Source organism: Pistacia vera, unplaced genomic scaffold (genome assembly GCF_008641045.1).
Source record: "Pistacia vera cultivar Batoury unplaced genomic scaffold, PisVer_v2 Contig52, whole genome shotgun sequence".
Lineage (NCBI taxonomy): Eukaryota > Viridiplantae > Streptophyta > Magnoliopsida > Sapindales > Anacardiaceae > Pistacia > Pistacia vera.
In genome coordinates, this window is record NW_022196357.1 from 1,415,579 (window position 1) to 1,546,149 (window position 130,571).

Consider the following 130,571-nt stretch of genomic DNA (forward strand, 5'->3'; position numbering starts at 1 on the left):
CACTTTAACTAATTCTTGGAGTCCATTGAATACCCTACAAACCAAAAGACCAGATAAACATTGTATTAGGTATCCTCAGAGTTTGAACTCAAAAATTCAAGAAATGAAACAAACCTATTTAACCGTCAGGTCAATCCTTGGGGTTTAGATAATTTATTTTGAAATAGCCTATTTTTACGCCAAAAAAGTCTAACTCAGGTTAAAAATTTATCTACCGTGAATTTCAATGAAAAAATAGATGTGATAACACAAAAAAATTATGAAAATACTTAATTATGCAAAATGAGAAACATGGATTCACATGTTTTCATTGTTTTATATTTAACTGAAAAAAAAAATTGGCAAAAAAGGGGATAAAGGCTAAGATATAAGTTGTATGTGAGGTAAAATAAGTTAAATAATTTATAGAAAAAAAATAAATACTTGTCGTAATAACTCTTTCGTCTCTAGTTGGATCGTTTTGAAAGCCCAACTGCAATTCAAGTGACGTGAACCGAGCCCAATATTGGACTATGGCTAATTTGGAGGTATTGATTTACCTTAATAATTTAGAATTATAAAATTACTCCTTTTGTAACTAAATGTAGAATACTATGATGTTAATTATTATATCATTCATTATTTTTATACAAAAATCGTTTTTAATAATTTTATAATTACTTCTCCACCTCCTCGGATCTTTACTCATTCTTCCTTGGAGTTGGAACCGAATTACAGGTGGAAAAAAAAACCCTGCAAACCGAATTGAACCAAAAAACCAGACCGAAAAATCAGTTTTCTTTAAAACGTTCGGTTTGGCAAATATCTAAACCAAATTTTCGGTTCAGTTATCGATTTGGGGGGGCTTACAAAACCGGTTTTATAAACCGATTTTTTTAAAGATAACCCTAACTCTATTTTGTATTTTCTATCTAAGTCAACTAATTTACCTAACCTTTGTTTCTTATCACCAATACCATGACTAGAATCATCTTCGATATTCACTAACAACCCCACTCTTTCACCACATGCACAACTAGTCACCACTGCACGCCGGTCTTCAGAGTCCGTGACGCTATTTAGTTCTTCAATCCTCATCCTCTCTTATTTACTTATCTTCGAAATCTTGTTCAATCTGTAGTCTTTGGCTTCCGCCTGTGTTTTTGTTGGCTTAATTTATTTCTTGGTTAATTTCAATTTCTGGGTTCTAATTTACTTTCATTTTCTTGGTCAATTTCTGTTTTTAGGGTAAAATTGTTTCAGTTGAAGTTGTTGCTCAATTTGTGAATTGTCAAATTCTTTTAGAATGTTAGGTAGAATGATTGTCAAAAGATTGAGGCTCCTATGAAGTATTGCTGCGAACAGAATGTTGGGTAGAACCGTAGAATGTTGGGCTGTTCCTGAGTTTCAGAATGATTGCTTATGGGTGGAGGAGCAGTTCTCATTCCAAAATTATACCTACTATTTTGTCTTTTCCTTGTTCAGGTCAACTTGAAGTCTTGAATTTGCTTCTCTCTTATACTTATTTTTTCTGCGAAAATTTAGGGTCCGGCTTATTATATGAAAATTTTATAATATATTTGAAAAAAGTTAAATTAGTGGATTACATAGGATTTGAAAATTAATAAAATACTCTTTATATTTATTTATTTACTAAACACCATTATAATAAAATATTAAAAGTTAACAAAAATACTTCTAACCCACCCATTAAATACGGAAACCGGCCATCACCGTCGGAGGGTGGTGGGGTGTTTTTATAATTTCTAAAAAAATTGGAAGTGTTTAGTTAAATTAACAAATTTAAGAGGGTTTAGAGAATGAATAATATGTGAAAATAAGTCATTTTACTGTTAAATTATCAGAAAACCGAATAATATTCGGAAGAGTGAAATAAATGGAGCCTAGTTTTCTCTCTCTCGGCCCAGTTCTTTCATTGAAATTTGAAAAATGAACTTGAAGCAACTGCCGGAATTCGGTCAATTCACAAAAAACTTTATTCTCTCCTCCTTGTTTGATTCAAAGTTTGATTACTTTACATATTGGATATAGAATTTGATTCCTTTTCATGTGGATTCTCTTTTCCTAACATCACGCTCCTTTATCCTATTGAATCTCATTTTGAAAAAGGAAAGAGTTAAAATTAATTTTTTTTTTTAAAACCGGTTAAAACCGATTAAGCAGTTTGGTTAAAACCAGTCATGCATAAATTCAGTTCGGTTTCGATTCAATTTGTGAAGAATTGGTTTTCAGTTCATTAAAAAAAAGTCAAACTGGTTCGGTTAATCGATTTTTTTCCACCCCTAACTCCTATACATGGTGGAGTTAGATCATCCTTACAACATATAAAAGCGCAAATGATTTAATATTTCACGTATTGTAAATATATTCAACACATATGTTCCGATAAATATGTTATTTATTATGAGTAATATTATATTTTTTAAATAAATTCTTAAATGATGTGTCATTTTATGTGGTGTTGATCTATAATTTACTACATCATCTCTTATTTTATAATCAAGTACATAAAAGGACATATCAATTACACATTAATTTGGACATGATATCGTTGAAAGTGCAGTGTTATTCTTAAATTATAAAACTTTTACTGTATAGTGTTATCAAAATTTAATACTAAAAACCAATTTTTTTTTTTTTTTTGACAAGAGTGCAAGTATGGATATAGACCTAAGATATTTTACCATATACCTTGCGTTTGTTTTTTTTAATAATATTTATAATAGAATACTATTTAATGGAATAGAATATGGTTACGAGAATTTGTTTTAGAAAATATATAGAGAATTTTTAACCCTTATATTTGTAATTTAATAAACACCCCCTATAATAAAAGTTTATAAATTTAAAAGCATCCCCACACCCATTATTGTCGACAGCCGGCCACCATCGCCGAACGGGTATTGGAGTCGTCAGAATGACGACAATAGGATAGATTTGGCCTGTCATAAATTATTTGGCATTTTCAACCAAATCCACCATCTGACTGGAAACAGCAAAATCTACGACCAAGATCTGGCCGTGTTTGGTTATGGCGTCTAAATATGACTATCAATGACCAGTCTTTGATCGTAAATCTGACTATTTAACCAGATTATGGTAGATCTAGTTAGAACTGGATAGATCGGTGCACAAACGGTTAGATTCAGTTGGTTGTACATTGTCACGGCATCGGCGTCCGATGGTGGTAGCAGCGACAGCGGCTGTTGGTCTGTAACAATGATTTGGGATGAGGTGAGGTCTTTTTGTTAATTTATAAACTTTATTAAAAAAATAATTGTTAAATATTTTGAGTTGAATAGAAAATAATTATTTCATTGGATCAATTGGATAGAATAATAGGAGGGTAGTGAAAAAAAATTAAAACAAACGTTTTTTATCCTTAGCGTAAATCTTTTAATTAATATTTCTTTTTCATATTCTAAATTCTAGATTTAAAAAACAATAGATTTTCTTATATCATACAAGAGAATCTAAATAATACGCGACCCATTGATTTGGTTCAATTTGAAAACCCATAAACAGATTCAACCGTCCTCGCAGTTAGCGCCAGCCATGAGAGGAACCAGAAGAGGAAGAAGACACAAAAATTCTCTCCAAAACGACGACACTGGACTCTCAAACCCTCAACGATCCACCACTCCCCTACAAGAAGAACGCGATCTCGAGTCTCCCATTAACCTATGAGGACCAAACTTCAGACAAACTGCACAAACCCCGAAAAACCGGGAATCCCAAATGGGTATCGCGCAACCGGCGTGCCCACGTGGTCAAACGCCGATTTGTTAAGAAATCCGAGCTCGAAACTCGAAAAGTGAACTGGGTTCGTGAGTAATGAAGAGAATTCGTTGGTAAACGAAGTGGATGCTTTGAATATTGGCGAGGAAGTTAAAACAGATAGAGAAGAAAAGAAGAAAGTACGAAGGCGATAGGATGTCGAAGAATGAAGCTGTTGACGTGGGAAAGTATATTGAATGAGCTGAGTTTAAGTTGGGAAGAGCCAGAATTGGATGATGAGCAGCTGAGGATCACGATCAACTGCAGGAGGACGAAGGTAATTATAAGGATATTGAATTGGATTGTGTTTATTGTTAAAACTTGTAGTTAATTGTCTTTTGATGATGCATGTAGCTGTTGTAAACTTTTAAATGATTTTAAGAATATGAAAGTGGTTTAGAAGGTAAATTGTTAAGCTTATATGAAATTGTAGCTTAGTTTAGTGGTTAATGTTATAAGAGAATAAATTGAAAAGGAAGTAGTGAGAGAAGTGATGGGAAGTAAAGAGATGTATCCTATGGTTTTAGGAAGCTTGCTTGTTGTTTTGTCGAAAAGGTGAATGGATTGAATTGGATTGAAAATTGAATTGATGTAAATGTGCAGTCTGATAGTTATTTATTTTCTGATGTTGAAAAATAGGTGTTTAGTTTGTTTGTTTTCAAACTGGATACATCTGAACATGAATATTTGACAATATATTTAGTGTTAAGTATCTAAAACATTTTGAAAACAGGAATTTGACAAAACTTAAAACAGAATTGTCTGAAATGTTATAATTCCATTCTTTACATTTTTTATTATTTTTATTTTTTTTTGGGAATAAATTGAATCATAAGTATATTATCATTATGCAAATTTCATTTTATTTGAATGTACTCTTGTTGTTACACGTTTTCTCTTTTATTCCCCATCTGGAGCCAACTAATTCAACTATATGTATATATTATGAACTCCTTATTCAGGAAAAGCCAAGATTGACTCTCCAGTAGCAGAAAAGAAACATCTTAAAATGATCATCCACAAGGGACAAAAAGAAGATTACATTGGACTCTCTATTAATCACTATGCAAACACTAACTAATCGAAAATGAATTCTGTGATTTAATGACCAAACAAAAACTTTTCAATAATTCTTCATCTGAGACAATTCATTCTGGAGGAATGATTATACAATTATCATTGGATTTCGAAATAAAGTCCTCTACCACTTTTTTTACTCTTGTTCCGATGGTGTAGCTTTTTATCTAAGGCAGGAAAGTATGCTACTCTTAATTTCTGTCTTCTTCTCATCCTTAACTTGTTTCAGTTGCTTGCGATGGAGTCTATTATGGAGAAAATGTCTTCATCCTGATAGAAAAAGAGGCCTACGATCTTTTCAGGTAGTTCTGTTATCCAATAACACTAAAATTTTTGCATCTTATAAGGAAGTAAATTGTCTTACATGTTTTCCTTTTGTAGATTGATATAAGTATTGAAGCCCTTGGTGAACTAACTGTAACTGCAAAGCTAAATTCATCTAGTCATCTTCACGCGAAAACTGAAAGTGTAGATGACTTTTCCTACTCTTTTAAAGTCCAGTATCTTCCTCCCATGTTTAACTTGTTTATACCTAAATCATACCCAAGCCATCTCCCTCCATGCTTTACCATTTCAGTTCAGTGGTTGGACTCTGCTAAGATTTCGAATCTTTGCTCCATGCTGGACTCAATATGGAGGGATCAACCTGGACAAGAAATTATATATCAGTGGACAGATTGGCACAAAATTCTTTCTTTCATATGTTGGGTTTGATAATGAGATTATGCGGTCCTTATGGTGTCATGCATGCTGGAGATAGGCGGGCAATTTCAAGGAGTGTATCACCGGAGTTGATGTCCTTCAATTAGGACTTAAATGATGAGAGATGCCAGAGAGCTTTCTCAAAAACATTCATGAATGCTGCATCTGTTTCAGTGAGTATGCAGGTAACTATATTGAAGACTATTAATGGCAAACTTGCTTTCTGTTTGCATTCTTGGGTTCTTGTTAGGGCTTTGAATTTCTGTATAATTTTGTTTTGAAAAAACATTCTTCCTTTCAAACTAAGATAAGAAACAAAAGATTCAACCTCTGTAGTTTGTAGCATCAGAAGTTGAGTGATAAGTCTGAGCATTTTCTGAATGTATTCTACTCCTTTCAAAAATTTCTTGAATTATTTAAAGATGGTTCTGTAAACTTTGAGTGTTTGATTCTATTAGTCATAACATCTTTTTATCATCTACATGTAAGCCAAATTGTTTGTATATAATTGTTCTTGTGTAATATGATATCTATGCACCATTAATAAACTCTTTGCAGTTAATAAAATAGTTCTCTATTTTACAGGTACCGACTTTGTCAGACTGCCGTGTAAGCATTTCTTTTGGGAAATGCCTGAAGACTTATTCTGACTATACATGTCTCTGAACGCAGCATGGCAAGCTCCAATGTCCCGAAACAAAATGTGGAGGTATGGTTCCTCCCAGTTGTTGAAGCGATTGCTTGGTGATGAGGAGTATGAGCGCTGGGAATCCTTAATGTTACAAAAAACCACTTGAGTCAATGTCTGATGTGTGCATATTGTCCAAGATGTGAAACACCTTGCATTGAAGATGAAGAACAACTGCACAATGCTCCAGTGTTTCTACAGCTTTTGCACTTTGTAGGGAACGACGCCATGTAGGTGCTACATGTATGACCTGAATTGAAGCTTCGCATTTTGCAGGTAAAGATTATTGGTGTATCTTAGGCATTCTTTAGTTTGGCATGTTTTTTGCTTGTTTGACAGTCAAGTGGTAAAAATAGTTATCAGCGCATGAGGAAGGGGATCCACAAATGTCATGACAATTCCAGAAGGATGTAGAATCTAAACCTCCCCCTTCCCACCACCCCCAACACCAAAAAAAAAAAAAAAAAAAAAGTCATGCTATTTTTCAGATGCAAGACTTCAAAATTACTAATTTCCAGAGCTAAATGATTTTCTGGGCATTCATTACATCATAATTGTTATTTGCTATGTAATTCTCTTTTGAAGTAGAGAGTCGTTATTATCTGATAGAGAGCAGCAGTGCATCATTTGATCTAAGCTTGATTGCTCATGCTTAGCCATATGGAAAACCATGCACAATCATTAAACCTTATCTCTCTTATGCCCAGGTATCCGCCTTTTCCCATTGATTCTACATTATGTTTTGATTTTCATTAATGCATACTTAATAGCATTACAACCCAAGCATCTCTGGGGCAAGCGTGTTGGATAAATATCTAGGCTATAATCCTTGGATCTTCTCTGTTTCCAGAGATTTAACTGTCAGTTATAATGTGGGTTGTGGGGAGGATTTATGTCCAGCTAATAATACCCTACTTGTAGATTGGCCAGAGTTCTTTAATTTTTTCAGTGAACTGCTTAGCTGAAATGCTCAAGATAATATTAAGGATCTGACCATAGATTTAAGTACTAATATTGCCCCTCATGTGCAAGGCATGTCGATTGAACACAACCACTACTAGAAAAACTCCCTCTCATTGCAAGCATGGGTGTTTCAATACAAGACCACTTGGTCAGTTTGGCTTTGGTATTCTGTAATACTCGACCCCCAACATCACTTAAGCTAACAAAGGTGCACTTATTTGTTGCATTATCGTTTAATGCTGCCAATAGCTGTCAGGCTTGAACTTCAGTTTGGTAGTTAGATTTTCTTCGAGTACTTCTATTGCAATTTCATGGAGGCTGAGAGTATTCTTTAATCTCTTTTTTTTATTTTTATTAAATCAGATTTCATTGCTATACATCTGTATGTAAGTTTTTCGCTAGTGTGTGTATATATATATAATAATATATATAAAACTGGGAACAAGGAGATTTTATGAAAGAAATAAAGAATACACTTAGCCAAGTGTATTTAATCAGCGTACCTTGAAAGAAACCAGTCTAAGACACAGCCAAAGCCAAGAAAAAATAGAAGAAATTAAGAGCTAGATGAATTAATAAAATAAAATAATTGCGAGACCTTAATACCATATGTAGAAGATGAACAGCAGAGGAAGGAGCATCCCTCTAATGAATGTATCCAGTTTAAAAGCTTTTCGCATTATTCATATGTTAGAATCATAAGATTAATCAAAGAAATCTAAGTGATGTTATTGTTGTTGCCCTTTTTTTTTTTTTTTTTTTTTTTTTGGTTATCGGGGTTGTAGGCCAGCTTACGCGCACCTTAACTTGTCCCTAACCCCAAACAAGGCTTTCAAAACAGGGCAAGCCCTAGTCATGGCCAACAATATTAGCACAGACTGTAGGCCTTACCCTGTTTCGGAAGCCTTGTTTGGGGTTGAGGGACTAGTCGAGGTACACGTAAGCTGGCTGGATACCCCGGTAATTAAAAAAAAAAAAAAAAAAGGCCAACGCCTTTTGATGAGGGAGTAAATTAATTTGTGTTTGACCGATTTATCATTACATTTTCTGGATTGTTAACAGTGTTAGAACCTCGAAGCTGCTATGAGTTTGGTATCCCAAAATTTTTTCATTATACTTTGTGGTGTTTCATGGTGTTTGGGATCATCCATGTTGTAATCTGGGGTTTCCATTGTTGATGTCCTTCCAATTCACTCTTTCTAGCTTTATTTTTTGTTTAGTTTGATCCCCTAAAGAATTTAGTTTTTCCATTGAATTTCAGCTTTTTCAGTGGTACTTCAGAAACTTCTCATGCTATATACTGTAGAAAATTTATCTTGTTGCTCATAAGTTATGTCCTCAAACCTTTCTTGCAGGAGCGCCAAAATTCATCACAGCTACAGGAATCACAAAAACAAAGGGAGAGGGAAATGATCAATGAGATGCTTAGTGTCAAGGAAATACTTCGTGATGCTAAGCAATGTCCATCTTGTAAGATGGCAATCTCAAGGACTGAAGGCTGTAATAAGATGGTATGTCATAACTGTGGGCAGTACTTTTGCTATCGCTGTAACAAAGCAATTGATGGATATGATCATTTTAGGTTTGTGATTTATTACTGCACAAGTTGGTGGTTTTTTTCCTTTTATTTGAATGTATGTGTTTTGATCACTGGATATGGGCCTAATTATCTTTCTCTTGATGAAGTGATGGGACATGCGACCTCTTCCCACAGGAGGCGATTAATAACTGGGAGGAGCGGATGAATGCCCGACAGGTTGTGGCTCAGATTCAAGCCGAAATGTTTGCTGATCATGGTCACTTATGCCCTAATTGTGGTCAACACAATGCAAAGGTGAGTGAAGTTGGATCGGTAATGATGAAGTTTAGGTATATGCAAACACTAGATTCTGAAAAAAATGGAATCATACATATTCTCTAAGTCCCGAAGTGTTATTTAAGATACTTTGTGTTGTCTCAACTAACAAATTTTTTTTTATAAACAGGTTGGCAATAACAATCATATCTTCTGCTGGGCATGCCAAATGCACTACTGTTACTTGTGTAGAAAGATCGTGAGGCGCAGCTCTCTGCATTATGGACCAAAGGGTTGCAAGCAACACACTGTGGGATAATTGAGAAGGGGTGAATCAAACATTTGGTAGTAACCATAAACAGCTTTTGGTTTGGTACATCTTGATGAAATCGAAGTTTAATAGAGGTTCTTATAGATGTTATACAAGTTGAACTGGTCCAAATGCAAGATTTTCAGTTGATTGATCTTTGATGCACGTTCATTCGTTGGCTAAATATCTCTCTGGGGTGATGGCTTCTCTGATGTTGTAGAGTACTTGTTTTGGTGCCTGGAGCTTACTTTTTTAAGGATGTATATTTGTTTCATTATGGCGACATTTCTTCCACCGGTGCTGGCTATTGTAGTTAAATGTAAATGTACAGGGTGCCCATTTTTGACAGATTTCATTTATTTATTGTTTGCGTATAAAAAGGAATAAAAAGGTGAAATGTCTGAAACATTACAGTAACTTATCGATGGATTATGCTTCCAAATGATCTTTGCACAAGTTTTAGTTTTACCGATAACGATTAGCTCATTGAATGAACTGGTTTAGTCATCGTCTTGTCGGAGGAGTCGGTAATACTGATGGTTCAAAACAGTGAAAAATGAATATGATGAGTCTAAATGAATGAAAAAGTGAACATGATAAGTTTAATTTTTTACGTTATTTTAAAAGTTAGACCGGAGGACAATCCGTTTTGTTGAACGGGTCATGGGCCATTGGTTCAACCGGTTGGACCGATGACGTTAGCACAATTTTATTTTTAAAAATTTTTTTTAATCCCTTAAATTTAATATATTACAAAAATTCCCCTAAAAAAGTTTTAATCAGTCCTTAAAATTTTCATTATTTAAAAAATACCTTAAAAATTACCAATTAATCCCTAAACTTTTGACACATCTCCAAAATACCCCTAAAAATTACAATTAACCCTTATAATTTTGAAATATTGCAAAAACCCCCTAAGACCTGAATTGGACCGGAGAAGCTGCCGTGTCCCTGTCAGACCGGTCTGGTTTGGTTTTTAAAATAGAGATTTTTTGTATTCACTTTTCTACTTATTTTCTACCATCTCAATTTATACACAAATTTTCGTAAGATTTGTTTGTATATTGTTTAAAACAAAGTTTATGCTGTTTCTCAATCTAAAAACAAAATTTGTCTAGTGATTGCTTTGTTTATGGAAAAAACATAAAAAACCAATTTAATTGTTAACAATCTCTTTAGACTAATAAAAATCTATAAGACTATGAAAATCTTCCATGAAAGTATGGGAAATTTTCAAAAACTACCCCTAACCATCTGCTAATATTTAAACTCATGGTATTTATGCAGGAAACTATGAAAATATACCCTTGAACCCTAACGCTGTCAAATTAAGTTTAACAGTCCAGGGGTATTTTGGGAAATTAAATAAAAATAGTAAACTCTATTTATATTTCACTATTTCTAAGAACCATATAAAAAAATTAAATTAGAGTGAGGCTAATATTTACCACGTTCCAGTTGTGGAGCGTCACAAAAAAATATCAGATTCAATGAGAGTGAGGGTAAAGCGGTATTTTCGTATTAATCTCCTATTTTAAGGTAACAAAACTTAACACTGTTAGGGTTCAGTGGTACAATGTGATGATGTATGGTATTGTAACCATGAACTTGAGTATTAGCTAAACGTGAGGGGTAGGTTTTGAAATGCTCCCATGGAAGTATCAACAACTCTTTGACAGTGTATATATAATACGTATTAAAGACTCTCCTATATGGATATTTAATAATTTTGAGTTCCTCTTAAATTAATCAAATTACATAAGAAATACAAAAAACTCGCTGGAGCAAAAATAAAATACTGATTCGTTGATGGTTTATCAAGAATTCAAGGTCGCGTTAAACCAGAAGTACTAAGATGGTGGGATTATTTTGAAATAAATCTTATAAATTTATAAAACTCTAGGACTCTCAAGTCGCTCAACGATCCACATACCATAACAAGAAGAAATTTCGAGTCTCCATCAAATTCTGAGGACAAAATTTCGGGTCTCCATAATCCGGATGTTTTTATCCATGGGATTGTCAACGGGGCCTACAATGCACCTTTCTTCGTAACCCAGTTTCGAGAGGCTTTGTTTCATTTCTCTGCAATATTTGATATACTTGAAACCATTGTACCCCGTGAAGACCGTGAGAGGATGCTGATTGAGAAAGAGATCATTGGCCGGGAGGCCTTGAATGTTATAGCTTGTGAGGGCTGGGAGCGAGTTGAGAGACCAGAGACTTACAAGCAGTGGCAAGTCCAAAACCTTAGGGCTGGGTCCAAAACCTTAGGGCTGGCTCAAGGGGTAGGCAGGTGAGGCACCTGCCTATGGCCCCCAAAACATTGGGCCCAAATTTTTTATAAATTTTTTTTAATATATTATAAAAATAAAAATGGTGTATAATTTCTTACCGAGGCTAAGGGGTTAAAAAAAAAAAAAAAGCTAAAAAACCCCAAATTTATTATAAGCTTTTGACATATGTTCCCACTCAAAGTTTTACGAAATAACAAGTTTATACCTCTAGTTTCATATATTTCAATTTACACCCTTAAATTAACACATTGAATTTTTTTTAATAATAAAAGGTTAAAATAGTCATTTATATATCTCAAATTACTCACCTCCAATTCAATCCAAAAATTTGACATTCACATAAATCATCCCTACCCCTTTTTCTCCACTAGCGGTTTGGAGCTGATTCCAGTCGATTTTCTAACCAAAATCGATCGAAATTATGACTTTATCATTTTTCAAGTGTTTTTCCAACCTTGATAGACTTTGATTTAACCAATTTTTGATGAATCTTGCAACCCAACTCTACTGCGCACGACAGCCATTTTCGGCCTTTTCGGCATGTACCTGGCATTATTGGCCTTTCCCGACACCACCATCTTCCTTTCTCAGTCCTCTCACCAAAACCCCTATTATACCTCATCTGTTTATTCTACCAATCATCAGTCACCGATACCTTTTAGGCCGTAACTTCTCAAGCCTTTTTCGGTCAATCCTAGCATTGGAAATCACCAATTTCACCACCCATCACTTCTCCAACATCTACTCTCCAAAACCTCTGACTAATCTAACTTTGTTAGCCTACCGATTGCCCTCCAACCTCTCATAATGATTTTGCATCTCAAAAGATCAAAAAAAAAAAAAATTTGAAATAATTTTTTTAATATATACTTATATTATTAGAAGTTTCCAAAGTAACTCTTATCTAAGGTCATAAATGTTCTAAAGACGGCCTGCTGAGTTTGTTCGGGTTCCTTTAGACTGGGAGATAGTGACGGGGGCAACACAAAGAGTGAGATCCAATTACATAAAGATTTTGTAATTGATGAAGACAGCTGGTGGCTTGAAGGGGGCAACACAAAGAGTGAGATCCAATTACCATAAAGATTTTGTAATTGATGAAGACAGCTGGTGGCTTTTGCAAGGATGGAAGGGAAGAATCATCTATGTCCTTTCTGCTTGGAAACCTGCATAGTGATCTTGCATTTGTGATAACCAGAGCCTGGATTCCGTCTCTCACTTTTTTGTTGCTCGAAGTGAGATAATTTGACAACCTCGGGTAAAATTTTCTCTTCTGTTCTCATTTTTAGTCGTTCAGTCTATCTTATGTTACTGTAAAACAAGATGAGTAATTTTTTGTATACTGGTAGGTAAATGTGGTGGCTGGATATTAAAGTATTGGACAAATAAAGTTTTCCTACTTCGCTTCAAACCCGTCCATGACTTTGTTTTAATTTAAATATGAACGGACATCCATTGAATATGAACGATAGTTCATAATTTTTGTTTTCAAATTTTTTTTTTTTTTAATTTAAACTATGGACTCTCGTCCATATAATATGGACGGGAGTCTATTTTTATTTTGTATGAAAGTCTATTTAAAATGAATGACCTGCTCAATAATAACGGATGATCGTTCATATTTGATGGACGATCATTTATTTGCGGAATATTTGTTAATGTATTACGTGGCTCGTCTGACTCAAGTGAGACATCGTTTGGTGTAAAATTTCGGTGTAAAGTGTCAGTGTCCGTAGCATTATTGTATTTATATCTATAGGATTAACAAGTAAAGGCGATTATACCTATTCTTGCATGCTTGCCCAATTTTTCCAAAAATATTATCCAATAAACCTAAACCTATTAGGAAGAAGCACAATTTAACCACTGGCTTGGATGGTAAGTTCTTAGGTTACTGAGATATTTTCGAATCTCACAAAATAGTGGACTTAACTTAATCCTTTTCAATAGTAACGAAAAATTGACACTAGTTGGAGGTGGATAATCGTCGTAACACTTGTGTAATTTTTCAAATTTTTAGGAGACTTTAACAGAATTTTTTTTTTTTTTTTTAAAGAAAAAAATGTAGCCTTAAACATCACATATGGATTCGTGAATACCAAAATACTCTTTTTTTCCCCTGTTATTATTATTTTAAGAATTAATTAAATAGACTTTAACCCTAATTATATGAGTCATCATTTTTCTTAATCCTACTAAAGTATATGCAACTCTAATTATACGAGTCATCAATTATCAGTCCCCAGGGCGTAAGTGTTAAAGCCGGCACTTGCGGATTCTTGCTTGGTCCATTCGGCTGATAACTAAAAACTGTAAACTGACCGCTTAGGAACTGCTCTGGTGTCCTTAAAAAATTTACAAAGTAAGAAGACAAAGAGAACGAGAGAGTGTCCGAGAAGAATCGCCAATGGTGGCACATTTTTGAGAGTTTGGAGTAGAAGGTGGTCTGTGCTTGGAAGTCTTGAGTAATTTTGATCTGGGTTTTAATGAGTGTTTTCTCCCGTACAAGAAAATGCTCATTTCAGTCTAATTTGTATAGAAGCCTCGTTATTTTCCGTGGAAATTGCCGTTTTCGAGTGATCTCTACGGCTTCTTCGACTTTGTTGTTGGAAGACCATGTGTTTGATTATAGTCCTGATAGGGTTGAGGCTTATGTAGTTGATACTAATTTGATTGATGAGATTAATGTTCAGCAAAGGAGATTTCGTAGACGAAAAAAGAGCAAATTATTTCCCTTAGTTGGGAGAGTTTTGAAGTCTTTGAATTGGGAGATTACAAGGGAAATGAGATTCTTCAAAGCTGTCCAGAGATATGGATTTTCTCATTCCTTTGATGCATATAGAATCATTGTTCATGCATTTGCATTGGCAGGGATGGAAATGGAAGTGCACGCCTTGCTTAGAAATATTGTTTGTTATTATGAGGAGGCTAACATGGATATGTATGAGTTGTTTCCAAGTATATTGGATTCACATGAGCATGTTTGGAGATCACGCATTGTAGTTGTTGTGCTTATGAGGGTTTTTGCATCTAATTCAATGCTTGAAAATGCTGTGGATGTTTTTGTTCAAATTAAGAAAATTGGGCTTCAACCAGATATCTTGGCATGCAATTTTTTGCTCAAGTGTTTGGTGGAAGCAAGTAGGGTAGATTTTGTGAGAAGTTTGTTTGAAGGGTTGAAGAACTCAGGGCCATCACCTAATGTTTACACATACACAATTATGTTGAATTTTTATTGTAAAGGATGTCTTGGGCAGGATATCAATATTGAACAAGCAACTGAGATCCTAAAAGATATGGAGAGGAGTGGGGAAAGGCCAACTGTTGTATCATATAGTACATATATTCATGGACTTTGTAGAGTAGGTTGTGTTGAACTTGCGTTGAGATTTATTCAGGATTTGAAATGTAGAAATCAACCTCTTAATGCTTATTGTTATAATGCAATTATTCATAGGTTCTGCCAAAAAGGTGAACCATATGAAGGTTTGAAGGTTTTGGAAGAAATGAAGAACCAGAATATATCACCAGATGTTTATAGCTACAGCATTTTAGTTGATGGGTTTTGTAATATAGGAGATATTGTGACAGGTCTCAATTTGATCAAGGAGATGGAACACAATAATATAAAACCTTCACTGGTTAGCTATAGCTCTCTCCTTAAAGGTCTCTGTAAGAGTGGAATAATGGACAAATCACTTGATATGTTCCGTGATCTTGGTTGTTTAGGATATGAATATGATTGTAAAGTGTACAACATCCTAATCAATGGTTTTTGTCTTCAGGGTGATATGGATTCTGCCAAGAAACTTTTAGAGGAGATGACCACCAATAATTTGGATCCTAGTGAATTCAGATTTATCCCAATTATTCACAGGTTGTGCAAACTGGGAGTCTTAGAAAAAGCCTTGGAGCTTTTAAGTATGATGCTGCAGATTGGCCTCTCACCAAATACCTATACCTGCAACATTATTGCTGATGAATATTGCAAAAAAGGGCATTTGGAGAAAACATTGAAATTTATAAATGCAATGCAAGGCTATGGCTTTATTCCTAATTCGTATACATATAGCACAATCATAAATAGGCTTTGCAAGGACAAAAAACCAGAAAAAGCATGGGAACTTCTTCCTCAAATGTTTAAGAAGAATATTCTTCCTGGAATTTTACATTATGCTACCATTGTAGATGGATATGCTAAAAAGTTGAACCCGAAGACGGCTTTGAGGTTGTACTCAAGAATGCTAAAAGCTGGGATCATGCCTGACACAGTCACATATACAATTCTTATCAACATATTCTGCCATTTGAGCAAAATGGATGAAGCATATGGTTTCTTTAAGGAAATGATTGAAAAAGGTTTGATTCCAGATACAATTTGTTGCACATCCCTTATTGCTGGGTTTTGTAGAATTGGAGATATGAACAAGGCTTGGGCACTATATAATGATATGTTACACAAAGGTTGTTTGCCTAATGTTGTTACCTATACCTGCCTAATTGATGGTTTTTGCAAGTTACAACGAATGGATATGGCAAGTTTGTTATTACATGAAATGAACAAGAACAATATCACTTCTGATGTGGTGACTTATAATGTTCTCATTGCTGGGTACCAAAGACTTGGGCAGATTAAGGAAGCCTATAATGTGTTTGAAGAGATGAAGAAGAATGGTATTTTTCCAGATGACATTACCTATAAGACACTGGGGCTTAATACTGATGTGGTTACCGAAGCTTGTAAACAACTTGAAGAAAACATATGAGAAGATGTGATGGTAATCTTCATAACTACTTCTTGTTTTACGTTCTGAAATTTTCATTTGAAATGTATACTAGAATTCATAATTTTGGAAAATCTTGTTAATGTAACTTTATATTACTTTTCATACTACTTTTGGCATCAACAGGATGCAATATATTTTCATCTACTAAATGCATGTGTGTTTTTAAATGCATATGTATTATGTAATTAATAAATCATAAGCTCACCTATTTTGTAATTATGTAACACTATTGTAACTAGTGTAGGAGAAATTTGTTGTTTCTAGAGAAAGTTTTAGTATAACATGAACAATAAAGTGTGATACTAGTGGTGGGAATATTGGATAGACATATTAATTCGTGGTGCACATATTGTGCTAATGTTGTGCTAATGTAGTACTAATATAGATAGTGGATAATTATGTTTTAGATTTCATATTATATAATCGCATTTGTTTCCTTGGATATGTGGCCTCTCTCTTTTGTGGATGCATCTTTCCAAACAGTGCTGAAAACTTCTATTAAATACCAAATTATATGCCACTACTTTCATTTAGAGCACATAACCTTATTCCTTCTTGTAGTATATCAATCTTTTGTATATTACTTCTTGTAGTATATCAATCTTTTGTATGTTACATAATAAATCAATCTTTAATTTCTTTAATAATTTTTAGGTTTTCAGGTACAAACAAGTATGCCTGCGTCTCTATCATACTCATTCAAACACATTACAAGAAAATCTCTTATCACTGGAGATTCTCTACCAAATTGTGGCAGGCCTAGTGGCAATCTCAACACTTCTGCCAAGTGTTCTTGGGACAAAATTTGAAGATAACGAAAAGGTGCAGCGATGGATGTTAATATCTTCATGGTAAAGTCATCACCAAGTTCTAAAATCATAGCTTCCTTAGTTTTCTTTCTTTCTGACAACATTTTTTAATTCTGACGTTTTGAGGGATTTAACAGATTATTCAGGGAGGTTCAGAGTATCAATAAATAGTGCAAAATTTATTGGGCTTCCATTATGAGGTTGAGTTAATAAAGGAAGGAAAATGAGAGCTTAAAGGATCAAGGAGGCATTCAGTCCTAGAAATTGGGTAGGTAAAATTTGAACAAAAGATGTTTAATGGTTTAAAAAACTGATTTGTAGGGTTATTCATTTTTTGAAAATTTTCTGATTTCACTCTTGCTGCTTTAGTACTGTATCCGCTAAACCTTGAATATTGCATAAACAGACAGAACCAACATTCTGCTAAAATTTGGTGTCAATGGGTTTTTGAAGCTATGTTTCTTATCAAAATATTAAAATGGAAAAAGAAAAAAAGAAAAATAGAGGTTGCTTGCCTTTTGGTTTTTCTATGCTCTGTTTTTTTACTGATACAGACTAGACCATCATCTAGGATGTAAACAGGTTTGTTTTGTTTTAAAATGTTTAAAAGTTTGGCTTCTAAGTATTAAGAAAATGAATTCTGGTGCTATGAGTTTGTTGGCATATACAGTTACTCTGTCGTTGGCTTTGCATTTTATATTTGGTGAAATTTTAAAATTGTCTTCTCTGCTATAAGTGTATCGATAGTCTGCTTCCTGTGTTTATTCATGTGAAAAATCAGCTCTAAATGATCTAAAATTTGAGGAATCACCTTTGCAAGGCTAGTTTGTTTTTCAAATCATATTCACTCTCCTTGCATTTTATTTTTTGAGGAAATTCTTAAATATGTCTCCTATTAATGCCAATTTATTATCATATTCTGTCACGATGCCTTTGAATCACACTAAACCAGTTAAATACTGTCCAAATCAACTGATTTTTTTGGGAATAAGATTTTACTATCGAAGTGAACTGAAATTTTGGGGGAATCTAAGTTTTATGCATTTCAGATTTTATGGCCTTGTATTATATTTCAAGTGAAGTTTCTTAAACTGCTCATAGGACACACACTGAGTGACGACTTGAAGTTTTAAAAAAGGATTGTAATGTGACTTGTTATTTTTTACTTATCGAGAAAGGCTTGACTTTGTTACAATATATGGAAGTGTGATTTTCATTCCTCTGCAAGTTTTGATTTTTAGGTTTTAATAATAAAATCTTACCTTGAAAATCAGTAGAATCTTCCCTGTAAAAGCTTCATTTGCTTCTCAGTAACCTGTTGGGCATATGATTTGTTTCCCCTGCTCTTAGTAAGGTATTGGGCATATGGGTATTAGAGACTGTGAAAAAGACGAGGAAATAGATAAGACATTGAGAGGAAACCTTTGTTAATTCCTTGGTTTTTTTTGTTGCCCATGTTGAGATGTGCTTCTTAAAAATCCTGTGCTTAGTTATATATACGTGTCTCAGTAATATATTTGTTTGAATATGACTTTCAATTAAGGTAGAAGTTATTACTTTTTCTGCATGATAAATGATACTTGTATTGAAAGTTATTTCATTTGATTAGTAATAATCATGACAATCTCTTAGAGATACTTATTCAGGAACCTTAAGTTACATCTCCAGAGTGGGGTTTGACATAAAGCTTCTGTTGAAGGATGGTATTTACCTTAGTTGGCGAAGTTATGTACTAGAAATTGTTTGTTCAACAGAAAGCAACCTCTATTGCATCTTCAAATTTATTATAACAATTACAGCTTTCTATTTCTTACTCTCTAGTCTCATATGGATCCACATATACAGCTTCTATCTTTGCTAATTTTTAGTTGTAATGAAGTACAATATTAACTCAATTCATTTTCATAAAGTTGAATTGTGGGAGGTTTCACCGTCTTGTTCATCCTTATTGATTTATCTTGCATACATTATTCCGTGGATTTCATCAGAGATAATGACTTCTGATCTTATAAATGTGATTTCCTAAGTTTGTTTACACAGACACACACATGCAAAGACATATATTCTATATGGTGTCTGTTGATGGATAAAATTTTCCTTTGTTGGTTCGGTTTTTTTTGGCAGTTATTCATGAATTAAAATTGTGAAGAGGCAATAAGAAGTTAATTGTGGGTTGGAATTGTGTAAGAGGTTGATTCTTGTTTGACTGCATGGAACTTTTTAGGTGAGTTTCATTACTTTATCAAATCTGCTATAACCATTGAAGCTCTCACTCTGTCATGCTCACACCCAGACACGTTTATTGCTTCTAGTTTTACTAATTCTTAGTCTTGATGCAGCAACCACTGAACTGGAAGTCATTTCATGAGTTCAAATTGTGGCAGGTTAGCATTTGTTAGAAAAAAAAAAAAAAAAAAAAAAAAAAAAGGCAACTTTTGGCTCAGTTCTTTGAGATCTCTGCACTTGGGTATGAAAGCTCATCTTTCTCTCCCAATAAAATAAAAAAAAAAAACCGTTACTTGATTCATGCACATATCACATACATATTGCTTATACTGGTGAAGTCAATTATTTATTGTTTTATTGTGCAATTTTTCAGTTTCAAAAATATCTGATGGGAACCCAGGCTTCGCCCCCTACCTGCATTCTGCAGAGTTATTAATATTTTTTTCTTTTCATTTGAGTTCCACATCTTCAAAGTTTGATTACTAATAAATATTTTCATATGTACTTCCATGAGGCCAGGCATACTGCTTATTCCAGGGTGGGTTCTTCTATCTTTCTTAATCCTTATATTTAGCCGTGTAAACCTGTAATGTTTTGCTCATGGAATAGCCGCTTTCTACTTTTTTTTTTCCTGTGAGAATTTCCCTCTGAATTACCTCATAAAGACAGTTTTTCTTGGTCTGTTAAAAGGTCACTTTTCTGCAATTCTTAGGATCCGTTTGGTTCATTATTCTGATAGTTTTTAGAATAATATTTTGAAAAAAGTTAAATTAGACGGGTATTACGATGTAGGATTTGGAAATTAACAAAAATACCCATTATGTTTGTTTATTTACTAAACACCCCTATAATAAAATATTAAAAGTTAACAAAAACACCTCAACCCACTCATTAAATATGGACAAACAGAATTTGACAAATGTGAGTTGTTGGGGTGTTTTTGTAATTTCTAAAAAAAATATTTGGGGGTATTTAGTTAAATTAATAAATTTAAGGTGGTTTAAAAGAAATTGAATAATATAGAATAATATTTTGAGAATAAGTCATTTTTACTGTTTAATTTTATTGGGAATACTAATAATATTATTCCCAAGAGTGAACCAAACGGACCCTTAATTTACCTCAAAATCCATTATTTATCAGAAGGAAAAGAGAAATGTATAGACAGTTTTGATATATGGTTAAATCAATTATGCATTATTTATCAAAAGGAAAAGAGAAATGTATAGACAGTTTTGATATATGGTTCAATCAATTATGTGAATTTTTTATTTTCCTATCTTGTGTATCAAATGCCTAGGGTCCGTTTGGTTCATTCTCGGGAATACTATTATTAGTATTCTTAATAAAGTTAAACAGTAAAAATGATTTATTCTCAAAATATTATTCAATTTTTTTAAACCCCCCTAAATTTATTAATTTAACTAAATACCTCCAAATAATTTTTTTAGAAATTGTAAAAATACCTCAACAACTCACATTTACCAGATTCTGGCTGTCCATATTTAATGGGTGAGTTGGGAATGTTTTTGTTAATTTTTAATATTTTATTATAGGGGTGTTTAATAAATAAATAAACATATGAGGTATTTTGTTAATTTCCAAATCATGCATCGTAATACCCGTCTAATTTAATTTTTTTCAAAATATTATTCTAAATGCCCCTAGTCTTGATGTCTACTGCTTCCCATATTTTTCTTTTTGCTTCTTGTGTCATCATTACAGAATTCTTGGCACATAATCCACTGTGCCACGCCATTTTTGGTTAACCAAGCTAAGATATCAAGTCAATATCTAGATTCTGGCCGTGGGTCTTAATTGTGTGTTATTCTCTTTAAAACCTTGCACTTAAACATAAGTTTGTATAGGAAGTTGTTCAGTTTGATTGATAATCTTAATAAACCACTATGGGTTGCTCTATAATTCCTAGCCAATGCACTGTGCTTGAGCATGTCTTAGTGCTTTTGTTTATGGCTATATGAATAGATTTTTTGGTCACATGCTTATTTCTCTTTACTGTCCTCTTACGTGTCTCGCATTTACATCATTTGTAATTACAAACCCACAAGTAAAAATCTTCCGCAAGATAGAAAAGAAATGCCTGAAGGGTACTCTACAGAAGCTGTGACTGAGAGAACGGGCTCATGGAGAGCATAGCTGTGTTTTATGTCGTTTCTGGCAGTCAGTTTTTATTCTCAGGTCAAATGGGAATATTTTTATGAGCTACCTCGCAATGTGATATTTGTTTATAAAGTTGTTCTCTTTTATTCATTTATTGTTATCGGGTAAATCTGAGTCAGTTTTGTGTATCCTATTTAAACAGCATATGACAAATATACAAGTGATACATGCTCATTAGCCTGTGAAGGAGCAATGAACACAATCACTTTAAAGAGAGCAATTAGTTGTCACAAATTTGAAGGAAAAGGTCTTGCAAGAAAATCACATCAATCATTTACGGTGTCTTCATCTTCTTCAGGCTTCACAAAGAACTCAACGAAAGCAATCCGACTGGGTTGCTGATAGCCGGCAGAATCAATGTGTGGGTGTGGAGCAGAGGACCTAGCCACAGAAACCAGGTGCTGGACTTTTAACATCCCACCTCTCCCAATAGTCAACTTACTTCCTCTGTTTTCTTTAATAGCACTGCTTGGTATATTTGAGGTTGTTGCTCGGAGAAACTTGTATTTATACCTGTTCGTGTCGAGGCAAGAAGCATCAAGGTCAGTTTAGAGTAACTTTAATCTTTTATTAAACGTTAAAAATCAAATAACTTAAGGATACCTGTAAGAGACTTCATGGTCACAGTTAAATGCTATCAAAAGATCAGTGTTTACATAATACATCAAGTCTATCTGCGTAAAAAATAAAAAATTATTACTTCTGAATATGTTTAATTGCTGGCAACAGATGCTGTCTAATAAGTCAAAATTAAATGACACCTGCAAGTCTCCATGACCTTCTCCTTTGAAGGTAACAGAAGGGGGATCTGGTTGCAGTTTGATCTGGATGCTTGATCCGGGCCACTCAAGGTCATCAATAGCTTCCTTCAGTGCTGCAGACTGCAGTGTAAAAACACCAAGGTTTCAGGAAATTCTGCAATCCATAATTAGATATAATATGTAGGAGCTATATGTCTGATTTGGTAAAGTGTCTTCCTCATCTTTGTAGGTTATCCATCCCTCACATTGGTAATTCAGGGGCAGGACAGTTTCTTCTTCAGGTTCTGTTGGGTGGAATTTTGACTTTCTATGGATTTGAAAAATGCCCTTTGTTCAGCTTTCTTTCCTACTTGTACTGCTTGAATATGTCTCTTCAACTGGATTAAAAATATTTTGAAGATAGTTGTGAAGAGTGGTGGATGTATACTGGGAAGCTTTTCAACTCCCCAAACCCTTCTCACGCAGTTGTAATGTTATATATGAGAGTATACCTTGACAGTAAAACTGAGAGGTGTGCTTCCTGCCGGTTCAAAATTGTAATCCCATGAAATAGTATCGGGTATTTTTGTCCTGATTTCTGCGTAGATGCTAGCATCCGGTGAATCAACAGATCTATGAATTTAAAGAAAAGAAAAAACAAATGATTAATAATAGGATTTAAGTCATTGTACTAAATCCAGATACAAAAATTAATAGAACCTCATTAAGCTGTTAGTCCAGTGCTTGGCAGCTAGTTGCTAATCATCCTCAACTAAATATTTTACGATATTGGCTTTACAATTTATTATTCTGCTCAATCAAGCATAATATGTTGATCAATGGCAACCATTTGAATGAGGAAAGAAGAAGTAAACAAGTATGATTTGATGGAAGAACTAGCCAAAGGCCCCATCTTTTCCATGAACAGTATGATCTAACTCTCAATGTTGATATGAGTATGGGTTTTAATTATATAAGTGCAAAGAATGACTTACACCATAACCCCAGGAAGCAATTTGTAGAAAAGAGCATAACATTCTTACAGCAATCAAAAGCTTGAAATAATCGAAACCACATTGAAATAGAGACTATATTTCCTTTGATTACATGAAAAAGGGAGGAAAATATAAAACCAGAAACACAAAGGTCAGTTTGCTTCCCCCTTTATTCAACATCTAACATGTTACCATCTTATTTTCCTGGAGTCCCAAACGGTTATAATTCGAATCCTCACTAGTTCAAATTGCAATAACATAGAGATAGCAGAGAAATATGAACATACTTGAGAAGAAGTTCCATGTCAGGCCCCGGATATCGAATCTCAATCAAGCTTGAATGGCCAGGAACCGAAAATGTGTTCAAGCAATCAACAAAAAGTCCCAAGCTCACCCCAAACCTGGGATGCCCTTGCGCGGTATACTCATATTGCATGAAAAGCTACAATGACAAAGCCAAATTCACCATCCAAAACTGTCAATCAAAACAAATTATCCCCTAAACATAACTTGAATAAAAGTCTGAACACTACTGGGTACCATACCTAACCAAAGTTAAAAACAAAAATTCATTAATTCAAGTTAGTCAGCTAAGTTAAACATATAATTTTTCTCTTGTTTCAAATATTTTTTTTTTTCAAAGAAGCAACTAGACTTTAAAGTTTTTCGAAATTTGATTTCATTTTCCCGGCAACCAAACAGAGAATTTAGGTTCTCAATACCTCACGTTTAAGATACACTTTGCCTTGGAGACAACCGGATTCCTCAACTATCAAAACGATGCCGTGTTCTGACAATTCAATTACCGCATCCTAAATGCAACAACAACAGTGAGTAGCAATCGATATTCACGGTTCCTAACAAAGAATGAAAGGAGAGAAAATTTTTCTTCTCTTTAAAAAAAAAAAAAAAAAAAATCTCGGTAATTAAAGTCAAGTGTTTAGGATCAAACCTGTTGTCGTTTCCATCGAACGGCGGAGAGAGCATCGACCATGCCTTGAACATTGTCGAGCTGGCACACAAGATCTGGCGCTTCTGCGTCTATCGCCGACGAGCTCATTATTTTTCCCTTTCCCGCCAAATTTCTTCGACAATAAAACACACAAAGAAAGAGATTTAAATATACCAATAAAGAGAGGAGAAATAAATAATACCATGGCTGTCATACAATCATCTCACGGGAATCCGTGAACCGTGATGCTTAACTTTTCACTTAAGGGTATTTTGATAATTTACAGTGCCTTTTTAATAACTTTTTGAAATAAAAATTGAAAAATATATAATACTATAATAGAGCCAGCTTGTCTGGACTATGAAATTGAGTTATCCTGTTGAGTCGGCCCCTGTTTTTAATGAGAAAGAGATTGAATGATAGTTGATCCTCTCATTACATTGATATTTGGGCTTATCATTCCAAATTCCAATAGTAGAGAAATTATAAGAAATTTTTTAGTTATATATTATTCAAATTTAATAACTTCAAAATAGAATTTGTGTTGTATCATATAATATTTAACATTTTTTTTTTTTAATGATCGGAGTGTTCAAGTCAGTTTACGTACATTTTAATTAATCTTTCGAGATCTTGAAACTATTGATCAAATACGAGTTCTAATGACCACCCTTTTAACAACTGTGAAGACTCGAATTTGAAAAATCATGTTAGATTCTCCTCTTATTTTTTTATTATTAAGGAGATTTCAACTTGAAAAACCATATATGATACTTTTTTATATTTTTACCATCTAGTGGTGGTTAATATTTGATATTTTTAAGAGTAAAAAATAAAAGAATATATTTTATAATAATTTATTTAACAGAAAAAAACTAGAATTAGATTTATATAAATATATATTTATCACATCTTTCATTATAGCAAAATGGTGTCGACAATTTTCATTTTTTACCACAATTTTGAAGAGAAAAGTATTGGACCAGTTTGCCTCGTTGAAGGAGACAGATTTGTTGAAATACTCCCATTCAATCCTTTGTCCAAGATACAAGGGTAAATCCGGAAACTTAGATGAAAATAGTATCCTATATTTGTAATTTCACCCGCCATCACTCTCGCCGTTAACTGGGTAGTGCCCGTCTCCACGTCGCTATTCTACGCATTTTAAACCCCCAACCTCCCGTGACCGTACAACCACCTCGCTATCTCTCTAAATCTGTCTTAAAAATTTTCTCTAAATTCTAGGGTTTCTTAATATTAATCACACAAACGATAACTTATCCCCAATGGCGCTCATTTTAATTGTCGTAAAACCCTAATATTTCTCCTCCTTCTTTTGAGGTTTTTTTTTTTTTTTTTTTCTGTAAATTTTTTTAGTGTAATTAGTTACCATGGATGGAGCCGCCAGTAGCACCACGGGAGGCGGCGGCGGCGGCGATCCCCCGACGAGTAGTGCACCTCCGCAGCCGGCTCCTGTTCATAACGCGGCAAATGCGCCGCCGCCGTTCTTGAGCAAGACGTACGACATGGTAGACGATCCGGCGACGGACTCGATCGTGTCTTGGAGCCCGACCAATAATAGTTTCGTTGTTTGGAATCCTCCTGAGTTCGCGCGTGACCTCCTTCCAAAGTACTTTAAGCATAATAACTTTTCTAGCTTCGTTCGTCAGTTAAACACTTACGTAAGTAGGATTATTGAGCCTTTGCGCTTTCTTGACTTATTTTTAAAAGTTGGTTAGTTTTAATCTTTTTTTGGTTTTTTTTTTTTTTATGTTTTAATTAATTTCTAGTTTGTTGAGTTTGATTACTTTATTAGTTGTTAGGGTTATTGTTTATGTTTTAGTTAGTCCGAATGAACTTCAGTTTGTTCTTTTAGGTCCTTCTCTTTCTTTTTGGATTGGGTTCTTGATAAGTGGTGGAAATTGTTGATTTGTTAATTTGGGGATAAATTTTTGTTAGGGGTTTGGCTTCTTTATACTGACCATTTTGAGATAGTGTTTGAGATTCTTTTTGGATTTTGGTTATGATTGAGTTGTTTTCAGGAAACTGCTCTTGTGTAATTTATGTGGAAATTGAGTGAAAGGCATAGGAATGATTGTTTCGATCTTGTCTGATTTATAGGAATCTAAGTGTGAGTTACTCATTTTATTTACTCTGTTGTTTTTCCTTTTTTACATGACATTTTTCCAGGACATTGGTATTGAGTATTGACGACTTGGCTCTGAGTACATTGTAGGGATGAGTTTTAGGTTGTTGTGGGATTATAGAATGGCTTTTGTGCGAACCTGAGTTTTCCACATGATGAGTTCACTGGTATCTAAAGTGTACTAATTAGCTTACTGAGGAGATTGAGAATGGTGGAGTAAGGAAAGAATGTAGATCTGTTTCTTTGTGGCTTAAATTGTTCTGGGTTTTTTGAGGTGGGAAATTTCCCAAATTAACTTAAATGAGATAAATTTGAAGTTAAAGAATCTTGGTATAGTAGTGTAATGGAGTGTTAATCTAGGTTTAGAATTTAATAAACTTTTTCCCAAATCATTCAAACTATTACAGAAACACTCCATTTGGTTGTGATTTGTGAAGATACGGAATCATTGAGGGGAACATCAGATAATGGATATGGGAAGCTCTGCATTGTATCAAGTGGTTCCAGTCCTCCACCAGTATTGACAACGACCTTCCTTACACCACCATTAACCTTGTCCTCTTAATGGAATTTGGTCCAGCATGTTCTGTTCATTCTCTTCTATTTTAGGCACCACAATGCCTTTGCTTCCCACCACCCAAAATCTAGATTCTTATCCCTTGATCCGTCATCTGAGCTTCCACTCTGTTGGATCTGGGGTGAGAAGTTTGATATTCTTCTTTCATTTTGGGAATCACATGAATTAAATAACTAGCCCTGATTATTAAAACTAATTATCTCTTGAAAGTATGAAAATTTTTGTCAAATTTTAAAGTCACCCATATCTACTTGTTTTTAGTTCAAACTTTGGGGTAGGCCAAAAATATTAACTCCATGTGTTTGTTTTCTTGGTCAATTCTGCCGTGTGAAGTTACATCATGTTTTTGCCATAACCATTTGTTTAAAACAGGGTTTCAGGAAAGTTGATCCAGATCGCTGGGAATTTGCAAATGAAGGCTTTTTACGGGGTCAAAAACACCTGCTTCGAGGAATTAGTAGACGAAAACCTGCCCATGGACATGGTCATCAACAGCCACAGCAACCACATGGACAAAACTCATCTGTGGGTGCTTGTGTTGAGGTTGGCAAATTTGGGCTTGAGGAAGAAGTTGAGAGACTGAAGAGGGACAAGAATGTGCTTATGCAGGAACTGGTCAGGTTGAGGCAGCAGCAGCAAGCTACTGATGGCCAGCTCCAAACCATGGTGCAGCGTCTTCAGGGGATGGAGCAGCGACAGCAACAGATGATGTCATTCCTGGCAAAGGCAGTACAGAGCCCTGGTTTCTTAGCCCAGTTTGTACAGCAGCAAAATGATAGTAATAGACGCATAACTGAAGCGAACAAAAAGCGTAGGCTCAGGCAAGAAGGTGTTGCTGACGATGGTGGTTCTACTGCTCCTGATGGACAGATTGTTAAATACCAGCCTTCAATGAATGAGGCAGCGAAATCGATGCTCAGGAAGATCGTGAAAATGGAGTCTTCTCGGTTAGAATCTTTTAACAATGATCATGATAATTTCCTGATTGGTGATGGTTTGTCATCATCTAATCGTGGGAGCTCTCCCAGCCGTGTATCAGGAGTAACGCTTCAAGAGGTTCCTCCAACTTCTGGGCAGTCATCTTACGTGCCAGCTGCTTCAAGGATGTCAGGTCATGGTCCTTCAGCTGCCATGTCTGAATCACAGTCTTCCCCACATGTCACATCTTCTGAAAAGATCACAACAGATGAATTTCCTGATATTAGTATGCTGGTTGGAGCTCAAGGGGAACCTTCCATCCCGATTTCACAGGAAGACATAATTATGCCTGAAATGCCAGAAATAGCACCAGAAAGTATTGTTGATATTCCTGGAGACAATTACATGGTACCCAAGATGGGTAATGGAGATTATATGGATCCGACTTCATTGATGATAAATGGTTCAGTGCCTATAGAAATAGATGGACTTTCACCTGATCCTGACATTGATGCTTTGCTCGACGCTTCTAGCTTTTGGAATGACCTTTTGCAAAGCCCAGTGCCGGAGGATGTTTTATCAACCTCAGTGGATGGTAAAACACAGGGAAATGAAATGCAGCCAACAGAGAATGGATGGGACAAAGTTGAGCATATGGATCAGCTCACAGAACAAATGGGTCTTCTTAATTCTGATGCAAAAGTGGTTTGAGCTGAATGCATAATTGGCTCTTTCGAGATCTGAGGTAATACCTAAAGTTAAACCAGTGATCCTTCTCTCATGCGTTACTCCTATTTTGTTAGTTGGAAACAGCTATTTCTTCTTGTATCTTTTCACTCTCTTTGTTGTGCTCATATTGAGACCTAAAATTTACTCCTCCTTTTTTTTCCTCGTCTTTTACCTGGATTATCCTTCGCCTTGGTGTGGAGTCTAAACGGGTGTAGGCTATAGATTCGGAATTTTCTCCTATTGTACAGGTTGTTGCTCCCAGCCATCTTTTTGTAAGGACTGACTTCTTTTAATTACTTGTTTCTGGAAATTCAACTATATTTCCCTTTAATAGAATTGGCAATATTACTGATCTCAAATACCTTTTTAGTACTTGTATGGTGTTCTTGTATTAGATAATCCTATGATGAAATAATTTTTGGAAAGTTAGAGTTGGATTCAGTTGAATTGACTTTCTACTGGTTTTGTTATTTTGGTTTGATGACAACTTTGTGGGAAATATTCTGACTTGGAATATTTGAAAAAGTAGGTTGTCCATACTCCATACTCCTGTCCATAATGTTTTGCATAGTATCTGCAGGTCCTGAACTGGTGGAAGCAGTTTTAGACCTAACTTGCTAGAGTCAAATGGTTTTAGGTAACAAAACACACCAAAATAGAGACCCCAGTTTAGTTGAGAAGATATTACGCTGACATTAGATAGACAGGTGTATTGTGTCAGCTAGAAAAGCTTTCAAGATTAAGTTAAAATTTGTAAGCAAATCCGGGTTGAGTATTTTCCCTTAAAAAAAATTAAAAAAATCCTAAATATCAACCACATGGGATGCTTTGATTGAAGTCCAAGTTTGGGGTCTCATTGTTTTATTTGCAAAAGAATGTCACTTCTAACTGTGTTGATTGTTGAATGCATTTCTGTAAGTTAAACTTGTCACATTGATTATCGTTACCGTGACGTAACATTGGTGCGAGGAATTTTATATTTTACCCTTTTCCTTTGGGGTAATGTTAAACTAAACATACTAAAGTATATCATAAAATTCACATCTCAGTTGTGTGATCTTATTTGACAGCCATATCATATTTACCCAATAATTATTTTATTAACATCTTAAAATAATAAATTTGAGATAAAACTTTTGAAATGAATGAACGTTATTGTTTCTTCTATCAAATGGTAGTACATTTTATAGGTTACAGATTATTGGTATTACTTGTATCATTTTATTTGGTTTGAAAATTTCTAAAACTAATGAATTTCAATTTGTTTAAGAATTGGATCGGATTTTTTAAAGATTAATTTGATTCATAATTTTACGCCGTATTCTCTCAGTAAAAATAATGTCACTATTATTGACATTACACATGGGAAAATTTTCCACGTTTTATATTATTTTGTTATTGTTAGCTAAGCAAAAAGCGGCTGCTTCATGGCTTTACCTTCCGTTGAGGACTCAGATTCCATTATCAACTCTTCCCTTTACACGTTCCATTAATTTTATGCTGACATTCATCTCCTCAAATTCCTCACCTGCCCGTTCATTTTGGGATTGTATCTCTCAATCAACCACATTCCTTTCCCCCTCTCAATCATCTTATTTTAACACTTCAATTATGAGAATTTTTAGTCTGAGAGATCAGTGTGTAAATGGCATTGGTAAGAGAAAGAAGACACCAACAAGCTCTTAGAGTATCCCTCCCGTCACCCAATTACTTCTCCCAGTACCATTACCACTTGCCGCCGGAAACTGCGAGCCCCAACTCCCCGGACGTTGAAAGCCTTGCAGACTTGAAGAAACTCTCGGTTCTTGGCCACGGCAATGGTGCCACTGTCTACAAAGTTCGTAACCAAAAAAGCAGCTCTATCTATGCCTTGAAGGTTCTCCGTTTTGATCAAAATGCCGTCTCCATTTGCCACCAGGCTGCCCGCGAGGCAGGGATTCTCAAACGGGTGGACTCCGAGTTCATTGTCAAATGCCATGCAGTGTTTTACACCATTGAAGGAGAGATTTGCTTTGTGATGGAACACATGGAGGGAGGATCATTATCCGACGCTCTGCATGTGCGCGAGACATTGTCAGAAGATGTTATTGCCAGAGTTGCTTATCGCATGCTGAAAGGGTTGCAGTATTTGCATGGACTGCGGATAGTTCATGGTGATATAAAGCCATCAAATCTTCTGATAAATGGAAAAGGGGAGGTGAAGATAGCAGATTTTGGAGTGAGTAGGATCATCGGCACTGGAACTGGCACTGGCATGCGCAATGGAATGGATTCAAACGATGGAACTTGTGCTTACATGAGTCCTGAAAGGGTTGATCCTGAGAGGTGGGGTGGGGATAATAATGCAGATGGATTTGCAGGCGATGTTTGGTCACTTGGGGTGGTGGTGTTGGAGTGTTTAGTTGGTCATTATCCGTTGATTGGGATGGGGGAGAAGCCAGATTGGGCAGCGTTGATATGTGCAATATGCCTGGGGGAGAGGCTGGAGATGCCGGAGGGAGCTTCCATGGAGTTTCGGAGCTTTGTGAGGTGTTGTTTGGAGAAGGATTGGAAGAAAAGAGGGACTGTAGAGCAGCTTCTTGCTCATCCTTTTGTGAATAAGATCAGTCCTGAGAGTTCTAGTCCTTGAAGGGCTGCGGACACATTTTTGCTTTAATTTACATGTTTGAGTTGCTACATTAATTTGCCAGTTTTCCTTTATTACATAAAAATCAAAAGAATCTTGTTACATCTCATTTATCATCATACTTCCATCCCCATCGTAATCAACAGTGGAATTTCCAGAAATGGAGGTCATGAAAACATAGAGCATGTAACATTGCACAACGATTTCCAACTTGAAGACATAATTTAGTTACATAATAGTCCCAATTCGGTTTAATCTTCCAAAGTTTCTTTATCAAACCAAACTAAATTGGGAGTTAAAAATTTAATTTCTGAGCTTTTCAATATTATTGAGCTACTACTTCCCCTCGTTCTAATTTCATTGAAACTTGACGATAAGGTGAAATTCTGTAAGTGTTAACCCAAGTAAGAAGAAGCACGATCTATATGTACATATATATAGAGCTGGAAGATACTTAAAGAAGAGTCTTTTTTGCTCTTTTCTGTCAACTAGGACTTTTTTATTTGAACTTTGCAATTCTAGTTTGAAGTTGAAAGAAAAAAAGAAAGCCATTGTAAATTATTTAAAATGTTCATATACTGCGCCAACTTAACCAACATATCACTTACCCACAATCAAATGATATCTTTTAGTTGGTAAAATTAGAAAGCAAGACTTTGACTGAATGATCACCTTCTTTGTAAAAAGCACATAACAATTACTGACATTCTACTCTTTCAAAATGAATTTACAGGATACCGTCTGGTATAAAAGCAACCGGCTGTTACAGTTCACATGCCTATGTAAAGCTCAACGTTTAGGCTAATCAAGTTACAGTTCTGCAGTTGTATGGAAAAGATTAAATCATTGAAGTAGAATCTCTGGATAAACCACAGAGACAAGATGATACCTGTTTGGAGAACTCTAAATCATTTTGATGGTGGAGCCAAGTTAGGATTCTTGGTAGTCTCCATCTGCTTCTTGAGAAGTCCACCTGAATTTGAACCATTAAAACAAGAAAAGCCAACTCATCAATATGCTGATAGAAAGATAATTAAGAGACAGTTGCAATAAAATGACTGAAATGTTTTGATATTATTAATGTACTCTAAAAGAGCATCAAAGTGGAGTTCTGCATAATTATTACTATAATAGAGAAGAATTACCCCGAAAGGTACATTTCAACATCAAAATGAAATCAGAAGTTCATTATATGTGAAGCATACATTTATCCTCTAAATAAGAATCACTATAAAAAATGGTGTCATCAAATTAAAAGTTAAGCCAGCTCTTTCCTTGGATTTCCTATGCTAATTCTTTTATGCCATTTAATTCTCGTTTACTACATTCCACTACATTTTCAATTGTCACTCCTGACTTAATTTACAAGTTGGCTAAGTTCTGAATAGTTTGAAAACTTGTGGGATATAACATCCTCAGAAGGGGCCCCAGGAATAGAATTCCTGACCTCTTGATTTAAAACAAAAGACCTTAAACCACTCAACCCAAATTCTCGCATTTCATTGTTCAGCCAGCAAGATGATGCTTTTATCATGCTCACAACAACTCACGATTGCACCATGAATATCATCTTTATGAATCAGACAATGTACATAAAAGCTACATTAACTACATAGAGTTGGTTCCTGAATCCCGAAAGAGTAATAAACAGCAAAATACTGAAGACTACTGAGATTCAAAACACGAATAGCAAGAGAGAGTTCCCCATGTGCATGCGATGGAGAGAAACAAACTCAAACCAATGGCAGTTTGGTCTCTGGGTTTTTAGAAAAGTACAGCATTTTATTTGCTTTTGACACAGTACACATGTTCTCAAATGCACGAATCAACATGATGTCATGATGTCGGAAATATTTTAAAAACAACCCCATATGGATGAAAGCTCTTTTAGAAACACTTCTTCACTCTTTGGCTTAGGCAGATGATGAAAACATCATCACTCTAATCTATTTAACTTGATTGTCAATGTTCAGGAGATGTTGAAAGACTGACCAAGATACAACCAATGGCCTTCTCTATCCCTATCCCATTCAGCAAGTTTCTGAAAATGCTGTATTGCATCATCTAACACCAAATCAACTAGTGCAGGAATGTCATCAAAGATCCAAAAAGAGTAAATTAATATTAAAGGCACATAGAACAATAGGTACTCTATAAATTCTCCTTTAAAAACCAACAAAACAAGGTAACAAAATGAGCGGCAATAGAGAAATTGAGACTAACCTCCTTTTGATATTAGGTTAATACGAGAACGAGGCCCTTCAAACATCCAGTTATCTTCATCCATGGATTTAACCTCCTTATTCAGAGCAGCCAGGAGATCAGATTTCAACACTGCAAACCAAAAATTATTAAAATTTTTCCACTAAAAATGACAGAAAACCCCAGTTTTCATTGAAACAAAAATAAGTATTTTACACTTTCCCTGAATGGAACATTTCAAAAATTAACAGAGCCACTGAATTACTATCTTCCTTCAAACTAATGAAAAAAATGATTAATAGTATGATAATATAAATGGCAATTAAAGCATAGAGAGTGACCTAGCATGGCCTCGTCCTTCCGGTCTTGAATGGAGATGAGGTCAGAAGGAAAGTGAAAGTCGTCGATAACAGTGTTGTTACTGCTACTTCCTCCCCCACCGCCACCGCCACCTCCTCCGCCTACTATTGCAGTTGTTGATATCGATGAATTTGCCGGTGACGTACTGTTCATTTTCCTCTTCAAAACCAGACTAACCAGCTGAGCTTCTAATTTTTTAAATTATGTTTTCTTTTTTCGCAAATATCTCCCCGGCCGTCAAATACCTCCGTTAAACTTAACATAAGGGCAAAATCGTAAATGAAATTTATTATAAAATTATACAGTCTCGAATGGTCGAATTGGAGAAGCTTTGGAGTCACCTCTTCACCCATTTTGGTTTCATGTTTCAGAAACTACTCCATGGGATCTCGAGAAGATGTTCGATTATGGCTTTGCCGTATTGTGGCAATTGTTATGATGGTGTTTGCGGCGGTTGGCATTGAGGTCAGTCAGATTTTCTCTAACTTTTATAAACTATTGGTTTTGTTTTATGGATATCTGTTTTCAGTTCGTTGGAAGATGCATAATTATTTATCTGGGAATGTAAAATTTGTTTATTTCAACTTGTAATTTACTTGGGGTTTTGTTTATTCGTGTTTTGTTACTGGGTTTACGAGAACAAACTACTATATAATTGAGCCTATGTAACTTTGTTTTGTTAAGTGGAGGTGGGTTCTTCATTTGTTCGAAACCCAGAAAAGCATAAAACATAAGATTCATATATAGAACTTAAGATTCGTATATTGCAGTAAAACTTTATTCCAAGAAACCTTCTTGTTGCTTTGCTCGTTCTAAGGAAGGAAATTCTCTTTAATTTCGTCAGATAAGCATACACGAAACCTTCAGGTTAGAAAGCAAAAAACTGAAATTTTAGTTAAAAAGTGATAAAAAATTTACTATCAAGATGATATGAAAGTTAGATTTTAACCATGCGTAGTTGGTATCTTAGCTAATAAGGTCTCCAATTTATGCTAATCAAGTTACAGTTCTGCAGTTGTACGGAAAAGATTAAATCTTGAAGCAGAATCTCTGGATAAACCACAGAGCAGATGATACCTGTTGGAGAACTCAAATCATTTTGATGGTGAGCCAAGTTAGGATTCTTGGTAGTCTCCATCTGCTTTTGAGAAGTCCACCTGAATTTGAACCATTAAACAAGAAAAGCCAACTCATCAATATGCTGATAGAAAGATAATTAAGAGACAGTTGCATTAACTTGTCACATTGATTATCGTTACCGTGACGTAACATTGGTGCGAGGAATTTTATATTTTACCCTTTTCCTTTGGGGTAATGTTAAACTAAACATACTAAAGTATATCATAAAATTCACATCTCAGTTGTGTGATCTTATTTGACAGCCATATCATATTTACCCAATAATTATTTTATTAACATCTTAAAATAATAAATTTGAGATAAAACTTTTGAAATGAATGAACGTTATTGTTTCTTCTATCAAATGGTAGTACATTTTATAGGTTACAGATTATTGGTATTACTTGTATCATTTTATTTGGTTTGAAAATTTCTAAAACTAATGAATTTCAATTTGTTTAAGAATTGGATCGGATTTTTTAAAGATTAATTTGATTCATAATTTTACGCCGTATTCTCTCAGTAAAAATAATGTCACTATTATTGACATTACACATGGGAAAATTTTCCACGTTTTATATTATTTTGTTATTGTTAGCTAAGCAAAAAGCGGCTGCTTCATGGCTTTACCTTCCGTTGAGGACTCAGATTCCATTATCAACTCTTCCCTTTACACGTTCCATTAATTTTATGCTGACATTCATCTCCTCAAATTCCTCACCTGCCCGTTCATTTTGGGATTGTATCTCTCAATCAACCACATTCCTTTCCCCCTCTCAATCATCTTATTTTAACACTTCAATTATGAGAATTTTTAGTCTGAGAGATCAGTGTGTAAATGGCATTGGTAAGAGAAAGAAGACACCAACAAGCTCTTAGAGTATCCCTCCCGTCACCCAATTACTTCTCCCAGTACCATTACCACTTGCCGCCGGAAACTGCGAGCCCCAACTCCCCGGACGTTGAAAGCCTTGCAGACTTGAAGAAACTCTCGGTTCTTGGCCACGGCAATGGTGCCACTGTCTACAAAGTTCGTAACCAAAAAAGCAGCTCTATCTATGCCTTGAAGGTTCTCCGTTTTGATCAAAATGCCGTCTCCATTTGCCACCAGGCTGCCCGCGAGGCAGGGATTCTCAAACGGGTGGACTCCGAGTTCATTGTCAAATGCCATGCAGTGTTTTACACCATTGAAGGAGAGATTTGCTTTGTGATGGAACACATGGAGGGAGGATCATTATCCGACGCTCTGCATGTGCGCGAGACATTGTCAGAAGATGTTATTGCCAGAGTTGCTTATCGCATGCTGAAAGGGTTGCAGTATTTGCATGGACTGCGGATAGTTCATGGTGATATAAAGCCATCAAATCTTCTGATAAATGGAGAAGGGGAGGTGAAGATAGCAGATTTTGGAGTGAGTAGGATCATCGGCACTGGAACTGGCACTGGCATGCGCAATGGAATGGATTCAAACGATGGAACTTGTGCTTACATGAGTCCTGAAAGGGTTGATCCTGAGAGGTGGGGTGGGGATAATAATAAAGATGGATTTGCAGGCGATGTTTGGTCACTTGGGGTGGTGGTGTTGGAGTGTTTAGTTGGTCATTATCCGTTGATTGGGATTGGGGAGAAGCCAGATTGGGCAGCGTTGATATGTGCAATATGCCTGGGGGAGAGGCTGGAGATGCCGGAGGGAGCTTCCATGGAGTTTCGGAGCTTTGTGAGGAGTTGTTTGGAGAAGGATTGGAAGAAAAGAGGGACTGTAGAGCAGCTTCTTGCTCATCCTTTTGTGAATAAGATCAGTCCTGAGAGTTCTAGTCCTTGAAGGGCTGCGGACACATTTTTGCTTTAATTTACATGTTTGAGTTGCTACATTAATTTGCCAGTTTTCCTTTATTACATAAAAATCAAAAGAATCTTGTTACATCTCATTTATCATCATACTTCCATCCCCATCGTAATCAACAGTGGAATTTCCAGAAATGGAGGTCAAGAAAACATAGAGCATGTAACATTGCACAACGATTTCCAACTTTAAGCCATAATTGAGTTACATAATAGTCCCAATTCGGTTTAATCTTCCAAAGTTTCTTTATCAAACCAAACTAAATTGGGAGTTAAAAATTTAATTTCTGAGCTTTTCAATATTATTGAGCTGCTACTTCCCCTCATTCTAATTTCATTGAAACTTGACAATAAGGTGAAATTCTGTAAGTGTTAACCTACGTAAGAAGAAGCACGATCTATATGTACATATATATAGAGCTGGAAGATACTTAAAGAAGAGTCTTTTTTGCTCTTTTCTGTCAACTAGGACTTTTTTATTTGAACTTTGCAATTCTAGTTTGAAGTTGAAAGAAAAAAAGAAAGCCATTGTAAATTATTTAAAATGTTCATATACTGCGCCAACTTAACCAACATATCACTTCCCCACAATCAAATGATATCTTTTAGTTGGTAAAATTAGAAAGCAAGACTTTGACTGAATGATCCCCTTCTTTGTAAAAAGCACATAACAATTACTGACATTCTACTCATTCAAAATGAATTTACAGGATACCGTCTTGTATAAAAGCAATCGACTGTTACAGTTCACATGCCTATGTAAAGCCCAACGTTATATGCTAATCAAGTTACAGTTCTGCAGTTGTACGGAAAAGATTAAATCATTGAAGCAGAATCTCTGGATAAACCACAGAGACAAGATGATACCTGTTTGGAGAACTCTAAATCATTTTGATGGTGGAGCCAAGTTAGGATTCTTGGTAGTCTCCATCTGCTTCTTGAGAAGTCCACCTGAATTTGAACCATTAAAACAAGAAAAGCCAACTCATCAATATGCTGATAGAAAGATAATTAAGAGACAGTTGCAATAAAATGACTGAAATGTTTTGATATTATTAATGTACTCTAAAAGAGCATCAAAGTGGAGTTCTGCATAATTATTACTATAATAGAGAAGAATTACCCCGAAAGGTACATTTCAACATCAAAATGAAATCAGAAGTTCATTATATGTGAAGCATACATTTATCCTCTAAATAAGAATCACTATAAAAAATGGTGTCATCAAATTAAAAGTTAAGCCAGCTCTTTCCTTGGATTTCCTATGCTAATTCTTTTATGCCATTTAATTCTCGTTTACTACATTCCACTACATTTTCAATTGTCACTCCTGACTTAATTTACAAGTTGGCTAAGTTCTGAATAGTTTGAAAACTTGTGGGATATAACATCCTCAGAAGGGGCCCCAGGAATAGAATTCCTGACCTCTTGATTTAAAACAAAAGACCTTAAACCACTCAACCCAAATTCTCGCATTTCATTGTTCAGCCAGCAAGATGATGCTTTTATCATGCTCACAACAACTCACGATTGCACCATGAATATCATCTTTATGAATCAGACAATGTACATAAAAGCTACATTAACTACATAGAGTTGGTTCCTGAATCCCGAAAGAGTAATAAACAGCAAAATACTGAAGACTACTGAGATTCAAAACACGAATAGCAAGAGAGAGTTCCCCATGTGCATGCGATGGAGAGAAACAAACTCAAACCAATGGCAGTTTGGTCTCTGGGTTTTTAGAAAAGTACAGCATTTTATTTGCTTTTGACACAGTACACATGTTCTCAAATGCACGAATCAACATGATGTCATGATGTCGGAAATATTTTAAAAACAACCCCATATGGATGAAAGCTCTTTTAGAAACACTTCTTCACTCTTTGGCTTAGGCAGATGATGAAAACATCATCACTCTAATCTATTTAACTTGATTGTCAATGTTCAGGAGATGTTGAAAGACTGACCAAGATACAACCAATGGCCTTCTCTATCCCTATCCCATTCAGCAAGTTTCTGAAAATGCTGTATTGCATCATCTAACACCAAATCAACTAGTGCAGGAATGTCATCAAAGATCCAAAAAGAGTAAATTAATATTAAAGGCACATAGAACAATAGGTACTCTATAAATTCTCCTTTAAAAACCAACAAAACAAGGTAACAAAATGAGCGGCAATAGAGAAATTGAGACTAACCTCCTTTTGATATTAGGTTAATACGAGAACGAGGCCCTTCAAACATCCAGTTATCTTCATCCATGGATTTAACCTCCTTATTCAGAGCAGCCAGGAGATCAGATTTCAACACTGCAAACCAAAAATTATTAAAATTTTTCCACTAAAAATGACAGAAAACCCCAGTTTTCATTGAAACAAAAATAAGTATTTTACACTTTCCCTGAATGGAACATTTCAAAAATTAACAGAGCCACTGAATTACTATCTTCCTTCAAACTAATGAAAAAAATGATTAATAGTATGATAATATAAATGGCAATTAAAGCATAGAGAGTGACCTAGCATGGCCTCGTCCTTCCGGTCTTGAATGGAGATGAGGTCAGAAGGAAAGTGAAAGTCGTCGATAACAGTGTTGTTACTGCTACTTCCTCCCCCACCGCCACCGCCACCTCCTCCGCCTACTATTGCAGTTGTTGATATCGATGAATTTGCCGGTGACGTACTGTTCATTTTCCTCTTCAAAACCAGACTAACCAGCTGAGCTTCTAATTTTTTAAATTATGTTTTCTTTTTTCGCAAATATCTCCCCGGCCGTCAAATACCTCCGTTAAACTTAACATAAGGGCAAAATCGTAAATGAAATTTATTATAAAATTATACAGTCTCGAATGGTCGAATTGGAGAAGCTTTGGAGTCACCTCTTCACCCATTTTGGTTTCATGTTTCAGAAACTACTCCATGGGATCTCGAGAAGATGTTCGATTATGGCTTTGCCGTATTGTGGCAATTGTTATGATGGTGTTTGCGGCGGTTGGCATTGAGGTCAGTCAGATTTTCTCTAACTTTTATAAACTATTGGTTTTGTTTTATGGATATCTGTTTTCAGTTCGTTGGAAGATGCATAATTATTTATCTGGGAATGTAAAATTTGTTTATTTCAACTTGTAATTTACTTGGGGTTTTGTTTATTCGTGTTTTGTTACTGGGTTTACGAGAACAAACTACTATATAATTGAGCCTATGTAACTTTGTTTTGTTAAGTGGAGGTGGGTTCTTCATTTGTTCGAAACCCAGAAAAGCATAAAACATAAGATTCATATATAGAACTTAAGATTCGTATATTGCAGTAAAACTTTATTCCAAGAAACCTTCTTGTTGCTTTGCTCGTTCTAAGGAAGGAAATTCTCTTTAATTTCGTCAGATAAGCATACACGAAACCTTCAGGTTAGAAAGCAAAAAACTGAAATTTTAGTTAAAAAGTGATAAAAAATTTACTATCAAGATGATATGAAAGTTAGATTTTAACCATGCGTAGTTGGTATCTTAGCTAATAAGGTCTCCAATTCATAGATAAGGTCACACACACACGCACACATATAGGGACATTTAGGTTAGGTGCAAAATTTAAAAAAAAAAAACAAAAAAAAAAACCTATAATCGCACACTGATGCCTCGTGGTGAATTCTTTGCATTGATTTTCTTGGTTAGATTCCTTAGGAGCTTTCTCAAAAGTGTGAGAGATTTGACTCGCAGTCCTTCCTTTGGTCGTAACCGGCAGAAGGGGAATGCAATCAGGGAGTTAATAATATTTCAAATGCAGTCCAAAATATGAACTTCTAGAAACATGATAGGAGTCCAGGTAATGAATGCTGCAACAAAAATTGGTAATGGATATGGATATAAACCTTTAATTTTCAAATTTTGCACAGATTTGAAAATTTTGATTAGTAAAAGCCTCAGTTGCTTTAAATCATTACAGCAATTTCTCGAGGCATGTGTTGTTGGAGTTTTTGGTAGGATCAAGGGGATTTTTAAGCGAATTAGGGGACTAAAACAGTATAGAGAAAGAGAGTCTTAAGGATGGTTCAACTCAGATTTTTCTCTGCCTGGTTTGTTTTTATTGTTACAGCTCTTATTTGTACTATTGTTGAACTGATTGGGAATACAGCTTAGAGATTTTATTGATTTATAATCTAATCCAAAACAATCTACTCTGTGCTATTTCAATTGGATGTTGGATCCTTGAAAGGGGGTAACTCTTTCTTTGGTTCATGATCTGTGTCCTACAACAATTTTTGCTTAAGAATTGGAGGAACAGCAGATTGTTACTGGCAAAATGGACTCATAGGAGTTGCTTGACACTTTTATTGCAGTGGACCAAGGTTATACTTGGATTTTATAGTTTATATGAATAAGATTATTCTGCTTGTTGTCAATGTAGCAAGAGTTGTTTGCTTGTTTTTTTATTAGTTTGTGTGGAACAACTATAAGGAAGTGTTATAATGGGCAGTAGTTTTAACAGTTGTGGATGACTGGTAATGATGAAGGGCATGTGGATGATGAATAATAATGAAGGGGAGGTGGATGACGGGGAACAACATAGAATGTTTTGGCTGTTGGTAAAGTTGGTTGTTGTGAATAGTTGTTGCCAATGTAATGACCTGGGTTTTACCAAACATGATTTTTTTCAATTTAGGCTCACAACACTCNCTTAAGAATTGGAGGAACAGCAGATTGTTACTGGCAAAATGGCCTCATAGGAGTTGCTTGACACTTCTATTGCAGTGGACCAAGGCTATACTTGGATTTTATAGTTTATATGAATAAGATTATTCTGCTTGTTGTCAATGTAGCAAGAGTTGTTTGCTTGTTTTAGCAGTAGTTTTAACAGTTGTGGATGATTGGTAATGATGAAAGGCATGTGGATGATGACTAACAATGAAGGGGAGGTGGATGACGGGGAACAACGAAGAATGTGTTGGTGGTTGGTAAAGTTGGTTGTTGTGAATAGTTGTCGCCAATGTAATGACCTGGGTTTTACCAAACATGATTTTTTCAATTTAGGCTCACAACACTCAGCACATTTGTTTTTAGTCTCCTCAACCTAAATGTTTCGTGCTTATGTAAAGAACTCCACGCGTGATACAATAGTTCAAAAACTCTCATACTAACAATATAAGATTGTTGCAGATGGTTTTACTTTCATATATCTAGTCCACAACATGGCTCTGGCTAGGAACAATTCATGTCAAACTTCTCCATTAAAGGCCACAGTCCCTCGTGTGGTTTTCACCCACCATCGAGTCATGTTCTGGCTTTTATATCGATTATGACAATCCAGGTTCCACCTACAAAATTTTGTCCGTTTTGGACTCATAATTCTTTCTAGTTTTGCTTTTAAGCTTTTTAACTGAAATGTTACCTTGTCTATAAGGAACCCTATGTGTTACATATTAGTCTAAGAACTCTCAAACAAGTGATGTGATATCAAGCACATGGTCTTACTCTCGTACACCTATTGTCTGTAATATGTCCTCAAATGGGCACGATTGTTGGTCATCAACCTCATTAAGAAATTTATTTCAAGTCATAATAAGACAATTTTTTCGAAACACTAATAGTTACTTCTTTTGTCAATTTATTCATTTATGTAAAAGGGAATAGAGAATTTAAAAACCATATTACATGGTGGCATGTGGCACTTTTTCTTTGGCCAAAACAAAACAAAAAGCGAGTTGTCGCCAAAAAGAAATAATAAAACTTATGGGTTGAAGAAGAGAAACAGAAGGATAAGATGCAAAGGACAAATAAGAGAGAAAGTGAAGAGAAATTGGCTGGGTTTTGCTAAAGTCAAGTAGAGTTCATATAGATTGGGAGGTAGAGTAATCTACGTGCATTTTGTGAAAAAAAGAAAAATGAAAAAGAAATTGATTGTTATACTTGGGAATTTTATAGTTTAACAATCTCTTCTATCTCTTTTTGTTTCCTTTTCTTCTTATCCTCCTCTTTTCTTCTTCTTCTCCAGCTGATAATGTCTCTTTTTTGTATAGACAACTCATTAGTCTTCTTTTGTTTGGTTAAACACAGGTGCCACATGACATCTTTTAATAGGTTATATAAGATTTTTATCTCCTTTCATACGCAAATAACTTAGTGGATATAAATGACTCAATTCTTAGTGTCTTGCAAAGATTTTCTTTTTATAATTTTATGTACCCTTTTTAAGGGGACCGTCTGTCATGAGTTTTACCTAGTGTCACGGGTTTGGAGTTTCACACCCAAAAGGTTAACTCATTAGGGGAAGGGATTTCCCCCTTATAAGCCCAAGACCTTCCTAATGCGCTTCCGCTGTAGGATTTGTGATACTCTCCCACCCAATCCTATGATGTCCTCGTCACAGGTGAGGCCCCTGCCGACCCATCCATCTCACCTCTCGAGTGGACCCACTATCACACGTGGACGCCCATCTACGTGGGCACTTGGCGGGACACCGAAAGACGGATTGAGTCTGCTTTAATAGCACTTTTGGGTGGGGGAGTGTCATGGATCTCACATCGGAAGTGTATTGGGGAGGTCTTGAGCTTATAAGGCAGTCCCTCCACTTAATGGGTTAGCCTATTGGGTGTAAAACTCCCAATCCGTGAAACTAGTCAAGGCCACGCTGCTAGCACTAGATGTATGAGAATAAGTCCATGTGCAAGATCCTATATCAAAAGTGAGAGTTTTTTGGTTAGTAGATAACACATGAGGTTTCTTAGATAAACAAGAGGTCTTTTTAGTTGAAAACTATAAAAGTAAAACCGTGAGGGTTGTGAGCTCAAATTGGCCATCATACTCGGTGCAACTGTAGCCATTATAATTGGTATCAAAGTAGGAATGCAACCTGATTGTGAGCGACTCCCACGTGAAGATGTGTGACCCTTGTGCGGGTGGTTTGTCATAGGCCTGGCCACATCTAGGCAGGTTCACATTGCGGGTACTGAGTGTATGAGAAGTAATGTCTGTGCAAGAATTTTGAATTGCTTATGAGAGTTTTGGATTGAAAAACCCACAAGGTAAACCTTGGGGATTGTAAGCCCAAAGTTGAATATTACTCAGTAGAACGCTTGTTGTTACAGTCAAGCTAGGTATAGTTAGACACTTGTTCAATCCTTGAAAGTTCTACTGTTGTAATTGCTATTGCTTGATGGCATGCTTGGCAGACCAAGTTTGTTAAACTGATACTAATTTGATTTATCATTAATTGTCCATGCTCTCACAACTTGCTTCTAATGTAATTTGACCCACATAGAGGTAATTGACTGAATGAGAAGAGCCATTTAACTAGAAGAAACCTCAGCCTTATTGGATCAATTTACTAATTTGTTGTTATAGAAATATTTGATGTGTGGAAAAATCATAAGCAATTTAACCCTTCAGTTATTTCATTGATTGCCATATAGATTTCAAGTACTAAAGTGTAAACCAAAGCCCAGTTATAGACTTTGATATCCACAATTAGACCTGTGTCAACAACTAAAGTAGAAAAATGAAAATTGATGATCACAGTGAGATTAAAAAATACCATAGTTGGAAATGGGTTAATCTTTTGTAATGTGTTTCTGAACTTCTCTTTAGCAATTGTAGAAACGTCAAATCTCATTAATCAACTTAGAATACTATGAATTAAAAATTTATGCTTTATAAATTCCACATAAATACCCACTCGAAGGGGAGGGTATTATATAAGATTTTCTTCTTCTTCTTCTTCTATGTTCTTGTAATAAAAAATATATTACCGTTCTTACTCGTAGCATTATCATTATTGCTCATATCATTCTTTGTATAGTAGTCTGGAAATAGAAGCTACCGGTCTTTCATGTCAAATGTACAGATATCCTGTCAACAAGAGAAGGAAAAGAGTTCACCCTATGAATACCAATAATATAGATGAGAAAGTAACTTATAAATAGTACAAGTTTCCAGTTCCAAATGTATCAGTTTAGTTCTATTTTTTTCTTTATATATATATATATATATATTTTACTTTTAAATTTTCAGGTGGGAAGGAGTGAGACAAATTCTGGTTTCAAGAAATATCTTATGACATCATATTTTGAAAAATATGAAAGCTTGGTTGATTCAAATTTTCAAGATTTCTTAGGACATGTACTTCATTCTGGTTTGTGTGAAGTGCTGCCAGATAATCTGAGACCTGTTTCAAAGCATTCAGTTCTACAACGCCATTTGATTGGTGAAGGTTCTCATCGTCATCTATCATCATCTATCAGATTTGACATTGACCCAAAGTCCATAGCTCAGCTACCCATTAACTATTGTGAGGTTTTAGTAGTTGAAAGACTACCCGCTGGAGTATTTGCCGACCCATTTGAGCTACAACATCTTCAGCAGCGTGGTGGTAATTTGCGTTCATTTTTCATGATAAATCATAGAATCAGTATTACTATAACCATGTTTGTTTTGTTGCTTATTTTGCTCAAGTTGATGAGTAGAATTCCATTTCTTGCAGTTTTTACAGATATAGCTGTTTTTGGAGATACGAACTTGGAATTGCCTTCATTTCGTTCCAATCAGTCTGCAGTTGAAATCCACATGAATGTCGATCCCAATATCTTTCAGGAAAAAGCACTGGAAATCAAACTACAGCTACCATTGCATGCACGGTATCAGGTTAGTAATGATATTATGAAAAGGGAAACATTTTTGTTCTTATTCCGTACTGAATTTGTTCATGTGTTGCTGCTGTTCTTCATTGGCAACTTGAAAGTTGTCAAGGATTTATGTGAAATACTGACCAAATTTCATTATCTTTGCAGCCCTTAGATGAAAGTGGCTATTCAAGAATCAAATTTAGTGATCCTGATTTATTCATGCGCTGCTGCATTAAAGGAAAGCTGCAAAATCAGAGCTGTTTATTTATCTCAACCACTGACCATGCTGAATCTAAAACCGAAGCTGCTGTGTGGAGAATACCTTCTGGGATTAAGGCACACTCAGAGATTGTATCTGTTGTTACTTTCATTTCAGCCATTTTATCGACTCTTGCAATTGTATGGGCATCCATATTTTGTTCAGACATTAAGCCCGGGAAAAGCTCCAAACAATCTTGATCACTTAAATATACTATTTTTGCCCTTAGATAAAAGAGTTTAACCTTCAGTGATATTTTTTCTTTCATTTTTTAGTAAAAGAATGTCAGTAAGCCGGAGTATCTTCTTGATTCAATCCGCCTTGAAAATTTGTTCACGAATCCAACAATTTCGGGGACTGTTTCAATACTTCGAAGAAATATTTAAAATAATTGTAGGAAATTTAAACCTGTAATTTTTTTTGTTTAATTTTCGAACAAGAATAAAAATTTCAGAATAAAGATGAGCTAATTTTGATCAAATTGTCGAAAATGGGGATTTATCTTCAATAATTTTTTTCCTTTTTTCATGGCCGAACTGCTTTCTATTGGAATGTGTCCTGAAAACAAATAGAAATTTCAATGAATAAATCCCAAGACTTTTTTGTATATATGTCTGGACACATTGAAGAAAGAAAACACAGCAAAAGTCAAAATCCTAAACCATGTGCAAGAGATTTAAGAGACATTCAACTCGTAACCCAAAAACACGGTCGTGAGATTTGTAAGTGACATGAGCTTTGATATTATTGAATCTGCAACCAAGTTACCTAAATCAAAGAAGACTGTTTCTGCATCTCGAGTATAATTACTCTGCAGATTGGCAATGATATGAAGATGTTTCCTTTCTCTATATGGTGCAATGAAAAATTACAAAATAACAATCAAATAGTTATCAAATTCATGCTTATGAATGATAATTTATAAGAAACCCCAAAGAATTAATGATATTTTATTATTTATAATTTAAAAAAGCAAAAAATAAAAAAAAAACACATAACACATAACACACCCTTTAGCAACTTACAACAAACAACAGACACCCCCAACCCATGCAACTGAATGTCGCATATTATGTACTAACTCAGTCAACAACTGTCACGCTCTCCTCCACGACGAAGACGATGTTTCAGTGAAACGACAATATCAAAACAGATTAGTATGAGAGATCAGATTACCCTCTTTTTGCCAACCACATCTTAAACACTCGTTCCACTCACATTTTTCAGATAATCTTCTCATCAAGCTGCAAGTACTACGATCAAAATGAGGAGCACAATCCCGAATATCACTAAGAGCAAGCACGCCTGCAGAAATATAATGACTTCGTTAATTCACAAATGCTGGTTATTAAGCATAAAAGACAATTATTTCTTTCATTTGTCAAAAAACAAGTGCATTTCTAAAGACAATTCAAGTGGGTACAGCTAATTACAGCATCCGAGAAAGGGCACAATAAATGTGCATTCATGATGTTTTTACACCCCAACTACATCTTGATGTTAACAAAAACAGGAAAACGTTTAAATCTAGTAAATTACCAGAGAGGAATTCGATCTTTGGGTCTTTGCTGCTTTCACGAGATGTGATTTTCCCTGTGCAGTTGCCGCATGGGAATTTTCAATATGGGTCCCAATATCATCTGCAAGATGATATGTTTACTATTTAACAACATGATCCAGGCTGATAATAGAGTTATGAATACAAGACAAGAAGATGACATACCAATCATAGTTCCTTGCTCGTGGACCAGCACAGCAAGATCTTTAAAGATCTCATTCACTTCACCAATTTGCTGCTGGATTTCATGAATTCCTTGATCTCTCTCCTCAATGACAGCCTCATTGAAGGCAATCTCATTGTCTAATAGCAAAACCTCCTGTCTGCAGCAAGAAATTACTGAAATGTTAAGGTTCTGCTCATTGATGTCTATTTCTCAAAGAAAACAAGGGATAAACATGATTAATAAATTGTAAGTTCAACTTTCATGAAATGAATGTACAACCACACTTAAAGGTTTTGTGCAATGCAGCAATTATTAAGTTAAGATTTTCAATCATTTAGTTCTCTTTGCAGTAAAAATGGTGAAACTGATTTACGGTGAGAATGAAACATAATGTCCTTTATATATTCTATTTCAAGCCATCTTGAAGTAAAAATTTTAACCCTTGCACATGGAAGTGGTAAACTTTTCAACGTAAGTTTTTTTTTTTCTTAAATAAAATGAAAAAGGTCAACTGCATGCTTAACAAAATATTTTCAAATTTAGCTGCATAATTCATATCTAACTCAACATTAGAAATAAATTTACAATTTGCTTTGAAGTAGCGAAATATCTGTTCAGAGGTTTTGAATCTAAATAACAAACTCCAAGCTTTGTAATGCAGAATATGAATAACAAAAAGTGGAGAACACATAATTTTATTTATTTTCTACTTATAACAAAAGAAAATACCACTGGCAAGCAGAAAAGAAAGGAAAGCGCCACTTGAAAAAGGGTATTTACTAGTTAATTTGAGAGTGAAACTCACCTTCTAGATTCCACAAGAACAGCACGCTGTTCTGCACTCTTATCTGAACTTATATCTAGTTCCTGGGCTGTGTAGCTGAATATAGAATGGAAAAAAATCACAGCATGAGGAAAGTATGCATGGCAAGAGTAAGAATTGAAAGATTAGCAAATTGGAAACAACCAGATGTAGATCACTTGGAACCACTCAACAACAACAAAGTAATCAACAAACAATTTTTTTAAAGAAATCAATATAGGAAGATTTCACAAATGTATTATTTTTTTTATTTTTTTTTTTTCAAACTACAACACTTGACAAAAATAATCTAATCAATTTGTTTTCCATGCAATCAACATGTGCACTAAAACATAAAGGGACCTAACCAAGGCAAGTACAAAGGGCCTGCAACAGCACGTACCTGGAAGGAAGAGCTGCATGGGGAACAAAAGGAGTGTAAGCTGTTTCCCTTTCAGCTGCAAGCCGTTGGGCCTTCTGAAACTCTTTTAAAACAGCTTGAAAATCTTTTGCAAGTTTAGCATCAGCAATTTTCTTGCTGGCCTGTATTATACAAACCAGTAAAGGTCATCTTAAGAAGATAAAGGATTTTAAACAGCCCCCACAAAATTGTTTTAAGTTAATCAAGTTATAAGTTTTAATTTGTATTAGACATGTTCAATGTAAGTAATAAGATTTTTACCAACAGTAATATAAACATATAACATGCATAAATTAGCTCTCTCTGTGTGTGTGTGAGAGAGACAGAGTTGTGCATTTATAACCAATTAACTAGTGCTCACGAAAGCATACTTACACTAACTTCAACACGATGATCTGATTCACTAGCTTGTTTTAGTTTAGCTGAAGTGTCCTTTACCAACTGTCCAATATGTAGCCTTGTCTTGTGTCTGTCAATACAAAACAGTTCCAGACTAAGAACCTCAAAGTGCAAAACCATTCATATAAAAGAAAAATAAAAAGATGTAAAGAGAAGATTGTGTGACATGCAAGATATAGCTTAGGAGGAGGATATCCTCATTTTGCACACTACAAGTGTAAATTAATGCATCATAGATTCCAGAAACAATCAGCCACATAAATTTGAAAATTTTCAGAGGCAAACTTTTTTGGTAATAACCATCAATCTTTCTTCATGCTATTCTCTCAGCAAGTTTACATGAATAATAGCACCATCTCGTTTTGAATTACTCATAGGTGTTATTGCATTTTATGATCATTTCTTGATTTAGCATCATTTTTTTAGGTCCAATTGAAGTGGCTTCAGCAAAGTCTCCGACCATTCAACAGAGGTTTATAACAACTTTTACAATTTCAAGGAGATTTCTGATAAATTTCGAAACCATATTTTACGCAAACCTTAAAGGGGACCCATTTAAATGTTCATTATTTTTTAGCATAAATCCTTATACCAACTAATGCTTCCCAAATAATCAATTCAAATGCATAATCACGATTATACTCCTAACCAATCCATCGCAATTCCAGAAACTAAACCTCTAACCCCTAATTCCTCATAATTCAACCAAAAAATATTCACATCAGACAAACTCACAGCTTCTCACGGAGCTCCGGCGTATCCTTGGGGGTCCCAAGCGTATTAACAAGTCGTTGAAACGTCGAAACGGCGGTGTTGATCTGGAAAATTCCAGAAGCGACGGCCTGCGTGGAGTCTTGCTTCGCAATTCCGTTCGCCAAATCTCTCCTCAATGAGCCCACGGACCGGCCCGCCTCCAGATCCTGAAAGCTCATTCTTCTTGCAACTCGAAAGCCGGTGTTTGGATACAGGGATTACTCAAGACGCGACGGCAGTTCAAGAAAACCTCGGCGAGAATTTTGGAGAGACAAAAGGGCAGGGAAATTAATGACGATGTGATCTATATTGGGATTTATTTTTTTTATTTTTTTTGTGTAGCCGGTTCGGTGATGTGGACCCGTGATAGCACACGTGGATGGTGGAGATTGGGCAAGAATAAAAGTAAAAATTATTTCTTGTTTCGGTGTTAATAAATTGATTTTTGTCGGAGGAAAAACGACTTTTTATTATGTGAATGAATGATGGTGATGGGCCAGCTAAAAGCTGGGCAACAAACTTTTTTTTTTTAATTTTAAATTCAAATCCTTAGGGATTATAAAAGGATGACGTCTAATTTTTAAATCAATTCATATGAATATATAATTATGTTATTTTTACTGACTTTATTAGCTAACAAGTAAATTTATTAAGATTGATATTAATCTCACAAATTTCCTCTTATAATTCTGATACAATAGTTTTGTAATTAATCAGCTCATAATAAGTCTCGTATGTCTAACAATATATTTTATCTATCCACTATCATATCGGAATTGTAAAAAAAAAAATTTGTAAGATTANATAGCACACGTGGATGGTGGAGATTGGGCAAGAATAAAAGTAAAAATTATTTCTTGTTTCGGTGTTAATAAATTGATTTTTGTCGGAGGAAAAACGACTTTTTATTATGTGAATGAATGATGGTGATGGGCCAGCTAAAAGCTGGGCAACAAACTTTTTTTTTTTAATTTTAAATTCAAATCCTTAGGGATTATAAAAGGGTGACGTCTAATTTTTAAATCAATTCATATGAATATATAATTATGTTATTTTTACTGACTTTATTAGCTAACAAGTAAATTTATTAAGATTGATATTAATCTCACAAATTTCCTCTTATAATTCTGATACAATAGTTTTGTAATTAATCAGCTCATAATAAGTCTCGTATGTCTAACAATATATTTTATCTATCCACTATCATATCGGAATTGTAAAAAAAAAAATTTGTAAGATTAAATTATGAACCGATGTTTATTAATCTTAATGACAAATAATAATTGGTCACATGATTTTATAAAAATTGTAATAATTAAAGAAACTTCTGTGACTTGACAACCACGGTGACGGCCGACAATTTGGCCTAGCTAGGCCAAATCGCAGCCAGGCCAGCGGCTGTGAACCCAATCCAGCAATAGAAATTATATTTTCTAAAGTTAAAATGTCAAGAATGTGAAAGTCATGATATACCAAAAGCAACGCAAATTAACAACAAAATTATGGATTACTACCGGAGGGTACAACTTTTACTTGTCAGTTTCTTCTTAATTCTAATTTATCTCTCTCACCTTTCATGTTGAAAACATATATTTTCAAGTTAACCTTATTACAAAATCTTGATTCTTGAAGAATTCCATCATTTTATTAAACACCCCATTATCGAGGATATAATTCTGTAATGGATGCTTGATTCACAGAACATGGCGTTGACATCATGTTTGTGGTTTGATCAAAGCCAAAATTTTGTGGCAAGCTCGCCTCCCTCCGACTACGAACCCAGGTAAACTGTCGGTTGTTGAGGAGATGGAAGTGTAACAGAGTAACTATTCAGCATGAGATCTATAGTTGCCATTGTTGGTCTCTTTGTTTGATCTTCCTGGACGCATAACAACTCCACATGGATGCATCTTATCGCTTCATCTCTTGAATAATAAGAGTTTGACAGAAATGAGTCCAACAAGTGCAAAGATGTTCCATCTCTCCAGTTTTTCCAAGCTTACAAATGATTCAATCGGCATGCTTCATTTGAAGGCATGAGGTTGCCAAAGCTTTCGCCAATTTACACAGCTAAAACTGGTGTTATAATTCGATGATTCAATCGGATTTTGATAAATCAAAATGTTTTGGTTTCGATAATATTAGAGTTTGTACTAACGTGCCACCTTTGATTGATGATTAATTGACAGTTAGCCAATCACCGTATTTTTTAATCTTTTTAAATGATTATTTAATTAATAATTTTATGTAATATAAATTATGAACATACTGTATTTTAAATATTTATTAAATACTTATCAAAAAAAAAATATATATATATATTTTAAGAAATAATTTTTTTTTATCATTATACATGCCACAATAATCTACGATCTAAACTAGCTCATATTAAAATATATGGATTAAATAAATCTATAATCCAATCCATTATATGCAAATCCAATCCATTTTTAGATTTAAAGAATGGATCGGATTGGATTGGAATGGATAGAACTTCATGTGGCACATTTTTGCCATCCCTAGCTAACAATAATTTAAGTAAAATTTTAAACCTCGTATTAAATTAAACTACATTTGTCATGTACATTATGGCTACCAAGACACATTATGAGTGCAATGGATGAATGATTCAGATAAAAATATAAAGCTGTATCTAAGGAGCAAAATTATTAAAATGTACTCATAAATTACAAAAGTGACAAATTATTTTTGGAAATATTTATAAGCCCCAGTGGGATAATTTCCTCCCCTTTCCATGCTTGTTTGGTAAATGTGATAAATCTATTAGAGTCTGTTTGATTAATTATTTTTGCACTATCCTATCCATATTCTACCTAAAATACACATTTGTTTCCTTATTATGAAAATCCTATTTTATTTTATTAAATTATTTTTAAACCCCATAATTTGTTAATTTAACTAAATAATCCCCAAAAAAGTTTAGAAATTGACAAAATTACCCCTACCCACCCACCAACATTTTTCAGATTCTGACCACCACCGTCAAAAGGTGGTCGAAAGTTGGTATAATAGTGCACTACCTGTTAGATTTGATCGATAGTGTGTCGATCTATCATTTTCTGACCAAATCCACGGTGAATCTAGCTGGAAAATGCTATCTTGGTGCACGAACGGCCAAATCCAACTAGTCTTGCGTCGATACAGTGACTCCAATCACGCTTTGGCGGTGGAGGCTGGCTGCTGGTATTTAATGGATAGGTGGGAGTGTTTTTATAATTTTTAATGTTTTTATTATAAGGGTGTTTAATAAATTAACAAACCTAAATAGTGTTTTTGTTAATTTTTAAATCTCACTTTGTTATTCGCACTCAACTCTTACTTTTTTTTTTAAAATATGATTTAAAATACTAAAACAAACATACCCTTAGTGTTGACAAAGATAGAGGAATACATTTTTTATGAAGTAAATTTATAATAAACATATGTTAATAAATCTTCAGAAGAATTACTAACAAACCAACTTTAAAAAAAAAAAAATTTAAAAAAAAAAAAAAAAGGTGAAGAGAATTAGTATCGTTCTATCAGGACTGGAATGACAGATGCCCATTTGTAACGGAGTTAAGGACCCAGGAGATGTGGGCATGGGGCCCAGCGTTGGAAACTCCAGGATTGAAGTCAAGGCCATATTCGCGTTGCACACTGATGGAGACCGGTTCTATTCGATTAACCGTTTGACACGTCCTTTTTATTTAAAACTTGATTTCCATTCCACCGGATTCTGCACGTGCGACGACTGCCTCGGCTGGCGAGAGATCTCAGCCCCGAGCCCCACGCCCCACGACTTAACATTTGGTCTTTGGATATGGATTTTGACACCAGCTATTTGTATGTGTAAAATATTAAATAGACTTAAAAATTATACATGATATGAGAATATGAATTGAAATAATGGATGAGAAACAATATTTAAAGTGATTCAGATGCTTAAAAATCACTACCGTGGTTGTCGGAATCTGACAAGTATGGGTTGATGGGGGTGTTTTTGTTAATTTTTAAAATTTTTTTTGGGGTATTTAATGAAATTAATAAGCTTAAGGGGTATAAAATTAATTAAAAAATATAGTAATATTTTTAAAATAATGTGCCAAACAATATTTGGGGAATAGGATTGGGAATATGGATATAAATACTGAACCAAACGCACCCTTAGTTATTTTGTTTTGAAGAATGAGAACACACTAGTGGTAGCCGAAATCTGTACAACGGCCTACCTGCCGACCAGAAATGGCCGGTAGTCCACCGATCTGGCCGTCAGTGACGGCCAAAGAAATTGTCGTCGTTGACGTCAACGACGGCTAAATCTTTGGCCTTTTCCGGCCATCGACGGCCACATCTGGCTGTAGATCTGGCCTTGGTGGATCTGGTCGGAAAAGGTCATAGCGACGCGTTACGACACAGATCTGACCGGTCTGTGTCGTAACGAAATTTTCCAGCCAGATTCCGACGGTGGTGGCCAGAATCTGGCACTACAGGTGGTGGGGGCGTTTTTGTCATTTTATATATTAGGGTCTTTAATTAAATTAGCAAACCTAAGGGCTTTTTCATAAATTTTTAAAGTTTATCTCGTAATACTCCCCTATCTAACTACCCAATATTATTCCTAAAATCCTATCCAAAATAATGAAACAAAATAAGATTTCCAAATGCAATGTTTTCATATTTTTGGAAGATTAAATAACATAACTGTTGCTCCATTGTGATCCCTGATGTGGAATCTTAGTCAGGATATGAAAGCAAAAGGAAAAAAATAAAATAAAATTCAGAATTCATGTCATCTTAATGAAAAAGATCGAACTTATTATACTAAACTTATGGACTTAGTATTGCAGGTAAAAGTTTTGATCTGACATTTCTTCTTACTCCTAATATCACCCTCACCTTACCACTTTACAAAATCTTGATTCTGTCATACCCTTATCGAGGATATAATTCAGTAATGGATTCTTCATTCACAGTGCTTGGGGTTGACTTTTTTGTAGTTTGATCAAAGCAAAATTCCTTTGGCATGCTCACCTCCTTTCTACTGCCAAGGTAAAATGAAATCAAATAAGTAAACACACACAAATATCAAACTAGTAAAGAAAACAAAAATTACACGCAATTTATCCTGATTCATAATACTACCTTTAACAGAGTCAATATTATGAAAATATTGTCTTATCCCTCTCGTTACAATGAATGTATGCGTTTGTCATTTATGATTTGCTATCACATTTATACAAGAGAAAAATAAATTGAGCAATGCTAGTTTTACAAAGATACATACAAATGGGGTATACAAAAACAATCCTTACCCTTAATTTTCATGATTTCTCTCTCTCTCTCTCTTTCTCTTTTTCCGTTTTTTCTTTGTTTTTTTCTTCTTGATGATATCACTTTGTAGCCCTCTTTGTATGGATCTTTGTAAAGATAGCATTTTTCAAATAAATTTATATATTAGGTTTGAAGAATAAAACCTAATATTACTAGAATCTTTTATCCTAAGCTCAAACCCAATTAAGAATTTAATTACTTAAAGAAATTTTATAGCGGCTCTTCATAGTATAGGCTCAAACCACCTACAGGTTTAGGGGCGTTGCCCCCTCGACCCCGACTGCTCATTGAGGACGCCTGATGCATTTACGTGACCTCCTATTTTTAAAGTAGTCAACAACTCTAACACCGGACACATAACAACCCCACATGGATGCATCTAATCAGTTCTTCACTAGGATAAGAAATTGACAGAGTTGAATCCAACAATTGCAATGGTAGTCCATCTCTGCGATGTTTCCAAGCCTGCAATAATAATCAAGTACGTAAAGATATTGACTCTTAACAGAGTAAAATAGTAATACAATAAATTTATTTTACTTACATAGCTCATGAGATTCCCACCACCATCTGTTTTATAGAAAAAAAAAAAAAAAAAGTTTTTTTTTTACCCTGGTCAAAACGCAAATCTAGTTGTAAGCTATAAAGCAACGTGCTAAGTGTTTGACATATGAAATTAACATAAATTTCTCTTTTTCCTTCTCATGCTTGCAGATAATGATCAAAACGTTTGAATTTTTCACGTAATGAATCCATATGTTTATCTATAATTTAAATCCATAATTTTTCATCACTGTGTCAAATAGTCTCGCCATTATCATAATTAGTTGGTGAGATTGTCCTTTTCTAAATTAGAGTAAAAAACTTTTTCCCACAAAGGTGTCTTAATGGCACTTTCTCACCCAAAAAGTTTTAAAATACTATTTCTCATCCAAAATTTGTACTCTGTTAATACTCTCAATTGGCGTTCTATGAGTTATCATGAACCAAGGTAAGAGGGGTTTGTAGAGTGGAGGCCCGTGGATCGAATGGTGGTGATCGATTGAATATTCACAATCAGATCATCTAAGAAAAAGAAACCATAGCTTTGCGATGGCGACAATCGGTGAGAAATAAATACTAAAGTGAGAGAAGTATTGTATAAAGAGACCGAAGGTTCAAATGGTCATGATGAGAGAATTTTTGTGGCCTGAATCGGCTGGGTATAACGAATTTTTAACTTTGGATGAGAGAGTAGTATTTTGAAACTTTGGGTGAAAAGTGCCATTAAGGCAAACCTGGGTGACGAAAAGTCGTTTACTCATAAAATAATGTTATTATTTCTGTACATGTGCTAAATTTTTTGTTTCATTTGACCGCCAATTACATTTTATCATTCCTCAACCCCACCTATTATTTAAATCACTCTTTTACCATCGCATATTATTATAACCTCAAAAAAGCGAGACAAATTTTACCATCTCCTAAATATTTTCTACCTATCAGAGCTCTTCCTCCAATTTTGTAGTTTGCAATTCTGCAATAGAGTGGTGAAGACATCGATTACAATCAAAACTGGAAAGGTCCTGCGTGCGCTGGACTAGAGAGTACAGTGATTAGGAGGCTGTGAAATTCCCCTTTTATGCCATGAACTTTCGGGAGAATTTGCAGCCTGCGTTGCACTTTCGTTCATCGTACTCTTCGCCGGCTTGTCAAACCGGACTGCTTCTGTAGCGTTCCTTGTATTAAACATCGAAACGTTCTAATCATCGTTCACGGTAGAAAAGAAAGGCTGAGGTGAACAGAAGATTGCTGCCGCTATGGAGAGGAAAAGTTTGACGTTGGAATGATAGGTGCTGGTCGAGGTGGGCAAAACACAACAACGTTCAAACTGATAAGAAAACATAGAGATAGACAAACGGAAGAATTCAGGAAAGGCATTTTGATTCTTTTGTAACAGGGAACTATGGAAATCCTCTGCACTTTATCATATATCTTAGATCTTTCTTTTTTATTGTTGTGTATCGTACATGCAAGTTAACCATATTATACAAAATCTTGATTCTTGAAGCACAAGCTCAGCAGTCATCCCCATTATCGAGGATATAATTCAGTAATGGATTCTTCATACACAGAGCAGGGCTTGTTGGTGGGCATGGTCACCTCCCTTCTAGTGCCGAGTAAAACGCCGGCTGCTGAGGTGATGGAAGAGTAACAGAGTAACTATAAGCATGAGATCGATTGTTGCCATTGTTGGTCTCTCAGTTGGATCTTCTGGACACATAACAACCCCCATGGACGCATCTGATCACTTCGTCTCTTGAATAAGAATTTGACAGAGTTGAATCCAACAATTGCAGGGTGTTCATCTCTCCAGTGTTTCCAAGCCTGCAATAATGAATCAAGTATGTAAAGATACTGACTCTCAACAAAGGGAAAAGTAATAGAATACTTTCTTTTTGTACGTAGCTCTGAGATTTCAGCACCATCTGTTTGATAGAATTTGTTGCTCTTCTTGCCAGTAATGATCTCTAAAACTAGAACTCCGAAGCTTACACATCGGATTTCACTGAACATGCCCATGTATAGCATATTCTGGTGAAATGTAACCATGTAAATAGACACAATGCAACTTTGTATTCTCAAATTTTATTAGAAATGTGTAAATACTTTCAACAGTTAGGATGCCGTATAAATCCAGAATATGCAGAGCAAGTTGCGGGAGTGAAAACTTACTATGTCCCAACCACTTTGTTGTATGTACTTGGGATGAATCAACTCAACTATTTTCGCCAAGCCGAAATCGGAAATTTTGGAGTTCATTTCTCGTCTAACAATACATTGCTAGCTTTGAGATCACGATGAATAATTTTAAGCTGGAATCCTCGTGAAGATAATACAACCCTCGAGCAATGCCTCCAATTATCTTGTAGCGTGTTGACCAATCCAATTGTCCTGCTTTTCAGGATCTGCATATATCAAAATAAAGTTTGCAAATTGATTTCTAAGGACGGATTCAAATGTGTAGAATGATCAACTCCATGGGCATGCATCTAGGGAGGACAAATAAATAAAATAAAAATACACCAAGTCTAATGTGATATCATTCAGACCATATAAAAAATAGTCAAGACTTTTGTTGGGAACAAATTCATATATAAGAATTTTTCTTCTCCCTCCAAGCAAAATCCCAACAGCCTAACCAAATTTCTGTGTTGGAGCTTGGCTACACTACGATTTCATTCTGAATTTGCAGAACCTTGGCAGGATCTTCTCGAAAGCCTCTTTACGGCTATTGCTCGTCCATTGGAAGTATGCCCTGAGATGTTCATTAATCAATCACTAGATCATGAATTCCTATGAAACTTCTGAGAAATGCAACACAATATGTTATACCTTATAAACCTCACCAAATCCACTTCACCCAGTTATTATCAGTTGAAAAATTGTTTGTGGCTACTTTAATTGCCCCAAAATCAAATTGCAAGGCCTTTGTAATGTCATTCCCTGATGCACAGAGTGTAAACTATAAGTAATACTATACATTCCACGAATTTAATTAAAAAGTGGGTTATAACTTGAAAAGATTGCAAAAATGGGACATGAAAGATTATAATATTGTAACTATTTAAAGTAATTTACCAAAATCATCTTCCTGTATATCACTATTCTTCTTTATTGCTCTCCTACTTATGAGACGATAATGATCGCAATGGAAAGCACCACAGCGACAGCAATTGAAGCAATGATGGCAATGATTATTGAAGTTGAGATTCGGCTTCTTCCTGCAAGAAACAGGAAAATGTTTCATTAGATATACGAGAAGTTCATTGAGTATTTTGGTAACAGTTTTAATTTCTAATTCAAAGTGCGTCCTAGTTTACCTTCAGGTCTTGTCACAGAAGCATGAGGCGGAGGAGATTGAGGCACTGCTGGAGACGCAGTCACGTTTTGAGTATAAAACGGGTAAAGTTCATACCGGCTATAACAACTCGGATACAGCATTCTTCCTCCTTGCTGCGTCGTCCGCAACTGTGAAATAGATTGTTGAAGACATGTCTTACAGTCAAAACTCGAAAGGTCCTGTGTGCACTGTGCAAGACAGTACAGTGATTGGGAGGATGTGAAATTTCCCCTTTTCGTCATGAACCTTTTCGGAGAATTTGCAGCCTGAGTTACCGTCTCGTTCATCATTCTCTTCACTAGCTCGCTCAACCGGGTTGGTTCTGAAACGCTGTCTACGTTAGCCATCATAACACCCCCGTCGTCATCCACTGTAGAGAAGAAAGGCTCATTTGAATAACGTAAAAGGCACTCTTCGTAGCCTATTGTTGCTCCTTTCTGAACAGGGCAACGTCTAGTTACATCCAAAGTGGCAAAATTGACGCAATCTTGGCAGGTTGTGGAATTTAGATCACCCCGGCAAAGAAAGAGGCCGTAGACTTTGTTGGGGTCGTCGCCTGCGGTGGCGTTGAAGAAACCGTTATGATTGACATGGGAAGAAAGCGAAGTGAACAAAAGATTCCGGTTGGTTTGATAAGTGTTGCTCCTAGTGAAAGTAGAAGTGTTTGGGCAAATGTGATAAAGGTAAAATGGATCGGTTGCATTTATCAAATTGATCAGAGAGCACAGAAGATAGACAAACTGAAAAAAAAGAAAGAATTTACAGCAAGGCATGTTCATTCTTTTGTAGCAGAGAACTCTGGAATTTTTATGGAAATCAATTCTCATGAAGCTAGTATATAGTTATAATGTATTTTATGAGATTTATGATGAGAACATAATTGGAGAAGATGACTAATTAGGAAAGACTCATTTGTTATAGAAGTCAATAAAAGTGGAAAAGTGGCCCGACCCAGCTCGACCCATGGTGGGCCAGGGCTAACCCAGCCCGCCAACAAGTGTGGGTCGGGTTAGGCCCGCCACTTTTTCAAAAGGGCATGGCAGGCCCCATTAACCCTAGCTTGGCGGGTTTTTGTGCGAGCTGGGCCACCAAAAAATTATTTTTTATTTTTTATTTTTCAATGTTTTTGTCTTTTTTGTAATTTTTTTAGTTAACTTTTCAAATATCAATTCAATTAAATTATTTTTTTTAGTTAACATTTCAAATATTAATTCAATTTTAATAAAATTAAATTGTAATATAAAAAAAAAAAAATTTATTCATTTATCAAAAAATAAAATAAGAAATAAGAAAATACCACAATTATTGTTTCGTTAAAAACCTTACCAATTTGGTGACACAACCTAGTCTAAATGATCCAACCTCTTATTCATCGTTTGGAGAGCGTTATTAAACTTTTTCAGTTAACCGATCAAAGCAGGATCTGCCTAGGAAGTTGAGGGAATGCTTTTCTCCGTAACAGTTTGGGAAGGAGTTACTACTTTGGGTGGAATAGTCTCCTGATTGCGGGGAATTTCCTCGTTATTGGTGCTAGAGTGCTCGGCTTCAAAACCACGAGCCACGAGTTTTGTGGACTGTCTTTGCTATTTTATTTATTGAATTTAGAATGTCTGATCCTTATTTTGTAAGGGGGAGCTGTCTATTTATACCCGCTAGTGGGTAGGTGCCACGCAAATCCTTCCATGCGTCCCATTGGTTGATAACTTAGAAAATATCCTTAAATTAAATGGAGCTTGGATAGGTGTGTGAACCAAATTCATTCACAGACAAAACTTGAGCTGGCTGGGTTGTTGACAACTATATGCTTTCTGTCTTGGGGCGACATGGCAGACTTTGGACGACGCAAAGTCTTCCTGAACTTTGATCGGTGCTCGCTGACATAAGTTTATGTCAGCCTTGATTTTTTAGGCATAACAACAAGGGGTGTTCAAAAGTGGTTGACCGAACCAGTTAACCACTTTCTTGAACTGAACTGGTTTTTCAGTTTAGGAAAATTCCTGAACCAAAACCAAATCAGTTTAGAGAAAACTGATTTTCAACCGGTTTCCCCCTTAAATTGGATTAAACCTTTTTTTTTTTTTAATTTTTCCTAATTTAAATTGTAAACCTCAACAATACATAACCAAATAAAAATTAAACATTCATAAATATCCATTGACCACAACTAACAATATTGTTAATACAGAAATATGCACCAAGCAAAGAATTCTGATTGACCTTACTGGAACCGGAATGGATGTGCGCTGATTTAATAAAAAACAGCAATGGACAAAAAGGAATCATAAATAAGAACACAAGACAATTTTTAAAGTGGTTCGGCAAGTTAGAACTTGAGCCTACATCCACAGTTTCTCTTATTAAATGAGAATTACAAATGATGAATATTTTCTTAGAACAATTGCCCCACCCTCGAAAACAAGTTCTGATAGATTTTTATAGCACCCATTTACATGATAGAGTTGAGGTAAGATTCGAATACGTAGGATTAGGGAGTTGCACGATCTTCAGCTACCTTAGTTGGAATCTAAGTCAATTTGAATATCTTTCTTCCAAATTGAGCCAATCTAAATATATTTTCTCATAATAAGGAATTATCCTCTCTAGATTTCCCGTATAACAATAGCCCCCCAGTTTTTGGAGTGCGTAATCATGCTTCAAAAACTCATGTTTTTTATTTGGATGGTTGTCGCACTATAGGCTGCAGTCTCGAATTAAAGAGCTTGAATCATGCCTGGCAAGATCTAAGAGATTTGAGAGATCTTGAACACGTGATCTCAAGCGAATGAGAGAGCTTATGAGCTCAATTAGAGAGCATAAAGAGCTCGATTTGAGAGCGTAAGGAGTTCGATTAGAAACTCAGAGAGTTTGATCTGAGAGCATAGCTCGATAAAAAAGCATGGAAAGCTTCATCTGAGAACATAGCTCCATCAAAAAGTATGGAGAGCTTTATCTGAGAGCATAGCTCAATCAGAAAGCATAGAAAACTTCATCTGAGAGCATAGCTTGATCGGAAAAGCATGGAGAGCTTCATCTGAGAGCACAACTCAATCAGAAAACATGGTGAGCTTGATCTAAGAGTATTGGGTTAGCGATCTGAGTGCTCAAAAGCACGATCTGTACGCTCGACAACACAATATGGCCGCTTGAAAGCACGATCTCAATGACTTGAATACATGATCTCAATGATCTTGAACGTGTGATCTCAACAATCTTGAACGCGTGATCTCAACGATCTTGAACGCATGACCTCAATGACCTTGAACGCTTGATCTCAATGATCTTGAATGCATGATTTGAGCACTCTGAGAGCTCGATAGCTTGGGAGCTAGAGAGCTAGCTTGATAGCTTGGGAGCTTGAGAGCTCGATAGCTTAGGAGTTTGAGAGCTCGCTAGCTTGGGAACTAGAGAGCTAGCTTGAGAGCTTGATAGCTAGCTCGAGAGTTCGATAGCTTGGGAGCTAGCTTGAGAGCTTGAGAGCTAGCGAGCTCTTTCTAATATGAGAAACTGAGCGCGTGATCTAAGTGATCTAGCCACGCGATCTGAGAGCTCCAATTTAAAACAGACTTTAGTATTTTGACGATAACTTAAGCTGTGGACCTTGGATTTGGATGATTCCTAGACCTCATAAAGCTAACTCAAAGGGCTGCAATTCTTGTGTTTACCACTTAGCCAGATTTAGACTTTATCCTACTTAGATTTTCACATTTGATAACGTGATTCTAGAAAAAGAAGTTGGGATTTGCTGAAGAAGTTGAGACTTGTTGGAAACACATGGAGAGCTGATGTGAATCAGGCCCTCCTTCTAGCGCCAAAATATTGATACAGAAATCTACACCAAACAGAGAATTCCGATTGACCCTACCAGAACTAGAATGGATGTGTGTGTGATTTAATGAAAATCAGCAATGAACAAAAAGGAAAGAGTCATAAATAGAAACACAAGACAATTTTTAAAGTGGTTCGGCAAGTTAGAACTTAAGCCTACGTCCACTGTTTCTCTTATTGAATGAGAATTACAAATTATGAATCTTTTCCTAAAACAATTGCCCAGCCCCCGAAAACAAGTGCTGATGGGTTTATATAGCACCCATTTACATGATAGAGTTGAGGTAAGATTCAAATACGTAGGATTAGGAAGTTACACGATCTTCGGCTACCTTAGTTAGAATCTAAGTCAATTTGAATATTTTTCTTCCAAATTGAGCCAATCTAAATATCTTCTCTCTTAATAAGGAATTACCCTCTCTAGATTTTCTACACAACAAATACATAAAAAATTGATACAAATAAATTTAATTTTAATGTATAATATCGATTAAGATTTTTTTTTTTTTAATATATATATATATATATATTAGTAAAACTGGTTTGTATTTTCACCCAAACTAGAAACCAAACCCAAAATCCAGTTTTTTGAATTCGTTGAACCGTAACTGAACCAATTTTTTGGTTCAGTTCTGTTTTTACATTTTTTTGAACATCCCTAATAACAACAAAGTTGAATACAACAATTGCAATGGTGCTCCATCTCTCCTATGTTTCCAAGCCTGCAATAATAATCAAGTACTTAAAGATATTGACTGTTAGCATAGTGAAAAAGTAAATACAAAGTTTTTATTTTGCTTATATAGCTCATGAAATTCTCAGCACCATCTGTTTTATGTCAAAACTCAAAAATAGCAGCTATAAAACAATGTGCCAAATGTTTGACATATAAAATTAACATAAATTTCTTGTTTTACTTCTCATCAGTGGTAGATCCACAAATTTTTTTTAGGGTGAACCAAAATAAAAACTAATTATACATAAATATTTTTGCTAGAGTGGACCAAAATCTAAAAATTATATATATTGATATTTTAAAAAAAAAAAAATTGAGGGTGGGCTAAAGTGGGCTGGATCCGCCCCTGCTTCTCATGCTTGCAGATAATGATCAAAACGTTTGAATTTTCCACGTAATGAATCCATATGTTTATCTATAATTTAAATCCATAATTTTTCATCACTGTGTCAAATAGTCTCGCCATTATCATAATTAGTTGGTGAGATTGTCCTTTCTAAATTATATATGTAAGATGATAAAGATCATCTAATAAAATAAGAGCAAACAACTTTTTCCCACCCAAGGTTTGTCTTAATATCACTTTTCCACCCAAAAAGTTTTATAATACCACTTTCTCACCCAAAATTTATATTCTGTTAATATCTAAAATACATTTCACTCTCTGAGTTGGTATTCGACGAGTTATCAGGAGGTAAGGTAAGAGGGGTTTTGTAGAGTAGAGGCCCGTGGATCGAATGGTGCTAATCGATTGAATATTTACAATCAGAATCATCTAAGAAAAGGAAACCCTAGCTTTGCAGTAGCCGATGATCGATGAGAAATCAGGTACCAGAGTAAGAGAGGTTTTGTATGTATGAGACCACACAGTGCGTTCTACTTTACCTTTAGGCCTTGTCACAGAAACAAGAGGTGGAGAAAAGTGAGGCACCAGTGTCGGTGCCATTGCCGCACTCATGTTTTCATTATGAAACGGGTACAGTTCATACCGACTATAACAGCTTGGATTCAGAGCTCTTCCTCCAACTTTTGTAGTTTGCAATTCTGCAATAGAGTGGTGAAGACGTCTATTACACTCAAAACTTGAAAGGTCATGCGTGCACTGGACTGGACAGTACAGTGATTAAGAGGCTGTGAAATTTTCCCTTTTTGTCATGAACTTTTCGGGAGAATTTGCAGCCTGAGTTGCAGTTTCGTTCATCGTACTCTTCACCAGCTCGTCAAACCGAACTGCTTCTGTAGCGTTCCTTTTATTAAACATCGAAACGTTGTAATCATCGTTCACGGTAGAAAAGAAAGGCTTATTTGAGTAACGTAATACGCACTCATCGTACCATATTACAGATTCTTTATGATCAGGACAACGTTTAGTTACATCCGAAGTGGCAAATTTGACGCAATCTTGGCAGGTTCTGTAATTGACATCACCACGGCAAAGAAAGAGGTCGTAGACCTTGTTAGGGTCGTCGCCCGCAGTGCGGTTGACGTTGGAGACAAGTGAGATAACAAAAGATTGTTGCTGGTATTGGAGAGGAAAAGGTTGACGTTGGAATGATAGGTGTGTTGTTGGAGGTGGGCAAAACACAACAATGTTCTTATCATTTTGCTCTTATGATGTGAACATGAGTGGTGAAGAAGCAATCGTCTGACTATTCTTTGCTTCATATCCTAATCACTCCCTTAACCGAAAGAATGCACTCCCCACTCCACTTAACGTTTGGAGAAAATGAAACAAAGTCCTTAAAAGATAACTCTTGTAAATACTATATTATGAATATAACAAAAATACATCAAATATATATCAAGATTGACAATATATAAATTATAAAACACAAACCATGCAAAACATTTAATAATTTGATATGATTCGAAGTAAAATCTACCTTGAGAAACATTAATTTTAAGATGTGAAAATAGAAATTATATTTTCAAAGTACAAAATGCAAATTAACAACAAAATTTATGGACTCAATACTGCAGGTAAAAATCTTTACTTCCCACTTTCTTCTTAATTCTAATATATCACCTTCACCTTTCATTTTGAAAAAAAAAAATTTATATATATGTATAGGAGTCAATAAAAGTGGAAAAGTGGCCCAACCCACGATGGGCCAGGGCAAATTGCGGGTTGGGCTTAACCCAGCCTGCCAACAAATGTGGGTCGGGTTAGGCCCACCACTTTTTCAAAAGGGTAGGGTAGGCCCCATTAACCCTAACTTGGCAGGTTTTTGTGTGGGCCAGGCCACCAAAAAATTTTTTTTTTATTTTTTTAATGTTTTTGTATTTTCTGTAATTTTTAACTTTTCAAATATCAATTCAATTAAATTATTATTTTTTAAAAAATTTTAATACAATTAAATTGTAATATAAGAAAAATTAGATTTATTCATTTATCAAAACATAAAATAAGAAATAAGAAATAAGAAATTACAACAATTATTGTCTCGTTAAAAACCTTACCAATTTGGTGGCACAACCTGGTCCAAATGATCTAACCTCTGGTTCATCGTTTGGAGAACGTCATCGAACTTTTTCAAGTAATTGATCAAAGCAAGATCAGCCTGGGAAGTTGAGGGAATGCTTTTCTTCGCAATTGTTTGGGAAGGAGTTACTACTTCGGGTGGAATAGTCTCCTGATTGCGGGGAATTTCCTCATTATTGGTGCTAGAGCACTCGACTTCAAAACCACGAGCCATGAGTTTTGTGGTTAGCCTTTGAAGGTGAAACTGACTGACCAATTGAGAATACTGAATAGAGAGCTTATATAAATCTATGCCCTCCTTCTAGCGTCAAATTGTTGATGGGTGATTTTGACACCAACGACCTTGCATATGCAAAGTGCATAGAAGGTCTTAGAAGTTACACGTGATTAATTATGAGAATTGATTAAAGGATGCTATTATCACAATAACATGCAAAGACTAAAAGTAAATAGGGCGATGAGAATTTTATAATGGTTCAGATGCTTAAAACGAATTCTACATCCATTGTTTTCTTTTATATGAGTATTCATGATGATTGACCAAGTTTACAAGAGGTCACGAATTGCGAATTGAATTACAAATGCTTGGTATTTTGAGAGAATATTAAGCCAGTCTATTTCCTGTGGGGTGTCTTTCGCTATTTTATTTATTGAATTCAGAATGTCTGAGAGCATAGCTCGATCAGAAAGTATGAAGAGCTTCATCTGAGAGTATAGCTCGATCATAAATCATGGAGAGCTTCATCTGAGAGCACTGGGTTAGCGATCTGAGCGTTCGAAAGCATGATCTAAACTCTCAAAAGCACGATCTGAATGACCTGAATGCGTGGTCTAAATGATCTTGAATGTGTGATCTCAACGATCTTGAACGCGTGATCTCAACGATCTTGAACGCATGACCTCAATGACCTTGAACGTATGATCTCAACGATCTTGAATGCATGATCTGAGTGCTCAGAAAACTCGATAGCTTGTGAGCTAGAGAGCTAGCTTGAGAGCTTGATAGCTTAGGAACTTGAGAGCTTGATAGCTTGGGAGCTTGAAAGTTTGATAGCTTGGGAACTATAGAGCTAGCTTGAGAGCTTGACAGTCAGCTTGAGAGCTTGACAGCCAGCTTGAGAGCTTGATAGCTTGGGAGCTAAAGAGCTAGCTTGAGAGCTAGAGAGCTAACGAGCTCTTTCTAATATGAGAGATCTGAGCATGCGATCTAAGCGATCTAGCCATGCAATCTGAGAGCTTTGATTTGAAACAGGCTCTAGTATTTTGACGATAACTTGAGCTGTAGACCTTGGATTTGGATGATTCCTAGACCGTCAGAAAGCTAACTCGAAGGGCTACAATTCTTGTGCTTATCGCTTAGCCAGATTCAAACTTTATCCTACTCAAATTTTCACATTAGATAACGTGATTCTAGAAAAAGAAGTTGGGATTTGCTGAAGAAGTTGAGACTTGTTGGAAAAACATGGAGATCTGATGTGAATCAGGCCCTCCTTCTAACGCCAAAATATTGATACAAAAACCTGCACCAAGCAGAGAATTCCGATTAACCCTGTCAGTACTAGAATGGATGTGTAACAAAAAGGAAAGAGTCATAAATATAAACACAAGACAATTTTTAAAGTGGTTCGGCAAGTTAGAACTTGAGCCTACATCCACTGTTTCTCTTATTGAATGAGAATTACAAATCATGAATCTTTTCCTAGAACAATTGCCCAGCCCCCGAAAACAAGTGCTGATGGGTTTATATAGCACCCATTTATATGATAGAGTTGAGATAAGATTCAAATACGTAGGATTAGAAAGTTGCATGATCTTCAACTACCTTAATTGGAATCTAAGTCAATCTGAATATTTTTCTTCCAAATTGAGTCAATCTAAATATCTTCTCTCCTAATAAGGAATTATCCTCTCCGGATTTTCCACACAACAAATACATAAAAAATTGATACAAATAAATTTAATTTTTATTTTATTTTAATGTATAATATCGATTAAGATTATTTTTTATTTTAATTTAATATATATATATATATATATATATATATTAGTAAAACCGGTTTCAATTAATCGGTTTGTATTTTCACCCAAACTAGAAACCGAATCTAAAATCCAGTTTTTTGAATTCTTTGAACCGTAATCAAACCAGTTTTTTGATTCAGTTCAGTTTTTGCATTTTATTAACATCCCTAATAACAACAAAGTTGAATACAAAAATTGCAATGGTGTTCCATCTCTCCGATGTTTCCAAGCCTGCAATAATAATCAAGTACGTAAAGATATTGACTGTTAGCATAGTGAAAAAGTAAATACAAAGGCTTCGTTTGTTTCGCTTTTGGGAATACTATTATTAGTATTCCCAAAAAAGTTAAATAGTAAAATGTAATTATTCCCAAAATATTATTCTATATTTTTCAATTTCTTTTAAACTTCTTAAATTTGTTAATTTAACTAAACACCCCCAAATATTTTTTTTTAGAAATTACAAAAACACTCCGGCCACCCTCCGGTGGTGGTGACCGACTGTCCATATTTAATGGGTGGGTTGTGGATGTTTTTATTAACTTTTAATATTTTATTATAGGGGTGTTTAGTAAATAAACAAATATGGGGAATATTTTTGTTAATTTCTAAATCCTACATCGTAATACCCGCCTAATTTAACTTTTTTTAAAAAATTATTCTAAAAACTATCAGAATAATGAACCAAATGGAGTTAAAGTATTTATTTTGCTTACATAGCTCATGAAATTCTCAGCACCATCTGTTTTATAGAAGAAAAAAAAAAAAGGTTCTTTTTTTTCCTGGTCAAAACTCAAAAATAGTTGTAAGCTATAAAACAACGTGCTAAATGTTTGACATATAAAATTAACTTAAATTTCTCTTTTTCCTTCCCATGCTTGCAGATAATGATCACAACGTTTGAATTTTTCACGTAATGAATCCATATGTTTATCTATAATTTAAATCCATAATTTTTCATCACTGTGTTAAATAGTCTCGCCGATTATCATAATTAGTTGGTGAGGTTGTCCTTTTCTAAATTATATATATAAGATAATAAAGATCATCTGATAAAATAAGAGTAAACAACTTTTTCCCACCTAAGGGTTGTCTTAACGACACTTTTTCACTTAAAAAGTTTAAAATATCATTTTTTTACCCAAAATTTATATTCTGTTAATACCTAAAATACATTTCACTCTCTCAATTGGTATTCTACGAGTTATCATAAACCAAGGTAAGTAGGGTTTTATAGAGTGGAGGCTCTTGGATCAAATAGTGGTGATCGATTGAATATTCAACATCAGAATCATCTAAGAAAAGAAAACCCTAGCTTTACGATGATCGACAATCGATGAAAAATCAGGTGTCGGAGTGAAAGGAGTATTGTATATAGGAGATCGAAGATTCAAATGGTCATGATGGAGAGAATTTTTGTGGTCAGGATCTATTTTGGGTTATCATTCATCAAGCCACCTCTTATTTTAAATCACTCTTTTACCGTCGGATATATTTACCATCTCCTAAATATATTTCTCACTTATCAAATGCTACAGCTTTATAGCAACTACACATGATTTTAATTTCTAATTCAACAAACCACACAGTGCGTTCTACTTTACCTTTAGGCCTTGTCACAGAAACAAGAGGTGGAGAAAAGTGAGGCACGTGGAGAAAAGTGAGGCACCAGTGTTGGTGCCATTGCCGCACTCATGTTTTCATTATGAAATGGGTACAGTTCATGCCGACTATAACAGCTTGGATTCAGAGCTCTTCCTCCAACTTTTGTAGTTTGCAATTCTGCAATAGAGTGGTGAAGACGTCTATTACACTCAAACTTGAAAGGTCCTGCGTGCACTGGACTGGACATGTACAGTGATTAGGACGCTGTGAAATTTTCCCTTTTGTCATGAACTTTTCGGGAGAATTTGCAGCCTGAGTTGCAGTTTCGTTCATCGTACTCTTCACCAGCTCGTCAAACCGAACTGCTTCTGTAGCGTTCCTTTATTAACATCGAAACGTTGTAATCATCGTTCACGGTAGAAAGAAAGGCTTATTTGAGTAACGTAATACGCACTCATCGTACCTATACGGATTCTTTCTGATCAGGACAACGTTTAGTTACCTCCGAAGTGGCAAATTTGACGCAATCTTGCAGGTTCTGTAATTGACATCACCACGGCAAGAAAGAGGTCGTAGACCTTGTTAGGGTCGTCGCCCGCATGCGGTTGACTTGGAGACAAGTGAGATGAACAAAGATTGTTGCTGGTATTGGAGAGAGAAAGTTTGACGTTGGAATGATAGGTGTGTGTTGGAGTGGGCAAAACACAACAATGTTTTATCATTTTGCTCTTATGATGTAACATGAGTGGTGAAGAAGCAATCGTCTGACTATTCATTGCTCCATATCCTAATCTAATCACTCCCTTACGAAAAGAATGCACTCTCCACTCCACTCAAGTTTGGAGAAAATGAAACAAGTCCTTAAAGATACTTTGTAAACTAGATTATGAATATAACAAAATCATCAATATATATCAAAAGATTGACATATATAATATAAAACACAAACCATCAAAACATTTTATATTGATATGATTCGAGTAAAATCTACCTTGAGAAAGATTATTTTAAGATGTGAAATAGAATATATTTTTTCTTTCATTTTATATACAAATTTCAAACCTATAAATTTCTTTTTCATGTTTACGAGAATGGAGATGAAAACGGTGGATCATCAATTTCTTCTTTTTTGGTTGACTTGACATGGACGTCGATATTATTGATCAAAGATGAACAATATTTCCATAAGAAATTTTCGTCAAAGGATGCTTTCGTTTGTGAGAAAAATAACGTCAAGGCTGATATCATTAACATAAAAGAAAAATTATACCCCCACTTCAGAATTCGTCACCACAGATTGAGCAATAAAGATATTCAAAGACGATGATGTTAGCATTTGTTTTTAGCGGTTTTTATGCTCCTTTAGAAAAAGCCCTCTCTAAGTCTCAGTGGATTATAATATTATTAAATATGGTCTTCTCGTAATCAGGATTCTGATCTTACTGTACCCAGATTGAAAAGTGAAAAGCGCTCTTCTTCGGATAAGTGAATGATTGATGCCTGCTTCCCATAAGCTTTTTGAAATAACAAAAAGTGACTTCGCAACACTTGAAAGTGAAAAGTATTTCCATACTCAAATCCCTATTCGTAATCCTGCCAAGTGAAATACAATTTTCACCCCTGGCTTGGTCGTCTAGATAATCGCATTTGATATCATTCCATCGTAGTTGATCTTGGCAGCAAAAAAAACTTTTATTCATTTAAGCACAATTTTCTAGCCACCCCCACATCTTAATATATGTAAACAAGATCATATTTACAAAATCTTGATTCTTGAAGACAAGCTCAGCAGCATCCCCCATTATCGAGGATATAATTCATTAATGGATTCTTCATACAACGAGCATGGCGTTGTCGTGTTTGTAGTTTGATCAAAGCAAGCTGCGGTGGCGCTCACCTCCCTTCCAGTGCCGAGGTAAAACGCCGGCTGTTGCGGTGATGAAGATAACAGAGTAACTATTAAGCATGAGATCTATTGTTGCCATGTTGGTCTCTCTGTTGGTCTTCCTGGACACATAACAACCCCACTGGACGCATCTGATCACTTCGTCTCTTGAATAAGAATTGACAGAGTTGGATCCAACAATGCCAGGGTGTTCCATCTCTCCATGTTTCCAAGCCTGCAATAAATCAAGTATGTAAAGATATCGACTCTTAACAAAGGGAAAAAGTAAATAATTCTTTTCTTTGCTTACGTAGCTCATGAGATTCTCAGCACCATCTATTTGATAGAAATTGCTGTTCTTTTTGCCAGTAATAATCTCTAAAACTAGAACTCCGAAACTATACACATCAGATTTCACTGAACACTGCCCATGTATAGCATATCTGGTGAAATGTAACCACTGCAAATTAGACACAATGCAACTTTGTGTTTTCAAATTTTAATTAAAAATGTGTAGTATTATCACGTCGGATGTAGTATAAATCCAAAATAGCAGAGCAAGTTGTGGGAGTGAAAACTTACTATGTCCCAACTACTTTGTTTGTATGTACTTGGGATAATCAACTCCAACTATTTTCGCCATGCCGAAATCAGAAATTTTGGGTTCATATTCTCGTCTAACAATACATTGCTAGCTTTGAGATACAGATGAATAACTTTAAGCTGAGAATCCTGTGAAGATAACCAACCCTCGAGCAATGCCTCCAATTATCTTGTAGCGTCTTGACCATCTAATTGTCCTTGCTTTTCAGGATCTGCATATATCAAAATAAGTTTGCAAATTGATTTCTAAAGACCAGATTCAAATCGCACTGAATGCATCTATGGAAGACATAAAAAAAATGAAATCACCAAGTCTAATATATATGTAAAAAAAAAATATTGAACTCAAGAGTCATGGAGTCTAGAAACATTCAGCCATATAAAAAATAATCAAGACTTTTGTTGGGAACAAATTCATATATAAGAATCTTTCTTTCTCCCTCCAAGCAAAATCCCATCAGCCTAACCAAATTTCTGTGTTGGAGCTTGGCTACCAATACGATTTCATTCTTGAATTCTGCAGAACCCGGCAGGATCTTCTCGAAAGCCCTTTACAGCTATGCTTTTCCATTAGGAAGTATGCCCTGAGAATGTCATTAATCTCACTAGATCATAGCATTCCTGAAACTTTTCGGATGAATGCAACTAATATTGTTATACCTTATAAACCTCACCAAATCCACCTTCGCCCAACTTATTATCATTGAAAATTGTTTGTGGCTACTTTAATTGCCCCAAATCAAATTGCAAGCCTTTGTAATGTCTTCCCTGATGCACAATGTAAACTATAATAATACTATACATTCCACGAATTTAATTAAAAGAAAAATTGGTGTAAAACTTGAAAAGATGGCAAAAATGGGACATGAAAGATTAAATATTGTAACTATTTAAAGTAATTTTACCAAAATCATCTTCCTGTATCTCACTATCTTCTTATTGCCTCCTACTTATGTGACAATATTCGCATGGAAAGCACCACAGCGACACAATTGAAGCAATGATGGCAATGGTTATTGAAGTTGAGATTCGGTTTCTTCCTGCAAGAACAGGAAAATGTTTCATTAGATATGCAAAAATTCATGGTATTTTGGTACAATTTTAATTTCTAATTCAAAGTGCGTTCTAGTTTACCTTCAGGCCTTGTCACAGAAGCAAGAGGCGGAGGAATTGAGGCACTGCCGGGCCACAGATCCGTTTACATTATAAAACGGGTAAAGTTCATACCGGCTATAACAACTCGGATACAGCATTCTTCCTCCTTGCTGCGTCGTCCGCAACTGTGAAATAGATTTTTGAAGACATCTCTTACAGTCAAGACTTGAAAGGTCCTGTGTGCACTGTGCAAGACAGTACAGTGATTGGGAGGATGTGATATTTCCCCTCTTCGTCATGAATCTTTTCGGAGAATTCGCTGCCTCATTACCGTCTCTTCATCATTCTCTCCACTAGCTCGCTCAAACCGGGCGGTTCTGGACACCGGTCTACATTACTCATAACTCCCTCGTCATCATCCACTGTAGAGAAGAAACGCTTATTTGAGTAACGTAAAAGGCACCCCTCGTAGCATATTACAGCTTCTTTCTGAACAGGCAACGTTTAGTTGCATCCGAAGTGGCAAAATTGACGCAATCTTGCAGGTTGTGGAATTGAGATCACCCCGGCAAGAAAGAGGCCGTGACCTTGTTGGGGTCGTGGCCTGCGTGTCGTTGAAGAAACCGTTATGGTTGACAGGGGAGGAAAGCGTAGTGAACAAAAGATTCAGGTTGGTTTGATAAGTGTTGTTCCTGGTGAAAGTAGAGTGTTTGGACAATGTGTATAAAGTGTAAAATGGATCAGTTGCATTTATCAAATTGATCAGAGAGCACAGAAGATAGACAAACTGAAAAAAAAAGAAAATTTTAAGGAAGGCATTTCATTCTTTTGTAGCAAAGAACTCTGGAATTTTTCTAGATCAACTTCATGGAGCTCGTGATAAGTTATAATGTATTCTATGAGATTTATGATGCGAACATAACCGAAGAGGATGACTAATTAGGAAAGACTCATTTGTTATAGAAGTCAACAGACTTAGTCCAGCCAGGAAAGTGGCACAGAAAAACCACTTGGCTGAAATCGATTTTTTATTTATGTTACCGCAAGTTAGAAATAGAATTTTTTTTTTTTTTTTTAAAACCTGTCAATCAATTTATACACACATTGTTAGAGTCTATTATACGTCCTCCAACTTAAAATAAGCTTAATATCATTACGAAAATAATCTCAAATTTTAAGAAATGAAGTAAATTTTGGTCATCAACAACCTTTGGGCTTGACCTAAAAGTTTAATGCATCTTATCAGTTTTTTTTTTTTTTTTGGTTTTTCTAAACACAGAAGAAATATCAGAACAAGAAGAAATACCTGTTATCTATCAGTTACTTCTTGCCAATGTTTTAAAACTCAGCCGACCTGGACTCGGGGCTTTTACCGATCCGAACATTCTTAAAACCCAATTATGCCATTTAATCCGGATTGGCCTGGGGTTAAACAAGATGAACACTAACAATCCCCGTTCACCCGATCCGGCATCGAAACCGGGTCACTAAAAATGTGAAAACCCATAAAAATTTTGGTTTTTGTAACTAGGTCTTCCAAAGTTCAAACTTCAAAGTTCAATTCAACCCGTAAAAATGAAATCTACATCAATGATTCTCTCTAATGCAAGCAAGAGGGAGTTGGTGGTTCTTGAAATCGTTGATTTGGTCGATTTGTTAACGCCGGTAAGACCAAAACATTTGGAGCTGATTTTGCTGCTATTGAAGGAGGTGGTGAAAACTGAAAAGGCGCAACGACAACATTAGCAGCGAGGAAGGAGGTTGGGGCTATGGGCATGAGGAGCATTGACTTTGGTGGGTGCTCCATTGGATTTTGATTATGATTAAGATTTTTGATGATGATGAATTGATGATCGTGGTTTGGTGATTTTTGTTTGATGATTGAAATGTTGAAAAATGTGAGTTTATTTGATCGAATATGAGAGATATGATTGCAAGGGTGGAGATGAATGAAGAAATTGATGGTTGGGATTTTGTTTGGGAGAAAGAGGATGAGAAGAAATGGATGATTGCAATTTTCTTTGGGAGAAAGATGATGGAATAAGGATAAGAGATAAGATTTTTTAGATTCTCTTCATGTTCTCCGATTGACTTTTAATTTAATTAATTCATTTGTTTGTTCGTTATTTTGAATTAAGTGTAAGGCAATTTTTCTTTTTCTAAAATCGTATTTAATTCAGTTTAATTTTTTTTAATTATGTGATGTCATCATACTCATCAGCTTGAGGACATCACCAATTTAATCCTCGGTTGAATCAGTTAACGCGGGACCCGGTGAACCCAGACATTTGACCGGGTCTAAACCTGGGTCGGGTCTTAATTCATTGCTTCTTGCTCTAAGGTATTGTTTTGTGGGGCAGCGTGTATGAAGGAGGATAAGTATTCAGCTGGACTGATAAAGACCGATTTTGATTGTGTATACACTAAAGACCAAAAAAAAAAAAAAAAAAAACAATTAATGAGGACAATATGGCATAAGGGTGGGAACTCTTAGCGTTGATTTCGTCAAATTATTTTATGTGACCAACCGCAGAATAATTAACATTAAAGGGTGGTTTGGTTCATTATTTTGGATAAGATTTTGAGAATAGAGAAGTGTTAATCTTATAAAAACAAATACAAAAAGGGTATAGAAAGACAACCCCTACCCTTGATCTTCATGATTTCTCTCTCTCTTTCTTTCTCTTTTTCCGTTTTTTTTTTTCACTTTGTAGGCTTCTTTGTATAAGTCTTTATAAGGATAGACTTATTCTTGAGAATAATATTAGATAGTTGAATATGGGAGTATTACAAGATAAAATTTATAAGTTTATAAAAAATCCCTAATTTGCTAATTTAATTAAACACCCCAATATATAAAATGATAAAAACAATCCCACCACTCGCAGTGCCAGATTCCGGCCACCACCGTCGGAATCTGGCCAAAAAATTGAGTTACGACACAAAACGGTAGAATCTGTGTCGTAACGCGTCGCAGATCTAGTCGAAAAAGGCCAGATCTATGACCGCAAAGGTGCATCTTTGGCCGTCAGCAATGGCCAAAGATATGGCCGTCGTTTTTTGTCAACGATGACCAAGATTTGGACGGTCAGAAAAGGCCGGATAGGTGAATAACCAACCAATTCAGGTCGGTTATTCACTGTTGTGACAGATTCCAGCTACCATTGACGGTGGTTGCTGGAATCTGGCAAGTATGGGTGGGTGGGGGTGTTTTTGCTAATTTTTAAACTATTTTTCAGGGGTATTTAGTGAAATTAATAAACTTAAAGAGTCTAAAAGTAATTAAAAAATACACTAATATTTCTGGAATAATGTGCCAAACAATATTTGGGGAATAGGATTGGGAATATGGGTAGAAATATTAAACCAAACGCACCCAAAGTTATCATTCCAAGTTGAGTTAACGACTTTTTTCTACCCAAATAATGATTTGATGACACTTTTAAACTCACATATTTTTAAAATATTATTTTATTACTCAAATTTATATTCCGACAACAAACAGAGAACAAACTCGATCTAGGTTGTTATGGTTTTTGAAGAGGAGAGGCAGATCAGTTTTTTAGTGGTGGAATGTTGGATTTTTGTGATTGAGATTAATTGAAATTTGACTTGGAAGGGACGGCTACGCAAACCCTAATAGCTTAATTTTCGATGATTGATAGGGTCGGTAGGAGTAGGGTTTGAGGGGTTTTGGTGAGTCATGATTAGGGAAGAGAATGATAGTGGTGTGGGGGTTGCAACGATACTAGAATCGAAAATAGAATATAAATTTGGATAATAAAGTGGTATTTTAAAAATCTGTGGGTGAAAAAGCGTCATTAACCCATTATTTGGGAGGGGGAGAAGTCGTATACTCTTCTAAGTTGTAGTAAATTATGATAATACAATAAAACATCTTTATAGTGATACTTTATATAGAAATAACCTCTATATAGTTATAAAAAATTCTAGTCCCAAATTTGGATAGTTATAAAAAAGAATAAACTTCACATTATAATAAGTTATATATCTTATAATTCTCATCTTAAGAAAGTTGTCTCCACAAAGAAATATATATATATACACATTAAAGGTTTAAAATGAAATAAAATATTTATGTGAGGTTGTTTGGACAATGATTTATGTTTTAGAGTTGTTATCACATTTTTTAACTTGTGGGTACTTAATAACTCGCTAACATTGACATATTCTTGTTGAAACCAAAATATTTCTAGTTTTTCAAACATATTTAAAGCTTTTTGGCATGAAACTTTTTGTATTTTCGTACTATCATCCTCAATATTACTTCTTTTCTCTTTTTGTCTAATTGCAGTAATAACTACTAAAATAATGAATTGAAATCCTAATACATAATACTAAAATGTGAATTATAAAATAAGAAATGAAAACAGTAATTTTTTTAACTATATCTTTATTAAGCTATAACCTGCTTATAGTAATAAATTAGTTTAATTTCACCATTATAACTATAGAAAAGTTTTATAGTACATGTAAAATAAACCATGAATGAATAATTTAAGAATATTTTAAGATAAAATCTTTATTGACAAATGATTGAAATTTACTATTATATTAAAATGAATTTTAAATTATACAATAAAACTTCTGTATACTCATAATGATATTGTCAAACCAATTTATTACTATAAGGAGATTATAATTTAACAGAGGTACGTAGTTACAAAAATTATTATTTTGACTTAGTTATTCTTATTGCAAGTGATATAGAGGTAAAATATACATTATATTAATAATTAATTAATGGAGCATGTCAAATCCAAGGTATAGGCATTAATAAAAGAGATAAACGTAGTTTTAAAAAACTAGTACATTTATTCATAAACAACAGTATACTATACTAATCAAATGAATATTAATGTTTTCCTTAATCATCCAAATGAGTAACAAGTCGTGTATGTTTTAATTAAAGAAGAAACAATTGTTACAATTATACAAGAAGAGGAAGGAGATAACCTGAAGATGATAGTATAAAACTGCAAAAAGTTTTTAAGAAGCTTTAAACATGCTTGGCTTCAACAAGAAAGTGTACATGCTGACGATTTATTACGTACCAACAAGTTCAAAAATGTGATAACAATTGTAAAACATAAATTATTATCTCAAACAACTTTAGATAAAAAAAATTATTTTATCTTAAATCTTTAATGTAACATAGCATATATACTTTTGCAATATACATATAATTATTATTATGTAAAAACAACTTTCTTAAAACAAAAATTAGAAAAATTATAACTCATTACAACGTGAAATTTATTCTTATTTATAACTATTTAAAGTTGGGACTATAATTTTTTACTGTATATAATATTTAAATAATTGTACTATAGTTTTCTTAAATTTGTTAAAATCTTATCTGCTTACTAATTACCAGGGATAATTCAGTAATTTAACTCTGTGAATAATATTTAAAGTTTAAACAAGGGAGTTTAAAGACAGGGAATACATATTTGTTTGAAGTAATTTACATAAATAAAACAAGGGTAAATATGGATTAGCATCATTCTATCAGGACTGGAAGGTAAATTTGCGATTTGTAACGGGCTGAAGGACCAAGGAGATGGGGCCCACGCTTGGAAACTCCAACTCCACTACTCCAGCATTGAATTCAAGACCATGGTTGAGTTTCTTACACACTAAATCATTCAATTCAATTAACCGCTTTACACGTTTTTCTTTAAAACTTTAAATTTCCATTTTCAACAAAATACCGGAACTGCACGTGCTACCTACGACTGCCTCTGCCGGCGAGAGATCTGAGCCCCACGCCTCGCACATGCTCTCCAAAACCCCAACCCCAGCCCACCTATATTATTTATAAGCGGATGATTGGTTAAAGATTATGTAAGATTATTAGGGTTAAATCATCTTATATAATATTTAATTATTAGGGTTATGCGAATGATTACCTCCATTTTCTTAGGTATTCTAAGATTATTAGGGTTATCTTTTTTTGTTACAATTCTATCCCTTATCAATAAAATTTTAGGACAATAATGCTCTTATTTTTGAATTTATTTACATGAATATGGTTTTTACTATTTCACCGCAATTAATTCAAAACAAATTACAGCCCAACCAGGCCACCACCCCCACCCACCAACCACCACCATGGCCAGTCATCATCGCCACCAGAACGGCATACAAAAGGCCGAAAATGGCCGTTGTGCGTCGATATGGCCATACGGTGCATGGAGGCCATTTCTTGCCTTCCATGCGTCGTTAGGTTGCCGGCTGCTAACAGCCGGCAGTGACTAGGTTGGTGAGGGTGCTTTGTTGATTTTTCAAACTTTTATTATGCAGTCGTTTTTGCTAAGTTTTTAAATGTAGGGGGATTATAATAATCAATATAAAAAAATAATATAATAATAATATTTAATTAGAGGACAATTCAGTAATTTAAATAATATACCCACCAATTAACCAAACACATTTTCCTAAAGATTCTCAATAATCTTTAAGATAATCTAACTTTTTAATAATCCAACATTCTCAATAATCTAACATCCCCTGAACCAAACGCTCCTTAAATATCTTTCTCTTCTTTTCTCTAATTCGCATTTGAAATACAAAACAAAACCTCTGTTTGGAGACTCGTTAGCTCTTATCTTCTTCCAAGCTAAGCTTCCGCATCATGTCGGTCAGTGTTTATTTACCTTCTCATTCGATTTGATTTTGGAGATCTGTTTGTTTTGATTCAATCAGACTGAAATGGTTGAAATGTATTGTTTCTGTTCGTTGAAGATGGAGAGATATTTAACTGATTTGATGCTTATCGAATTTGTTTGCCTTCTATGAAACTTTCGGATGAATGCAACATATATTGTTTACCTTATAAACCTCACCAAATCCACCTTCGCCCAACTTATTCATTTGAGAAATTGTTTGTGGCTACTTTAATTGCCCCAAAATCAATTGCAAGGCCTTTGTATGTCATTCCCTGATGCACAGATTGTAAACTATAAGTAATACTATACATTCCACGAATTTAATTAAAAGAAAAATTGGTGTATAAACTTGAAAAGATTGCAAAAATGGGACATGAAGATTAATAATATTGTAACTATTTAAAGTAATTTTACCAAAATCATCTTCCTGTATTCACTATTCTTCTTATTGCTCTCCTACTTATGTGACAATATATCGCAATGGAAGCCCACCACAGCGACAGCAATTGAAGCAATGATGGCAATGATTATTGAAGTTGAGCGCTTCTTCCTGCAAGAAACAGGAAAATGTTTCATTAGATATGCAAGAAATTCATGGGTATTTGGTAACAATTTTAATTTCTAATTCAAGTGCGTTCTAGTTTACCTTCAGGTCTTGTCACAGAAGCAAGGGCGGAGGAGATGAGGCACTGCCGGAGCCACAGATCCGTTTACATTATAAACGGGTAAGTTCATACCGGCTATACAACTCGGATACAGCATTCTTCCTCCTTGCTGCGTCGTCCGCAACTGTGAAATGGATTTTTGAAGACATCTTTACAGTCAAGACTTGAAAGGTCCTGTGTGCACTGTGAAGACAGTACAGTGATTGGGAGGTGTGATATTTCCCCTCTTCGTCATGAACCTTTTCGGAGATTCGCTGCCTAGTTACCGTCTCGTTCATCTTATCTCCACTGCTCGCTAAACCGGGCTGGTTCTGGAACACGTGTCTACATTAGTCATCATAACTCCCTCGTCATCATCCCTGTAGAGAAGAAAGGCTTATTTGAGTAACGTAAAAGGCACCCCTCGTAGCATCTACAGCTTCCTTCTGAACAGGGCAACGTTTAGTTGCATCCGAGTGGCAAAATTGACGCAATCTTGGCAGTTGTGGAATTGAGATCACCCCGGCAAAGAAGAGGCCGTAGACCTTGTTGGGGTCGTGGCCTGCGGTGTCGTTGAAAACCGTTATGGTTGACATGGAGGAAGAGCAAGTGAACAAAAGATTCAGGTTGGTTTGTAAGTGTTGTTCCTGGTGAAAGTAGAAGTGTTTGGCAAATGTGATAAGGTAAAATGGATCATGTTGCATTTATCAAATTGATCAGAGAGCACAGAAGATAGACAAACTGAAAAAAAAGAGAATTTTAGGAAGGCATTTTCATTCTTTTGTAGCAGAAACTCTGAATTTTTCTAGATCAATTATCATGGAGCTCGTGTATAATTTAATGTATTCTATGAGATTTATGAGCGAACATAACCGAAGGATGACAATTAGGAAAACTCATTTGTTATAGAAGTCAACAAACTTAGTCCAGCCGAGGAAATGGGCAGAAAAAAAACACTGGCTGAAATCGATTTTGTATTTATGTTACCGCAAGTTAGAATAAATTTTTTTTTTTTTAAACAGTATCAATCAATTTCACACATTTAGGGTTTTATAAACTCTTACTACAAACTCAAAGATTTTTATAATATTATTAGATAAATATCTCAAATTTTAAACCAAAATTAAGAAATGAAGTAAATTTCTTGATCGGAACCAACTCTTGGTTTGACCTAAAAGTTGTTTTTTTTTTTTTTTTTTTTTTTTTCTAAACACAAGAAAAAATCAGAAAAAAGAAATATCCTGTAATCTATCAGTTACTTCTTGCCAATGTTTTAAAAACTCAGCCGACCGGGACTCGGGGCTTTAACCGATCCGAATATCTTTAAACCCAATTATGCCATTTAATCCCGTTGGCCTGGGGTTAAACAAATGAACCACTAACAATCCCCCGGTTCAACCGATCGGCATCGAAACCGGGTCACTAAAAATGTGAAAACCCTAAAATTTTGGTTTTTGTAACTGGGTCTTCCAAAGTTCAAACTTCAAGTTCAATTCACACCCGTAAAAAAATCTACATCAATGATTCTCTCTAATGCAAGCAAGAGGAGTTGTGGTTCTTGAAATCGTTGATTTGGTCGATTTGTTAACGCCGGTAAGACCAAAACATTTGGAGCTGATTTGCTCTATTGAAGGAGGTGGTGAAACTAAAAAGGCGCAACGACACACATTAGCACGAGAAGGAGGTGGGGCTATGGCATGAGGAGCATTGACTTTGGTGTGGTGCTCCATTGGATTTTGATTATGATTAATTTTTTGATGATGATGAATTGATGATCGTGGTTTGGTGATTTTTGTTTGATGATTGAAATGTTGAAAAAATGTGAGTTTTTGATCGAATAGAGATTGTTGCAAGGGTGGAGATGAATGAAGAAATTGATGGTTGGGATTTGGTTTGGGAGAAAGAGGATGAGAGAAATGGATGATTGCAATTTTCTTGGGAGAAAGATGATGGAATAAGGATAAGAATAAGATTTTTTAGATTCTCTTCCATTACTTTTAATTTAATTAATTCATTTTTTGTTCGTTATTTTCAATTAGAGTTAAGGCAATTTTTTTTTTCTAAAATCGTATTTAATTCAGTTTAATTTTTTTTAATTATGTATGTCATCATACCTCTCGCTTGAGACATCACCAATTTAATCCTCGGTTGAATCAGTTAACGCGGGACCCGGTAACCCAGACATTTGACCGGTCTAAACCTGGGTCGGGTCTTAATTCATTGCTTCTTGCTCTAAGGTATTGTTTTGTGGGGCAGCGTGTAGAGGAGTAATATTCAGCTGGACTGATAAAGACCGATTTTGATTGTGTATACACTAAGACCAAAAAAAAAAAAAAAAAAAAAATTAACGAGGACAATATGGCATAAGGGTGGAACTCTTAGCGTTGATTTCGTCAAATTATTTTATGTGACCAACCGCAGAATAATTAACATTAAAGGGTGGTTTGGTTCATTATTTTGGATAGATTTTTGAGAATGAGAAGTGTTAATCTTACAAATAATACAAAGAGAGTATAGAAAAACACCCACCCTTGATCTTCATGTTTCTCTCTCTTCTTTCTTTTTTCTTTTTTCTTGTTTTTTTTTTTTTTCACTTTGTAGCTTGTTTTCTTGTATAAGTCTTGTAAGTGAGACTTATTCTTGAGATAATATTAGATAGTTGAATAGGGGAGTATTACAAGATAAATTTATAATTTATAAAAATCCCTATGTTTGCTAATTTAATTAAACACCCCAAATATAAAATGAAAAACAATCCCACCACTCGCAGTGCCAGATTCCGGCCACCACCGTCGGAATCTGGCCAAAAAATTGAGTTACGACAACGGTGAATCTGTGTCGTAACGCGTCGCAGATCTAGTCGAAAAAGCCAGATCTATGACCGCAAAGGTGCATCTTGGCCGTCACAATGGCCAAGATATGGCCGTCGTTTTTTGTCAACGATGACCAGATTTGGACGGTCGAAAAAGGCCGATAGTGAATAACCAACCATTCAGGTCGGTTATTCACTGTTGTGACAGATTCCGCTACCATTGACGGTGTGTTGCTGGAATCTGGCAAGTATGGGTGGGTGGGGGTGTTTTTGCTATTTTTTAAACTTTTTTCTGGGGGTATTTATAAATTATAACTTAAGGGTCTAAAAGTAATTAAAAATACACTATATTCTGGAATAATTGCCACAATATTTGGGGAATAGGATTGGGAATATGGGTAGAAATTAACCAAACGCACCCAAGTTATCATTCCAAGTTGAGTTAACGACTTTTTTTCTACCCAAAAATGTTTGATGACACTTTTAAACTCACATATTTTTAAAATATTATTTTATTACTCAATTTATATTCCGACAACAAAAGAGAACAAACTCGATCTAGGTTGTTATGGTTTTTAAAGAGGGCAGATAGTTTTTAGTGGTGAGAGTGGATTTTTTATGATTGATTAATTGAAATTTGACTTGGAAGGGACGGCTACGCACCCTATAGCTTAATTTTCGATGATTGAAGGGTCGGTAGGAGTAGGGTTTGAGGGGTTTTGGTGGGTCATGATTAGGGAAGAGAATGATAGTGGTGTGGGGTCGCAACGATACTAGAATCGAAATAGAATATAAATTTGGATAATAAAGTGGTATTTTAAATCTGTGGGTGAAAAGCGTCATTAACCCATTATTTGGAGGGGGAGAAGTCTATACTCTTCTAAGTTGTAGTAAATTGATGATAATACAATAAAACATCTTTATGTGATACTTTATATAGAAATAACCTCTATATAGTTATAAAAAATTCTAGTCCCAATTTGGATAGTTATAAAAAGAAAAACTTCACATTATAATAAGTTATTATCTTATAATTCTCATCTTAAGAAAGTTGTCTCACAAGAAATATATATATATATATTACCACATTAAAGGTTTAAAATGAAATAAAATATTTATGTGAGGTTGTTTGGACAATGATTTATGTTTTAGAGTGTTATCACATTTTTTAACTTGTGGGTACTTAATAACTCTCTAACATTGACATATTCTTGTTGAAACCAAAAATATTTCTAGTTTTTTCAAAATATTTAAAGCTTTTTGGCATGAAACTTTTTGTATTTTCGTACTATTCCCTCAATATTACTTTTTTCTCTTTTTTGTCTAATGCGTTAACGTGAACATGAGTGGTGAAGAAGCAATCGTCTGACTATTCATTGCTCCATATCCTAATCTAATCACTCCCTTAACGAAAAGAATGCACTCTCCACTCCACTCAAAGTTTGGAGAAAATGAAACAAGTCCTTAAAGGATAACTTTGTAAATACTAGATTATGAATATAACAAAAATACATCAAATATATATCAAAAGATTGACAATATATAAATTATAAAACACAAACCATGCAAAACATTTAATAATTTGATATGATTCGAAGTAAAATCTACCTTGAGAAAGATTAATTTTAAGATGTGAAAATAGAAATTATATTTTTTCTTTCATTTTATATACAAATTTCAAACCTATAAATATTCTTTTTCATGTTTACGAGAATGGAGATGAAAACGTGGGATCATCAATTTCTTCTTTTTTGGTTGACTTGACATGGACGTCGATATTATTGATCAAAGATGATACAATATTTCCAATAAGAAATTTTCGTCAAAGGATGCTTTCGTTTGTGAGAAAAATAACGTCAAGGCTGATATCATTAACATAAAAGAAAAATTATACCCCCACTTTAGAAATTCGTCACCACAGATTGAGCAATAAAGATATTCAAAAGACGATGATGTATAGCATTTGTTTTTAGCGGTTTTTATGCTCCTTTAGAAAAAGCCCTCTCTAAGTCTCAGTGGATTATAATATTATTAAATATGGTCTTCTCGTAATCAGGATTCATGATCTTACTGTACCCAGCAGTGAAAAGTGAAAAGCGCTCTTCTTCAGATAAGATGAATGATTGAATGCCTGCTTGCCCATAAAGCTTTTTGAATATAACAAAAAGAGTGACTTCGCAAACACTTGAAAAGTGAAAAGTATTTCCAATCTCAAATCCCAGTTCGTAATCCTGCCAAGTGAGAATACAATTATTCCAAACCCTGGGCTTGGTCGTCTAGATAATCTGCATTTGATATCATTCCATCGTAGTTGATCTTGGCAAGCAAAAAACAACTTTTATTTATTTAAGCACAAGTTTTCCTAGCCACCCCACAATCTTAATATATGTAAACAAGATCATATTATACAAAATCTTGATTCTTGAAGAACAAGCTCAGCAGTCATCCCCCATTATCGAGGATATAATTCAGTAATGGATTCTTCATACAACGAGCATGGCGTTGTCGTGTTTGTAGTTTGATCAAAGCCAAGCTGCGGTGGCATGCTCACCTCCCTTCCAGTGCCGAGGTAAAACGCCGGCTGTTGCGGTGATGGAAGAGTAACAGAGTAACTATTAAGCATGAGATCTATTGTTGCCATTGTTGGTCTCTCTGTTGGATCTTCCTGGACACATAACAACCCCACATGGACGCATCTGATCACTTCGTCTCTTGAATAAGAATTTGACAGAGTTGGATCCAACAATTGCCAGGGTGTTCCATCTCTCCAGTGTTTCCAAGCCTGCAATAATGAATCAAGTATGTAAAGATATCGACTCTTAACAAAGGGAAAAAGTAAATACAATATCTTTCTTTTGCTTACGTAGCTCATGAGATTCTCAGCACCATCTGTTTGATAGAAATTGCTGCTCTTCTTGCCAGTAATAATCTCTAAAACTAGAACTCCGAAACTATACACATCGGATTTCACTGAACACTGCCCATTTATAGCATATTCTGGTGAAATGTAACCACTGCAAATTAGACACAATGCAACTTTGTGTTGTCAAATTTTAATTAAAAATGTGTAAGTAATTATCAACAGTCGGGATGTAGTATAAATCCAGAATATGCAGAGCAAGTTGTGGGAGTGAAAACTTACTATGTCCCAACTACTTTGTTTGTATGTACTTGGGATGAATCAACTCCAACTATTTTCGCCATGCCGAAATCAGAAATTTTAGGGTTCATATTCTCGTCTAACAATACATTGCTAGCTTTGAGATCACGATGAATAATTTTAAGCTGAGAATCCTCATGAAGATAATATAGCCCTCGAGCAATGCCTCCAATTATCTTGTAGCGTCTAGACCAATCCAATTGTCCTCGCTTTTCAGGATCTGCATGTATCCAAATAAAGTTTGCAAATTGATTTCTAAGGACCAGATTCAAAATGCGTACTTAATGATCAACTCCATGGGCACGCATCTATGGAGGACAAATAAAATAAAATAAAATAAAAATTCACCAAGTCTAATGTGATATGTGAATAAAGAATATTGAACTCAAGAGTCATTGGATTCATAGAGACAGTTCAGACCATATAAAAAATAGTCAAGACTTTTGTTGGCAACAAATTCATATATAAGAATCTTTTCTTCTCCCTCCAAGCAAAATCCCAACAGCCTAACCAAATTTCTGTGTTGGAGCTTGGCTACCAATACGATTTCATTCTTGAATTCTGCAGAACCCTGGCAGGATCTTCTCGAAAGCCTCTTTACAGCTATTGCTTGTCCATTAGGAAGTATGCCCTGAGAATGTTCATTAATCAATCACTAGATCATAGCATTCCTGAAACTTTTCGGATGAATGCAACATAATATTGTTATACCTTATAAACCTCACCAAATCCACCTTCGCCCAACTTATTATCAGTTGAGAAATTGTTTGTGGCTACTTTAATTGCCCCAAAATCAAATTGCAAGGCCTTTGTAATGTCATTCCCTGATGCACAGAGTGGAAATTGTGGAGTTGTCTTAAGTCGAACTGAATCTGTAGCGGCAACCTTTTTTAATATTGTGTTTTAGTTAGCAATTTATTTTATGCTTTTAATTTCCTGCAATTAATTAGTCTCCTTAGTTTTAATCAATCAATTTGTCAAGTTCCCTTTCGTTAACTCAATATACATTAGGTTTGTAGTCTTGCTCTCTGTGATTCACCCTGCTTACCGCTAACTATGTATTTAGGTTTAATTTTGTGGCTAACGACCAGTTCGACAATTGCCTAATTTGTACAAAATTAGTCTCCATTTTACACTGATTACTTGCCACTGATTGCTTGACTAAAATGTATAAAGTTAGCAATCTTGTAGTCTGTCTATTTTTCATTCTCTTATCAAAGATTTGGGATTCTTCTCGTTTCAATTCTCTCAATTGATTTTCTCATTCTTAAGGTTCACATGGTATCAGATCCTAAGACAAACGTCAATGGCAAAGATCTCCGATTCTAATCAGTCTAGAACTAGTTTTGAAAAGATGATCCACAAACGTCGAGCTCTTTTAGCTCCATCAAGTCTTCAGTTGTAACTCCAAAATTAACCAGAGATAACTACAGAACAATTATCTCTTTTGGAAATCTCAAGTTCTTTCAACTGTAGGAGCTCATAAAGGGTAGCATTAGTACAATGTTGAGTGAATGAGGTGAAATTAAGTCAAAAGAAAAGTTAATCCTGCCTATTTTCCTTGGAAAAGGACAGATAAATTTTAGTAACCTGACTGTTAGCTTCGTCTCTGAGTGCTGTTTGATATGTGTCAAAATTTCAATGGTCTACATCCATTTGTTTAACTCTTGAAAATGAATTCCTAAATGATTCTAAGTCCAAAGCTCTTCACTTAAAACTCTATTCAAGCTACTCAAAGGGAACCTTAGTATAGTGATTATATCGAAAAATGAAAGGAAATACTGAGAGTTTATCAACGGTGGTCAAATGATCTCTGATGAAGATTTGTTGCAATTCATTTTATTTGTGATTGTTAACCTTACTTCACAAATTGAGTCCATTTTGACTTAGTTACCTTACAAGAAGCACAGTATTCGCTTCAAAAGTATGAAATGGGATGAAAGTTTAATTCTGCTGATTTTTTAAATAGCCCTATTAATATGGCTGCATTAGCACCCCAAGATCCATTCTCTTTACACCAATCCTTTACCTACATCAGTACATCACACCATCCATTACTTGTCACCTATTAGATCCTTTAACCTGCCAAACAATTTTACCTCAGTTCTACCTGTCCTAATCCTCCCAGTCATCTGTTGCATCAACATTATCCTCCTATTATGGATTTCCTACTCATAGTGTACCTGCATTGAGTGATCAATTTCATGCCTCAGCTCATATAGGACAATATGGAGTTCCTTTTCAAAGTTATAGACCATCTGGGTGTTCCTCCTTTTGTTAGAGGTAGAGGAATAAACTTTGCAACATAATACTGTTATACATTATAAACCTCAACAAATCCACCTTCACCCAACTTGTTATCATTTAGAAATTGTTGTGACTCTAATTGCCCCAGAATCAAATTGCAAGGCCTTGTAATGTCATTCCCTGATGCACAGAGTGTAAACTATAAGTAATACTATACATTCCACGAATTTAATTAAAAAAATTGGTGTATAAACTTGAAAAGAGTGCAAAGTGGACATGAAAGATTAATAATATTGTAACTATTTAAGTAATTTTACCAAAATCACTTCCTGTATATCACTATTCTTCTTTTATTGCTCTCCTACTTATGAGACAAATATCGCAATGGAAAGCACCACAGCGACAGCAATTGAAGCAATGATGGCAATGATTATTGAAGTTGAGATTCGGCTTCTTCCTGCAAGAACAGGAAAATGTTTCATTAGATATGCAAGAAATTATGAGTATTTTGGTAAAATTTTAATTTCTAATTCAAAGTGCGTTCTAGTTTACCTTCAGGTCTTGTCCCAGAAGCAAAAGCGGAGGAGAGTGAGGCACTGCCGGAGCCAAAGTTCCGTTTTCATTATAAAACGGGTGCAGTTCATACCGGCAATTACAACTCGATACGCATTCTTCCTCCTTGCTGCTCGTCCGCAACTGTGAAATGATTGTTGAAGACATCTCTTACAGTCAAAACTTGAAAGGTTCCTGTGTGCACTGTGCAAGACAGTACAGTGATTGGGAGGATGTGAAATTTCCCCTTTTCGTCATGAACCTTTTCCAGAATTTGCAGCCTGAGTTACCGTCTCGTTCATCATTCTCTTCACTAGCTCGCTAACCCGACTGCTTCTAAACGCTGTCTACATTAGCCATCAAACTCCCCCGTCATCATCCACTGTAGAGAAAAAGGCTCATTTGAATAACGTAAAAGGCACTCGTTCGTACCTTTATTGCTCCTTTCTGAACAGGCAACGTCTAGTTACATCCGAAGTGGCAAAATTGACGCAATCTTGGCAGGTTGTGGAATTGAGATCACCCCGGCAAAGAAAGAGCCCGTAACCTTGTTGGGTCGTCCCCTGCGGTGGCGTTGAAGAAACCGTTATGAGTGACATAGTGACATGGGAAAAGCGAAGTGAACAAAAGATTTCGGTTGGTTTGATAAGTGTGTTCCCGGTGGAAGTAGAAGTGTTTGGGCAAATGTGATAGGTAATGGATCGGTTGCATTTATCAAATTGATCAGAGAACACAGAAATAGACAACTTGAAAAAAAAAAAAAAAAGAATTTACAGGAAGGCATGTTTATTCTTTTGTAGCGGAGAACTCTGGAATTTTTCTAGAAATCATTATCATGAAGTAGTATATAGTTATAACGTTTTTTTATGAGATTTATGATGAAAAATAATGAGAAGATGACTAATTGGAAAGACTCATATGTTGTAGAATGTCAATTTAGAGGTGGAAAAGTGGCCCGACCCGCAATGGTTGCAGGCCAAACTAACCTAGCCCGCCAACAAGTGTGGCCGGGTTGTCCAGCCACTTTTTCAAACGGGTGGGGTGGGCCCCATTAACACAACCTGACGGGTTTTTGTGTAGGTTGAGCCAGGCCGGGCCGGCCACCAAAAAAATTATTTTTTATTTTTTAATGTTTTTGTCTTTTCTGTAATTTTATAGTTAACTTTTTAAATATTAATTCAATTCAATAATTTTTTGTAGTTAACTTTTCAATATTAATTTAATTTTAATACAATTAAATTGTATATAAGAAAAATTGATTTATTCATTTATCAAAAAGAAAATAAGAAATAAGAAATTACAACAATTATTGTCTTATTAAAAAACTACCAATTTGTGGTACACCTGGTCCAAATGATCCAACCTCTGTTCTTCGTTTGGATAGCGTTATCGAACTTCTCCAAGTAACCAATCAAAGCAAGCTCTGGTTGGAAGTCGACAGAATGCCCTACTCCGCAACAGTTTGGGAAGGAGTTACTTTCAGGTGTAATAGTCTCCTGATTGCTGGGAATTTCCTCGTTATTTTGTCAGAGCGCTTGACTTCAAACCATGAGCTATGAGTTTTGTGATTAGCCTTTGAGGTGAAACTGACTGATCAGTTGAATACCGATAGAGGCTAATGTGAATTTGAGCCCTCCTTCTAGCGTTAAACTATTGATGCGTGATTTTGACACCAACGACCTCGCATATGTAAAGTGATAACAAGGTCTTAAAAGTTACACGTGATATTACAAGAATTGATTAGAGGATGCTATTATCACATAACATGCAAAGACTCAAAGTAAATAGGACGATGAAATTTTATGTTGCTCGGATGTTTAAAGCGAATCTTATATCTATTGTTTTCTTTTATATATAGTCTTCTTGATGATTAACCAAGTTTATAAGAGGTCACAAACTGCAAACTGAATTACAAATGCTTGGTATTCTGGGAGAATATTAGTCAGTCTCTCTCATGGGGTGTCTTTTTATTTTCTTTATTGAATTCAAAATGTTTGATCCCGATTTTGTGAGGGGGAGCTATCTATTTATACTCATTAAGTTCTAGGTAATAATTATAAGTCTGAAAGTGAGTAGGTGTCGTGCAAATCCTTCCTTCTCCATTGGTTGATAACTTAGAAAATATCCTTAAATTAATGGGATTGGACAGTGGTGCGAATCAAATTCATTCACAACAAAACTTGAGCTGGTTGAGTTTGTTGACAACTATACGCTTTCTGTCTTGGGGCAACGTGGCAGACCCTAGATGGCACAACGTCTTCCTGAACTCTTATTGGTACTCGCTAACACAAGCTTACATCAACCTGATTTTTAGGCATAACAACTAAGGTGTTCAAAAGCGGTTAACAGCTTTCTTGAACCGAATTGGTTTTTCGTTCAAGAAAATTCCTGAACCGAAACCGACCCATTTAGGGAAAACCGGTTTTTTTGGTTGACCGAAAAACCGATATACCGTTTTCCCCCTTAAATTGGATAAACTTATTTTTAAAATTTTTTCCTAAATTAATTGTAAACATTAACAATACATAACCAAATAAAAATTAAACATTCATAAATATCCATTGACCACAACTAACAATATATTAAAAATTGATACAATAATTTAATTTTGTTTTATTTAATGTATAATATCGATTAAGATTATATATATATATATTAACATCCAATAACACACAGGTTGTATGCAACAATTGCAAAGTGTTCCATCTCTCCAGTGTTTCCAAGCCTGCAATAATAATCAAGTACGTAAAGATATTGACTCTAACATGTGAAAAAGTAAATACAAAGTATTTATTTTGCTTACTTAGCTCATGAGATTCTCAGCACCATCCTGGTCAAAACTCAAAAATAGTTTACGCTATAAAAACGTGTGCTAAATGTTTGACATATAAACTTAACATAAATTTCTCGTTTTACTTCTCATGCTTGCAGATATGATCAAACGTTTGAATTTTTCCCGTAAGAATCCTATGTTTATCTATATTTAAATCCATAATTTTTCATCACTGTGTCAAATAGTCTCGCCGATTATCATAGTAGTTGGTGAGATTGTCCTTTACTAAATTATATATAAGATGTGTTAAACGACTTTTTCCCACCACAGGTTTGTCTTAATATCACTTTTTCACCTAAAGTTTCAAAATACTACTTTTTTACTCAAAATTATATTCCGTTAATACCTAAAATGCATTTCACTCTTGAGTTGGCATCGAGGAGTTATCAAGAGGCAAGGTAAGAGAGGTTTTATAGAGTAGAGACCCGTGAATCAATAGTGGTAATCGATTGAATATTCACAATCAGATCATCTAAAGAAAGAAACCCTAGCGTTGCGGTGGCCACAATTTGAGAAATCAGATACTGGAGTGAGATGACTTTGTATGAAGAACCGAAGGTTCAAATGGTCATGATGGAGAGAATTTTTGTGGCCAAAATCAGTTTTAGCTTATAACGATATTAACTTTTAGTGAGAAAATTGTATTTTGAAACTTTTTGAATGGAAAATGTCCTAAAGGCAATCCTTGGGTGGGGAACAGTCGTTTACTCAATAAATAATGTATATATTGTTGTACACGTGCTAAATTTTGTTTTTCATTCGACCGTCATTACATTTATCATTCATCAGCCACCTATTATTTTAAATCACCTTTTACCGTCGCATAATTTTACCATCTTCAAATATATTTCTTACTTATCAAATGCTAGAGCTTTATAGCAACTACACATGATTATAATTCGTTCAAACAACCACACAGTGCGTTCTACTTTACCTTTAGGCCTTGTCACAGAAACAAGAGGTGGAAAAGGGAGGCACAAGTGTCGTGCCATTGCTGCACTCATTGTTTCATTATGAAACGGGTATAGTTCATACCGACTATAACAGGTTGGATTCAGAGCTCTTTCTCCAACTTTTGTATTTTTGCAATTCTGCAATAGAGTGGTGAAGACATCTATTACACTCAAAACTTGAAAGGTCCTCCGTGCACTGGACTGGACATTACAGTGATTAGGGGCTGTGAAATTTTCCCTTTTTGTCATGAACTTTCTGGAGAATTTGCAGCCTGAGTTGCGTTCATTAGGGTGTTCAAAAAAATGTAAAACCGAACCGATAACCGAACCGAAAAAAACCGGTTAACCCGAAAAAACGGTTCGTTACGGTTCGAAAAATTTAAAAAACCGAATTTTCGGTTCGGTTACCGTTCGAAAAAATAAAAGCTTAACCGAAACCGGTTTTTTGAACCGGTTTTACAAAAAAAAAAAATATTATATAAATATATTAAATAAAATAAATATTATATATTAATAAATAATATATTATTATTTATTAAATAAATAAATAATATATTATTATATATTAAATAAAAAATAAAATATTTTTATGTATTATTAGTAGTGGTCAATGGATATATATGAATGTCTAATTTTTATTTGGATATGTATTTTTATATTTCAATTTAATTTAGGAAAAAAAATAATTTTTATAAAAAAAGGGAAACCGGTTCAAAACCAGTTAACCGAAAAAACCGGTTTCCCTCCAAACCGGTTCGGTTTCGGTTCGAGATTTTTCCGAACCGAAAAACCGGTTCGGTTCAAAAAAGCGGTTAACCGCTTTTGAACACCCCTAGCGTTCATCGTACTTTTCACCAGCTCGTCAAACCGGACTGCTTCTCTAGCTTTCCTTGTATTAAAATCGAAACGTTGTAATCATCGTTCACGGTAAAAAAAAGGCTTATTGAGTACCATAATACGCACTCATCGTACCATATTACGGTTTCTTTCTGAACAGGACAACGTTTAGTTATATCCGAAGTGGCAAATTTGACGCAATCTTGACAGTTTTTCTGTAATTGACATCACCACGGCAAAGAAAAGGTCGAAAACCTAGTTAGGGTCGTCGCCGGCAGTGTCGTTGACGTTGGAACAGTGAGATGACAAAAGATTGCTGCTGGTATTGGAGAGGAAAAGTTTGACGTTGGAATGATAGTGTGTTTGTTGGAGGTGGGCAAAACACAACAATGTTCTTATCATTTTGCTCTTATGACGTGAACATGAGTGGTGAAGAAGCAATCGTCTGACTATTCATTGCTCCATATCCTAATCTAATCACTCCCTTAACCAAAAATGCACTCTCCACTCCACTCAAATTTGGAGAAAATGAACAAGTCCTCAAAGATGACTTTGTAAATACTAGATTATAATATAACAAAATACACAAATATCTCTCTAAAACAAAACAAACAGTAAAGAAAGAAATTATACGCGCGATTTACCCTGGTTCACCCAATGTGGGCTACGTCCAGCTGAGTCAATATTATTGAAATATGTCTCACCTCTCTCGTTTACAATGAATGAATTGCTCTCACACTCATAACAAGAGAAAAGTATGTTTATATACTAGGTTTAAGAGATTAAACCTAGTTTTACAAAAATTCCTATTCTTAAGCCCAACCCAAAAAGGAATTAATAACTTAAAAGGAATCCTACAGCGGTTATACATGGAAAAGCCCAAAACCGCCTACGGGCTCAGGGGCGCTGCCCCCGCGACCCCCGCCCGCTGACCGGGCAGCAGGACCCTCGAGTGCGTCTCCGTTACCCATTAATGCTGAAGTAGTCGACAACTCCAACACGACCAAGCTCAAGGACCAAGATGCACGGTTTACTTGCCTGCTGCATTCTCTATACTTTCTACAATGATTTGTGGACACTGTATAGCTTGATCTATTTTCTAGGGAACCATCGTAATTTACCAAACTTAGCTTACTATCAGGAACTTGTTTGTCAGATTAAATACTATAGCGGGGTTGTCAAGTCAGACATGTGAAATGCTGGAAATAACAAATGCAATTGTCTAATCATGGCATTGTAACACAGTTTTGTGCCGGAAGGGTAAGCAATTTGGTAAAAAACTAAAATAACCAAGAGTTCCATATGTTTCAAAAAGATGGCATAGTTCTGTTCCTTTTAATTAACCTGGAATCCAAGTTCTTATCCTAGAATCCAAGTTCTTATCTTGTATTGCACTTAAGAACTTACTAATGGAACTCTGCTTTATGAATTGAACAGGCATTAGTAAAATACATTATTCTTTTCTATGTACAATAGCTTTCTTGTACACGAGCCAGAGTTTACTTGATAAGTTTGTGGACCAAAGAGTCAGAAATTAAAATACTATGGTTTCAAACTGGTGTCGTTTTAAGTTGCTATTACAGTCATGAAAGTGACTCTATTTTGTTGATAAAAAAATCCTTTGTGTAATTAAATTGAAGTTATATTGAGACAATTAAGAGAAATTATGAATTTACGTATAAAAATCATATTTTGAGTTTTTCTTACTAATTTGGCATGTTTGGATTGAAATTTGAGATTGTGTAAGTTGATATTAAGATGTGATTTATTTTCTAGGGTTGATGTTATCTCATTCATGTTGTTAAGGGGACAAATTGCAATAACACTTGGGGTTGATTTTGTCATTTTTCAATATGCAGTGACCAAATGTATTTGCCACATTTTGTATAAAAATGAAGTGAAAGGTCGCAAACAGGAGCCATCCGTGAAGGGACCTTCACCCATCGCCGGAGTTTGGTTGTCGGCCGGCGACTCTTTGCCTTCTCTCGCCGACCAGTCACTCTCCACCATCATTCACCCACGCCGGCGACATACCACCGTTTCCACACCGTGACACTTCACCTTCCACCGGAGTTTGCATCGTTTTTCGGTGCCGATTGAGCTCCTTTTATGCTGACCATCACTCCATCAACTTCCCATCACATTTCTGCCGCCGATCTACCCTTTTTCCGACGAGATCCATCACCTTGGTCTGACGACTCTTTGACTTCCCAACTCGATTTTGCTCACTTTCCAGTTACCTTTTATCTCCCTAAGACCTTATCCGAACTCCCCATCACCTGAGCTTTCCATCGGTACCTTCGGATCCCATTTCCGCCACCATTTGTCGAAAGACCCGTCGGAAAACTAACGTATTTCGGCGAGTGTGACTGTTCGTATTTCGGGCTGTCCATTGGTCATTTTTGCTCCTTCTTCACATCATCTCATTGTCGGTTACGTCCTCTTTGCCATGACAGCTCCATTCCCAACGTTTCGGCCTTCGTCGACACCACCATGAGCGGTTGAGCTCCTAGTTGCCTGTTACGATGTAGGGAGATCAGGATTGACACTCATGGATCTTCTTGGCAGTTCTCGACTAGTTGGATGGCCCGAATGTTGGATATTTGGTTAAGTTTCTTGTATTCAGATTATATTTGTTTTCGTTTCAGTTTGTTTGCGATGCTTTAATATTATTCTGATGCTCGACGTGCTAAATTGATAATGTCCATTGAGAACGTTTGTTGATATATAACTTTTCGCATAATTGAATCTCAGTTTGAGATTATTGAATGTTGATTATGACTTTAAACTACTTCAGTACTGATTGCAATCAAGTTGTATTAGCGTTTAATATCATTTCTACCAGGAATGCATTTGTTGTGTAATTAATTAATTGGATGATACAAGTTGATAGGTCGTACTTGTTAACGTTGTACCAACTAGTGGTGTTTAAAGGTTTAGCATTTTTCGGTTAGTCAATGATAATCTTTAACCAATCGATCTGTAACTAAGACGACGGGGGGACAGGATAGATTATACCTAGATTGCCAGGAGATATTTTTATTGATTTGCCTAGCCTTGTAGGTTTAGGAAATTGAAGAGTAGGGAGAGGAATTGTGGGAGTTAGTCTTAAGTCGAACTGAATCTGTAGCGGCAACCCTTTTAATATTGTGTTTTAGTTAGCAATTTATTTTATGCTTTTAATTTCCTGCAATTAATTAGTCTCCTTAGTTTTAATCAATCAATTTGTCAAGTTCCCTTTCGTTAACTCAAATATACATTAGGTTTGTAGTCTTGCTCTCTGTGGATTCGACCCTGCTTACCGCTAACTATGGTATTTAGGTTTAATTTTGTGGTCTAACGACCAGTTCGACAATTGCCTAATTTGTACAAAATTAGTCTCCATTTTACACTGATTACTTGCCACTGATTTGCTTGACTAAAATGATATAAAGTTAGCAATCTTTGTAGTCTGTCTATTTTTTCATTCTCTTAATCAAAGAATTTGGGATTCATTTCTCGTTTCAATTCTCTCAAATTGATTTTCTCAATTCTTAAGGTTCACATGGTATCAGATCCTAAGACAAACGTCAATGGCAAAGATCTCCGATTCTAATCAGTCTAGAACTAGTTTTGAAAAGATGATCCACAAACGTCGAGCTCTTTTAGCTCCATCAAGTCTTCAAGTTGTAACTCCAAAATTAACCAGAGATAACTACAGAGACAATTATCTCTTTTGGAAATCTCAAGTTCTTTCAACTGTAGGAGCTCATAAAGGGTAAGCATTAGTACAATGTTGAGTGAATGAGGTGAAATTAAGTCAAAAGAAAAAGTTAATCCTGCCTATTTTCCTTGGAAAAGGACAGATAAATTTTTAGTAACCTGACTGTTAGCTTCGATCTCTGAGTGCATGTTTGGATATGTGTCAAAATGTCAATGGTCTACATCCATTTGTTTAACTCTTGAAAATGAATTCCTAAATGATTCTAAGTCCAAAGCTCTTCACTTAAAAACTCTATTTCAAGCTACTCAGAAAGGGAACCTTAGTATTAGTGATTATATCGAAAAAATGAAAGGAATAACTGAGAGTTTATCAACTAGTGGTCAAATGATCTCTGATGAAGATTTGTTGCAATTCATTTTATTTGTGATTGTTAACCTTACTTCACAAATTGAGTCCAAGTTTGACTTAGTTACCTTACAAGAAGCACAGTATTCGCTTCAAAAGTATGAAATGAGGATTGAAAGTTTAATTCTGCTGATTTTTTAAATAGCCCTATTAATATGGCTGCATTAGCACCCCAAGATCTCATTCTCTTTACACCAATCCTTTACCTACATCAGTATCATCACCATCCATTACTATGTCACCTATTAGATCCTTTAACCTGCCAAACAATTTTACCTCAGTTCTACCTGTCCATAATCCTCCCAGTCATCTGTTGCATCAACATTATCCTCCCTATTATGGATTTCCTACTCATAGTGTACCTGCATTGAGTGATCAATTTCATGCCTCAGCTCATATAGGACAATATGGAGTTCCTTTTCAAAGTTATAGACCATCTGGGTGTTCCTCCTTTTGTTAGAGGTAGAGGAAATAAACTTTGCAACATAATACTGTTATACATTATAAACCTCAACAAATCCACCTTCACCCAACTTGTTATCAGTTGAGAAATTGCTTGTGACTCCTTTAATTGCCCCAGAATCAAATTGCAAGGCCTTTGTAATGTCATTCCCTGATGCACAGAGTGTAAACTATAAGTAATACTATACATTCCACGAATTTAATTAAAAAAATTGGTGTATAAACTTGAAAAGAGTGCAAAAGTGGGACATGAAAGATTAATAATATTGTAACTATTTAAAGTAATTTTACCAAAATCATCTTCCTGTATATCACTATTCTTCTTTATTGCTCTCCTACTTATGAGACAATATATCGCAATGGAAAGCACCACAGCGACAGCAATTGAAGCAATGATGGCAATGATTATTGAAGTTGAGATTCGGCTTCTTCCTGCAAGAAACAGGAAAATGTTTCATTAGATATGCAAGAAATTAATGAGTATTTTGGTAAAAATTTTAATTTCTAATTCAAAGTGCGTTCTAGTTTACCTTCAGGTCTTGTCACAGAAGCAAGAAGCGGAGGAGAGTGAGGCACTGCCGGAGCCAAAGTTCCGTTTTCATTATAAAACGGGTGCAGTTCATACCGGCAATTACAACTCGGATACAGCATTCTTCCTCCTTGCTGCGTCGTCCGCAACTGTGAAATGGATTGTTGAAGACATCTCTTACAGTCAAAACTTGAAAGGTTCCTGTGTGCACTGTGCAAGACAGTACAGTGATTGGGAGGATGTGAAATTTCCCCTTTTCGTCATGAACCTTTTCCGAGAATTTGCAGCCTGAGTTACCGTCTCGTTCATCATTCTCTTCACTAGCTCGCTAAACCGGACTGCTTCTGAAACGCTGTCTACATTAGCCATCATAACTCCCCCGTCATCATCCACTGTAGAGAAGAAAGGCTCATTTGAATAACGTAAAAGGCACTCGTCGTAGCCTATTATTGCTCCTTTCTGAACAGGGCAACGTCTAGTTACATCCGAAGTGGCAAAATTGACGCAATCTTGGCAGGTTGTGGAATTGAGATCACCCCGGCAAAGAAAGAGGCCGTAGACCTTGTTGGGGTCGTCCCCTGCGGTGGCGTTGAAGAAACCGTTATGAGTGACATAGTGACATGGGAAGAAAGCGAAGTGAACAAAAGATTTCGGTTGGTTTGATAAGTGTTGTTCCCGGTGGAAGTAGAAGTGTTTGGGCAAATGTGATAAAGGTAAGATGGATCGGTTGCATTTATCAAATTGATCAGAGAACACAGAAGATAGACAAACTTGAAAAAAAAAAAAAAAAAGAATTTACAGGAAGGCATGTTTATTCTTTTGTAGCGGAGAACTCTGGAATTTTTCTAGAAATCAATTATCATGAAGCTAGTATATAGTTATAACGTATTTTATGAGATTTATGATGAGAACATAAATGGAGAAGATGACTAATTAGGAAAGACTCATATGTTGTAGAAGTCAATTTAGAGGTGGAAAAGTGGCCCGACCCGCAATGGTTGCAGGCCAAAACTAACCTAGCCCGCCAACAAGTGTGGGCCGGGTTGTCCAGCCACTTTTTCAAACGGGTGGGGTGGGCCCCATTAACACAAACCTGACGGGTTTTTGTGTAGGTTGAGCCAGGCCGGGCCAGGCCACCAAAAAAATTATTTTTTATTTTTTAATGTTTTTGTCTTTTCTGTAATTTCTTATAGTTAACTTTTTAAATATTAATTCAATTCAATTAATTTTTTGTAGTTAACTTTTCAAATATTAATTTAATTTTAATACAATTAAATTGTAATATAAGAAAAATTAGATTTATTCATTTATCAAAAAAGAAAATAAGAAATAAGAAATTACAACAATTATTGTCTTATTAAAAAACTTACCAATTTGGTGGTACAACCTGGTCCAAATGATCCAACCTCTGTTCATCGTTTGGATAGCGTTATCGAACTTCTCCAAGTAACCAATCAAAGCAAGCTCTGGTTGGGAAGTCGACAGAATGCCCTACTCCGCAACAGTTTGGGAAGGAGTTACTACTTCAGGTGTAATAGTCTCCTGATTGCTGGGAATTTCCTCGTTAATTGTGTCAGAGCGCTTGACTTCAAAACCATGAGCTATGAGTTTTGTGATTAGCCTTTGAAGGTGAAACTGACTGATCAGTTGAGAATACCGGATAGAGAGCTAATGTGAATTTGAGCCCTCCTTCTAGCGTTAAACTATTGATGCGTGATTTTGACACCAACGACCTCGCATATGTAAAGTGATAACAAGGTCTTAAAAGTTACACGTGATTAATTACAAGAATTGATTAGAGGATGCTATTATCACAATAACATGCAAAGACTCAAAGTAAATAGGACGATGAGAATTTTATAGTTGCTCGGATGTTTAAAGCGAATCTTATATCTATTGTTTTCTTTTATATTAGTCTTCTTGATGATTAACCAAGTTTATAAGAGGTCACAAACTGCAAACTGAATTACAAATGCTTGGTATTCTGGGAGAATATTAAGTCAGTCTCTTTCTCATGGGGTGTCTTTTTTATTTTCTTTATTGAATTCAAAATGTTTGATCCCGATTTTGTGAGGGGAGCTATCTATTTATACTCATTAAGTTCTAGGTAATAATTATAAGTCTGAAAGTGAGTAGGTGTCGTGCAAATCCTTCCTTGCGTCCCATTGGTTGATAACTTAGAAAATATCCTTAAATTAAATGGAGATTGGACAGGTGTGCGAATCAAATTCATTCACAGACAAAACTTGAGCTGGTTGAGTTGTTGACAACTATACGCTTTCTGTCTTGGGGCAACGTGGCAGACCCTAGATGGCACAACGTCTTCCTGAACTCTTATTGGTACTCGCTAACACAAGCTTACATCAACCTGGATTTTTTAGGCATAACAACTAAGGGTGTTCAAAAGCGGTTAACAGCTTTCTTGAACCGAATTGGTTTTTCTGTTCAAGAAAATTCCTGAACCGAAACCGACCCAATTTAGGGAAAACCGGTTTTTTTGGTTGACCGAAAAACCGATTAACCGGTTTCCCCCTTAAATTGGATTAAACTTATTTTTTAAATTTTTTTCCTAAATTAAATTGTAAACATTAACAATACATAACCAAATAAAAATTAAACATTCATAAATATCCATTGACCACAACTAACAATATATTAAAAATTGATACAAATAAATTTAATTTTTGTTTTATTTTAATGTATAATATCGATTAAGATTATATATATATATATTAACATCCCTAATAACAACAAAGTTGTATGCAACAATTGCAATAGTGTTCCATCTCTCCAGTGTTTCCAAGCCTGCAATAATAATCAAGTACGTAAAGATATTGACTCTTAACATAGTGAAAAAGTAAATACAAAGTATTTATTTTGCTTACTTAGCTCATGAGATTCTCAGCACCATCCTGGTCAAAACTCAAAAATAGTTGTACGCTATAAAACAACGTGTGCTAAATGTTTGACATATAAACTTAACATAAATTTCTCGTTTTACTTCTCATGCTTGCAGATAATGATCAAAACGTTTGAATTTTTCACGTAAAGAATCCATATGTTTATCTATAATTTAAATCCATAATTTTTCATCACTGTGTCAAATAGTCTCGCCATTATTATAATTAGTTGGTGAGATTGTCCTTTTCTAAATTATATATATAAGATGATAAAGATCACCTAATAAAATAAGAGTAAACGACATTTTCCCACCCAAGGTTTGTCTTAAGATCCTTTTCCACCCAAAAAGTTTTACAATACCACTTTTTCACCCAAAATTTATATTCTGTTAATACTTAAAATACACTTTACTCTTTGAGTTAGCATTCGACGAGTTATCAGGAGACAGGATAAGAGGGGTTTTGTAGAGTAGAGGCCCGTGGATCGAATGGTGGTAATCGATTGAATATTCATAATCAGAATCATCTAAGAAAATGAAACTTTAACTTTGCGGTGGTCGACAATTGATGAAAAATCAGGTACCGAAGTGAGAGAGATTTTGTATGTAAAGGACTGAAGGTTCAAATGATCATGATGGAGAGAATTTTGGTGGTCAAAATCGGCTTTAGGTTGTAATAAAATATTAACTTTGAGTTAGAAAATTGTATTTTGAAACTTTTTAAATGGAGAAATGTGAGGAAGGCAATCCTTGGGTGGGGAACAGTCGTTTACTCAATAAAATAATGTTATATATTGTTGTACACGTGCTAAATTTTTTATTTCATTCGACCGTCAATTACATTTTATCATTCATCAAGCCACCTATTATTTTAAATCACTCTTTTACCGTCGCATATATTTACCATCTTCAAAATATATTTCTTACTTATCAAATGCTAGAGCTTTATAGCAACTACACATGATTATAATTTCGAATTCAAACAAACCACACAGTGCGTTCTACTTTACCTTTAGGCCTTGTCACAGAAACAAGAGGTGGAGAAAAGTGAGGCACAAGTGTCGGTGCCATTGCTGCACTCATGTTTTCATTATGAAACGGGTATAGTTCATACCGACTATAACAGGTTGGATTCAGAGCTCTTTCTCCAACTTTTGTAGTTTGCAATTCTGCAATAGAGTGGTGAAGACATCTATTACACTCAAAACTTGAAAGGTCCTCCGTGCACTGGACTGGACATTACAGTGATTAGGGGGCTGTGAAATTTTCCCTTTTTGTCATGAACTTTCTGGGAGAATTTGCAGCCTGAGTTGCGTTCATTAGGGGTGTTCAAAAAAAATGTAAAAACCGAACCGATAACCGAACCGAAAAACCGGTTAACCGAAAAAACGGTTCGGTTACGGTTCGAAAAATTTAAAAAACCGAATTTTCGGTTCGGTTACCGTAGCATTCATACCATAATAAAATAGTCAAACTTTTGTTGGAACCCAATTCAGATCATATCTTTTCTTCTCCCTCCAAGCCAAATCCATCAGCCCTCACCAAATTTTTATGTGTTGGAGCTTGGCTACCACTACGATGTCTTCTGGCAATTCTGCAGAACCTTGGCAGATCTTCTCGAGCTCTTACGGCTGGCTCTCCATAGGAATATCCCTGAGAATGTTCTTAATCATCACTAAGATCATGAATTCCTCTGAAACCTTCTGAGAAAATGCAACACAATAATTGTTAAATGAACCTGAAACCCACCAAAATCCACCTTCAACACCTCTTTATTATCAGTTGAAAAATTGTTTGTGGCGACTTTATATTGCGCCCACATCAAATGCAAAGGCTTTGTAATGTCTTCCCTTATGCACAGAGTGTAAACTATAAGTATACTATACTTCCAAACCATTAATTACAAAGTTGGTGTATAAACTGAAAAGTTGCAAAATGGACATGAAAAGATTACTAATATGTGACTATTTAAAAGTAATTTAACCAAATCTCGTCCCTGTATATCCCTATTCTTCTTTATTGCTCTCCTACTATGACAATGATTCGCAATGGAAAGCACCACACGACAGCATTTAAGCATGATGCAATATTATTGAAGTTGAGATTCGGCTTCTTTCTGCAAGAAACCGGAAAATTTGTCATTATATCGATAAGTTTCATGAAGTATTTGGTAACAGTTTTAATTTCTAATCCAAGTGCGTCCTAGGTGTTCCCTTCAGGTCTTTGTCACAGACGCATAGGCGGAGGAGATTGAGGCACTGCTGTAGACGCAGTCTACGTTTTTGAGTATAACCTGTAAAAGTTTATACCGGCTATACACCACTCGAACAGCAAGGCTTCCTCCTTGCTGCTCGTCCGCACGGTTGAAATAGATGTTGAAGACATTCTTACGACAAAACTGAAAGGTCCTGTGTGCACTGTGCAAGACGTACAGTGAAGTTGGGATGTAAATTTCCCCTTTTGTTCGTCATGAAACCTTTTCCGGAGAATTTGCGCCCGTTACGCGTCTCTTCTCAGTCTCCTTCACCAGCTCACGAACCGGACTGCTTCTTAAACTGGCGTCTACATAGTCATCATAACACCCCCGTCAATCAGTCCACTGTAAGACAAAGGCCCCATTTAATAACGAAAAGTCCTCTTCATAAGCCTATTATTGCTCCTTTCTGAACCCTGGCAATGTCTGGTTCTCAATGGCAATGCGTCAATCTTGGCAGGTTGTGAATTGAGAATCACCCCGGCAAAGACGAGGCCGTAGGACCTTTTGGGGTCGTCGCCTGCGTAGGCCTTGAAGGAACCGTTACGATTGACATGGGAAGAAAGCGAAGTGAACAAAAGATTCCTGGTGTTGATAAGTGTGTGTTCCTATGAAAGTATAATGTTTGGGCAATGTGATAAGTAATTTCGGTTGCATTGTATCGAAATTGATCAATAGCACAGCAGCCAACAACTGAAAACAACCAAGAATTCTGCCAGGCATGTTATGCCTTTTGTATCAGAGAACTCTGGAATTTTTCAGAAATCAATTTCATGAAGCTAGGTATATATTCTACTATTTTATGAATTTATAATGGAGAACATAATAGAAATGACTAATTATTAAAGACTCATTTGTTTACGAAGTCATAAAGTGGAAAAGTGCCTCGAACCCAGCCCGACCCAACGTTGGCCATGCCAACACCCAGCCGCCAACAAGTTTGGGTCAGGTTTAGCCCGTCATTTTTTAAAGGAGCAGCAGGTCCCTTAACCCTACCTGCGGGTTTTTTGTCAAGCCGGCACCAAAAAAATTTTTTTTAAAAATATTTTTGGTCTTTTGCTGTATTTTTGCTTTTAGTTAACTTTTCAAATATCCTTCATTCAAATTGTGTATTTTTTAGTTACATTGCAATACAATTCATTTTTAATACAATTAATTTAATTAAAAATTAGTTTATTCATTTAATCAAATAAATAAATAGAAATAAAATTACAATAATCTTGTTCTCCTTAAAAAACCCCTTACCAATGTGATGGGCCAAACGCTGGTCCAAATGATCCAACATTTGGTTCCTCATTTGGAGAGCATTATCAAACTTTTTAGTAACCGCTCAAGCCAGGCTCTCCTGGGAATTCGAGGGAATCTTTTTCTTTGAACAGTTTGGGAAAGGTTACTACTTGGTTGCCATTCTCCTAATGTAGGGCATTTCCTCGTTATTGGTGGCTCAAGCGCGGTCGCTATCAAAACCCGAAACAAAAAGCCCATTAGTGTGTGTGGGTAGCCTTGAAGGTGAAACTGACTGATCATTGATATACCGCTAGAGAGCTGATGAATCTATCCCCCTTCTAGTAGGGCTGAAAAAAAACACAAAACCAAAATCGCACAGAAGTCGAAAAACCAGACCAAAAACCCGAACCGAAAAATGTTTTTCAAATACTCAGTTCGATTTCTGTTTTTTAAAATCATTAGTCAAACCGAATTTTCGTTCGTTAACGGTTAATAAGATAATAATTAACCGGTTAACCGAAACCGTTTTTTTAAAATCCCTATGTTTTTTCCCTCCTTTTTCCTGGTATGGCTTGACGCAACCTCTAGCTCGTGCTACTTCTGCGCCTCTACCATTTTCTGGTTTGGGTTCCTCAACAGCCAATACTTTTTTTTCTTTCACCTTTTTTCTCTTTTCTTCTTCCTTTCTCCTTTCACTGATTTTCCTTTCTTTTTTCTTTTTTTTTATCCAGTTTTTTTTGTCTACACATTTTCGTCTTCTTCTCTTTCTCTCTCTTCCCCAACTTTGTTTATCTTTTCACTATTTTTCTCTTTCTTCGTCTTCTTTCTCCGTTCTTTTTCAAGTTTTTCTTCATATTTGTGTCTTCTTCTCTTCCTCTCCGTCCCCATTTTCCTTTTTCTTTTTCGTCGTCTTCTCTTCGTCTCCTCTCCCCTTTTCTGTTTTCGTTTTCGTCTTCTCTCCTTTCACTTTATGTTTTTTTTTTTCTTTTTCGTCTTCTCCTTTTCTTCCTTTTCACTCTTTTCTGATTAATTGGATAATAGCGAGAGGAGAACACACTTCATAGCCGTCGTCTTCTTCATCATTTGGTAAAGCACTACTTTTAATTCATACAAAAAAACAAAAATTGGAAAAAAAATGGGCCGAAAAAGCAGGTGCCCATACTTCATATTGTGGGCTCCAAATGCAGCCCATAATAACCCGGTCCGCCGAACCGAAATTTTTAGTTCGGTTGAGATAACTGTGGTTTTTAACGCGAAACCGGTTGGTTTTTCCGTTCAATTATTTTTTGATTGAAAACTGATCGGTTCCTTTCGGTTAACCGTTTTTTCCACCTCTAACCTTCTAGCGTCAAAACTGTTGATACGTGATTTTTGACATCAATGATCTCGCATGTGCAAGATGCATAGAAGGTCTTAAAAGGTACACTTGATTCATTAGAGAATTGATTAGAAGAGGCTATTACACAACCCATGCAAATACTTAAAGTAATCTGCGAGAGACTTTTATAGTGGTTCGAATGCTTAAAGCGAATCCTACTCAATTGTTTCTTTTCTTATGAGGTTAATGATGATTAACCAAGTTACTAGGTCATGTGTATGCGAACTGAATTAACAGTGCTTGGTATTCGGGAAGACTATTAGCCATCTAATTTCTCGTGGGATGTCTTTTCTAGTTTTATTTATTGAATTCAGATGTCCTCATCCCAATTTTGTTAGGGAGAGCTTCCGATTTATACATGTTTTAAGTTTGCAATGATGATTACAAGTCTGCAAGTGGGTAGGTAGCCATGCAAATCCTTCCCTGCGTCCCATTAGTTGATAACTTGGAATATTAATAAATAAATGAGCTTAGAAGGTGTTGAACCAATTCATTCTAGACAACTTAGCTTCTAGGTTGTTGACACTATATGTTTTTTGTCTTGCGTCGACGTGGTAACTCTGTACGACTCAAAGCCTTCTTGACTTTGATTGGTGCTCACGTGACTAAGCTTACTCAGCCGTTGATTTTTTAGGCATACACTAGGGGTGTTCAAAACGGGTGACCGAACCGGTTACCACTTCCTTGACCAAACTGTTTTTTTTGGTTTAGGAAAACTTCCGAAACTAAGAATCGACCGTTTAGAGAAAACTGTTTGAACCATCCTTAAATATGGATTAAACTTTTTTTTTAAATTTGCTAATAATTGTAAACTTCAACAATACATGAACAATAAAAATTAAACCTTCTACAATATCCACTGACCACAACTAACAGATTTGTTGATACAGAATAGCACCAACAAGAATTCTGATTGACCTTGGCTTGCCGACTCGTAATGGATTGCGCATGATTTAATGAAATAACATGAACAAAAGGGAAAGAGTCCAAAATAAGACCCATAGACAATTTTTAAGTGGTTCCAAGTTAGAACTTGAGCCTTGTTCCATTGTTTCTCTTCTTGAATGAGAATTACAATGATAAATCTTTTCCTAGAACAATTGCCTACCCCCAAAACAAGTTCTGAATGTTTTAAGTAGCACTCATTACATGATAGAGTGAGGTAAGATTCACATTACGAGGATTCGAAAGTTGCAAACGATCTTCATTATCTTAGTTGGAATCTAAGCTCAACCTGAATATCTTTCTTTGTCAAATTGATCATCTAAATAATGCCTCTCCTAATAAGTATGTATCCTCTTGGATTCTCGCCAACATAGCCCCCAGTTTTTGGAGTGCGTACTCTGGCTTCAAAACTCATGTTTTTTATCTAGCTGGTTGGCACACTATAAGCTAACAGTCTCGAACTGAAGAGCTTGAAGTCATGCCTAGCACCATCTCAAGAATCTGAGAGATCTTGACCACGTGATCTCAAGCGAATGGAGCGAGCGTATATCTTCCATCAGAGACATAAAGCGCTCGATTTGCGGAGCGCAAGGATTCGATTGGAGAGGCTCGGAGAGCTTGAGCTGAAATCAAGCGTGATCATAATCACGGAGAGCTTCATCTGAGAGCATACTTGATCCGAAGCATAGAAGCTTTAATCTGAGAGCAAGCTTTGATCAGAAAGCATATAGAGCTTCCTGAGAGCATAGCTAATGATCAGAAAGCATGAACGCTTCATCGGGAGCAGCTCACTCAGAAACAGGAAAGCTTGATCATAAAGCTTGGTTTCGATCTGAGCGTTCAAATCACAATTTGTATTGCCAGCAACACGATCGGCCACATCCAAGCACGATCTTAATATCTTGAGCGTGTCCATGATCTTGAACGAGTGACCTCTCAAGACTAAATGCGTGATCTCAACGATCTTCACGCTGACCTCACTGACTGTGACCCGTGATCTCAAGATTTTGAATTCGAGTATCTGGGGCGCTAGATCTGGAGAGTTGATAGCTGGTAAGTCTTGAGAGCTAGAAAGCTAGCTTGAGAGTTCGTAGCGTGGGAACTAGAGAGCTTGCCGAGCTAAGAGCTAGCTTGATAGCTCAAAAAAATAAAAGATAGCTTGGGAGCTCACGACCTAGATAGCTAAGACTAGCAAGCTCTTTCTAATATGCTAGATCTAAGGTGGCGTCTAAGCGATCTGCCATGCGAATCTAAGACTCGATGTTGAAACAGACTTTATATTTGATGCTAACTTGAGCTATAGACCCTTGATGGGGGGGGGGGGAGATTCCTAGACTGTCAAAAGCTACTTCGAAGGCTACATTCTGTTTTTATCAGCTCGCCAATTTCGAATTTACCCCTCATCCCCCCCCACCACCCGCCACCCGCCAACCCCCCCCCCCCCCCTACTCTCTTAAGCTCTCTTTAACTTAACAAAAAAAGGAAGAAAAAGATTTTCACATCTTTAGCAGATTCTAGAAAAGAAGTGGGATTTTTTTGAAGAAGTTTGTACTTGCTAAAAAAATATAGAGAGGGATGTGATCCAGACCCTCCTTTCTAGTGCAAATGTTGATACAGAATCTGCATCGAGTATATCATCCTATTGACCCTGCTATAACTGAAGGAGTTAGCACGTATTAATAAAATCCGCAATAAACACAAAAGAAAGATCATAAAGAAACCCAAGATATTTTCTAAAGTGGTTTTCGGCAAGTTAGAACTTGAGCCTAATGTCCACTGTTTTTGTTATTGAATGAAATTCCATTATAATATGTTCTCAGACAGTTGCTAGCCCCTGAAAACAGGTGTTGACGGTTTTATAGCACCCATTTACATAAGAGTGAGTTCAATCAAATATTAGATTAGGAATTGCACACTCTTTGGCTACGTTTAGTTTGACATCTAAGTCATGATTTTCTCCATCGAGCCAATTTAAATATCTTCTCGTCCTATAAGGGAATTATTCCTCTCCGAGATTTTCTGCACAACATACATTTAACTTTGAAACATATTTAATTTTTATTTTTATTTTAATGTATATATCTATTAAAGATTATTTTTTTATTTAATTTATATATATGTTACTATCCTTCGTAAAACCGTTTTTCAATTATCGGTTTGTATTTTCACCCAACAAACTCACACCTAAAAGTGCCAGTTTTTTTGAATTCTTTGAACCATAACCGCACCAGTTTTTACTGGTCGGTCGTTTTTGTATTTTTTACATCTTTTGTTCATACAACAATGCAGGGTGTTCCATCTGTTGGAATATGCACACTTTTTGTAATTTTATGAAGAAAAGCAATCAGAGAAAGCAGTAGAAAGAAAGGCCCAAACAAGAAGGAAAAGAATTTAAGTTTTGGGCAGATTTCTAGTTTAGGAATGTGGTAATGAAGATATTTGTTATCCGTTACTTTGAGTTTACTATTAAGAAGAAAGTTGTTAGGCTTTATTTAAGTTACAATAGGAGAATGATTTCAATTAATAAGAAGTTCTATTAGAAAGGAATTATCCTAGTATAATAAGCATGTCTTATTTTACCTATAAACGGGCTTTAGAACCATTCCAGGTATGGAGAGATAGCAAGGACGAATGTGAAACAAGTGGTTTTTGGAGGTAATGGGTACTACAGTACGAGTAATACAAGGTATTAACACCATAGAACAGGATTTCCCCTCCTACAGGTATATTTGTATGGTGGATAAACCCTTGTATCGTATTCAATATTTATATTGCAAACCCTCTCATCCGTGATGTAGGGCGAGTTTATGCCGAACCACGTAAAATATCGTGTTCTTTTTTATATGTTATTGCTCGTTCTCATTTTTTATGTTTTGCTCTTCCGATGTTTAACATGTATAAGCATTGTTATCTGTCTGATTCTTAACAATGGTATCAGAGCAATTCTATTCTTACATGGTATCATAGCTTATTTTCTTAGGGACCTACGGGAAAGGGGCCATCAGGAAGATGAAGCAAAAATTGCAGGTGTGATGGTCTGAAGAATGTTCGCGCAGATTGCCAGAGAACGCCAATCTAGACTCCACAAAGTGGATATTTGAAAAAAAAAAACTTGTGCCTATCAGAACCAAACTATCTGCGCCGCCAATCGTAGCCAAGCGCCTCAAGGGAAGGTAGGCGATGACCATGACTCGAAAGGTGTCAGCGACTTTGGGTGGGAGAGAGTTGCACAACCGATCGCCACAGATAAGAAAGTTAGCAGGTGTGGTCACTCACAAATTCTCACATCGGGGCATGAATAGGTTCTTGAGCAGATGGACCTGACGGAAAGACGCGAGACTCTAACACGGTTTAGAGAAAAGACTAGCACTAAGGGTGGTAGGCTGAAGAAGAAGAAGCCAACACTACGGGTGGAGGCTAAGTTGTAGAAGAAAGGAGAGTGAAAGAATGAAGAACAGCTATACGATGAATTCGCCGAAAAGGTTCAAAGGAGGAGTTTTGGAATATGAACCCTTTAAATAGTATTGAGACCGTCTACACAAAACATCAAGATGAAAGGCAAGGTAAGAGAGAAAAGGCAAACAATAAAAAAGGAATTAATTTTTGGCAATTTTTTAGTTTAGGAATTTTAATTGGAGAATATTTGTTTTCGCTTTTAACTTTGATTTTTACTAGAAAAAGAATTATGATTTAGACGTTAATTTTAAGTTAAATATGAGAGATTTAATTAAAGTCATTAGGAATATGATGTTAATCTTAGTATAATACTTAATGTCTTTACTTTCCTATCAATAAGGTGCGTTGAACCAATGCCATATAATGAAGAGTATACGAGAAAGAGAAATGTTAGATACAAGGGTGTTTGGAGTAAGGTACTACAGTGTAGCGATAAATACCAAGGTCTTAAACACCATAGAACCGATGTCCGCCTAAGTAAAGGTACTAGTGATCGGTGTGATAACACCTTGTATCTATTTCCAATATTTTATAGTGAACCCCCTCTCACCGTGTGGGTGTGTATGTAGGCGTTTGCCGAACCCGTAAAACGCGTATGCCTTTTGTATTATTGTTATTTACGGTTCTTTATTTTTAATGTATTATCGTGATATTTAATGATAGGTCCTAGACAATGGTTGTATGCAATCAATGATTTACCTTCTCTCCAGTTTTCCAAGCCTGCAATAATAATCAAGTACGTAAAGATATGGACTCTTAACATAGTGAAAAAGTAAATACAAGTATTTATTTGCTTACTTAGCTCATGAATTCTCAGCACCTATAGCTCTGGTCAAAACTCAAAAAGTTGTACTATAAAACAACGTGCTCAATGTTTGACATATAACTTAACATAAATTTCTCGTTTTACTTCTCATGCTTGCAGATAATGATCAAACGTTTGAATTTTCACGTAAAGAATCTAATGTTTACTATATTTATATCCATAATTTTTCATCACGTGTCAAATAGTCTCCCGATTATCAAAGTGTTGTGAGATTGTCCTTTCTAATTATATATATAAGATGTGATAACGACTTTTTCCCACCCAAGGTTTGTCTTAAATCACTTTTTTCCACCAAAAGTTTCAAATACCACTTTTTACTCAAATTATATTCCGTTAATACCTTAAAATCATTTACACTCTTTGTTGGCATTCGAGAGTTACGAGACAAGGTAAGAGGTTTTTAGAGTAAGAGACCCGTGAATCAAATGTGGTAATCGATTGAATATTCAAATCAGAATCATTCTAAGAAAAACTAGCTTTGCGGTGGCCGACATTGATAGAAAATCAGATACTGGAGTGATGAGATTTTGTTGTAAAGACGAAGGTTCAATATCATGATGGAGAGAATTTTTGGTGGCAAAATCGCTAGCTTTATAACGGAATATTAACTTTGAGTAGAAAATTGTTTTTGAAACTTTTTAATGGAAAGTAGTAAAGGCAACCTTGGGTGGGGAACGTCGTTAATCATAAAATTGTATATTGTTGTACACTTGCTAAATTTGTTATTTCATCGACCGTCAATTACATTTTATCTATCATCAAGCCACCTATTATTTTAAATCACTCTTTTACCGTCGCATATATTTACCATCTACAAATATTCTCTTACTTTCAAATGCTAGAGCTTTATGCAACTACACATGATTATTTCGAATTCAACAAACCACACAGTGCGTTCTACTTTACCTTTAGGCCTTGTCACAGAAACGAGGTGAGAAAAGTGAGGCACAAGTGTCGGTGCCATTGCGCACTCATGTTTCATATGAAACGGGTATAGTTCATACCGACATAAAGTTGGATTCAGAGCTCTTCTCCAACTTTTGTAGTTTGCAATTCTGCAATAGAGTGGTGAAGACATCTATTACACTCAAAACTTGAAAGGTCCTCCGTGCACTGGACTGGACTACAGTGATTAGGGCTGTGAAATTTTCCCTTTGTCATGAACTTGGGAGAATTTGCAGCCTGAGTTGCACTTTCGGTTCCTTCGTACTCTTAAGCCGCTTGTCAAACCGGACTGATTCTGTAGCTTCCTTTTATTAAACATCGAAACGTGTTTAATCATCGTTCACGGTATAAAAGAACAGGCTTTATTTAGTACCGTATCTCACTCATCGTACCATATTACGGTTTTTTTCTGAATAAGGCCGTGTAGTTAGCTCGCGAAGTGCAATTTGCGCAATCTTGGCATTTTCTGTATTTGACCTCCCCACACGCGCAAAGAAGATTCGTAGACCTTGTTAGGGTCTCGCCGCAGGTCGGTTGACGGTGGAAAAACAAGTGAGATGAACAAAAGATTGCTGCTGGTGTTGGAGAAAAGTTTGACGTTGGAATGAATAGGTGTTTGTTGGAGGTGGGCAAAACCACGAACACTTGTCTTATCATTTTGCTCTTAGGATGGAACATGAGTGTGAGACAATCGCTGCATATTCATTTGCTTCATATCCTAAATCATCCCCTCACCAAAGAACGCACGCCCCACACATAAACACTTTAACAAAGAATTTTGGACAAATGACAGTCCTTCAACAAAACCTAAACACTCTTGGAATACTATCTTATAGAATATAGTCAAATACATCAATATATATCCATATTGAGATATATAACTTATAAAACACAAACCATACACAAACTTTATAATTGATATGATCAAGAAAGATCTACCTTGAGAAGATTAAGTTTAAATGTGAACAATAGAAATATATTGTCCAAGTACAAAATGCAAATCACACCAAATTATCGACTCAGTACTGCATGTAGAACTTTTTTTACTTCCCACGTTCTTCGTAATTCAGTATCCCTCACCTTTCATTTTGGAAAGATATTATGTAGATAAGTTACCAGATAACAAATCTGATCTTGAAGGCACTGCAACATAACAAGAGGGATCAACTTTTTTTCACATATTCTCTCTTTGAGGCAAAGAAAAATATCTAGAGATCAGAAACACTAATTTCGGAAAATAGAGAACCTAATTGATCTAATTACCATAATTCGAGAAACACTAATTACAATATCAATGTAGGAATTTCTACCAATCTTGTCTATAATGACCATAATCATATGCTACACTAATCTCCTATAATTAAGCCAAGTCCTGCTACAGCACAAGCCTTAGCAGTCTCCCCCAGTATCGAGGATATCCTTCCGTAATGATTCTTCATACACCGAGCCGCCGTTGTTTGTTTGTAGTTATCAAAGCCAACTATGTGGCATCTCACTCTCCATCCAATGCCGATGTAAACACGCTGGCTTTGAGTATGGAGAGTAACAGAGTACTATTAAGCCAGAGGCTATTTTTGCCTATTGTTTGTCCCTCTGTTTTGGATCTTCCTGGACACATACCAACACCCATGGGACCCTCGATCACGTCATTCTTGAATAAGTTGACAAGAGTTTTAATCCACAATTGCAGGGTGTTCGGTGTTCCATCGCTCCAATGTTCCAACCTCAATAATGGATCAAGTGTTTAAAGATACGACACCGTTAACAAGGGAAAAGTAACTACCATATCTTTCGTTTGCCTTACAGAGCTCATAGATTCTCGCCATCTGTTTGATAGAATTGTGTTACTTCTTGCCAGTAATATCTCTAACCTTTAACGGCCCTCACTATCACAACTCAATTCAATGCACTGCAGAATAAGCTGAATGTAGTAGAAGCTAGTTAAAACGAAAAATGCACTGACAACACAGACCATCTGAATGTAGCAGTAGTAGTAATAAAAATTGATTGATGCTTGTTGTTGGATGTTTCGTGATCCTATACTGAAGCTGATATGATATGCAAGGTTGTACTCGACGTAAAGCTAGATCTAGAGGTTTTACTAAATACTTGTAACTGAAGTTGTGTTGAGTTGTATAAAGATTGTTATTTGAAAAGTAAGAACTGCAACTGGTGTCGAGTTTATATGAAGATTGTAGGTATGCTTCTAGGCATTCATGCTCATACATTCACCAACATTGCTCTGGTGCCGTTATCCTTGAAAACACCAACAATCAAAATTAAATCTACTAACTACAACATTATTATTTTTTGTAACTGGAAATGCTAGAAGGTTTTACTTTATTCTAGGAATACTAAAGACATTTTTTTTAGGTGAGACATTTAGTTAGGAATTCATGATCTAGGATTGATTAAGGAACATTCTCCAGGCTACTCCCTATGGACGAGCAATAGCTAAGAGGCTTCGAGAAGATCCTCCAGAGGTTCTAGAATCACGAATGAATCGTATTGGTAGCCAAGCTCCAACACAAAATTTGTTAGGCTGTTGGGATTTTGCTTGGAGGGAAAGAAAAGATTCTTATATATGAATTTTGTTTCCCACAAAAGTCTTGACATGTTTTATATGGTCTGAACTGTCTCTATAATCCAAGACTCTGAGTTCAATTTTTATTACATATACATTGGACTTGGTATTTTATTTATTTTATTTGTCCTCCATAGATGCATGGCCTGGAGTTGATCATTAGTATACATTTGAATCTGTGTCCTTAGAAATCAATTTGCAACTATTTTTGATATATGCATAATCCTGAAAAGCAGGACAATTGGATTGGTCAAGACTACAAGATATTGAGATTGCTTACGGCTGTGTTATCTTTCATGAGGATTCTCAGCTTAAAATTCTCTTGACTCAAAGCTAGCAATGTATTTGTTAGACGGAAATAACCCAAGTTTCCTATTTCGCAGGCAAATAGTTGGAGTTGATTCATCCAAGTACATACAAACAAAGTGGTTGGACATAGTAGTTTTTCACTCCCTCACTACTCTACATATTCTGGATTTTACTGACAGCCATCCTGTTTGAATAATTATTTTTACTTTCGAATTAAAACTTTGACACACGAAGTTGAAGTTGTGTCGACTTATGTGGTTACACATTTCCACTAGAATCTTCTCTACATAACGCAGTGTTTGTGAAATCCCATTTTTGGTTATTGTGCTAGAATATGTAAACCCTTTTATGAGTGATATGCAAACTCACCCACTGTCTACTTGAAAGCTGACTTGATCTATTCATAGTCCCTTGTATGCCCTGATGAATCAAATGTACACCGGTGCGTGGCTCCTTATTCCATGTCCCCATATGGGTCCATGTGATATGAGGGGAAGCTGTCAGGAATGTCCTATTAGTCCTTTGTTTGCACTTGCAAATGAATTGATGAAGCTCTAGAGATAATTGGTTACACATGGACTAGAAACTATGCGTCTGGCACGGAAATGGGACCGCTTTGCGCAAAGTGAACTTGTTATGCACCAAATGCTGAGAAATTGTTTGAGATGGTGGTGCTGATGCAACCAGGATGTGAATGGATTTTGGTGAACTAGGCTCTTATATTTTGGGGTGCGGATGTATAAATGAACAGATTCAACAGCGAAAAAACACAATAAACTCCAAATTTAAGCCGAACTGTCCAGTCCGCTAAACAACCAAGATCCAGGCAACAAGTTATAACGTTCTTGCATGTTTAAAACGTAACCAATGTAAAGTCCAAATCTTCTCAAATCACAACAAATCCATACAAGGAGCAAATAATTCCCAACTGTTTGGAGCTCCTTCCATATCTCTGTTTGATTCTTGCTCTCTGAGTTCAAAGTATAAATCACACTCACATTCGCCACACGATAGCACCATAGAACTTTAAGGTTTGCTAGATTCCGCTTGATGCTCAAGAATCCAAGAATAGAAAGATTTTCTCTCCACTACTGTCAAAAACATGAGAGAAAAGAGGAGAGAGGAGAAAGATAAAAGAGTCTAGGGTTTTAATTGAATAATAAGTATATGTTTTAATTTTAAGTTGCACTTAGATAGTGCACCATAAACCCTATTCCAATCCTGGATAGCCATGGGCTCCCCCTAATGTCACCCCTTGCACACCGAACCCTTTTAATGATATTTCTCCAGTTTTAATTAATTATTATTATCATTAAAAATCATTAATATATATATAATAATAATATCATTTATTAATAATAATAGCCATTTAAATATATGTGGCACAATAAATGTAAATATAATCTCACTATTTAATTTTAATACTTAACATTAAATATAGGCAATACTCATAAATTTTAATTGTATTGTGAGATTACCAAAAATACTTGTTGCCGAAAAGATGAAATACCGCCTTTCACAAAACATTCTTAAATTATTTTCTATCTAAGTGTGTTCCCGTATGCTCATAGCATATCATATAGTAATATCGCGGTTTAACACCAATTAAATCATCTCATACACCAACCAAGATTGTCCTTACAAGGCAGCAGGGCCCCCCATAGGACTCGATTCAGCGAATCGCTCCTATCAAGATATGGTTGACCAGATGCAGACAAGTGGATCAATATCGTTTTGATGCTACGATAGGCTTTGCATCCACCAACTCCTTGATCCACAAGGGAAAGAAACTCTCACAAGATAAATTTTATATTCCTCAAAGGCTGACATGTCAGAGTAATCCTTTTTTATAGGCTCATAGCTATAACTGAAATAATGAAAAGGAATAAAATTATCAAACTAGACTCCTTAAATTAGACCATCACAACGAATTTAGGCCTCTGATGATCTGAGAAAGGCCACCCCTAATCTAGAAATAAGAAAGTAATGGTTAAATTGTAGTAGCTTAAACGTAGCAATCTTTTCTATCTACACTGATTAGGACAGAATCTAAAGCGATCTTGCAAAGTCCTACACATGGTTACTGTGCACGTCAAATCATTTCATCATCTGTGTATATCAGAGAGCTAAGGTACAAAATTGTGTCAACCTCATTATCCTCCATTCTTTGTATGCACAACTAGACCCAAATGACCCACAATATAAATTACTTGGCAACACCTCATCCTACTACGCACACTTGTGTCATTGCTATTCACTGAACTGCGTCGTAGCTAACTTACTTCCGTACTCGAATGATGAATCTTTGTCGATCCTATATCTTGATACACTCCTCGATACAGCCAATCACTATCGATTGTAGTGTTCCGAATAGAACTAGTTGGGCCCTGTTAACTACACCATCGTGCACACGTGCTCCGTGATCTCAAGTTGGCAAGATCATAGTGCACCACCATTTGTTAGATGATTTTACTTCTATAGACACGGCACTGGGTTCCATCCAAGGATCCTCTAATTATTTGTTGAGTGAACATTGCCTATAGCAAGCGCCCACGTGTCCGCACTAGGCTGGCGTAAATTCCTTAATAAAGAGATCATCCCTAATCTTTGATAGTCGGATCCACACGATGAAATCCTTATCGTGTATTTGTGTCCTTGCCAGAACTATGTGCTTGCATTTTTAGAATTTCCATCATATGTGATCATAGGGTTTTTCACTATCAAGATTTGAATATTTTCCCCATCACGGTTCTACCATCCTATGGCCATATATCAAGCACACAATTATGAGTACCATATAGAGAAGAAAATAGCCTTTTCTTGAGTATAAAAATTATTACAGAGAGTCATTCTACATAATTAATTGGCTCTAGGCACCTACTCTAACACAAGAGGCAATTTAGGTCCTTGAGAGCCTTGAATCGGCAAATGAAACTATTTGACTCCTTGATAAGAACTTTGAATAACTTGCCAGGAACCATCATGTGTGTTGTTGACTGAACATTGAAAAACTCCATATTGATTTGTTGTCCAGGTTTTAACAACCACAGATCGTCATTGGAATTAAAACCATGATGATAACAGTGGATAACAATGGATAACAATGTGACCTATTATTGTAGACTGATAGACAGGTTTTTCCTTATACGCATTTCTTCTACCAGATCTCTCCAAAAGGATTGTCCGTAGCAAATGCTCTTAACCCTAAGATTGTTCCCTACCGGGTGCTAAGTTGTATCCATACTGTTGATGATGGTAGGACTGTGAGTGAACCTTATTCACCAAATGATTAGGAAATGAACCTTGTCAGATTGTGAACCATTAGACGATAGGTATACCTTATTTTGTGATGGCTAGTGGTAGCAAGAGAATGACTATCACTGAGACACATTATAGTGCCTATGAGAAGGCAAGAACCATGTTTGATGTTGTTAAATCTTTAGTGTCCACTGTCTAAGATTGTGCAGAATTATTTGAAATCACCAAATTAAACTTGTCCCAATCGATTTTCAATATTTTTGAAGCAGAATTTTGCTTCTTGTACATGAGTGAGAGCATGTGTTACTCATTCTTGATGCAAGATTAACCACTATAGCATCATATCTGGACCTAATCCTCCAATAGGCTACAATAAATCCTTCCGAAATAATTGCCACCTTAGAAAGACGGTCTGTGATTCGTTCATTTTTCTAATGTAATCATTTGTACTAAATTTTTCTTTGTGTTTGTGTTCTAACGTAATTTTTTTTCAATGCCACGCCCTAGCCTTTGAATAGTAATAAATTCTTTCCAAGAGAAACCAGTTTCTAATGCAAATTGACATTCGAAATAGACCTAACATTTCGTCTACAATTAGGCCAGCAACCAATTAACTAAGAACTTGTCAGTTTTTTCCATAGAGTAACGGAGTTATTGTTTTAGTTACAAACATCCTCCATTTGATCACTTGTCTATTTTTTGAGCATATATTTTTACCAGTATAAGAGGAGATGATATGGAACTAACCTTTCGCTTTTCCTGAAGATCAGTAGGCTCCTATCGCAAACAAATTTGTGAGCACCGAACCATGTAATTGTCTCTGTGAGCTTTGGTTGATGACCTCAGCGCTTGAAAGATAGTTTTAGGTTCATTGAGATAGTGAGCTAGATATTAGGTAATGACAGTTTCACAGATTGTCAATGGGAGGTTTACACTATTCTCTGCCATGTTCGACATTAGTGTAATGGTTCTCTAATACCCGAGTGAGATTTTAGGTCTTGAGAGAAAAACATAGAAGAATTAAGCTGAAATTTGGAAACTTTGTGATTTTTTCTTAACTGAAGACGTGGTACAAAGGACGACTTTTAACACGCACTTACATGAAACGACACATCTATTCATCTACCTAACTCAAGTGAGAACGCCATCGGGTGAACATCGCTTTATCTCTCCACCCACTTGACATGGCCCTTCACTTAGATTACAGATGCTCGATGAGATCAAACTGAGATCGGCCTATCCCCACTAGTTCCAATTTGTTCTAAAACTTCTAACTACTTACAGAGGGGTCAATCAATAGATATATATATATATATATATACATTTGTGTGTTGAATGCATTTTTTTAAGGCAAAACATAAACGGAATTAACAAACAAAAGTTTACATCTTTTACTATAAAAGCTAGATAAGATCTTTGAATATTTACTTTATAAAATGTTATTGTAGTTACATTTGAGGGTGTTTAATTGTTGGTTGCTAAATATTTGTTTTTAGTAAAGTTTTTTTGGTCTTGTTTACACTCGTTAAAATAATTATAATTATTTCATGTCATCAAACCCACCCTAAATATATTCTTATCAAGAACTTAAAGTTATGTCCCTGACTACATCGCATTTCTTCAGTAGCCCAACAGCAGAGCAGTTATTACTGAGTTGCATTTTAATTTCTCCATTACTTTTTGTTGACATTTCAGTTCCACTATACATTAGACCACCTTCAACAACACGATACATCATTTTAAGTGACTATATAATAATTATGAGTATGAAAGGTAACACTTTGAAATTTGAAGTTTTAAATTTGATTTAGGAGGTGAACTTGACCTTTTTTTTTTTTAAATAAAGTGAATTGAATGTAGTGGATGTTTAATTAAGTATTCTGACTTGTTAAAAGACCAATCTGTATTTGATGCATGGACTATCATGGCAAGTCGGTTTGCAGAACACAGTGGAGATGTAACAACCCATTGCGTCCCACATTAACTAAGTTAACGCTTCTAGAATATTTGGCACCGTGTTCCTTTCAAATCACAGTATATACATAAAAGAAGCGTCATAACTCCTACTCGATAAAAGCGAAATCTAAGTTTGTTATCTACCGTTTCCAATAATGTCATGGAGACGTCCTTTATTTATTTCAATCTCCTAGTGAAGCTTTAGCCTCTGTGCTTTTCAGCAAGAAGTATGTCAAAATCATTTCCACTTCTTGTGAAGATTCAGCCGGTGCTTCTTGACAAGTAGTAGTACCAATCTATTCCGTATGTTTTTGTTACTAATTTAACCATTATGAATAATAATTGTATTGGGACCTAACTTAATAAAACCTGGAATCTAAAGTAAAAGCCAATCACAGGAATACGGGCTTCATTAGACTTATTTTTGGAGTTTTATCCATTGTACACAAACCTTGTTGAGGGATGAAGGCTGGTAGCTCCACATTCAATCATTATATCACCACTATCCAAAGGTGTCACATCATCAAATGCCCATTCAGTCAGTATCGAGCTAGAAGTGAACGTAAATTACTCCATCGCTCCACAAAGCATAAGCATCACCTGACCTTGATGGCCTTGACGAGGGCATGTCTAGTAGCACAAACAGCTACTTCCTGATGCTTGTGTGATACTTCTCTTCCTTGAATTCTCTACATTTTTGAGTCCACTACGCGAGTTGGCGGTTGTTCTCAGATACGGGTGGCAAACTGGAATATGCAAGAAAGATATAAGTTTGTGTATCTCTGAGTGATTGGATCAGGTAGGGAAGTAGAACATAAAAGCGAAGCGTGGATATATAATTATATATATGATTTTATATATCTATCTATATATATATATATATATATACTATATATACTATTTCTATATGCCTTGGTTGGTTTTTCAAATGGTGTTCAACAGTAGTAGACAAATAGTAAAAATATGGGTACCACAATTCTTTATACCCAGCCCGAAGGTTACATCGTCTCTTCTTATCCAAGCTCGAAGCCGAGTTTGCCTCCCACTAACCAACCGTCTATAATCAACACGCCAAAGGCAACACACATCTCGCTGTAAATCTCCCGCAATGCTACTCTGGGCAGATATCCAACTACATCAATACATTAAGCCAAAATTCTTTTCATAATCAATGATTATAAAAATAATATTTCATAATAGGTTTCAGGTATATTACAAGTCTTACATTGTCCCTGCAACACTGAGTGCTTTGTGGTCCTCGTTATCATCATAAAGTTTGGCCACACACAAAATCTCTATTTTTAGGTATGGATTACTATCAAGCAAATATGTACTGCTTTCACGTCTCCTATGTACTAACTCGAGCCTTGATTCCTCGTAGATATAAGCGGCCTCTTGCTACGCCTAAACAAATATCATAACGCGTTTGCCCAATCAAGGTCCAAACTTCCTTTTCCTCCTCTCGCACAAAAAGTTTAAATTGTATTTGACATGACAAAACTGCTAGGACTTTCCAAAGCAAACTTAGTACTACATAGATATTTTTTTGCCTACCAATAATGCTTTATCAAGAGTCTTGTTTATTTCCATAATTCTAAACAAGATTCGTTTCTTGCCTCTCATCACAACATCCAGAAGTTTTACTAGTGTTACGATGTTGCAACGATAGATAATAGCAATTTTGCAACAACTGGCTTTTGCCTTGGTGATGCTACAGATAATGCTTCACCAATCATTACTCTTCCTCCTGAGTGTTCCCTATTATGGTACAAAGTTCAGCTTGAAATGGAAAAATACAGTTAACAATGATCAATTTTAATATGCTTTTATTGACCAATAGCCATCGATGTCTTTATTTATGAACCATAGTAGAACAAACTCCAGATGGCCAGACGATTTATGATGATATAAAGCCCAAAGATTATGTTTTCAAGTTAATCTAGGACCAACAGGGTAACACAGACCTGTAAGACGTAAGTAGAAAAAACAGGTAATCTTCAAGGCATCAAATGTGCTAATTGCTGTCCACACTCATGTTGACAACTAGAAACACTGTCTTCACTTCATAAACTGCTCCATATTCCTCCATCTCCAGCTTATTTGCAAATTGAAGCCTTCTGTGCTGTCTTTAGTTCCACATAAAAAGTATAAATGGTCTATATCACGCCGAGAGCTCGGAAATTCACAACAAACCGTTACTTACTATATCAGGACTTTTTGTCTATGCAATTTGTAAATGCAGAATATAACCCTGCAATTGTCTTACTCATGGCTTTTAACTAGTTTTTGTGCTTGAAGGGTTAACAATTTGGTAAAACAACTAACTGACCAAAGTTTCCATAGATTTTAAAAAAAGTGCATTAGTTCTGTTCCATTAATTAACCCAAGAATCCAAGTTCTTAATCTTGTAATTCCTACATAGACGTAACGAATAGACCGCTCTACTTCATGAATTGAACAAGCATTATAAATACTTGGTTCTTTATATGTACAATAGCTTTCTGTACATGGCCATGGTTTACTTTGATCAATTATGTACTCACCTTTATATTGAAACATTTTTAAAGGGATTAAGTCAGCAGGGGCCGAGATGCTAACCTAGATACCCGACTACAACCAGATTAACAACATAGTATGTTCATAGCTATTAAATATGATAGATAAGACTTCAGTGACTAGCAACGATATTTTGATTTACATCATCAACCAAATTTGTGCTTTTTTGCTTCTTCGACACACGAGAAAATGGCAAGTATAACAAAATACAAACCCAACAACAGCACAAATCCCCACAATTAGCCTGTTCTATTCTTCGTCAGTTTTGACTGCGTCCACTTGGAGGGCTTACTTCAAACATCTGAATCATGCTCATGTAGTGTACCTCAATAGAGTACTCTAATGCAGAGCAATCAACAAAAGAGGAAAACGGAGCACAATAGAATTACTATTTCATTACCTTCAATAACCCTGAGTGGCAGAAACTTAAAGTCCATCTCCCCCCTTTCCCAGCCCAAAATAGCGTGGATTCTCCATGTAATTTTTTAGATACCTGAACCGGTGTATTCTCTGTGAACCGTTCTTTCAGGACTCCCCTGCTACCTTGTGTATGTCAAGTCTTTTCAACAAGATTTTTTGCCGGATAACATCTTTAAAGTTTGAAAACAAAACCAATACATGTGAAAGGAAAGAATATTGGGAAAGCTGTATTACATTTAATGCATTCTATGCTTAATAACCCTCAACTAAACTATGTGATTATATAGTAGTGCGGTTTTGGCTAAATAAAGTCTAATAGGTTAATACACTACCTGAAGATTATAGATTGACAAACCGCCTCCCCCGACGCCTCCATCGTAGTTAAATCAGCTAATTCTTGCAAACCGGAAGTCACCAATGACTTTCCATTTCGAGGCCTAAACCATAGTATCTTAAAGATTAAGCCAGATTGTTCGAGCACCTTCTGAAATGGCCGACTCTGATAAGTAGTTATCTAACTGTAATCTTGTTGTTCCAACTTCCTACTCCCCAGCTATTTGTTGTCTATCAAATTATATGTCACCTGGCCAGAGCTCATTGTCACCTCTCATACACAATACCGTGATATGTAATTGTTTGGTCCGCGCACAATTAATTGCCAATTCGAATCTGCAGGTAACCTCTTATCAAGGTAAAACATAAGATATGTATGTCTAAAGTGTGATTTATAATATCTCCACTTATTATTTACTTTTATTTAATTATGTTCGTTGATTATTATTTTATTTAATCATTTTTTTCTTTTCAACAATGAGAAAAAGGGTATTAGCATGGTATATAACAAATAAATAAAATATCTTTGTTTAGGAGTGACTTAAAAATTGAGTAGGATGCTAAGAATATAACTGAAAAAAACTAGGTAATAATCTTAGGAGGGTTTAATTGCAAAAAAATGAAAAAATCGTGGCCTTATATCTTATGCCATAAAAGGAAAGGACAGAAGATAATTCAAATGTGCAGGCAAGAGAAGCAATTTAGAAGTAACGCTAGAATAGTCTCGAAGAGATATCTTTAGATATGAATTCACTTGTACTGTATTGAATTATTTTTGAATTTGAATACATCACCTATTTAAATCAAAAGTTTAGGCGATAAATTAATAAGGACAAAATTAATGTAACACACATCATCAGATATTGCTTGATTGATGTTTTGGTTATTAGCCGTAATCTTAGTGCATTAAGCCACAATCATGGTATCATATTTCATCCCCCTCCAAGCTTGTGGTCTAACACCAGCAAGCTTGCAAATAAAAATGCAAATTTTTGATTATGTCCAAGTTGAGCTTTCGTTTGTTTACCATTTGAGAATTAACCAATATTTGTTTGAAGTAAGGACAAAAAGGGGCCAAGCTGCGTATTGTTGCTAACTGAGTACTATTTGAATTGTAGGACAAAAAAGAGCAGGCTAGCTATGGGAAACCTGATTCAACCTGGACGGTCTGATCCATGTCAAAATTAAAGGGCAAGAGTAGACTTGAAGAGAGCCAAGTTATATGCCTAAGATATCTTGCTTTGAATACCGATGTCAGAATTCAAGGGCAAAGACCAATTTGAAGAAGTCAGAGTGGGCCCCAAGAGTTATCTTTAGATTACTTCAATTGTATGTATTAATTATTTTGAATTTTTAATACATCACCTATTTATACAACAAGTTTAGCTATACATTGTCAAGGAACAAAATAATGTAATTACACTCATCATGGAATTGATTGATTGACTTGAGTGATTTTGGGTGCTTTGCCCAAATCACACTAATGCATTACACTATACAAGGGAATTGATTGATTGAAGTGAGTGATTGTTGGGTGATTGGGTGATCTTAGTGATTAGCCACATTCAGGGCATTCATATTTCTCCAAAATAAAGGCTTTCCTCTCTTCTTATAACAAGAGTTAGCGATAGGTGAGAAGAAAAATAAGGAAAGAAGAGAAGAGAGAAGGAAAGAAAAAGAGAATAGTAAAAAATAATTGGTTGGGTTAAAATCAGAATGTCACACAAGATTTACTAGAAGCTATACCATTTTAATTAGCTAGATTCAACTGACATTGATATCCAATCGTTCGCGACCCAACATCATGTAATTGACGCCTCAAGAGGATGTGAGGACCATAAGGTAAAGAGTTTGGTAAATCCCCTTTGCTACAAATGATTGATTATACATTTACAGGTCTTAGGTCCTTAAACAAGATAGATGGCATTTTGGTGTTTGACGGTTGTGTGACCCCAAAGCACACGCATGCAAGCTACATCCAAATATTGAAACCCAAGGATAATACTATTTGTTGGACCCTATTCCAAGCCTGAGCATAGAGATATATGAAAATGATCACAATCCTTTTGAAGTTGTATGAATTGTTACTTTAATAAATATTGTGTGGACGAAGATCCAATGTTTGTTTGTCTGTTTGTGGTGTTGATGCAGGGAAAGAATTGGTTTCTTAATAGATTCATTAAATCTAGGATGGGTGTTGAAATAAGCCGTTGACTTTACCTAAAATGTCACCCTAACCTCTTGAAACCACGAAATGGAGAATTTTACTTACAATTCCAACAACCTCGATTGCAGGAAACATTTGCGTTTGGAGACGTTTCGCCTATGCTGGAGACAACTGAACAAGGGAGGAACATGGAATCAGTTAGACCGCGGGAACTAGCTACTTAAGAACGCAATTTCCATCTAAAGTATCCCATTAGTTTCCATTTCATATAGGAGTCCCAAGCATTTTAACAAAACACAGAATAAAACATACCTGCTGTTAGAACTTTCTAGGTTTGAAGTTGTGGGCCCTAAGTTTACTGCACATTGCACAATGCATTGTGATGTTTAGTTTCATCATTGTGTAAATCCGAAACTGGACAGGTATCATTTACCTAAGAACTGTGAAATGTATAGAAAAGTGTTAAATCAATTTAATGTTCAAAAAAGTTAAGGACGTACGTCACAGTTTGTAATTTTGTTGTTGAATCCAAAGAAGGCAGGTTGTGGCCAGATAGATTATGTAAGATACATCTCTAGCACTTAGTTAGGAGAATGTAACTAACAATGCGTGCTACAGTATAACATTCAGCATTATCCAGATCCACACTGTTTTTACTCAACTTCCAATTTTTTTTTTCCCCAGGAACCCCACAATACTAAGTAATTTACACCTTATCCGAAAGCTGAGCCGAAGTCGTAGATTAGAATGCAAGTTTAGCCTTTTGCTAGAGTGACTTTTGCTAAAACTAGGTTCCAGGAAAAACTCGTCCTGTACTACACCTTTTTCAGTTTGGTACATTAGTTGAGCTTCGTTTTTGGGAGATGCTATACTGAGTTATGCAAATATGTCGAAGTACTTACATATTGAGAAGTTCTGGACTTTTTCTTTAACAGGGAGGGTACCATTTAACATGATTCTTTTCCAAGAAACCCTGAGTACAAAAGCAACCTCATTCACTATATGAGTAACCTATTGGAAGTAGAAAGTCCACACAAATTTAGAAATGGTAAGTTACAGATACTTCCAGGAGCTCACAACTTGAAAAGCGGATGGAATCTGTCACTTTGATTTGTTGAAACTTAATCTCTGAAGAAAAATTATTATAATTACACATACAGACCAGAAACTTCTAACAACCCAACAGTATTGAGGTTAAAAAAAAAAAAAGGTTATAAATAAAGGCAATAATAACTCCCTATAGTTTCAATTCTCTTGTTGTCACGTATGAGAGTATGGAATTGAACTCAGAATTTTGTTATTCTTTAGTATCTACTCATAGGTGAACCACCAGTCATGAACAAAAAACAGAAGAGGACAGAAAAAAACACAAAAGACTATGCTGACATATTCACATATGATATTACAAACTTGGACAATGTTGCCTTACAAATGCCAAACCGGGAGCTCCCATTTGATAATCCGCATTCTTCTCCTCACATTTTTTATTTTTTCATGGCTCAAGATGTTTAGCATGATTATTGCAATATAATACATATCAATGAAATTTTCTGGTGACACTCACATGCCGTTAGAATCTTCGCGTTGGAAAGGATGATGGTAGTTGGCCCTCAAAGATTCCCTCGAAACCCTACTACATATAATATATAAACCCAAGAAAAAAACAATGTAAATTCTCATTTAAAAGCTTAAACCTAAATAACTAAAGTACTTAGATGATTTAGCAAAACCAGAGAGGAAAAAGTAATTACAATAGTGTTCCTCACAATTCTTTCAGATTTGACTCAGTTTCCTTATAATCCATGGATCCTCCTGTAATTCAATGTCCAAAGAGCCCACTGGATCACAATAAAAAGGAATTTTATTAAGAGCTGATGCAGCCATTTTAATTATCAATGGATTTTACTCACCTTCTTTCCCTTTAAGGTTGAAAAATCTTCTGTTGAATTTACGATTCGAAAATTTCAATTTGAGTGATTAACATAATCAAGAGTCCTTCAGACCTCGAGGTTTTTAGATGTACAAACTTGTACGGAATCTCACCACTTACTCCAAATTGTCCACTACATCTGCCAAGCAAAGAAATTTAGATAATTCCATCATACATTCAGTTATCTGACAATAAAAGCCACTCACCAGTACACGAATTCACCCAAAAAAACTAGTACACTGATGTATACATCTTGTTGAAGTAATTTGAGATTGTTTATTTAAAGCTCACGATTGCCATGCTGGGGTTTCACCCTTTGCATCTTAGTCCAGAATATTAGAATATTATAAGTAGTATGGATATCTCATAAAAGAAAAGCTGCAATTTGAATGAACCGAAAAGTCTACAAAACTTACAATGTCTTTAATTTCGCCAACTTACCGAGTTTCGAGTGGCCAGGGACCAGAGTAAGTTGTTTTGTTCTAATATTTCGACATCCCAAAAGTTAGCTTTCTTCAGTTTATATAATTGTAAGTGCATTACCAAAAAAAAAACAAAGTCTACAGTAATTAGCAGAAGTTATATATTAAGAAGGGAACAGAGTTTGAGCTTACAGTATTCTATTCGAAAGCATCCCAAGCTCTTTTGGAAGCTGCCCCGATAATTTACGTAATCGCGAAATCACTGATCAAAATGAAACCTATTAGCATAAAAAGAAGGAATAGTATGAGTTTTCAATTAAAATTTTTATCATGCTTACAGTAATTTACTGCAGTTAGTGCCCGATGGATGGAGAAGTGGAACCTGACAAAAGCGGTATTTTATTCCTTCCTAGTAAAACAGGACAACAGATTTAAGAACACAAAGCTCAAATCATTTTAATGAGTGTTGAGTACAGTAAATTTTTTACCTACTCATCCTCGTCACTCTCATGCACTGGTCCAAATTACTACACAATGAAATAAGGCAATATTAAATATACAAAACCATACAGGGAGTAGGAATGTCAAACTTCCACAGTTCCTCTGGATTCACCCTCGAAGTTCCAATCGGAAATCGTCCTGTAATGTAAGAATGTAAAGTACTAGACTACGCCATGAATTAAGACAGGTCCTTTGTGTACGCTAAAGAAAAAACTTGTAACGCCAAAAATATCGAGTTCGCAAAATTTTCTTTTCTAGTAACTTACATCTCAACAATGTGGCAAGAGTGCCGTGGTTGTAAGAACCAATTTACAGTTTATGAAGTGTAGAAAACCACTCGCCGTCGTGACTTCTTTACTACATGGGGTCTCCCAAACTTTTATTCCATCGACTTCGTTCTGAGATACCTGCCATTTATCCAATATTGCCTTCATGCTGCCACTGTTTACAGAAGAGAAGTAACTCAAAAAATGAAAGAATGAAGTGAGTTACAGAGTCTGAATCATTCTCGGAATTCAAATAATAAAGAAACAGAACCTTCATTAGGGAGCTGTATGTGGCTTGGCTTGATTTAGCTACATCAAGTACAGAATGGTCCAAGAAAATCAACTGCATACAAGCAACAATGCTGAAACTGAGCGCTGATTTCATCAACATATCATTACAGTATAAACCCAAGTATTACTCTGTTTAATACTGTTTCTTCAAGAAATAATAATGTGTAAATTACAACTTAATTAATACTCTAATATACTTTGGTCTTTGTCCCGTGAGACTTCACTAGTCACATACAAATATATTTTGGATAGTTTTTTGATGTTACTTTTTAGCAGAAATGCCTAACCCATACATTAAGTTATGATAATTGATCATAAATAAAGTTATAGACTCTATATACAATACTATGTTATATATATATATATATAATATTGTAATTTGAAGATATTCAACGTTGATCACATGGTTTGTGTTTATAGAATATAATTGCTTTTCAAGTTGTTTTATATTCTAAAGAAGTGAAACTGTGGCCAACTACGATAAAGAATATTTCGTTTTAAATACGCATCCACAATCCAATCCATGCATCCAAATGGCAGCTACTATGTTAGTTCTGGTCAT

At 35.5% G+C, this 130,571-nt stretch overlaps 12 protein-coding genes, 1 long non-coding RNA gene and 1 pseudogene across 15 annotated transcripts in view; 8 read left to right on the forward strand and 6 right to left on the reverse strand.

Moving 5' to 3' along the window:
* The window catches only part of LOC116106562 (E3 ubiquitin-protein ligase RNF14), a 22,998-nt gene extending 13,269 nt beyond the window's left edge, over nucleotides 1-9,729 (forward strand). Inside the window, exons 5-7 of the mRNA XM_031392936.1 lie at nucleotides 8,563-8,789; nucleotides 8,894-9,041; nucleotides 9,193-9,729. Coding sequence (XP_031248796.1) covers nucleotides 8,563-8,789; nucleotides 8,894-9,041; nucleotides 9,193-9,321 — 504 coding nt within the window. The 3' untranslated portion in view covers nucleotides 9,322-9,729. The remainder of the gene's footprint in view (nucleotides 1-8,562; nucleotides 8,790-8,893; nucleotides 9,042-9,192) is intronic.
* Nucleotides 9,730-10,802: 1,073 nt separating this feature from the next.
* Nucleotides 10,803-12,835, forward strand: LOC116106637 (scarecrow-like protein 9). The gene is made up of 3 exons (XM_031392994.1): nucleotides 10,803-10,822; nucleotides 11,216-11,600; nucleotides 12,640-12,835. Exons 1-3 carry the CDS (start codon nucleotides 10,803-10,805, stop codon nucleotides 12,781-12,783), a joined length of 549 nt encoding a protein of 182 aa, XP_031248854.1. The 3' UTR covers nucleotides 12,784-12,835.
* A 1,076-nt stretch (nucleotides 12,836-13,911) lies between these two features.
* LOC116106573 (pentatricopeptide repeat-containing protein At3g22470, mitochondrial-like) lies at nucleotides 13,912-16,381 on the forward strand. Its single transcript, XM_031392946.1, has one exon. The coding sequence runs from the start codon at nucleotides 14,096-14,098 to the stop codon at nucleotides 16,373-16,375; it is 2,280 nt and encodes a 759-aa protein (XP_031248806.1). The 5' UTR covers nucleotides 13,912-14,095; the 3' UTR covers nucleotides 16,376-16,381.
* Nucleotides 16,382-17,055: 674 nt separating this feature from the next.
* Nucleotides 17,056-23,138, forward strand: LOC116106510. 2 transcript variants are annotated; one of them, XR_004124325.1, is made up of 9 exons: nucleotides 17,056-17,247; nucleotides 17,343-17,473; nucleotides 19,116-19,219; nucleotides 19,330-19,429; nucleotides 19,545-19,589; nucleotides 19,805-19,969; nucleotides 21,911-22,154; nucleotides 22,342-22,514; nucleotides 22,603-23,138. It is a non-coding gene; the product is annotated as an uncharacterized LOC116106510 (long non-coding RNA). The 2 variants fall into 2 exon arrangements; XR_004124324.1 differs by lacking the exon at nucleotides 19,116-19,219 and having other exon boundaries at nucleotides 22,603-23,137.
* Nucleotides 21,668-24,495, reverse strand: LOC116106509. Its single transcript, XM_031392877.1, has 7 exons — nucleotides 24,300-24,495; nucleotides 24,070-24,159; nucleotides 23,635-23,789; nucleotides 22,865-22,985; nucleotides 22,374-22,493; nucleotides 22,216-22,286; nucleotides 21,668-22,125 (listed from the first exon to the last, which is right to left on the reverse strand). The coding sequence occupies exons 1-7, from the start codon at nucleotides 24,405-24,407 to the stop codon at nucleotides 21,879-21,881; spliced, it is 912 nt and encodes a 303-aa protein (XP_031248737.1). The 5' UTR covers nucleotides 24,408-24,495; the 3' UTR covers nucleotides 21,668-21,878.
* Nucleotides 24,496-25,451: 956 nt separating this feature from the next.
* Nucleotides 25,452-29,028, forward strand: LOC116106533 (heat shock factor protein HSF8-like). Its single transcript, XM_031392902.1, has 2 exons — nucleotides 25,452-25,981; nucleotides 27,395-29,028. The coding sequence occupies exons 1-2, from the start codon at nucleotides 25,691-25,693 to the stop codon at nucleotides 28,649-28,651; spliced, it is 1,548 nt and encodes a 515-aa protein (XP_031248762.1). The 5' UTR covers nucleotides 25,452-25,690; the 3' UTR covers nucleotides 28,652-29,028.
* Nucleotides 29,029-30,058: 1,030 nt separating this feature from the next.
* Nucleotides 30,059-31,298, forward strand: LOC116106508 (mitogen-activated protein kinase kinase 10-like). Its single transcript, XM_031392876.1, has one exon. The coding sequence runs from the start codon at nucleotides 30,315-30,317 to the stop codon at nucleotides 31,296-31,298; it is 984 nt and encodes a 327-aa protein (XP_031248736.1). The 5' UTR covers nucleotides 30,059-30,314.
* A 583-nt stretch (nucleotides 31,299-31,881) lies between these two features.
* Nucleotides 31,882-34,022, reverse strand: LOC116106613 (protein SAMBA-like). Its single transcript, XM_031392977.1, has 3 exons — nucleotides 33,839-34,022; nucleotides 33,519-33,629; nucleotides 31,882-32,268 (listed from the first exon to the last, which is right to left on the reverse strand). Exons 1-3 carry the CDS (start codon nucleotides 34,008-34,010, stop codon nucleotides 32,204-32,206), a joined length of 348 nt encoding a protein of 115 aa, XP_031248837.1. The 5' UTR covers nucleotides 34,011-34,022; the 3' UTR covers nucleotides 31,882-32,203.
* Nucleotides 34,023-35,558: 1,536 nt separating this feature from the next.
* On the forward strand, nucleotides 35,559-36,798 carry LOC116106505 (mitogen-activated protein kinase kinase 10-like). Its single transcript, XM_031392872.1, has one exon. The coding sequence runs from the start codon at nucleotides 35,815-35,817 to the stop codon at nucleotides 36,796-36,798; it is 984 nt and encodes a 327-aa protein (XP_031248732.1). The 5' UTR covers nucleotides 35,559-35,814.
* Nucleotides 36,799-37,614: 816 nt separating this feature from the next.
* LOC116106507 (protein SAMBA-like) lies at nucleotides 37,615-39,523 on the reverse strand. Its single transcript, XM_031392875.1, has 3 exons — nucleotides 39,340-39,523; nucleotides 39,020-39,130; nucleotides 37,615-37,769 (listed from the first exon to the last, which is right to left on the reverse strand). Exons 1-3 carry the CDS (start codon nucleotides 39,509-39,511, stop codon nucleotides 37,705-37,707), a joined length of 348 nt encoding a protein of 115 aa, XP_031248735.1. The 5' UTR covers nucleotides 39,512-39,523; the 3' UTR covers nucleotides 37,615-37,704.
* Nucleotides 39,384-45,940, forward strand: LOC116106506 (phosphatidylinositol-glycan biosynthesis class X protein). 2 transcript variants are annotated; one of them, XM_031392874.1, is made up of 5 exons: nucleotides 39,384-39,495; nucleotides 39,730-39,823; nucleotides 44,822-45,179; nucleotides 45,291-45,451; nucleotides 45,598-45,940. In XM_031392874.1, the coding sequence occupies exons 2-5, from the start codon at nucleotides 39,740-39,742 to the stop codon at nucleotides 45,889-45,891; spliced, it is 897 nt and encodes a 298-aa protein (XP_031248734.1). In that variant the 5' UTR covers nucleotides 39,384-39,495; nucleotides 39,730-39,739; the 3' UTR covers nucleotides 45,892-45,940. The 2 variants fall into 2 exon arrangements, with proteins under 2 accessions (XP_031248734.1, XP_031248733.1); XM_031392873.1 differs by lacking the exon at nucleotides 39,384-39,495 and having other exon boundaries at nucleotides 39,669-39,823.
* A 669-nt stretch (nucleotides 45,941-46,609) lies between these two features.
* Nucleotides 46,610-50,094, reverse strand: LOC116106537 (syntaxin-22-like). Its single transcript, XM_031392905.1, has 7 exons — nucleotides 49,773-50,094; nucleotides 49,014-49,107; nucleotides 48,621-48,760; nucleotides 48,221-48,295; nucleotides 47,415-47,572; nucleotides 47,231-47,331; nucleotides 46,610-46,996 (listed from the first exon to the last, which is right to left on the reverse strand). Exons 1-7 carry the CDS (start codon nucleotides 49,967-49,969, stop codon nucleotides 46,931-46,933), a joined length of 831 nt encoding a protein of 276 aa, XP_031248765.1. The 5' UTR covers nucleotides 49,970-50,094; the 3' UTR covers nucleotides 46,610-46,930.
* A 7,232-nt stretch (nucleotides 50,095-57,326) lies between these two features.
* Nucleotides 57,327-66,264, reverse strand: LOC116106638 (annotated as a pseudogene).
* A 19,252-nt stretch (nucleotides 66,265-85,516) lies between these two features.
* On the reverse strand, nucleotides 85,517-103,068 carry LOC116106640 (cysteine-rich receptor-like protein kinase 10). The gene is given in 11 exon segments (XM_031392995.1): nucleotides 85,517-86,187; nucleotides 86,269-86,419; nucleotides 86,548-86,785; nucleotides 86,986-87,196; nucleotides 87,277-87,389; nucleotides 98,849-98,989; nucleotides 99,088-99,283; nucleotides 99,285-99,686; nucleotides 99,689-99,856; nucleotides 101,824-101,891; nucleotides 102,996-103,068. Coding segments are annotated over 11 exon segments (2,091 nt in total). The 3' UTR covers nucleotides 85,517-85,857.
* Nucleotides 103,069-130,571: the final 27,503 nt, after the last annotated feature.

Bases quoted from the DNA above. Each gene is read 5' to 3' on its own strand.
- LOC116106508 (XM_031392876.1), top strand. From the start codon at position 30,315: ATGGCATTGGTAAGAGAAAGAAGACACCAACAAGCTCTTAGAGTATCC.
- LOC116106505 (XM_031392872.1), top strand. From the start codon at position 35,815: ATGGCATTGGTAAGAGAAAGAAGACACCAACAAGCTCTTAGAGTATCC.
- LOC116106533 (XM_031392902.1), top strand. From the start codon at position 25,691: ATGGATGGAGCCGCCAGTAGCACCACGGGAGGCGGCGGCGGCGGCGAT. The intron at 25,982-27,394 runs GTAAGTAGGATT...TGTTTAAAACAG, and splicing joins TTCGTCAGTTAAACACTTAC to GGTTTCAGGAAAGTTGATCC.
- LOC116106637 (XM_031392994.1), top strand. From the start codon at position 10,803: ATGAGAGTGAGGGTAAAGCG. The intron at 10,823-11,215 runs GTATTTTCGTAT...ATAAAACTCTAG, and splicing joins ATGAGAGTGAGGGTAAAGCG to GACTCTCAAGTCGCTCAACG. The intron at 11,601-12,639 runs GTAGGCAGGTGA...TAATTGATGAAG, and splicing joins CCTTAGGGCTGGCTCAAGGG to ACAGCTGGTGGCTTGAAGGG.
- LOC116106573 (XM_031392946.1), top strand. From the start codon at position 14,096: ATGAGTGTTTTCTCCCGTACAAGAAAATGCTCATTTCAGTCTAATTTG.
- LOC116106509 (XM_031392877.1), bottom strand. From the start codon at position 24,407: ATGAGCTCGTCGGCGATAGACGCAGAAGCGCCAGATCTTGTGTGCCAG. The intron at 22,494-22,864 runs GTATACTCTCAT...TTTACACTGCAG, and splicing joins CTCTCAGTTTTACTGTCAAG to TCTGCAGCACTGAAGGAAGC. The intron at 22,126-22,215 runs GTATCCTTAAGT...CGACACGAACAG, and splicing joins GACCATGAAGTCTCTTACAG to GTATAAATACAAGTTTCTCC.
- LOC116106613 (XM_031392977.1), bottom strand. From the start codon at position 34,010: ATGAACAGTACGTCACCGGCAAATTCATCGATATCAACAACTGCAATA. The intron at 33,630-33,838 runs GTCACTCTCTAT...TTTGGTTTGCAG, and splicing joins GAAGGACGAGGCCATGCTAG to TGTTGAAATCTGATCTCCTG. The intron at 32,269-33,518 runs GTTAGTCTCAAT...GTTCAAATTCAG, and splicing joins TAACCTAATATCAAAAGGAG to GTGGACTTCTCAAGAAGCAG.
- LOC116106537 (XM_031392905.1), bottom strand. From the start codon at position 49,969: ATGAGCTTTCAGGATCTGGAGGCGGGCCGGTCCGTGGGCTCATTGAGG. The intron at 49,108-49,772 runs GTGAGTTTGTCT...TTGTATTGACAG, and splicing joins CCGGAGCTCCGTGAGAAGCT to ACACAAGACAAGGCTACATA. The intron at 48,296-48,620 runs GTACGTGCTGTT...TTCTATATTCAG, and splicing joins CATGCAGCTCTTCCTTCCAG to CTACACAGCCCAGGAACTAG.
- LOC116106506 (XM_031392874.1), top strand. From the start codon at position 39,740: ATGGGATCTCGAGAAGATGTTCGATTATGGCTTTGCCGTATTGTGGCA. The intron at 39,824-44,821 runs GTCAGTCAGATT...TTAAATTTTCAG, and splicing joins TTGCGGCGGTTGGCATTGAG to GTGGGAAGGAGTGAGACAAA. The intron at 45,180-45,290 runs GTAATTTGCGTT...CATTTCTTGCAG, and splicing joins ACATCTTCAGCAGCGTGGTG to TTTTTACAGATATAGCTGTT.
- LOC116106507 (XM_031392875.1), bottom strand. From the start codon at position 39,511: ATGAACAGTACGTCACCGGCAAATTCATCGATATCAACAACTGCAATA. The intron at 39,131-39,339 runs GTCACTCTCTAT...TTTGGTTTGCAG, and splicing joins GAAGGACGAGGCCATGCTAG to TGTTGAAATCTGATCTCCTG. The intron at 37,770-39,019 runs GTTAGTCTCAAT...GTTCAAATTCAG, and splicing joins TAACCTAATATCAAAAGGAG to GTGGACTTCTCAAGAAGCAG.